The sequence below is a fragment of the Chenopodium quinoa genome, unplaced genomic scaffold (genome assembly GCF_001683475.1).
Source record: "Chenopodium quinoa cultivar QQ74 unplaced genomic scaffold, ASM168347v1, whole genome shotgun sequence".
In the NCBI taxonomy this organism is placed as follows: domain Eukaryota; kingdom Viridiplantae; phylum Streptophyta; class Magnoliopsida; order Caryophyllales; family Amaranthaceae; genus Chenopodium; species Chenopodium quinoa.
In genome coordinates this window covers 9,302,261-9,446,439 of record NW_018745024.1, presented here as the reverse complement: position 1 = coordinate 9,446,439, position 144,179 = coordinate 9,302,261, and the positions used below count along the sequence as shown (strand labels likewise).

Sequence of the window (144,179 nt, the reverse complement as noted above, 5' to 3'; positions counted from 1 at the left end):
CTCATATTCTAATTTTATCTTCCTGGCAGACTGTGAATGCTCATCCCCATCTTCAGATTTGATCTTTCTTGCAGACTGTGAATGGTCATCCCCGTCTTCTAATTTTATCTTTCTGGCACACTGTGTATGGTCATCCTCATTTTCTGATTTTGTCTTTCTTGTAAGTCTAGTGAGTTTTTTTTACCAAAGCCAGGTGTGAACCTTTCCCCTCATAGGCTTGTTCCATACTAGGAGACTCCACAGGCACGGAATTTGATTCCGGCGACCTGGATAGCCAAGAGGATATAGCAGGTGAATCAACTGAACCTTCAGATAGACCAGACAAATCAGGAGGCTTTCCTTGAGTGCGTAGGGAACGACGAATCACAACTGGAGTACTATCAGGCTTGGGCTTCTTTTCTGAGCTCTGCTTGTATGACTTTTCCTCCCTGTGATATATGCCATTTCACATATTAATACCTATACAACCTCACAAACTCCTAATTACCCCCAACCCATAACCCAACTAGAGAAACTTTGACTAGTATTTCATTAATACTTCTATAATTCAATTGCTTGCAATAGTGAGTATATTGAGTAAGTATTTGTATTTCACTTAGATTTAATTTCAACTTAAAACAACTAAAAATAAACTCCCTCTGACCTCCGCTGCTAATAAATATGTCACATTTACAATTACGATTGTAACAATTAAAAAAAGTATTACACTTGATTTAGGGCTGAAGGAAATACATAACATCTCTATTAATCCAACTATCACAGAAATATTATACTATCAAAAACAGAATTAATGAACATCAATTCGAAAAGAAGTCCAATCAACAAAGCCGAAAATAATAGCAATTTCAAGTTGAATAAACATGTTTCTGGGTGTAGTAGCAAATTAGCCCCAACACTTTTATTGCAGGTGTAAAGTAACCCCATAACTTTTACTTGTAACAAATTAACCCCATAACTTAATATAATTGTGCAATCAAAACCTATACATCAAATTTGAGCAAAATCACATTAAAATATATAAATTTCATAAAATATACTCCAATAAAAGACGAAAAAAAGTTAAAAAAATTAATTACATCCAAAATATTGTGCATATACATTATCATACATATTAAATACATACTATAAAATATAGAAATTATCGACACTGAAATATGACAAAGGGCGAAAAAATTAACGGAATTTAGCAAACCATCATACTTGATTAATCTCTTCAATTGCTCACATTTAATTGAAATGGTAAGAAATATAACGCATGTATAATACTCTTAATGCTTATTATTAATACAAAAAATTAGCATGTTTTGATGAATTTATTGTTAAATAATGATGCTCTAATGTACGTTGCACGATATGTTAAGTTATGGGGTCCATTTGCTATAATTAAAAGTTAAGGGGGTAATTTGAACATAGAGTTAAAGTCTTGGTGCTAATTTGCTGTATTTCCCTTTGTTCAATAATTCTCCTTTCAATTAAACTGAAAATGGCATCAATTTCTCTCGCTGAAAATTCAAATTAAACTACGGAGTACAAATTTCACCGAAAAGCATAAAAACAGAAAAACCAAATAAATCAACAGATAAAATGGCAGTAACAAAAAAGAACTTCAAATTCAACAAAACCAAAAATAACCGAAATTTCAAATTCAGTAAACGTCGTTGCAATTACTGAATAATACACCAACTTTCCTCACTCTTTATTCAAATTAAAAGACAAAAATTCATGAAATAGCATAAATTCAAACAAATTAACAGAAAAGGCAATGAATTAAAAATGGAAGGAGAGAGAAAGACCTAAGACGTTTAGAAACGGCGGACAGATCAACAACGTGAGAGTGAATTTTGAGCGAAGCCATAACTTGGGAGTTGCGCTTGATATTCTCGAGTCTCTTACGTTCGTACTCCGTCATTTCATCGGAATCCGCCATTGCCGCCGGCGAGGAGAGAGAAAGACAAGGGTTTCAATTTTTGTAAGAATTTTTAGGGTTTTTAAGACTTTGTGCGGTTGGTTATGTGTAAATGTTGTTTTTGCGGGAAAATGCAACTGGCGGGAATTCTTTTTCTTTTTTTTTTTTAATTAAAAAATTAATTAATGATGTTGGGATATTTGATTAAGGACATACGTGGATGGGTCAGTTGCCATACGTGTGGAGCTTACTCACTAGTTTACATATCATACATTACCTTTTGCCTTCTTTGATGTTACTAATGTAATGTATGTTGTGTTTTAATTAAGGAAGTTCTAGTTTATTAGAGTATATCCAACAATTTAACCAACCACAACAAACAACAATAATAAGAGTTTATCTATTAAGGAAATCATTGAGAAAATGTCCCCATATAATAGAGTTTGATCCAGCAATTATAACTCACAAATCGTAGCAGCAAAGAACAATCACACTATTAAAGATGAAGCCTTGATGTTCCGAACATGTGGTTAAAGTTGGACCAAATCAGATCATGAATGAGTTCGATCGAAAGTGTTTTTATAGGATTGTACATTGAAAAACGTGAAGTACCTGCACTTTGAAAACCCTATGCGTTTATCTTCTTCTCTCACCAATTTTTACCTCATCTTAATCTCACTATACTGTCTACAAGTGAGCCAACAATGACTTTATGTTGCCCATCCAATTTCACGGCAAAAGTCAAAGTAAATAAAGTACATTTGGGTATAGGGCCTGTTCTCTTCAGATTATTTTCAGTTCAGTTCAGCTCCAATCAGTTTAGTTCAGTTTTTAATTTTCTTCTCTCATAAAATATTCAGTTCAGTTTAGCTCAGCTCCAATAAGTTCTATTCAGTTTTTAATTTCCTTTTCTCATAAAATATTCAGTTCAGTTCAATTGAGTCAATCAAAACAGACTCTAAGTATACTATTTGTCCCAAAAAAGTCACCAATTAGAATGGGCTTCTTCATAGAAGAAAGGACCCATAACCCAACACGCATAAATAAAGAAATTGAAAACAGTATACCACCTCCACTTCCAATTAATCCTACGAGGAACACACCTGTTCCCTCCATCTTAATTTCAGTTCTCTTCAATTTCTAATTTCCTTCCCTCATAAACAATTCAGTTTAGTTCAGTAAATCAGAACAGAACCTTAGAGTTTTACACAATTACACCGTATTATTTGCACGCAAACTAACAACGCACAAGAGTAAAAAGGTTAATAGAATGAGACTAGTAGAGTAAGGACGTTTTTTTTCAGCTTATTTTCAATTCAGTTCAGCTCTAATAAGTTCAGTTTAGTTCATGGTTAAAATCTAGTTAGAACCAGAACTAGTCCTTCATGGTTTATCCACAATGAAGTCGTCTACACCCCGAAATCCCTTAGAATCCACAAACAATCGAAACTAAACGAATGAATAAGATTCACAATCACAATGTCATGTACACTAATAAACTTCAAAATAACATGTGGCCCCACCTCAGAAACCAGAGGAAATGCGAGTGTTCGAAAGCAAGTTCTGGAAAAACTCGACAATGAATTAGCCAAAGGCGATGAAAGAGCCGCTCTTTCTCTTGTCAAGCAGTCCCTTACCCAACCTGGTGCCCTCCGTTGCTTCGGCGCTGCTCGCCAGGTTCTTCTTTTTCTCTCTCTTATTCAATTTTATGACTTTTTATTATAATATTCCATCATACCCCTTTTCATATGAATTCAATTCAGTATTACCCTTTTGTAAATTATGCTATTTCTTTTATTGGGTATTCTCTAAATTTTGATTTTTATATGAATTTTTACAGAATTGATTTCCGGTGAAGATGTTGATTATTTCATTTAATTAAACTTCATTTTTGGTATCATTTTGTAAGTAGAATGATCTGATTGGTTTATGAGATTGATATGCAAAACAAATTATGTGACCCTATATTTTACAACTATAATTGTATATATGTGTTAATTGTACGAAGTATAATTTTAAAAGATTGAATTCTGTCCATTAAAAAAAGGGATTGTATTTTCAATCATCTTGGTGTATATATAAAGTTTTTACTTGATTTATATAAAGTGAACATCTTTGAGGTGAATTGGATGGAGCTGCTCTACATGATTAACTAAAGATGAAATTGCAAAACATTTGTGTTTCCAATTTGGCCTCAGACTTTGTAGGTTGAATTCCTGATAATAAAATATATAGATGAAGATTAATGATAGATTTTAATGTTCCATCAACATAGAGTTTGTTAGTTTGGTTTGATTTTGTCTGATGGGTGTAATTGAGATATGTATTGGATACGTGCATTAGTTTCAAAGTTTTGAGCATGTGAATCTTTGTGCCGAGCTTCAGTAACCCGTGTGGCCTATGTCCGACTCTTGACATGATACATTGGACAAGGGTGTGAGGGTTTGAAGCGTGGAACAATGAATTTGATCAATGTTATGGACTGCTTTCTGGACATTAGGACTTGTTTGGATCCCTACACATACATGATCATTGTCTCAAAGTCAAGATGTTGTGGATTTGGACTTTAGTATTGTGTTATTAAGTGGAAGTGTGATGTGCAGTGCAGGTGCCTCAGAGACTCTATACTTTGGATGAATTGAAGCTGAATGGAATTGAAGCTGCTTCTCTCTTATCACCTGTGGATACGACTCTTGGTTCAATTGAAAGGAACCTGCAGATTGCTGCTGTTTTAGGTGGTGTTGCTGCTTGGAACGCCTTTGAACTTAACCCCCAGCAACTCTTTTACATCTCTTTGGGATTGTTATTCTTCTGGACATTGGACTTGGTAACCATTTTTTTTTTTTTTTTTTATTTTTATTTTTTTTTTTTGTCAAACTTGAGAATTTTATTTCTTATATTAATGGAATAATGGTAGAGGCTCCTGAAAAAGATTATTCTTGGACTGAGTCACTGCATTAAGTTTTTGTGCTTAGAGAAATGCTTTGAATCATTTAAACGATGTGCTAATCTGTGGCTTCTAACAGATTTCTTTTGGTGGAGGAATTGCCGGTTTGGCTCTTGATACAATTGGTCATACCATCAGTCAAAAGTACCACAACCGGGTTATTCAAGTAAGTACATAGATTATTATCTCGTTTCCTGGAGCTAATATGTATAGTCTTATTGGATACATTATCTTTTAGATGTATATATATGGTAGATGTTTCCTTATAGGATGGCATTTTGCTTCATACATTAAGTGTTTGCTATCCCTGAGCTGACCAGAAGATCAATTTTCAACTGCAGCATGAAGCTGGGCACTTTTTAATTGCCTATTTGCTTGGCATCCTTCCAAAGAGTTATACTCTTTCGAGTTTAGAAGCTTTGAGCAAAGAAGGGTCTCTCAATGTTCAAGCAGGAACAAATTTTGTTGACTTTGAGTTCGTCGAAGAAGTAAGTTATTCTCTATGACCTGTTGAGTTCTCTTTCCTTTAACACTCCCTCTGGACTATCATGTCTTATCTTGTCCAACTTGCTTATGCTTTGGTGCATTTGAAGGTCTTTTCCTTGCTTATTTGCGATGAGCTTTGTTTGCTTGAATGTGAAATTCTGAATCAATTTGTGACTGTAATTTGCAGACCAACGCAGGGAAAATGTCATCTACGGTATGATCTCTTCTTGGTGCAAGCTTTTATGAGGCTCCCTTTTCTGGAGAAACCTCATGTTAATTAACAGGAAACTTTTAATGATCATGGCAGTATTATGTCTTTGATTAGATGCTGAACAGATTCTCATGTATAGCATTGGCTGGTGTAGCAACAGAGTACTTATTATACGGATATGCTGAAGGAGGTTTAGCTGATATTAACAAGGTTCATCCTACTTATCTATCTGGCCATTACATTGATTTAATCATCATGTCTTAGATTCTTAGTTGTTCCTCGATTGCCCTTAAAAGCCTTCCCCCCCCCCCCCCCTTAGTGTAAAATAACTATTATGCATCTGTCATTCCTTCACGAACACAGTAAAATTCTGTTAGCCTACATTAAACTGGTCTTTTTAGCCTAAATCAAAGTAACTCATAAACCTTGATTTCATTGTGCTATTGGGTTTCATATCTGTATTTTCCTAATATTTGAATTGTTTTTCCTTATCAAAGTTGGATGGCTTGCTCAAGAGCTTGGGGTTCACACAGAAGAAAGCGGATTCACAGTTGAGGTGGGCAGTCTTGAATACTATCCTTCTCTTACGCCGCCATGAAGAAGCTCGAGCAAAACTTGCTGATGCCATGTCTAAGGGGATGTCTGTTGGCTCTTGCATCAATGTTATCGAGGAAGCTGTTGATGATGAAGACTTGGCCCAAAATCAGTGACTTTGTGCGTACTTTGTGGCTCTAAGATTTGGCATACACTTGGAAATTGCGGGTTGCATGCAGTTACATTAGCATTCTTCATGCCCAGCAAATTCTTTCCTGTGAATTGTAATGGTATTTTCATTAAAACTTATCATATGATATATTTTCCTCTCTAACATATAAAAAGAAAATTGTTGTCATCAAAAAGCATACACACTTTCTTCATTTTCTCTTCCCCTCATCATTGATGAATCAATCTTATTTGGTAGTTAGTTCATGTTTCATCACTTACTCTCCTAAATACATGATAGAGCTCTTGCCATGTCTCTCATTTTATATATTCATATTTCCCATTGATTGTTTTGCATCCGAAATTGTGTTTTTGTTGTAAAAGCTATTTGGATTCAATGGTGAGATCAAGGGCTCAAGTAATTTCAATGATAATTATGATTGCTGCTACAATTTGCAATGGTGATCGTGGTGCTCTTGAACTCGAGACAGAGGTAATAATCTATAATTTTATAGGTGAGGGAATTGACCTTACTTTACACTGCAAATCCGGGGATGTTGATCTTGGAGAAAAAGTGGTTCATTTTACAGAGTCATGGTATTTTACATTTTCTACGAATATATGGAGAAAAACATTTTTCTATTGTAGTTTCAAGTGGGCAGATGAGGAAACTAAGTGGTTTAATATATATTTTAACGATAGAGATGTGAGGGTTTGTGGGATGCATTGCCCGTGGTATATTTTACCTACTGGCCCTTGCCTATTTGCACGCGTTGTTTATATATGTTACCCTTGGAATACTCTTAATTTTCCGTCTTCTTTAGGACCCTCATCGATGTAATTTCAAGGGTGACCTATTGGCTATTAGGAGCAAGATTAATAAGTGTATTTGATCTGATCTATTTAGTTGGTAGTTGGTTCATGTTTCATTAACCTTCTCAAGTTCAGTACTCCTTAATATATATTGACCTAATACGACGTCCATCATTTGTTTAATATATCTTCATGTTTCCATTGATTTCTTTCTTTCCATATATTTTTTTTTAAATACTTAGATTCAATGAAGACATTAAGGGCTCAAGTATTGACCCTAATTTTAATAAGTTTTACTGCATCGACTTGCAATGGTGATGGCAATGCTTTTGATCCCAAGATACATGTAACAATCTTCAACTATATAGGTGAGGGAAAGGACCTTACTTTACACTGCAAATCGAGTGACGATGATCTTGGTGAGCAAGTGATTGGATACAAGGAGGCATGGGAATTTTCTTTTTACGTTAATTTTTGGGGAACAACCTTGTTCTATTGTAGTTTCAAATGGGGAGACGAGGAAGTTAAATGGGTGATATATATGTTTTCGCAAGAGATTTTGAAGTGTGTGAGACGGTATGTACGTGGTACATTCTTCCTATTATACCTTGCTTAGCTGCAGGCGATACTTTTAGATGTTACCCTTGGAGTACTTATAGTTCTTTGCTTTCTTTAGGTCCCTCGTCCATGTAATTTCAAGATGATTTCTTGGAAATAATTTTAGGAGTAAGCTATTAATAAATACGAAGTACTAGGAAGTGTAATTGATCAACTTTTGGAAAGAAATGGATTGATGGTATTGCCAAAAAGGTGGCCAATGGATTATTTTCAGAATGAATTATTAAGTATAGTGGAATATGATGTTAATCTTTATAGTCTATACTAGTCGATCTTTTACATCATAGACCCTCATGAACATGAAAAAGTACAATTGTATAACGAGCCAGCCAAATTTTATCAACGAGAAAACCAAAAAATGCAAATTAAGTGTGATTTGTAAATACGTTTACTTCATCTGTCAACATAACGATTTCGTAATAAAATTTATAAGTGTGGGACCAACAATAATTATTGAAAAATTGTTGATATTATCATGTAATTGCTATTTGATTTACATTCTAAGTTTATCTAGGTGATAAATTTGTTACGGTGCTCTCGGATTGCCCACAAGAGTCCTCCTTCCCTAATGTCACCCTGATCGAGGATGTTATTGATAATGAAAACTTAGCATGGTACAAAATCTGTTACTTATGCTTAATTTGTGGCACTAAACTTAGGCATATGCTAGGAAATTGTGGATTATGCATACGTTTATATAACCCTAGGCAGCCTTCATGGTATTTTCTTTAGAATTAAAACCATCCATATCAAACAAAACTTTAGTTAAGAAAAAAAAACATGCATGCTTTTTAATTTTTTTTTCTTTTCCCATCATTGATTCATTGATGTGATGATTCAATCATTTTTTGGTAGTTGGTTCATGTTTCATAAACCTTAACTTCCCAACATGAGTACTCTCCTTAAAATGAAGTATTTGATTCAATCGTTTTCCTTCATGTTTCCATTATATTGATTTCTTTACTTCCACAATCATATTTATTCATTCTACTAAAAAAAAACACTTGGATTCAATGGTGAGACCTAGGGCTCAAGTATTCTCTTTATTTGCAACGATTTTCGTTGCATCAACTTGCAACGGTGCTCATGATGAATTTTATTTCAAAACAGTTGTAACAATCTTTAATTATATACGTTTAGGAGGCCAAGGAGTTGACCTTACTATCCACTGCAAATCTAGAGATGATGATCTTGGTGAGCAAGTGCTTCATTATCAAGATGCATGGCATTTTGAATTTTATACTAATTTTTGGGGAACAACGTTGTTCTATTGTAGTTTCAAATGGAAAGATGCGGAAGTTAGATGGTTTGATATATATGTAAATGAAAGAGATGCTGAAGTATGTGGGTTGGTTTGTTGGTGGTACATTTTTCCAAATCGACCTTGTGTAGTTACACCCGGTGCTTTAACTTGTTACGCATGGAAAGGTTATGATTCTCCACTTTCTATAGGTCCCTCGTCAATGTAATGTTAACATGGCAACTCTTTATGAATAAGATATACAAATAAGTAATAAATATATTTCATCTCTATGCAAAAGCCATTGTAAAAGATGTGAATTAATGATAAAAGGAGGACAATCATTCCAAATTTTAATGCAATAATTGTTATTTTTCTCTTCTTGATACATGGTTTATACAGAACGTGCTTAAATTATTCCTACCCCCATTCGTTATATCAAAATTATTGTAACTATATATTTTGGTGTCAAAACTCAAAAGGTAATTTAGTGACCTGAAATTATGGTATTGTACGCGACGTACCGTATTGTCTTATTGTTCTTCCTTCCAATTTTCCTTAAGCAAAGATAAATTAGATGTTATAATAAACATTAGTAACTTATCAATACAAGAGATAAAATCACTTTTACTATCTAATTTAAGTAAGCATTTTTGAACCTGAACTCAAGTATTTCAATTTTTGAACAACCTCATATATTACCATAAGATTTATATGAAAAATATATCACAATTATCATATTTAGCACTTGCGGGTGGCATACATTTACGTTATGCAGCCTTCGTCCTGTGGAAGTTAAAAGATGTTACATTTCGGGAAAATATTTCTTTTTGTATTTTTCTCATATATTTTCCCCAATCATAATATTTGACCATATTACAATATACAATTATATAGACAATATAAAAATCTAATCCTAATTCCTAATATTCCCAAAAATATGTTAAAACTTCTTACATCTATCACAACAGATCACAATTCACAATAATATCTCATATGATATTAACATAATATCACATCAACCATTCATTCCTATATCAATAAAAGGCAATCATATACATACGATTATATATTTTCCTCCCATCCAATATATTAAAGATAAATTAAGAAGACATGGTTTTTTCATTCTCTCTCCCCATCATTAATATGAAGAATCAATCATCTTTGGTAGTTAGTTCATGCATGTTTCATAAACCTTGGCTTCCAACATGAGTTCTTTAATATATAGACCTCACTTTTATTTATTTCATCCATATTTCCATTGGTTTTTTTTGCTTCCAAAATTATATACACTTAAATAATGGTGAAAGCAAGAGCCCAAGTATTATTCTCCTTAATTACTCTACTTGTTTTAATTGCATCAACTTGCAATGGCGTCCATACACATGTAACCATCTTTAATTATCTAGGCGAGGGAATCGAACTTACTTTACACTGCAAATCTGAGGACGATGATCTTGGTGAGCAAGTGCTTAATTATCAAGAAGCATGGCAATTTTCATTTCGTAGTGATTGGTGGGGAAGAACGTTGTACTATTGTAGCTTCAAATGGGCAAACGAGGAAGTTAAGTGGTTCGATATATATGTTGGTGATAGAGATGCACAAGTATGTGGGTTTGTTTGTTGGTGGTATATCTATTCAAATTGGCCTTGTCTAGTTAGACCTGATTATTTTAAATGTTACCCTTGGAAAAATGATAGTCGTTCTCCACTTTCTTTAGGTCCCTAGCTCATCGATTTAGTTTTAAGTCCTTTTTAATTCATCGACAACTATTTTAGGAATAACCGTAATAATAAAATTAAATAAATGGATTTGAGTATTTATTGATTTGTGATATCAAGACAGTTATAACTTCTTTGATTATTTGAGTGAGTGAATAATTTAGTGATGATTGATTTTGGTGAGAAAGTGTTTCATTTTCCAGGTCCATGGTCTATTTTTTATTTCAAGGTAATTTTGGAGAACAATATTGTTCTATTGTAATTTCAAATGGGAATACAAAAATGTTTTTAATATACGAATTGAGGTACATGTTTTTGGACGATGAAGTTTGTGGGTCGATTGATTTGTTGGTGTTACATTTTTTCAACTAGACCTCGCTTAGCTAGTTACACACTTACACCTAATGATTTAACATGTTACATATTCTTGGAGAGGTTATAGTTCTCCATTTTCTATAGGTTACTCATGGATGTAGTTTTTACTTGACAATTGTTTTAGAAATATGTTTAATTTGATAAATAATAAATGTATGTATTTTAATTTGAATTCTGGTTATTTGAACGAAAACTATAATGAATGTCTAGTCAAATTGTGTTATTAATTCTTATTGCATTGGTACATTAGGTATTTTTTTCCCCTTTTATTACTAATAAGCTTAGTAGTAGGTTGCTCATGTTTCATAAACCTTTAACTTAACCAACATGAGTACTTACGTCTCAACCTATTATATACACCTCCCTTCTTTTTTTATATTCAAATTTCCTTTGATTTCTTCTTCTAAATTCATGTTTATTTTAGCAAAAAAATATAATACATACTTCGATTTGATGGTTAATTTGAGGGATCAAGTATTTTCTTTAATCACCACGATTTTAGTTACATCAAGTACTTGCAATGAAAATCCCATTTTTAAAGAACCCAAGACAACAGTAAGTATCTTTAATTACATAGGTCAGGGAATGGACCTAACGGTACACTGCAAATCAAAGGACGATGATCTTGGCGAGCAAGCGATTCAGTATCAAGATTCATGGTATTTTTCGTTTCGTAGAAATATATGGGGAACAACGTTGTTCTATTGTAGTTTCTACTGGGAATTATGGGGAACTAGGTGGTTTGATATATTTGTTGATGAAAGAGATGCTCATGTATGTGGGTTTGTTTGTTATTGGTACATTTTTACAAGTGAACCTTGCCTACTTGAACCTAATTTCTATGAATGCTTTGATTGGAATGATGATCGATTATCTCCCCTCTCTTTAGGTCCTTCATCGATGTAGCTTTAACTTGGCTATTGTTTTAATAATAAGCTTAATAAATCATCAATAATCAATCATCAATAATCAATAACTATATACTAAAAGATACACCAGCAATGACACGTGTCATCTCCTGGTGTGTCCTTAGTTATTTCTATTTTATTTTTTTTTCAAAATTTAATTATAGTATAAAATCTTATACAAAAATAATTTCGTATATGACCTAATAACAAAGATATTACTATAAATATAAAAGAATTGATATACCTTTCCACACAAACATTATTTATGATTATAGTAGAAAATATTATCATAATTTGGGACATATTTTAGTTACTTTAAGGGAATATTCATATTTTTTCCGTAATAAAAATAGTGGTTCATCTGTTTATTAGAATTCACATCAGAGTAGTGTGTACATTTTTTTTAGAATTTTTAAATTTTTTGTAAAATAACCAGTTATATTTAAAAGTTAATATTTTTCTTTAAAAATATAATTACCGTGTGCGGCACGGGACCTAAACTAGTTATAAGTAAATGTATTTGATTCGGGGTTGTTTAATACATTTCTTCTTCAAAAAAAATAATCTAATAAAAATTCAAGTATCCAACTATATACAATAATATTTTATAATGCAAGAGCATACATTATGCATTCATACTACATTCTGATTGATTTTGAATGTATGTTTAAAATTTAAACAAATGGGGTATAACTTATATTACTCCCTCCGTGTTTTTTTAAGTGTTACAGTTTGACCGGCACATAGTTTTAGGCAACTTAATTGACTTAAATAAAATAAAATAAGAGGTAAGTGGGGTAGTTGGAGTATTAAAAAATTGTAAAAGAAAGATAGTGGGGTGATGAATAGTTTAATGAAAATTAATTAATGTGAGAGGAAAAATATAATACTCCCTCCGTTTCTTTTTACTCGCAACAATTACCATATTTGGACGGTACACATTACTTGCAACAAAGAAAATTCTTTCCTTTTATGGTATTTTTTAATGGTGAAATGAATATTTTACCCTTACTTATTTTTGAAACTTTTTTTAATTATCCCTAAACACTACTTATCTAACTTATAATCTAATTCACTTAACCTAATCTAATCTAACCATTCCCACCAAAAATTACCCACCTCTTTTTGATTTCATTAGAAATCATTCAACTCCTCAACTCCTCAACTCCTCAACTACCAGAATTGAATGAAGATCATTCAATTTTCCTCGTTGCTGGTGCCCAGACTCTCCTTATTCTGGAGAATTCTCCAGATGAACATTATAAACCCTAGATCTACTCCATTTCCCTCCTTTCTCTCTCATCTTCGTACTCTGTTCTCTCTCTTCAATATCCTGAGTGAAACCCTAGTTCTCTCTGATCCATTTTCTGTGAAAATGAGTTCCAAAAAAGCAAAGAAAGAGTCCCTAATTCGTCCTAAAAAGGGTGAGGAATCCACTATGTACATCGCTCGTAGGGGATCTGGTGTTATGAAACCAGTTCGTCGCTGTTCTTCTTCGTTTTCTCGGTACTCTTGAGGCAAAATTGTCCACTTCCAGCGACGAGGAGGAAATTCTAGAAGTAGATCCGATGCAGACCGTCCCTGTTCTGGCGCCGGTGGTTGCTGAACTACCTCCTCCTGCTGTTGAAGTTGTCGCTGCCGAGAAAAGCTCGAAGGAGAGCCCATAAAATGTTGCCTCGGACAAGATGGAGACGCCTGAGAAGGTTTCAGGCGACGGTGCATCTCCTCGGGGATAGAAGAGGCCTAGATCTGTCTGGAAGGAGGACTACAGTGACTGGGATCCCTGCTACATGGCGTATTTGAGGGACAAGTACCCTCATGACTTCCCCCCAGATCTCTGAGCATGCAGCGTAACTATTACTAAACCCTAATTTTATGATTTTTGCCTAAATATGAGTCCCTTAGACTGATTTTTGGTTGTGATTTTCATTTTGTGTTTGATATTGTTGGATAAAACTGTTGATTGTTGGTTTTTTGTGTAAAAAAGAAACATTTGTGGGTGTTTTTTCCTGTAATTATGTTGGCTATGGTTGATGGTTGTACTTCTTGACTTGAATTTGTTGATTTGGTATTGCGAGTGTTGGTGATTGTGGTTATAATTTGGGGGTCGGTGTTGCCTCCTGTGCTTTTGCTGGTTGAAATTGTTGCTTTGGGTTAGGGAAATTTGTTGTTGTTGTTATATATGTGGGCACTTGACTTCAATTCATTGCCCGCCTATTGTTTGGTTATATTGCGAGCATGATTTTTGGTTGGGCTGCTTATGGTTCCTGTGATTTTGCTTGGGTTGTGTGGTTTTATTTTCAGCATGGTATATGAATGGGCTGTTGTGGGTTGGTTATTGTTGATATGAGTCTATAGTCATGCAACTTGGAGATGTTTTGATGTATGGGTGATGAGCATAAAAGTTGTGATTTAGCCTTTGGAATACTCTGGTTTGATGTGTGTTGATGTTGTTGCCTATGAGTCCCCACTGTTTGAGTGAGTCCCTTTTATTGGTTATTTGTGATGATGCATTGAGTCCCTCTACCCACCTTGCATCATAGTTGTAGGGATTTCCAAATGATGAAGGGACTCTTATGACTTGAGCCCATTATTTAAGGAAGCTCCAACATCTTCTAACAGAGGATGTTGTTGAGGTGCCTGTTAATGGTAGCTAATATGGTTAAACCAATCCCATCTGATGGAAAAAAGAGACAGTACAATAACCATGCCATATTTTTAACACACTGTCTACTTGTTAATGCTATCATTTCATTTGCCCAAAAAATGGTAGATTGTACATAATTCCATTTCAATAATAACTACCTACTAAAACTGCCTACCTACTCTATTTAACAAAAGACACCTAATCATTACAAAACAAACAAAAACTTAGTTTTCATGTTAATGGTTATGTGTGGCAGTCTTTGGTCTTCTGACTTGGTTGATGTTGACTTCTTTATTTACAAAAAATTACTTGTTGTCTTCTTCATTTACAAAAAGTTGCACCTTCTTACTTGCTTATGTGAACCTCAATCTGCATCTACTTCCATTTCTTGACTTTCTGGTTGTGGTCCTGTGGTTGGGACAAAAAGGGTGTTGAGATACTGCACTGTGTCTGCAATTAGAGTTATGTCTACCTTCAAAATTTCCTCCAAAGTCCCTTGCCTGTCTTGCCTTGATTTTCCCATGTGTGGTGGATTGAAGTTGTTCCCACCTTGTTTTTCCAACACCTTAATCATGCAAGCCTGTAGTGTGATCCAAGTGTACCTGTTTAGTGTAGGATCAAACACCTCAAATGCCTCTGCCACTTTCTCAATTAGCTCATCAATATTTGTTGAGAATGACTGGTATTGTATGGACTGAATTGCCTTGAACAAACCTAGGTCCAACACATTAAGGTCTGGTGATTGTGCAGGTTGGAAAACAAATTGAATGTTAAACCCATTAGCTTGTGTTGCTGCCAAAAACTTTTCATCTGATGGTACTTGATGTGGCCTAGTATTATCCCATTGTATGATTATATTCTTTGATAATTGTGATGGCCATTGTGCATGAATTGTTGGAATGTTTTTGACTAAAATCATGTGCCTAATAGCTTCTCTGTTCACATTCTGAATTGCTTTAGTCTCCATTGTTCCTGCTTCTCTGTTTTTGCTTTTCTTTTTTGCCCTCTCATGTTTCACAAAAGGGGATAAACCATACTTCCCTGAGTGTATCAGAGTCCCATTTGCAGCATAAAGTGGTTTGCCCACCATTCCCATGAACATTGCCTTTATCTTAAACCTTTTAGACTGGTGTGCTATGTATGGGACCTCTTCATTTGGTGTGAGATAGAAAGTCCTTGTCTCTGGGTTCAGGTAGAACCACTTCTCATCAATGTGTATGTGATGTTGCATATCCATAATTGTAGGGTCCCCCTCACTTGGAATTGGATGAATGTGTTGCAGTACCCATTTTAGCCTTGCAACTTTGTGATTATCTGATAATGCTGGGTGATTAGTTGCTGACACTGCCCTAAGTCTGCCCCTTTTCTTCAACCTGTGTATCACCACATGACTGACATTTAGAGCAGCACCATACTTCTGTTTGTGGTTCTCTTGTAAAGTGGCACAGACACAAGCCACTCATCAGAGTATTCAAAAGGCTTGCGACCAGTTTTCCCTAACTTCTTGGTTCTGACATCCACTGCTTCTCCCAGTTGCATGTGTGTTTTGATTTCTTTTAGCCACCTGCATGTAGTAGATCTGTGTACATGATGTTTCTTTGCCAATGAGGTCAGCATTCCTCTAGGCAGTGTGTCACCTACCATATTAAGCAGAATATCATTAACAATCTGCCTTTTCTCTTGAATGTTTAATTCTCTGCTTTGCCTCACAAATATTTGTTGCTGATTTTCTTGCTCTGTATCTGTTACTGATTCTGCTGATGAATTGTCTTCATTTTGTTGCTGTTTAGTTGGCTCTTGAGTTTCTGACCCTGAACTGCTGGAATTCTCTTCCATCACCATGTCCTGCTCCATGAGCAGTTGGTTTATGTTGAAAAAATCATCCAACATTTCTGCCATGAGTCCCTTTTTTTTTCAGATTTGATGGTAGGTGATGAAGTGGAGGTGACTTGCCTTTTTTTGGGAGCTTTCAGTGGAGCCTAATTCGTGTACAAATTCACTAATGCTGCTACTACTAACACAGCAATTAGGAATTAGGACTAATTACAGTTTATGGTTTTTGTACAAATTAGGATTTGATGGTAGGTGATGAAGTGGAGGTGACTTGCTTTTTTTTGGGGAGCTTTCAGTGGAGCCTAATTCGTGTACAAATTCACTAATGCTGCTACTACTAACACAGCAATTAGGAATTAGGACTAATTACAGTTTATGGTTTTTGTAATTTTGAAACAATTTCGGTTAATTTCTGGGTTGTATCCTCTAACTTCAGCTTTTGATGAATTCTAATTCCCCCCCCCCCCAAAACCCTTCTGTGTTTGAATGTTGATGTATGGTGGTGAATGAAACATGTACTCCTTTTTATAAGGAGCTTTTGTTTGGTAAAATTGGGGTTTTTGCTGCCTTGTGAAATTTATTTGAATGATTTTTAAAATTTCATGAAATTTTGGGGGGGAAATGAAAATTTGGAGGCTAAAATAATTGCCTCCAAAAAACTTCCAACCAATTACGAGAATAAGAGAGGGAAAAAAGAGGAAAAAAAAAACAAGGGCACATGGCCTCCACTAATAAAGGGACCACCTTTTTTCCCCTCCCAATTTAACTCTCCTAATCACATGCCCTTTACTTTAATCTACCCCCTTAAAATCTTTTGCCTAGGAGTCCATTCTTCCCATGTTTGTTGCGAGTAAAAAGAAACGGAGGGAGTAAAAAAAGTAGTAGTGGTTTTGGGTGGGGACCGTGAAAAAAGAAAGATATAATATTTTAATGTAGTTTTTTGCCAAAAAAGGAAGTGTAACACTTAAAAAAACACGGCCAAAAATGGGAAGTGTAATACTTAAAAAAAACACGGAGGGAGTATTACTAATCTAAGTTCTATTGGTAGCGCGACGTTTTTCCCCTCTTTATACTAAGTTTAAGTAGATGGATTTTTTTTTTCCTCAAACAAAAAAAAAAGTAGATGGATTTTTTTATTTAAAAAAAAAAAAAAAAAAAGGTGATGGCGATAAGGCTAGTTGTGAGAAATTAATATTGGCCTGGTAAGCTTGAGAGGTTGTTATATCACACCGTACATCACCCATAAGTATTTATCATCGATCAAAAAGTAACCTTAGGTTAGGGCCTGTTCACATTTACTTAATTTCAGTTCAGTTCAGTTCAGCTCCAATCAGTTCAGTTCAGCTCTTAATTTCCCTCTCTCATAAAATATTCATTTCAACTCAATTCAGTTCAGTTCAGTTCAGTTCCAATCAGTTCAGTTCAGCTCCAATCAGTTTAGTTCAGTTCAGTTCAGCTCAGTTCAGTAAATATGAACAGGCCCTTAGTTAGGTGTACAATACACCCAAGTGTATATAACAAATTCTAAGAAACTTAATCATGACATGATAACACAACTATTTACAGTGATTCAGGTGTTGAAGCTAGTACAATCTCTAATAACTTAATTATGATTATAAAATTAAAGATAATATCAAAGATCCTTGCATGATATTAATAATAATGTTATGATTATATACCATAAAAGTTCATAGATCCAGGGATATAATATCTCTAATAGTTGATTCATATTTCATAAACCTTAATACTTTAACAATATATGTTCGTTTATGAAAATAAAAGGAGAGGTATAGGGATTATGGGGATGGAATCCTGTGTTTGTTTTTAGGGATCAGGATCAGAAAGTTGAGTGGTATATGACAAGGATTAAAGCCCCTCCTCTCTCCTTAGCCCTAAATATCTTAGTAGATATATATTTGACTTTAGTAGATATTTAGTCGATTTTCTGATTCATAGTCTTTTTTAGTCGAATTTGGATGTTTTAAATATATATTTGAAATAACTTAAATGGAAATAAAAGGGAAATTTTTTTTAGTTTCCTACTTCATAGGCTTCGAAAAGTTCTGTTTATTGACCGACTTCTTTCAAAAGAGACAAGAGCCAGTGAATGGTAAACAAAATAATTTAAATTAATTAAATAGAAAAATTTTCTATTCTAGTATATTATGGAACATATATACCAATATGCATGGATTATACCTTTCCTTCCACTTCTAGTTCCTTTGTTAATAGGATCTGGACTTTTATTTTTTCCGATGGCAACAAAAAATCTTCGACGTATATGGGCTTTTTCGAGTATTTTGTTATTAAGTATAGTTATGCTTTTTTTCCATGAAGCTGGCTATTCAACAAATAAATAATGATTCTATTTATCAATATTTATGGTCTTGGACGATTAATAATGATTTTTCTTTAGAATTTGGCTACTTAATAGATCCACTTACTTCTATTATGTCAATGTTAATAACTACTGTTGCAATTCTGGTTCTTATTTATAGTGATAATTATATGTCTCATGATCAAGGATATTTGAGATTTTTTGCGTATATGAGTTTTTTCAATACTTCTATGCTGGGATTAGTTACTAGTTCGAATTTAATCCAAATTTATATTTTTTGGGAATTAGTTGGAATGTGCTCATATCTATTAATAGGTTTTTGGTTCACACGCCCTATTGCCGCAAATGCTTGTCAAAAAGCGTTTGTCACTAATCGTGTAGGAGATTTTGGCTTATTATTAGGAATTTTAGGTTTTTATTGGATAACAAGCAGTTTCGAGTTTCGAGATTTGTTTGAAATATTTAAAAATTTAATTAATAATAACGAGGTGAATTCCTTATTTTGTATTTTATGTGCTTTCTTGTTATTTGCCGGTGCAGTTGCTAAATCGGCCCAATTTCCCCTTCATGTATGGTTACCTGATGCTATGGAGGGGCCTACTCCTATTTCAGCTCTCATCCATGCTGCTACCATGGTCGCCGCGGGAATTTTTTTAGTTGCTCGACTGCTGCCTCTTTTCCTAATTCTACCTTCCATAATGTATGGAATTTCTTTTATAGGTATAATAACAGTACTACTAGGAGGAACCTTAGCTCTTGCTCAAAAAGACATTAAGATAAGTTTAGCTTATTCTACAATGTCTCAGTTGGGTTATATGATGTTAGCTCTAGGTATGGGTTCTTATCGAGCTGCTTTATTTCATTTGATTACTCATGCTTATTCAAAAGCATTATTGTTTTTAGGATCTGGATCTCTTATTCATTCAATGGAAACTGTTGTTGGATATTCTCCGAATAAAAGTCAGAATATGGTTCTTATGGGGGGGTTAACAAAACATGTACCAATTACAAAAACCTCTTTTTTAATAGGTACACTTTCGCTTTGTGGTATTCCGCCTCTTGCTTGTTTTTGGTCCAAAGACGAAATTCTTAATGATAGTTGGATATATTCACCAATTTTTGCAATAATAGCTTATTTCACAGCCGGATTAACCGCTTTTTATATGTTTAGAATCTATTTACTTACGTTTGAAGGGCATTTAAACGCTTTTTTAAAAAATTATAGTGGAAAAAAAAGCAGTTCTTTTTATTCAATATCTTTATGGGGTCAAGAAGGATTGAAAAGCATTAATCAAAAATTTCTTTTATTAACCTTATTAACAATGAATAAGAAGGAAAGGGTTTCTTTTTTTTCGAAAAAACCATATCAAAATCAAATTAATGGAAATTTAAGAAAAATGCTTCGATCTTTTATTACTATTATTGATTTTGACAATAAGAATATTTCTGCCTATCCTCATGAATCCGATAATACTATGTTATTTCCTCTGATTTTATTGATTCTGTTTACTTTCTTCATTGGAATCATAGGAATTCCATTCAATCAAGAAGGAATAGCTTTGGATATATTAACGAAATGGTTAACCTCATCTATGAATCTTTTAGATTCAAATTCCGAAAATTCTGTTGACTCGTATGAATTTTTGATAAATGCAACTTTGTCTGTTAGTATAGCTTTTTTTGGAATATTTATAGCTTTTTTGTTTTATAAACCCGCTTATTCATCGTTAAAAAATTTTGACTTAATTAATTTATTTGATAAAAGAGGGCAAAAAAGAATTTTTGGGGACAAGCTGATAAATATTATATATAATTGGTCTGCTAACCGTGGTTATATCGATGCTTTTTACGCAAAATTTTTAGGGACTTGTTAAACATCGCCCGCGTTTTTCTACATAAAGCCCACATTTTTTAAAAATTTTGACATTATTGCCCTTGTTTTAATTTTTACCGAAAATAAAAATTTTCACTCACCAAAAATGTGGAGCAGGACTGGATCGCCGAGTGAAACCGAAGAGCCCTCAACGTCGGCTAGATGCACCGGAGAGACGCCGTTGACGCCGGAAAAGGAGGTACGAAGCCATCTAAAACCACGAATTGGCGGCTGGCGTCCTGCCGGGACGCCGTGAACGTAGTGGTGGCGCCTAGCCAGGACGCCGCCACCGTGGCGATGGCGCCTGGCCAGGACGCCGCCACCGTGGCATCGGCGTCTGGCCAAGACGCCGCCACCATGAAAGCGGCGTCCTGGCCAGGCGCCATCGCCACGGTGGCGGCGTCCTGGCTAGACGCCATCGCCACGGTGGCGGCGTCCTGGCTAGGCGCCACTGCATTTATTTATTTTTTTTTTTTTAAATTTAATTTAAAATTTGTTTTTTTTATTTTTTTTTTTTGTGTTAAAATTTTTTTTCGTTTTTTTTTTGTTTTATTTTGTTTTGTTTTTAATTGTTTTAAAATGTAATGTAAATTTTTGTGTTTGATTTTTGTGTTTTTGATCGCTATGTTTTTTATGTTTATGTTTTTTTTTTGTTTTTTTTTTTTATTTAATCTAAAGTTTTGTTTATGTTTTTTATTTTTGTGTTTTGTTTTTTTTTTTTTTTTGAATACTTTTTGTTTATGTTTTTTATTTCTTTGTTTGTTGTTTATATTTTATTATTGTTTTTGCTTTTGTGCTAATGTTGTGTCAAATGTATTAATTTAATCTAATCTTATGTGATTATATTTATATGTTATTGTTGCAGGATTATGGTGGAGACGGAAATGATTATAGTGGGATTTTTGTACACGATGGTCTGTTCGAAGATGCTCAACAAGCGGTTGATTGGGCGAAACATGTTGCAATTAGATCAGGTTTTTGTTTAGTAGTAGCAACTCATAAATCTCAACGGGATGGTAGAATGGATCGCATTTTGAGATGCGACCGTTATCGCAAAAGGGAGGAACGAGATTTCAGTCAAGCGATTCGGTTTGATACAAAGCGGAAAGGTTGTGGGTGTCAGTTCAGAGTAAAGGTTCGACAACAGCAAAGGGGTGACGGTTGGGAAGTGAAGAGTTACGGTAAATGGGGGTATCACAACCATGAGATGATCGCATATGAAGTGGGTCATCGACAGTTAAGTGGCCTAAGTCCTGGTGCGAAACTAATTGTAAAAGAAATGAGTGATGCTCAAGTGAAGCCTGCTAAAATATTAGCATCTGTGTTGGAGAAATTTCCTGAAGACCAGCCAAACCGAAGACACATCTACAACGTCAGACATAAATTGAGGTTTGAACGGTCAGAGGGAAGGAACCCTATCCAGCAGCTTCTACACCAGGCACAAGCACGTGGTTACCTGTACTGGTTTGAATCTGATGAAGACACATCGGAGGTAACTCATTTGTTCCTTGTGCATCCTGATTGTGCTGATATGATTTCGTCTTGGCCATCTGTGATTCTGATCGATTCAACGTACAAGACAAACAAGTATAAGTTTCCACTGGTTGAGATGGTTGGGATGACTCCAACGAACCAAAACTTTTTGATTGGTTATGCAGTTATGAAGGATGAGACGGTTGCGAGTTACCGTTGGGTGTTGGAGAAGTTGAGAAATTACATCGGCCCAAGTGTTCAGCCATCGGCCATCGTCAGCGATTGTGAGGGAGGTCTCTTTGCCCCTATAGCGGAGCTGTTTCCGGAGTCGAGCCATTTACTGTGCACATGGCACATCAACAACTGCGTGAAAGTCAAAGCCTACAACCTTTTCAACAAGAACTTAGATTCAGCAGAGAGATTGGTAAATGGTAAGTGGCGGAAGATCCTGCAAGCTACTACGGAGGCAGAGTACGACCGAGCCTTGGATAACTTCAAGGATGCATACCAATGGTGCTCGGCAATCGTAGACTATGTGATGCAGCAGTGGGTGCCTCAGAGGGAAAAGTTTGTCAAATATTGGACAAACCAAGTTCTTCATTTTGGAAACACTACTACATGTAGAGTTGAGAGCGCTCATAGAGCTCTGAAGGACTGGATTGATTCTTCCACCTCTGCTCTGGATACACTGTTCGAGAGAATAAACAAGGCTATTGATACTCAGAGGAACGGCATCAAGAACTCTCTCGAGGACTCCAGACGGCGACATGGCACGATGTATAGCCATTTCATATTTAAGATTCTCCATGGTCGTGTGTCACACTACTGCTTGGGGTTGATTCTGAGCGAGCACACCAGGATGAGGGAGTTGGGTGATGAAGTGGCTATTCGGTGCGGATGTGCTTTATCGGTGACTCATGGACTACCTTGTGCATGCACCATTTATCGCCTCAAACCGAGTTGTTTATCGCCACGTGTACGGACAGGACTTGGATAGGTCTCTGCAGCGTATCCGATGGGGAGGAGGACGTTGCGGTCAAAATCATTGGTTCGACGCGCCACTACGGGTATCCCAAGGATGGCCTCGACGTCATGCAACATGATCGTCATCTCACCGAACGGAAGGTGGAAAGAGTTCGTGTCCGGCTGCCATCGCTCAACGAAAGCCGTGATCAGCGTCGAGTCAATCCTCTCATGCATGGTGGCAGGAAGGTGGCTCACTCTAGTGCCCCTCAATCGGCCGACCATCTCGCTCTCCTCCGGCCAAGCCTCAGCCCAACTACACAAGAAGTTACAAGTCCTCTCCTGGGTTTGGCATTTCAAAATGCCGCTATCCAAAGCCCGCTCTTGGTCCTCCCAAATACGGGTAGCGATGTGTCCTAGAAAGCTAGGAATCACACTCCCGTCTATAGGTCCCCCAGCCACCTCGCCCCTCACCACCCAAGAATCATTAACGGCCCTCGACCGTTTTCTGCTAACCGCAGACACAGTGGACGCAGATGATGTGCCAGATCTACTAACAAATCTACCATCTCTACCCTTACGCACGTCTACCCTACGCGTCTCATACACATCATCAAGCCTCTGACTGAATGGACCGTAATCATCATATGGTCCACTCTGATCGTCCACATCCTCATCTGCATCCTCCTCCTCCTCCTCCTCCTCATCACCGTCATCATCTTCATCATCCTCAGAATAGTGCACCCGTTCTCTACGAGCCGAGGCCGAAATACCACGGGATCTAACGTGTCTGGGCCCCGAACTCTCCATTGAGTTGATCGTACTTCTCATAATGTCCATACTCTTCCCAGCCCCACAACGAAAATACGATGCCTAACACAAAATAACAAAACATGTAATATGCAATATAAACATGTAATATACACATAAAAAAAGTAATTAAAATAAATAAATAAAACAATATACATATGATGGAAAATAAATTAAAAACATTACAAAATATTAACAACCTAAAAATAAAAAAATTAATAACCTAATAAATAAATAAATAAAAAATTGGAAAAAACAAAGCAAAAAAAAAAATTACCCAAAAAAAACAAATTGGAAAAAACAAAGTAAAAAAAAAAATTAAAAAATAAAACGGAAAAACAAAAACAAAAAAAAAGCAAAAAAAAAATTTGAAAAAATAATTCAAAAAAAAAAATAAAAGAAAATGAAAAAAAAAAAAAAAATTAGGGTTCCGGCGCCTGTCCCAGACGCCAGAGCCACGGTGGTGGCGCCTGGGCAGGACGCCGGTGCCACGGTGTTGGCGTCTGACGTGGACGCCACCACCGTGGTACCGGCGCCCTGCCCAGGCGCCATCACTGTGGCAATGGCGTCTGGGACAGGCGCCGGAACCGTGGTGTCGGCGTCTGGGCCAAACGCCGCCGCCCAAACACCGCCGTCCAGCCACCAGTCGCCGCCGGGCCACCACCTTTTCCGGTTTTTTTTTTTTTTTTTAAATAAAAAAATTTACAAAAAAAAAAAACATACCTTTCCTCCTCCAAACCCCCTTGCTCCGGCCACCGGTGCCGCCACTTCCTTGCCTTGCCGCCTCGACATTTTGAAAAAATATTTTCGAGAGAGAAAGTGAGACTACAAAGTTAAGAGAAGATGAGAGTGTGTTTTTTACTAGAGTAGAGAAAATATAATTTTAGTTCGAGGGCAAAAGAGTCATTTCACTTTTAATTTGTGGGCTTTATGTGGAGATTTGCGGGCGATGTTTAGCAGTTTACAATTTTTAATTAAGGGTGTAAGAGGTTTGGCTGAACTAGTTTCATTTTTTGATAGACGAATAATTGATGGAATTCCGAATGGTTTTGGTGTTACAAGCTTTTTTGTAGGTGAGGGTATCAAATATGTAGGGGGCGGGCGAATCTCCTCTTATCTTTTTTGGTATTTTTTTTATGTATCAATTTTATTTCTTTTTTTTGCAAATATTCAATTTTATTTTTAGTTTTATCATTGCATAATCTAGTTTTTTTATCGAGTACATCTATATAAAAAAGTCCTTTGTCTAGAACTGTAATTCTATTAGCAAATTCATTGCTTAAGCTGTTTTTTTTTTGTTCGTTCGTATAAATCCAATAATTGTATAGTTCATCATCATATAAGAATTTTTCTGTTGTAGCCAAAGAAATCTTTCTTTTTATCATTTCCCAGAAAATGGATAAACTAGGTGGATATGTAAAAGAAATTCTTTGTTTTCCATCATTTTGACATGTATAAAAAAAATATTGTGACATTTCATTTCTTACCGCATTTTCAAACCGATTGCTTTTTATATATCGCGTTGGACGATTCCAACGTTTATAGTCGAAAAGAAGAAAAAGAAGGGGTTTTTGAAACCAGAATAGGTTTTTATTTTCTTCTTTAAGTATTTCGAACTTCGAAATATCTTGATTCCCAGAATAAGAAGTTGGGTTATTTTTATAGTATGCTTCTTTTAAGTGCAAGTGAAATTCATCCTTTGTTTTGTCCTTTCCATTCACTCGGATCTTTCCCATTTCATCCATTTTTATTTTGTCCGGATCCTTCTTTTCTTCCGAAAAAAGGGAAGGAGAAGGATCTTCTTCGGTGAATCCCTCTTCTTCCTGTTTAGTCTCCTTCGTTTCGGAAGTTTTTTCTATTTCTACATCTGTTTCTTCCTCACTTTCTTTCGTTTCTGGAGTTTCGTTCAGTTTCTTAGTAAAAATAGGTGACGGCATTCTGCCTAAATAGTAGACACAGGTAATAAAGAAGAGAATACTAAAGATTCGAGCCATAGAATTTCTCAATTCTGACACAAGGTACTTATTAGATCTAATAGAATGATTTTGCTGTATCCAGACTAATACCAATCCAACCCATTTCATGAATAAAATGTGACCAATTAACCAACCAACAAAACTACTTGTTACAAATAGCATCTTGTTGTTGCATCGAAACATATAAATGTTGACTAATCGGGCTAACATTGAACTTGGTAAAATGAAATAGTTGAATAATTGAAAAATGAGATTATTCAGGAATACACATTGAATGCTGAGATTACGCATTGAATTTCTGCTAGTCGATCCATAATCAAAAAAGTGTTTGTGATTGTTCCAGAAGAAATGAAACAAAAGATAGGGTAGAGCTAGGACAGTTATTGTATGAGGTCTACCCAATGCTAGATGCAGGGGCGTATAATAGATCGATATGAACATCATGAGTTGTCCCATAATAAAACCAGTTGTTGCTGATACCTTCTTCTCGATTCCTTCTTCTCCTTCTTCCATAACCTGAGTTCGGAGAAGGAAGAGATAAGAGGGCCCTATGGAGAATGTGGTCAGAAATCCATAATAGAGTCCGACCACAACGACCGAATTGATTATCTTCATGCATAAGGATACTAGATTACCTAGTAGAAAAGATTGAAAAATCATCACAAACCTCCCTTTTTCTTTTGTATTGCAATTTCTGGATTATTATATGATGATTTTTTAACTTTCCATATATAGGAAAGAGATAGACTAGAACCCACATCTCTTATGTTGATGACACCAAAGGGATATTAAATGAATGGAATTGGGATATGGATGGAATATAATGAAATAGAGCCACTTTGAGGTTCCCTATTAAATGAGGCATGGAAGGGAGCCACTACGAAGAAGTTCCGGGAGTTACGAAAGAAGCTTCGAGCTCATATTGGTCATGGTTTGAGAACGGGAATGGAACTCTATCAGATCGAGTCTCCCGTTGTTCCTCAGTAGCTCAGTGGTAGAGCGGTCGGCTGTTAACTGATTGGTCGTAGGTTCGAATCCTACTTGGGGAGATTGGATTCATTCTTCATTCTTTAATTCAGAATGAAGGGGCTCGCTTTGACCGTTAAGAGTAGGTAAGTGAGTGACCCCTTCCCTGTTTTTTTTTCTATCTCGTCGTATCACATTCTCATTCTGTTCTGCGCTATTTGAAAATCTCCGTCAATACTTCAGTGTAGGTGCGGGATAATCTTTTGTTCGGGGCTATTTACAACTCGAAATTAGTATTCATTATTAAATTTTAATTAATCTTACTCGATTTCATACGAATTTTTTTATGGACATTCTAGGCAGGAGAATTTTTAGTTTCTCCTAATCAAATATTTTCGATTAGTTCTATCGAAATATAGAAAATTTATTTCTAGTTTCTATTTATAGTTATCCTTGTCAATTTTTTTATTAAAAAAAAGATATCACCTAGAATCTAAATACATAGATAATTAATAGAAAATACGAATTCATTTGAACAATAGATGTCTTTCACATCCAACTATAACACTGAATAATGAATTTTTTCAATTTTAAATGGCAGTTCCAAAAAAACGTACTTCAATTTACAAAAAGCGTATTCGTAAAAATATTTGGAAAAAAGGGGGTATTGGGCGGCATTAAGAGCCTTTTCGTTAGCAAAATCTCTTTCTACCGGGAATTCGAAAAGTTTTTTTGTACGAAAAATAAGTAATCAAACCTTGGAATAATCGAAATCGACCTGACTAAAAAAAATGGTATAACAAATTCGAAAAAATTCCATTTTTCGTTTAGAATCAAAAAATCGAAAATAAAGGATTTAGGGAGGTTTGTATTTATAAATTACTATTTTTTTGAACTAGAAAATTTTGTAACTTTTTCTTATGATATGGAGAATAAGAAATCTTATTGACAACACTAACATAGTACTTTATGTTTTTTGTTGAAAAACTATCGATATATAGATTATATATCGAAGATTTTATCAACTTCTTTTTTTATTTTAGTTTCTTATTTAAAAGATAAAAGATGGGGATTTTTTTCCCCATCAACCTCATTTTTTTGACAAAAAAATGAAAAGTTTTCTCGACTTATAGAATTTGTAGATTTTATAAAAAAGGGCAAATCAAAAACGGTTAAACGGTAACTTACAGAAGCATTATTTCTCGAAATTGCTTTATTATATATTCGTCCGGTTTAAATCAATCAAAAAATCCTTTCGTTTTTTTAGACGCAAATTTTTTTTAATACGTTTCCATAGGGATCAAAACTTTTTTATATGAAATATTCAGTTCAATACTTAAGAAGAAAAATTCTACCGATTAATTGCTTTTTTTGGATAAAAAACTATCTATTTACAGAAAAGAAAGTCCCTCGATCTCGTGTTGAAATTGAGAGCTAAAATATTCGATTTTTTATGTATTGAAAGGGTCTATATATTTGTTATTTTTGAAATCCGCTAAAAAATTTAATTTATCTCATTACTAACTGAAAAGAAAATGAGAAAGAACTTTGTTGAGGTCTATCCTGGAATGCAAGGAAGAATTTTCTAGTTAGAGAGGTTTCAGTTCATGAAAACATAAACTACATGAGAGTCCATTGACAGATTAAAGCAGTCTTATGAAAAAAAATTCACGAAAAATAACAAAAAACCTTAAGTAAAATATCTTATATTTAGGGCATGTTCTCATTTACAGAATTGAGCTGAACTGAACTGAATATTTTATGGAAGAAGGAAATTAGAAACTAAATTTAGCTGAAGAGAACAAGCCCTTAGGAGGGGTTTTTTTTTTTTTAAAAAAAAAAAAATACTTAGGAGCGAGGGTTAGTATAATTAAGGAAGAGAGAAAGGTTAAGAATTAATTATGAAAAAGATATATTAATTACCCATAATGAAAAAAAAAACAGAGAAGGATATATATTTAGTAAGGGTTCATTAGTAAGGGTTTATTTGGTTCACTTTAATTTTTCTTATTTGATCTGGTCTGGTCTGCTCTGATCTGGTTTTGTCTGATCTGATCTTATCTGATATGATCTTATCTGAATGTCAGATTTGACCAAAGTTTGACCTTAAATATACAATAATCTATAGGGAAAAAATATATCAAGTGGGGTCTTTTTAGATTCGTAATAATGTGTATTTTATTTATATGTGATTTTTATAATTTTTTCATTACGAAAATAAAGATATTTAACGATAAAATACTGCATATAAAACGATGATCTGATCTGAACTTATTTTTTTCTGAAATAAGTAAAAATAAGGTGAACTAAACATGACCTAAATTAGTTAATTATCCTTTTCTTATCCATGACTTAAGTATAACAATTTTACAGCTAAAAAATAACATTTTATTTTGTCCTTATTATCATATCCTTAATTGCATATCTTATCCTTCCTTTTTTATCCTTCTTTTCTGTATCCCTCATATTAAATGTTCTGTAAACTTCCCCAACATGATTACTTTATATATAGACCTAGTATTTTTTTTATGTTACTATTGATTTCTTTGCATCTAAAATCGTACGTATTTGTTTTAGCAAAAAAGAAAAGAAAAAACACTTGAATAAAATGGTCAGTTCAAAAGCTCAAATATATTTCTTAATTGCAACATTTTTTGTTGCATCAACTTGCAATAGAAATCCAATATTTGAAGGCCCCCCTTCAACAGTAACAATCTTTAATTATATAGGCAATGGAATTGATCTAACTTTACATTGCAAATCTGGTGACAATGATCTTGGTAAGCAAGTAGTTCATTATAAAGGTGCATGGTATTTTTCATTTCATAGAAATATTTGGGGAACAACTTTGTACTATTGTAGTTTCAAATGGGAAAATGAAGGGGTTAAATGGTTTGATATATATGTTGATGAAAGAGATGCTAGGGTATGTGGGTTTGCTTGTTGGTGGTACATTTATAATAATGAACCTTGCCTACTTAGGGATAAATTTAAGGATTGCTTCTCTTGGAAAAGTGATAAAGCTCTTCTTTCTTTAAACCCCTCATCGATGTAGTTTTAACATGGCTATTGTTTTGGCCTAGGGGCTAAATATCATATTGGGATTTTGGGACCTACATTATTTTTTATGTAAGCATGGAGCGTTTCTTATTTTACTTTATTTGAATGAAAGAATAATATTTCTTATATACTTCGGTCGTTTCTTTTTAGTTGACATGTTTGTCAATGCACATATTATACCGTTAATATCTTAAATTACCATAAAGCAAGAATTATAGATATAAATGAGAATGAAAAATTGGAATCTTTGAATAAAATCCTAAGTCTCTAACTCTTTAAACATAACAAGTTATGCTTCAAAAAAAATAGATTTAATAAAATTCTCATGGGTCAGCGGATATCCACCACCCATCACACAAGTCGGCCCATTACTAAACTCGAAGACTTGTTAGTTTTCTTGGGTCGGGTATCCGGACCATTAATTCCAAAAAAAAAAAATTTACTCGACTAAATTAAGTCAGGTCAACGGGTTGGTTATATATATATATATATATATATATATATATATATATATATATATATATATATATATATATATATATATATATATATATATATATATATATATATATATATATATATATATACTTTAATTGCAACAGTTTAACTTGTATACTATTCACATATCTAACTTAGACTAGTTTTGGGAATTTATAGATTAGGAAAAATATAGCAATATGGGATTTTGTTATACTCATCCCGATTTATACTTTCATAATACTCCCTCCGTCCTCGAGTGATAGCCACTTATGCCATTTTTGGGCATCCAAAATGTTAGTCACATTTGCTTTTTTCAGTACCATTAATATTATTTTTTTACCAAAAATTCCCTAACATTTGCAAAAATATTTGTGCAAATTTAACTTTCCAATTAAATTTTACTTTCCCATGTATTTTAATAACTTTATCTCTCTACTTTTTTTTTTGCATACTGTAGACACCCAAACGTGTCTCCCCAAAACCAAACCCGGTGATGAGTACCTTTCACGTCGAATCATAATCGAATGAAGCGAAAGTGTGGAAAGTCTAGTGTTGCGGATAGTTTTAATTTCTTTTCTCTTCTCTCTGTTTTTGAAAACTTACTTTAAGAAAACAGTCAATCCAGTTTGGTTGGTCCATGATATGGGTCCAATAGTAGTGTAGTTGGATGGGGCTTGACAAGAGCTTTCCAGCGATATATTATAAGCCCAATTCCGATGAATATTGAGGAAGTTATGGCCAATTTACTAAACTGGGCCCGGTTTGAGCCTTATATGCGGCCCAATGATCTTGAGGAGGGCCTAATATGATTTATCATTCCTAATGCAATTAGGAATGGTTTTAGTCTTCTAGATTTTTCTAGAAGGTTCTTTTCATTCCTAATTCAATTAGCATTGATAAATTGACTTTTGTTGACTTTTCAGAATTTTAATTAAAATCAAATAGCATTTTCGAGGAAATTATATGATTTTATCCTCTAGTACGGCAAACTTATTTGATTTTTGAAAACGCGTTAAAAACAGGCTTGGCGCCTGACTCCAAGCATTGGCGCCTGGAACCAGGCCTAGCGCCTGGCGCTAGTGTTGGTGCCTAGCGCCAGTTAGCCAGGGTTTGCGCCAGCTCTGTTTTTTATGCGTCAGACTCTGTTTTGTTTTTTTTATCCTTTTTGGCTGATTTTCTCTATAAATAACGTATTAAAAAAACTCCGTTTTCATTCACCAATTCTCATCATTCACGAATTCTCATCAACAATCAGTTTTAATTAATATTCACCTACAATCAGTTTTCATTGAATTAATTCTCTCATTCTCTAATTCTCTTCTTTAATCATTCATCTCTCTCTTTCTTTTTCTAAACTTTGCTTTTACATACAAAATTCCGCATTCATTAGATATAGAAACACCTAGCCATATTCGAAGTTGTCTTCGCCCTAGACGTGAAAGGTTTAATTTCTGAGGGTTTGGTCCCAAATCTCTCTTTCAATTATTTAATTTAATTGTTTTAATTATTATTTTCCTTGAAGTTACTAACGTGTGTATTTTGTTATTAGAAAGAGGTACGAGGCATCAAAGTAAGTACTTTAATGGTTTTTATTGATGTTATGATGTAGACATCATGTTTAAATTTTTATATTATGATATTCCTAGTATCTAGGGTAATTTTAATATTAAATATGATTGTTACGAACTTACGATGCCTTTTATTTTCTTCCTAATATTTATGATTGTTAGTATCATGTTAGGGCTAAAGATTTGATTTTTATTGCTTAGTGACATGCTAGGGTTTGTTATTAATCTTGTTAGTATCATGCCTAGGATCTTGCTATTATTATGCTTTAAAACATGATTATGATTATAATTGTTATAATTTATGATGATTATGAATATATTATTATTATTATTATTATTATTATTATTATTATTATTATTATTATGATTATAATTATTATTCATGATTGATTATTATTATGTTGCTTGATGTTTATTTTTATTGCTTGATCACGCCTTTTATGCATGTTTAAAGGGAATTTGTACTTGTAATCACGCTTAATAAGATAATTAATAATCTTGTTTAGGGTAAATTTGATTATAATTTCAAGTGATCGCCAATAATAGATTTGTTTGTGCATTAATATTCAACCAACATAGATAAACATGTTTAGGGTTAATCCTTTTGATTGTATGTTAATTAAGAAGCGCACATGAATACGATCAGAATAAAGTAAAGGCCTATTATTAGGGCAGATTCAATCTCTTTTAGGTTGGATTTGTACCTTCATCTCCGAACCCTTATTTGGTTCTAGACCTTATGGAGTTGACGATCTCTTGGATCGTTAAGGGGTGTAACCTTCATCCTATGAATGGTTTACAAGTTCCTAAAACTTGTTGGCGACTCTTTTGCTCTATCTTCTTCCCTTTTGGACACCACCGTAGTTTAGTGTATGATCACAATGGGGTTCAAGCTAGGGGTTTAACGCTTGAAATTATTCCCTACACATACCCAATGTAAATTTACTTTTTCAATGAACTTTCTTTAATTCTCCTTAATTCCCGTGATTTTTCTTCAAAAGTGACTATCAATCGAGGACGGAGGGAGTATCACATTTTTATAATTTTACACATTGGTAACTAAAAATATTAACGATTAAAATAACAAAGTGACAAGCGTGAAAAAGAAAATGTTGCAAGTATGATTAAAATTTAGAACGTATGATTAAAAAAAATTAGAACACATTTAAAATTTTGAACATATAAGTTAAAATCTAGAACAAATAATTTAAGATTTGAAACATGTGAAAAATAATTTAACAATATAACTTGTTTTGGTAAAAACAATGTGGAACAAAGAAGATCCTTGGTCTAATGGGTTGAAGACAAGGCTCGGTCCAAGAGTCTTTGGGTCGAGGATATCCTACATAGTAAAGCATAATAACTGATCTCAGGGGTTGTACAAGGAACGCCCCTTTCGATGCCTAACTCAATCTTTCTTAATATAAAGTGAATTAAATGCTATGCAAGAATGTAATTTTTTTTTAAGGTAAGAAGAAATAAACATTAGGAAGTCTACCTTACGAGAGGAATTCCTAATGTGATGCAAGAATGTAAATGCTTGAGATTAATATTGGATACCTGAAAATCATGTAATTTGAACTATTATACCAATGGGTAGTAAATAATATAATGCGTGCCCTTAGGACACATGTCCAATCCTAAGCACGTGGGCTCTTTTGGTGGATTTAGTATGACCTTTGGACTGATTTAGACCATGTACGTTAGAGCTGCTCAGCTCTGTTCGGCTCTACTGAAATTTGCTCAGCTCTGTTCTGCTAAAATCTACTATGCCGTGTGTGGAAGTCCTGCTCTGCTGTGCACTGCTTTGCTCTGTCCTACTCTGCCTACGGCTCAAAAGAACTGGATCTTACTTATATTGGACATGGACTTAAGCTTGTTGGACTTGTTGACCTAATTGAGAAATAATTCTTAAATGGATAGTCAGTATTTTGGCACATGAGTAGATGGTGATAAAGCTAGTTTGTTGTGAGAAATAAAATGTTGACACAACTATTTATAGTGTTACAAGTGTTCAATGAACCCAATACAATCTTTATGATTCACTAAAGATACAAATGAATTATATTGCTTTTTATTATAATTACAAAAGATAATATCAAACATACTTGCCTGATAATTATGTATAATATGATTATATACCAAAAAAATCAATATATCAAGAGATATAGTAGTAATATCTCTTAATATTATCTCTAATAGGTTGGTTCATGTTTCATAATCCTTAACACTTTTACAATATATGTTTGTTTATGAGAATTAAAGGAGAGGTATAGTGATTATGGGGAAGGGATATTAGAAATCCTACGTTTGTTTTTAGGGATAAAGATTAGCGTAGAGAGTTGAGAGGGATATGACAAGGATTTAGTAAGGTTAATTAGTAACTTTGTTACACCTTTTTCGTAATCTCTTATCCCTGACTCAACTATACCAAATATAGTATAATAATTTTACTATAAAAAAGTTACATTTTATTTTGTCCTTATCCTATCCAATAATAATTGCATATCTTGTTATACGTTTTTAAACTTTTTTTTTATCTATCTCATCTCATATCAAATGCTCCTAAGCTTTTCCAACATGAGTACTCAATATATAAACCTCACCTTGTTTTGATGTTCCTATTGAATTCTTGCATCTAAAATCATATTTATTTTAGTAAAAAAAACACAATGGTCAATTCAAAAGCTCAAATGTTGTTCTTAATTGCAACAATTTTTGTTGCATCAACTTGCAATGGAAAACCAATTTTTAAAGAGCCCACAACAACGGTATCCATCTTTAATTATATAGGCAATGGAATTGATCTAACTTTACATTGCAAATCCGGTGACGATGATCTTGGTGAGCAAGTGATTCATTATCAAGATTCATGGCATTTTTCATTTCATAGAAATATATGGGGAACAACTTTGTACTATTGTAGTTTTAGTTGGGAAAATGTGGGAATTAAGTGGTTTGATATATATGTTGATGAAAGAGATCTTAGGGTTTGTGGGTTTGTTTGTTGGTGGTACAGTTATAGTAATGAACCTTGCCTACTTAGGGATAAAAATCAGGAATGTTACCCTTGGAATAATGAAAAAGCTGTTCTTTCTTTAAGTCCCTCATCGATTTAGTTTTAATATTGCTATTGTTTTTGGCCTAGGGGTTAAATGTCATATTGGGGGCCTACATTATTTTTAACGTAAGCGTGGAGTATTTCTTATTACTTTGAATGAAATAATATTTCTTAATTGTCTTAATATTGCGATTATAGCTATATTAGGTCTTCCTTTATTAATTGGAATATGATACTTTCTGGGTTTATTATAATCATATGTTTCCATGGACGTAGTCTTTAAGGAGCATATCATAAATAGTGAACAAATATCTCGACATCTAATAATAATAATAATAATAATAATAATAATAATAGGTTACTCAAATTTTCTTTGGTGTTTAGAGAATCACAAGATCAATGGGTGATGAGAATCGATCACAGGTTCCTGGAATCGAGAGGGAAGATGTGACCACTTGAGTTATCCACCACTTTCTCTAAACACCTGTTTGTGACATAATTAATTCTTAGCTGTATAATTGTCTTTTCTTTTGTGTCAAATTGCCAATGTAACATAATGCAATTATTTAAAAGGAAATTAAAGATATCAAGAGATATGATATCTCTTGCATTGTTGGCATCATCATTGATAATATCATATCTTGTTATCTTTGCAAAGTATGGATATTACTCCCTCAATTTTTTTTTATTTGCATCACTTTTCTTATATGAATGTTTTGTTTTAAAATGCATCACTTCTATTTTTGGTAACTTTATATATATATATATTATCATTTCTCTCTCTTACTTTAAATCCCGCTCAAATTATTTTATCATTTTTCTCTCTTCTATGATCCTCATTTAAATAATAAAAATATTTATCCTACGTTTCTCACATACTATCTCTTTCATGGTCCTCATCTTACATCTACTATAATAATTTATTTACCCACTCACAATATAAAAAAATAGAGGAATGCCTTGTTCACACCACCTTAAAAAAAAATATTAAGTAAAAATAATTTCAGTTCTGTAAAAATAATTTCTGTTAAGTAAAATTATTTTTAGTTCATTAAAAATAATTTCAGTTCAATAAAAATAAGTTCAGTTCAATAAAATTCAGTTTTCTTAAAGAATAATTATAATTGAAAGTCAGTAAAAATAATTTCAGTTCAGCAAAATTAGTTTAAGCTCAGTAAAATTAATTTAAGTTCAATAAAAATAATTTAAATTAAGCAAATATAACTTTGTTTCAGTAAAAATAAATCCAGTTTAGCAAAATAAGGTGAAGTGAATGGAGCTGAAGTATGTTATTTCTTTGATAATATATCTTTACCCACTAATGTCCCCACTAATGCACGATCTGTGCACCAGGGTGTACCATGTGCATGGTGCACCCAGTTACATACAAAAAAGACGGAAAGAACATTTAGTTGTTTGAAAAAGAATATTAAGGTTTTTGAAAAATAACATGTTTATATTTGACAGAGAACATGCATTACAAAAGAACATGCATTAAAAAAAAAGGCCATGCATTACAAAAGAATAGGAAGACATTACAAAAAGAACATGATAAAAAACTTTATTAAAATTTCATGAAAAATTACAAAATTACACATTAACGGAAAAATCTTTACCAAAGATAATATTTCCTCAAAAATAGTTTTCTCTTCTACAAAAATTCAACTTTCCATGATAACTAGATGAATCCCGTGCGACACACGGTTTGTTTGAATTTTTTAAAATATATATTTTTTGTATTTATGTGCTAAAATTTATTGCATATTTAAATAAAATTTCTAATCTCAAAAGATAATATTTTGTATTTAATTAATTTAAACTTTTAAAATCTCATTCGTCAATTTTTCTTACGTGACATTTGAATTAATTAATTGTAAAATAAACTAATAGTCTCTTATTTAACTGGCTACAACTTAATTTATACTCCTACATGGCGCGCTAAGAAAATTAAAACCTACGTGACTCTCTAAAAATTCGGGGAAAACTCTCCTTTAAATAATTTAGTTTTCTCTCTTAAAATTATTTTCAATTAAAAATAATTCAAGATTTCATTTTCAAATTAAATTCAAAATTAATAATAACATATGTTAAAAGAACATAAGTTATAATGTAAAGAACATATCAAACATATATACATATATATATATCCATATAGATATGTTCTTTGTCAAACATTATATATATATATATATATATATATATATATATATATATATACACACACACACACACTTCATTTTTTGTAGGGATACAAAATACTTCATTTAAAAATAACTTTTACTCTATATGTGTTTAAAGTTTAAACAACTGCATTTGGAAAAATACTTATTCATCAATGTTAATATCATGATTACCAATTAACTGTTGGTTTAGTGGTTATTGGACTACACTTGGTAAGAAGGATCGTGTGATTGATCCTCAGAACAACAATTGTGAGTGGACTGGACCTTAACCACCCAAAATCGATTATCGAATTCGAACTATCCTAAGGGTGAGTCGGGTGGAACACTAAAAAAAACAAATGATAAAAAAAAACGGAGTATCGTGATAAGAGGCCGTTGGTTCGCACGAGGGAATCAGAATGGAATGAACAAATTAAAGGGAAAGATAAGGAATAGAATGAAAATCCCCCAATTTTGGGGTGGTGTTTGTTTTAAATAACAAAGGAATGGAATGAATGGAAGACCACCAGTCCAACCGCCACCGCATTGCTTCACTTCCCACCATTTCCAACCACCACCTAGCCACTCCACCACTCGCCTCATCTCCTCCACAACTCCCCTCCCTTCACTGCGCATCTCCCGCTCCTCGCCACCGCTAGGGTTATTGCCTGCCTTGACCTCCCCTCCCCCGAAAAAACCACCCCTAGCCCCGATCTCCCTCTCCCCCGAAACCGTCGCCTAGAGACTAAGGTTTCAAGGGTGGTGGGAGGGCTGGGCGGCGGTTTAACGGGGATAGGGAGGGGATTCTAGGGTTTTTCTGTGGTTGTGGGATGTTTTTGCGGGGGAGGGGAAGGCGGCGAGGATTGGGGGAGGGGCAGAGGTGGTCAGGGTAGGGGCGGCGGTGGTCAGATATGGAGGTGGGCTGGTTTTCCGGTGGTATTAGTACGTGTGAAGGTGGATAGGGAATAAGAATGGAAATACCTAGGGGGGTGGGGAATGAATTTAGAGGGATTTGGGGAATGAAGAGGGTAAAGAGTGGGAAAAATGGTATAACAAACAACAACAAAAAGAATGAAGACAGTTGATTCCCATTCTTTAATGATTAACCCCCACCAAGCGGCCCCTTAATATTTTTTTGTTTTCATATTATACCCGTTTTTACAGCCAAACCAAGTGCCCAAAAATAAGGAACACTAAAAAAAAAACCCCATAATTTTTTCATCACTCATAAACTTTTACAAAGGGGGAATTAAATATCCAAAAAACTTTTCGAACCCAACCACAAAATCAAACTTTCCCGCGAATTTCCATACGTGACCCCATCCTGCCACGTTGGCAATCCGTGTTACCCCCTTTCAACCAATCAAAACACACCAAACCGTTCTATATAAACCAAACTCATCTCTTATCTCTCTCAACAGTCCTCATTATTAACCCTGATTTCTCTCACTACAATACCACCACCGCAATTCTCTTCCACCGATCACTTTCTCTCTCCTAGGGTTCCGATCTCCGGTAGGTTTCCGGCAACAATATGAGCGGCAAAGAAGGCGGCGCATCCACCAAAGGCGGCCGAGGCAAGCCTAAGGCTTCTAAATCGGTTTCGAGGTCGTCGAAAGCTGGGCTTCAGTTTCCTGTTGGTAGGATCGCTAGGTTTTTGAAGGCTGGAAAGTATGCTGAGCGTGTCGGTGCTGGTGCTCCGGTTTATCTCTCCGCCGTTCTCGAGTATCTCGCTGCTGAGGTATTTCGTTTTCTCAATCCTCTATGTTTTTTTGGTTAACTGCTCAGATCGTGTTTTTTGAAAGTTTTTGAAAATGATTTGATGTTTTGAGTTTGCTGAAGTTTGTTGGATTGATGTTGATTAAGTTTTCTCGTTTTCTTTGGTTATTTTTTTTGGATTTGAGGAGTTTTGAACCTATAATTTCTCATGCTTTTGGTGCTGATCGATGTTCTGAATTTTCCGAATGATTTAATTTAATTCACAATTTTCCAGTTGATTTTGATTCATTTCAATCGATTTTGCTTCAAAACCTGCAAAATCGATGATTTCTTAATAGGTCAATTAAGCTTGATTAATCTGCAATTAATCATTCAATCAATTTAACTCTGCTGATTTTTCACTTCAATTGAATCAATTTTTACAAAAATTAGCGATTCTAGGGTTTGTTCTAACAAATTTCTGGTAAATTTGAAATTGATGCAGGTATTGGAGTTGGCCGGAAACGCCGCAAGAGACAACAAGAAATCTCGAATAGTACCGCGTCACATTCAACTAGCAGTTCGAAACGATGAAGAGTTGAGCAAGCTATTAGGGCAAGTAACAATCGCAAACGGCGGCGTTTTGCCAAACATTCATCAGACTCTTTTGCCTAAGAAGATTGGCGGTGGTAAAGGAGATAATACTCAATCTCAAGAGTTCTAGAATATTCTCGGATGTACTTAAAAACAAGGAAATTAAAGCTTAGTATAATTTCTTTTCTTTTTCTTTTTGGGGGATTTTACTGGGGGTTTTGGTTTTGGTTTTCTTCCCCTTTTTGTTTTTAGATATAGCAATCAATGGGGGTTATAATGTTTATGTAATGCAGTATTAGTTAGTTTATGGGATTTTAATTATCGGATTTGCTATTTTCTAATGGAGAATTGTGAATTTTCTGAATTTCGTCATTTGTAGTCGACTTTCTAAGTATTTTCTGCATTTATTCATCATTTTACTTCATAGAGTTTTCGTTCTTTTTGCCTGCATTTGAAAATCAAAACTAGTTGCTTTTGTTGAGTTTAGGCTGTCATCTTTAACCATTTGAACACTAGTGTTTTAGGGGGGTGGCTGGAAAGTTGGATACTCTGCATTAGTATTTGATGTCGTATTAATTAAATTGATGATAATTATTTTTTAAACTGATTTAAACATTGTTTTTGAAGAGCAATTTGTTAATTGGATCAATCAAACAAACGTTGATTTGAGTATGTTGTAAGTGCGTTGTAGAAGATATACTTGTATGTAGTAGTATGATATAGTGACAAGAAAATGCTATGTGGAATTTGTCTACTTGGTATAATTTACTCAATAATTACAGCATAATAACAATTGAATGATGAGTTCTTAACTACATTATCAACTAGAGGATAACTACATTATCAACTAGAGGATCTAAATATGCCATTGGGTTAGACCATTGTTAGGCATAGTAGGTTCACTAGGTTGTATGTGTTGGATCATGAGTTGCCTTTATTTGGGATAATCACGACCAAGTTTGGCATTCTAAGATAAAACATGTTAAAATTTTGCTTAGTCATGCAAGCACGTCATAGTCATGGCAAATGGACTTAGATAACCTTTTGAAATTTTTGACATATTATGGCATGTAGCTTGTGGGTTAGGCCTAGCTAATCCTAAAGCATATGGCCTTGGTATGAGGCCAGGGGTTATTCGAATCAATTTTAATGAATTTTTAGCTTTTTAAAGCCATTCTGAAAAAATTATGCTCCAGCACTCTGTATATTGGAGTACAATCCTAAGGCAGTTAAAAATTACACCGATTAAATATTGATTTTATTTTGTATTTTGAAATTAATACGGAGTACCATATCAGTTTATACATTCATTATTTATTTTATAACCTTGTTGAATATCTTTATTTTTGGAACACCTTTTACTAATTGTGCAATCAAACTAAATTGTTTACTTTTAAATGCAACACTTTTTATTACATGTTTGTCAATGCATTATTTCAATCTTTACTACAAGTATAATTTAATATTACTCCGTAATATGTAGTAAAAATTACTTTGTATATGAATTATATATTAATAAAATACAAACTGACAGGAATCTAATAAGATTTTAGTTTTTCTTGACTATAAATTATCAAATCTAGTAAAATAGAGTACAATATATAAATAGTGTAAAAGTCAAAATATTGATTGTCAAAGAAATACATAGAAGAAATATATACAAAGTAAATAAAAACAAATACTTGTATGTGTTAACAGAGTATCTTATTATTAAATTGGTATGTCCATAAAATTTTTTCAAATTATTTTTATTTTCATTGGTAAAATTGAAAATTGAATTTGAATACTAGTAGAATTGTACTTTTACCCAAACTTAGTTCAAATCGCATATTACTGATATACATAGTCAAATTGACAAATTGTCATACTATTCATAGAATTATTAGATTAGACTGTTCACTAATTTTTCCGATTTATGAACTTGACTCACAGACAGAGATCTGCCAGAAATCTCCAGTAAACTTTAACATCAGTAACTTACAACAATACAAAAGTCCTTGAACTACAAGTCTTCCCTTATTCGAGTCTTCAATCTTGAATAACCAAATTTTCTCTCTCCTCCCCATCAATGGCGGTTCAGTGGGCTCTAGTCTGCCATGGCATAATCACAACCTTAGTAATAGTCTCCTTTTTATGTGGGCAATGGCCAATTTTTCAGGGTACTTTCATCGAACGCATTCACAATTTCATCACTTTTGGCGCCTACGATTACTTCCTGTAAATCTTCTCTTCTATATCTTATTAATTTCAATTTTATTTCATGAGTTTTGAAAATTAACCCTTCTAATTAATTTGTTTGGATTTTTTAGGAGATTTGTGGGATGGGTTTGTGGAGATCGAGGTATGAATGCAGTTCTATCAGTCGAGTACTACTGTTGCTATCGTTCTAACCCTACTTTGCAGGTAATTTTGTTATTTTTGATTTTTAGAGAGATTTTAATCTATGTTTTGTATAACTTAATGTTATTGTGGATTTGTTTTTCTTGAATTTTGATTGGTATATTGATGTTTTGGGGTTTGTAAGAGCTGAAAATGGGGATTAATTAAGGGCAATTTTTGGGGTGAATCATGCTCACTTCTTTGAGTTGAGTTGGGTCAATTGTTCATTGTTCTAATGTTCTGTATCAGTAGGATTGGTAGTTTAATTTTGTTCTTTGAAAGTGTTTTGATCGTTGCCTTTCATTGATTATCTTTGGGGTATAAATATACAATTACAAGATATAGTCAAGCTTGCTGATTAGCTATAAACTAGGCTACAAATTAGGCTACAAACTAGGCTATAAAATATACATTAATCAAATCAGTTATATACAAAGTCAACCTAGAATATATCTAACACTCCCCCGCAGTCGTAGCGGGAGACTCACAGACGCTAAGACTGACACGGAAGTCATCAAAAAGAACCCAGGGAAGTCCCTTTGTAAAAATATCTGCAATCTGATATCGAGAGGGAACATGTAAAACTCGTACCTCGCCTTTAACGACTTTCTCCCGAACAAAATGAATGTCCATCTCAATGTGTTTCGTGCGTTGAAGCTGCACTGGATTTCCAGATAGGTAGATGGCACTCACATTGTCACAATACACAATAGTTGCTGTATGAATAGGAAAATAAAGCTCTAGCAACAAATTTCTGATCCAGCAAGAATCAGATACCACATTAGCAACCCCGCGATACTCCGGCTCTGCACTAGACTTAGACAATGTAGGTTGCCGTTTAGAGGACCAAGAAATCAAATTATCCCCTAAATAAACACAATAACCAGAAGTAGAGCGCGTGGTGTCGGGGCATCCCCCCAATCCGCATCAGTATAAGCAACAAGTTTATTAATAGAGGACTTGTATAGATGCAAACCAAAAGACAAAGTACCCTGTAAGTAGCGTATAATACGCTTCTAAGGCTCCCATGTGCGCATTGCGCGGATCATGCATATGAAGGCAGACTCCTGCAAGACTCTGAACTGCATAAGATATCAGGTCTAGTAAAAGTCAGATACTATAGAGCACCTGCAAGACTCCTGTACTTAGTAGGATCCTCATATGGAGCATCATGAGAAGCACTAAGCTTGAGTTTGGTGTCAACTGGTGTCGGACAAGGGCTACAGTTTGACATGCCTGCTTTTTCAATAATAGAAGAAGCATACTGTTTATGAGACAAGAACATACCATTAGCATCACGAGTTACAGCAATGCCCAAAAAGAAACTCAAAGGACCTAAATCCTTCATTGCAAATTCGGAGCCCAAAAGATCCATAATATGTGTCTGTAGACGATCAGAGGATGCTGTAAGAATGATATCATCAACATATAACAGAATATAAGCAGTATCAGTGCCCTGTCTCAAGATAAACAGAGAAGTATCAGATTTACTGTTAGTAAATCCAATAGAGGTGACAAAATCTGCAAACCGCTAGACCATAGAGAGATCCCCGTAATAAGCAAACATGATCTTGTCACGAAAACCCATGGGTTGATACATATAAACTGTTTCATTGAGCTTACCATGAAGAAAAGCATTCTTGACATCCAAGTGATGGATCGGCCAAGAGTGAGAAATAGCAATGCTTAGAACAGTACGAATAGTATCCGGTTTGACAACCGGACTGAAAGTCTCATCACAATCAATACCCTGCTGCTGAGTCTTGCCATCAGCCACAAGACGATCCTTATATCGCTCAAAAGAACCATCAGAATTTCGTTTATGACAAAATATCCACATAGAACGAATAACATTCACATTAGAGGGCCGAGGAACCAAATCCCATGTATGATTATCAATAAGAGCATTATATTCTTCCAACATTGCTTTTTCCAATTAGGGTCACGGATAGCACTAACCGGGTCCTTTGGTATAGGAGATATAGTGGTAGTGGTCATCGTGTTTAGGTTGGAAAAATATTTCGGGTTAGGTTTTACAATGCCATTTTTTGCTCGGGTAGTCATAGGATGGGTTTGGGTTGGTGGATGGCCGGAAATGTGAGTGGTGGGGGCGGGGCTGATGTGGACAGTGGGGTCGGTTGAGTTACTGTCAGTCAGGGGTATGAGAAATCCTCACTTCGTGAGGAAGTGAGGATTGGGCTGTCGAAAAAGAAAGGCTGAAGGGTTGGAGTGTGTTGGGTGGATTGCTGGGAGCCCACAGATGGAGATGCGACATGCGACAGTGGGCTGTGGGTTGGAGCGGGAGGAAGTCCCAGTAGAGGGAGGCCCAGGTGAAGGAGCATGATGCTGCTCTTGAGGAGGAGTAGACTGGGCCGTGAAAGGAGAAGTGACGGGTTGAGTGGTGCGTAAATGGGCTAGGTGATTTAATGGATTGTAATCCAAAAAATCATAATCATCAATTTTCGGTTTGTGATATTTTGAGAACGAAAATTCGTTTTCAATAAATTTCACATGCCTACTAATGATGATTTTGCCATTTGATAAATCATAGCACTTCGAACCACGATGATTTGGCGCGGGGCCAAGATAGACACAAGGGGTGGACCGTTCTTGCAATTTGTTTATAGTAGGGGAAGGGAAGAGAGGAAAACATAGGCAACCAAAGACTCGTAAAGCCGAATAACTAGGATCACGTTGGTATAAAACTTGAGTAGGAGATTTATAACCTAAGACTTTGGTTGGTAATATGTTTAGGAGATAGGTAGCCATGGCTAGAGCATGATGCCAAAAAGAATGAGGCAAAGAAGCATGAGCAAGAAGGGTCCGAATAATATTATTTATTGATTTTATGTGGCGTTCGGCTTTTCCATTTTGTTGAGAGGTGTGAGGACAAGAAAGACGATAGAGCATGCCATGATTTTCATTTTTTTTTAAGAGTACCATTAACATACTCGGTGCCATTATCACATTGGAAAGTCTTAATGTTACGTTCAAATTGAGTTTGGACTATCTTATGAAAAGATTGAAAAAGATGTTTAACTTGAGATTTCTTTGCAATAGGATAAGTCCATAAAAATTTGCTGTAGTCATCAAGAAACAATAGATAATAACAATGACTAGAAGAACTGAAAATGGGGGAAGTCCATAGATCACTATGAATTATATCAAATGGAAAAACGGTGTGCGACATAGAATCATAAAAAGGAAGTTTAACGTGTTTCCCTAAAGGACACGAAGAACAAAAAGAAGTACAAGCCTTATTACATTCAATAAATTTTTGATTACTTAAAGATCTAAGAACAACATCGCCGGGGTGTCCTAACCGATTATGCCAAAGATGATCGGAAAAAATTGCAGAAAAATTTGAATGTGAAACTGATGAGTTGGCTTGACTGGGTGGAAAGATGGGATAAAGGTCACCGGTACTGTCACATCTCATTAGGTGGGCTCCCATCTGTAAATCAGTCACAGAAAAGCCATAAGGGTCAAAGGAAATAGAAACCATATTGTCTGTTGTGAATTTACGGACGGATATCAAGCTCTTTATTATTTTAGGAGGATGTAAAACATGGTTTAAGGTAAATGGAGGGTACGGGGAGGGCAAAGTAGCACTACCATGACCAATAATTGGAACTAAATCACCACTACCAACAACAATGTTATGATTTTTAATGCTCGAATTGACATAGGTAGAGAGAATATCTTGATCGGCCGTCATATGAGATGTGGCGCCAGTGTCCATATAATAATTTGGATCCGGACGGTTGAGATCGGTAAGCATTTGCAAAGCAGCTTCAATGTGAGTAGGAGTGGGATTTGGACCATTTTCATGAGCACTGTACGCTTGAGGTGGTGGGCCAAGAATCCCAGGCCCAGTCGGCCTTGAACCAGTATAGGAGACAACAGTCCGTGGGGCCCAATTCTGTGTTGGGAACGGACAAGGTGGAGTGGGCCACTGGCCCATCCATGGAGGCCACATATACGGTCCTTGCTGAAACCAGGGCTGCCCATTATTTGGGCCTGATTGCTGGGCTGGGCCTGAAGGGCGCCCTTTGTTAGAGGGCTTAGAAGAATATTTTTTTTTGGTTTTTGTTTTTGGTGGTCGACCGAGTTGAGTTCCCAGATGACTCGGCCTGCTGCTGACTTCCGGTGGAGATGAGAGCTGTCGGCCGGCGACTGGACCCACCCCCCTTGGCGAGACGGTTCTTGATGGTGCGCTCGGCTAACTTAAGGCGAGAACGGTAACTTTCGAAAGAGCGAAGAGGTTCTTGATTTTGGATAAAATCCACCGCTCCGGCATAAGCTTCTGGAAGACCGGCTGTCAGTTTGAGGATGAGACGGGTATCGGAAATCGGAGCATCAACATCTGCAAGACGATCGGCAAGGGATTTGATGTGATTACAATAGCCGTCAATGTCAGAGAAGTTCTCGAAATCAAGGTCAGCAAGTTCTTGTTCGAGATGAGAAGCCCGTGACGCTTTGTTGTCTTGGAACATGGACTTGAGGCGTGTCCAAGCACCATGGACAGTGTCATCTTTGAGTAAGATGGCAGTGAGAAGAGATGGAGAAATAGAACCAGAAATCCAGTTAAGGACCGCGGCATCTAATCGTTTCCAATAAGCAGGGTCTGCCTTCTTGGAAGTTTCATATGCAGCGAGTTCGGTTGGTTCCGTAGGAGGAATGATATGTGAGGTGAGATCATGAACTCGACACAGCACTTTAAAAAGTGCAGCCCAAGAGTGGTATAATCTATGATTGGATTCCAAGGTAATTGGTATAAGAGACTTTACGTTTGTGAGCGTAAAGGCGGGATGAAATTTTGGAGTTTCAGCCATGGATAGGTTGCAGCGGAAGGAAGAATAATTTGAGGAAGAAGAAGGAGATTATGGGCCGTGTGAGAGGGATAGAGGATGCGAGGATCGGAACCCTTAAACTGATACCATGAAAGTGTTTTGATCGTTGCCTTTCATTGATTATCTTTGGGGTATAAATATACAATTACAAGATATAATCAAGCTTGCTGATTAGCTATAAACTAGGCTATAAAATATACTTTAACCAAATCAGTTATATACAAAGTCAACCTAGAATATATTGCCATATATTCTGACATTCCTTTTATTGAATGTCTTGGCTATAAATCTTGTTTGATCAATATGATCAATTTCAAAGTGAAGAGAACTGAGAATTCTTATCGTAGGAGAATCGAATGCGGGTTGCCAATTTGCCTGTTCTTTTGTATAGTTCCTTTTGTTGTTGGTTAATGAAATTGAAGGGATGAAGTTACTTTAGTATTCGTCAAAGCTTTTACCTCCCCAGGAAAAAAGATGCTCGGTGATTGGGGTTTGGAAACTAGGAAGTATTCTGTGTATGATGCTGTTTGATAATTTTAGATGTGCACCAACTTTGTTAACTTCAGGGATTTCATGCTAAAGTGTACGCAGAAAGTTGGAGTTATAGTTTTATTTGAGCAATATTTCACTTTTGAATTTGTGAAGAATGAGTTAGTAGATTTAAGGGTGGATGTTTTTACTCTGAAGCTGTCCTTTAAGCTCATTATTGAGATGATTGAAGTTAGTTATTGAGGGAGTATGATTCATAACGGAACTCAAATCATAAGTATATGTTGATGTATACAATGTCTAATTAATGATCGATGTTGGAACTTCAATGTTACGAGGTAGAAGAACTTGAATGCTTTATAATTGAGTTTGAAGTTGAAAAGCTTAAAGTGCTTGGTCCTTATTCTTGAGGGTTCTTTAGCTAAAAGAGCAGTTTCTAACATCATCAACTCATCATGGGTACACCGGAATTGGGTTTCTATTTTCCTGTCATGATCTTTAAGTCATATTAATTTAAGGCCTTCATATATATGGGATGAACCTGACGCTTATTTAGAAGAGGATTTACAATAATGAGATAACCTACCACTTACTTCTTAGAATGCGGTTAGAATTAAGTTTCGACGGAGGGGGAGAATGTTATGGATTGCCAGTAAGTAGTTTGAACTTTGAAGATTAAGGTCTTTGGCTTGACTTTAACCAATTTAAATTTCCATTTTTTTTGTTCACTTTTTCTTGCATCAACCCTTTTTCTCTCGCTCTTTACTCTGCCATCTATTTACTTTCATTTTTACTCTCTTCTTCCACTACCTATATACAATTTTTATTCAATTAGTAGTTTAGTACTCTTAACATCCATGCCAAAGCCAACTAATATTATCTTTGTGGGATGGAGCGAGTAAGTTCTCTTGACCTCATGATCGAACTTGGATAGAAGTATCCTACATGCCTTGGCCTAATCTTTATTAAAAAGTTGTTCTAACTATTCTTTCCATCTAATCTTAAGACTCTTAATTCTCTTATCCTGAACAACTGCTATGAAATATCTTTAAAACATTTCATCACAGAAAGATCTGTAGTCTTCGTTATCTTGTTTATATCCTTTTTTTCTTCCTTTGAAAGTAATTTATAAAATACAAAGTAAAATTAATATACGTTTTTGCTTTGAATATCAAAAACGCTTCCTTTCCCTTTAATTTTGCATCTTTATAATCATACTTCCCATCTTTAAGTACCATTCTTGTATTTCCTCAAACCCTTCCTTTACCCTGTCATTTGACCATGAAGTTGAGGCCATGTAATTGTGTGTCGGTACAGTTCCCCTGGATTCTGTAGAAGCTTCTTTGTATCCTTAAATATAGTTGTACTTTTGTCCACTTGGAACATGGACCTTCTGACCTTAACCTTTTGTACTACGTATATGTTATTGATTAATTATCCTTTTTGGTTGTTTGTTTGGTTTGAGTTCTTATTCTTCTTAGACTGACTTTAATGTCTATAGCTATTGTCTCAGTGTGTATATCTTTTTTATTTTTTTTTATTTTTTATTTTTATTGGTAAGAAAGGTAAGGATTATATTGCATTCCATCAAATTTTGTACAGCAAAGAAATCAATTTGGATGAACCTTTGGGAAAAACCAAATTTTCTAAAAATATAAAATACTGCCTTGGCTAAACAAAGCCTGAAATAAACTGTTACAGCCCAATTATAGAAGGGGACTATCAAACCACACCATAGCTAGAACTCTGCGCTTTACATCATTTTTTGTATAGAATTCTGGAATTCGATATCTCTATATCTGGTAGATCATAGCCAGAGCATTGGTAATAATGGTGTTTCTGTTGTATTTAGAATCCCCCTGTCTTCTTTTTTACCCTCACTGCACTATTCAGACTGTTGTGCTTAGAACCATTCCCAAGCCATTGAGATAGCTAGTCACAACATTTCCTGCTATTTATGCAGTTAAAAAATAGATGATCGTGTGTTTCAATCTCCACACCCTAGAGTAACCAAGCACTAACAGATGCAAACCCATATCCTTGTATCCTATCTTCATTCTTCAATACATGTTTGGTAGCCATTCATGTCATAAAACTATGCTTAGGGATAGCTATCCTCTCCAGACATAGATTCCCAGACGTACATTTGGCTAGCAAGCCTCAAATCTTCATTACGTATGATCTTACAGTTGGTCAACTGCATCTTTCAAGGATATGAGCATCTGAAAGCACAATATGATAAATTGTATAAAAGAATTAAGAGCTCAAATGGTAAAGTCGAGGACTTTTAAAGTAAACAAAGGAAATTCTGGAAGTAATTTGGAAATTCTGATCTTTTATAAGGTGTGGCTACTGCTAATTGTTGGATCTTGACCATCATATTGTCATGGTCTCTCAGACTTATATGTTAAGATGTCATCAATTGATCACATAGATTGATAGATGATTCTTTTGGCTTTAGTTTACCTGCCTAAATTGTGACATAGGATAGACTAATTCTGTAATGCTGCTGTTGCCTTCCCCTAATGAGCACTGCAGCTATCTTACCTATCTCAACTTTGAGTTAAACTTTTCATCTTCGGTAGTTCATAACCCTTAGTATCTGTTTAATACCTCTGCTGATACATTCCAATCTTTCCTGAGACTTTGATTGGCATGTAAGATACTGTTACTTCGCTTACATGATAATTGCTATTGCTTATTATGGTTTCAAAAACCATACTGTTATATATCATGCATAGAATTGACTACCGCTTTGAGATGACTTAAACAAGAAGCTATTTAGGTTAAGAAGAATTCATAATGTATTTCCTTGTGAATTTTGAAACTTGTTGAGTTTGGTTGATGAATATGATGATTACAGAGTGCACAAGTGTTCTGTGATCTTCTTACTTTTATACTCTCCTACACTATGTAAAATGCGTTAAAAATACTCGAAATCTTTAATCATGAAAATTCTTTCCTTTTTTTCAAGTACATATATGCATATATGTTTATAGTTTCACAGTGATTTGTTTGAGCTCTATCTCATAAAGTAAATAACGAGGATGACATAATTGTGTTTTCAGCCAAGAACATGCTCCTTTTTTTTAAGTAGAAGCAATTCTTTTTTATTTTTTTTATATATTTTTTTTAAATTGGGCTATATCAGGGCCTATGGCGAGATTCATATTATTAGATTTTTCCTTAAGACTTAACTGATCAATAGTTAAATACATTTGTGACTTAGCTAGGGTTATTGAAAACCTATTTACGGGAATTCATTCAAAAGGTAGTGTGAGGTATGTTTTGATGTGGATAGAGTATGTATGACTGGAGTAACTTACCAAGGGCCTAAAGTATTCTTTGAATATACTTGATTGTGAGGATGATGGTATGGTGTTAACTCTCTTAGAAATAAGGCTGGGAAGCAATGTTGTAAGTGTAAGACTTGGGAAAAATATTAAGTATATAGGCTATCGTTGTATTTTCAGTTTAATGGCGCTGAATGCTGATAGCTAACATGTGTGGAGCAATTTATCAAGAGGGATGAAGTCTTGTTGAGATATTAATGAGATCTATCTTCTCATATTTTATACTGTCTCTGTGTTGGTGCATTCGCTGTGTTTAACATGTATTGTTTGTATAACTTGGAGACAGAGTCTATCCCTAATAATTGATTTTGTGCCAATTTTTTTTACAGTGATTTATTTGTTTTTTTGCAGATTTTTTACCTTGCAATACTTTCAACAACATACTACTTTATTGTGACATCTTCGTTTGTTTACATCCCTAATTATTATTTGGGTGAAATTCATAGGTAATATACCACCTGAAAATAATATACATAAAGGATGATACTTATCTATGATACTTTTTTAACATAATTTCTTTTGATTTGTCATCTATATTATATGTTTTTGCAGGTATATAAGCATATTGGCTGTCAGTGTAGGTGTTGTATTATTCTTGTTAACCAGCTTTTCAGATCCTGGAACTGTGACTGAGAAGAATGTATCCCAGTATATCTCTGCGTATCCCTATGATGATGTCATATATTCAGAAAAAGAATGTTCAACTTGCAAAATTTGGAAGTGAGTTACACCACTTTATCTTCTAGATGTTTTATCGTGGAGCTTGTGCTCATTGTATATTGACAAGATCTCTGGTTGGTTTAGACCTGCAAGATCCAAGCACTGCAGTGTGTGCGATCGCTGTGTGGCACGCTTTGATCATCACTGTGGATGGATGGTTTGTAAATCTTATACACTTTTCTTTTTTAAAAGTTCGTAGTGTTCAATTCTATTGACCAGAGTTGTTTTTCTGACCTGCAGAATAACTGTATTGGAGAAAGAAACACTAGGTACTTCATGGCTTTTCTTTGTTGGTGAGTATTTGTATGGGCAGTATGTGGTTTCTGTACTGTGGAATTTATGATCTAACTTATGCTGATATTACGCGGAGTAGTGGGTATATCTGTATATATTTCCTTAACCATAATCAACAAAGCTGGCGAAGCAGAGTATGTGAACAATTTATAAGTCAAAGTGCTGCAAGTAAAAAGAAACAAAAGAAGTATATAATTTGATAATCTATTAATTTTGAACTTTGACACATGCCCATATAACAACAATACTCTGTGCTTGGATTTGGCTGTAGAATCTGGCCCTCTGTCTTCCATCATATTGGGGCTTTGGGGTCTATTTGGAGCTATGTAAATGATGTGATTATATGATAGTATTTAATTTACAATGCTTGGTCGAAATAGAAGTTGGAAGAGGAATTACTATATGTAGTATGGCGGTATTACTCTTCTATTGCTTTAAAAATACAATTTCACTTTTGAACCTTGGGAAGGTGAAGCAAAAATGTCGTGCAAGCTCCAGTTTAACATGTGTTGTGCTCTTGCAGGCATTTCTTTCTTTGCCTATATGGAGCCATTGCTATAATTTTTATTCTGGCTAGTCGGTTGAAGGAAATGAGGATAATTCATATTCTGACAGGTTGATATTGTTGATACCTTGCAATTGCACGCTAACCTGTCCATTTAGCATATTGTTTGAAATACCTTTTTTCCCTTGTGATCTGCAGTCTACTATGGTGTTGAAAATTCAATCCGAGGGTTAGCTCCTCATCTTGCACAGGTAAATTGGTTAAATTAGGTTAAGAAGCATGACATACTTTGATGATTTACCAATATAAAAGTAGTTTAGTGTAGGCCTTTTGTTTCTAAAGACCATAGATACCTGTGAAAAATGAGTGTCGAACCTCCAGATTTACGCAGTTAAACATTTGTTACTGGGTAAAGTCTTACTTGTTTCACCTTGGAATAGTTAAACTCTAATCAATTTTGTCACGCAATGAAATAAGGATGAATACATAGATTAGAGAATGAAGAATAAAAAGTTAGAATACAAGATGATGTCAATGGGTAAAAGGAACTACCCTGTTCTGCTGGTTATGGATGTATTGAGATGTTTTGTTTTTTTATTTTTTTGGTTGGAAGAATGAATCTTGATGACTTTCCGGCTTCCTGGGTCATTCAGGAGAGGATTGGATGGTTTATTAAGAATTGAACATACAAACAATATAGAAGCTAAATGTCTAATTGTACTATCAGGATTCCATTGATTTAGTACCTGAGGAAGCCTAATATTGAATTTCTGAAACCTTTGGGGCTCAAAAGGTCTCATATACTGTGACCATTGAGCTTTAAAAACTGAATCAGATCTCCACCATGTTTTCTTTTTAAGGAGTACAATTTGGCATTTACACTTTTAACCTAACTGTTTCGATCTATTTTGATGTCCGTGTTCACTTCCATGCTTACATGTAGTGACGTAGTGTGTGTTGAACTTCCTGTCTATGCACTCAGATAGTCAGATTTTTTTTTTTTTTTTTGAAAGAAGATAGTCAGATTACTGATTCTTTCTATTCTTCTCTGTCCTTAAACAGTGGTTGTTGAGCTCCTATAACACTCAAATACTTCTGATGGTGTTTCTTGCCATTGTCTCTTTGCTAATGGCTGCTTTCTTCGGCTACCATGCAAAACTGTGTTTTACAAATACCACTACAAATGAGGTATGTCCGCTGTCCATTGATTAATACTATGTAATGAATACTTGAAAATTAAGGTTTGGGACCGTATGATGCTTCTTTCAGGGTTCAAGATTTTTAGTTTAGTTTCTGAATTGGTAATTCAAGTTGTATGCCTTAAATAATAGATTTTTTTAGGGGGATGGGCGGTATGAAATTATTTTCACTGGTTCTTATGGTTGATCAAAGTCCTTGGGCATAAAAAAAATGTCAGATGAATAGTGCTGTAGTAGTAGTAGTAGCTAAAGGAACGAGCTACATACTAGCATCATGCACTCATGTAAGGCTTAGGGTACTGAGTTTTAATTTTTCTCATGGAATGCTATGCAAGTTCTCCATAACTTAGACTTCTCTGTCCTGCTTATATGCCTATAAGTAATTATTTGCCGTAGTTCCTAAAACTCTAGGTGCGCTTGATAAAGGAAAATAAATGGCTTATAAAGGGTAGTGGCTGCTGGAGAAACACAACCAGAAGTCCTCTTCTCTAAACTCATCCCCAAACTAAAAAAAAAAAAAAAAAAATCAACTAAAAAGGGAATAAAAGAGAAGATCCAGAAGCTCTTATATAATTCTTTTGGTTCTGTTTTGTGCAACCAGACATACAAGTGGCAGGATCATATAAGCCTGCAGAGGAAGATAAATGAAGCAAAAGTCGGTGCCGCGGCCCTGAAGGCAAGTATTAGTGGGCTTAACTCTGAAAGCAAGCCTCCTGAGAGCAAATGGAAATCCTATTTCAGAAGGTCGCCTTTGAGAGATGCAGAGGCAGTGGTAACGAAAAATATTTATGACAAAGGAGTTGTTCATAATCTTTGTGAGATTGTCTTCCCCTATTCTACAAGATCCTCATTCGTGCAAGCTAAAGAAAAGTCTGGTTAGAGGAAGATATTTACATTGTTGTATAATTTATAGCAGTTTTGGAATTTGATATGCGCTTCAGGGCTTCAACGTGGGATGTAGTTTAAAGGACGGGAAAGGGTTGGGAGCTTAGCGATGCTCATTTGAGTCATGTCCTTGTGCGTATACATTTATCGTTATAGGAGTTAGTTTGTTTGGACATGTGGTGATACTTTTGGACCACAATGTATTAGCTAGTCTGTTATAGGACCTATACGTTTATTCTTTGCCGATAAGGCGTGTAAATTTATGTTGAAGAAGAGCAAAAATAGGGAATGTTGGATTAGTGTTTATCTTTGCTTACTATGACCTATGTAACGTTTAGATATTACAGAGTAGAATTTACACACTTACGAAAGTTTAGTACTCTTAAATTCTTTTGCTGATGAAGTGATGATATACATGTACTATCTTTGTTTTCTTTTACTAGTATATTCTTTTGCTGATTTATATTTGTACTCTCTCCATTTTCTTCTAAATTCTTTTGCAGATATACATGTACTAAACTTCGAATCCACCTCTTAGACTCCAAAAATTTTATTAACTTATTTATTTAATTTAATTAATATTTTTAATATTTGAAAAATTACACTTAAAACGGCTTCAAATGTGATTAGCCAAACCAAGCCACAAATTACTTAGATTCACCCACATTTTAGAGTTAATCAACTTATTTATCCTTTAAGGCTTTGGCTCTCTTACTCCCTTCCAACTTTCCAAGTTCTAATACCAAAAACCCGTCAAAAAAAAAAAACAAAAAAAAAAGGTTTCAATACCAATCAATTTCCACCGGCAACTAACACTGCCACCTCGAGCCAACTAGCACGTAGCACTGTATTTAAATATAGACTGCAAAATAATATAAATAAAAGGTTTTGCGTTCAAAGTGTTATTCACAATTCGGATTTTTCACCATATACCACTAAGTTAAAGCTTAATTCACCATATACCATAGAAAACTTTCTAATACACCATATAACCTTCAGTTTTACGAAAATGTCATAACTTGCTCTTTCCGTTAACTCAGTTAGTCATTAACGTCAATTGTGCCACATGCCAGCTTATAATTGGTTCTTATTAATATTCTTTATTTAATTAACTAACTTTAGAGAAATTATTTAAATTTTTTTTTAAAAAAAACACCACCACCTTAGCCACCGCCGGCACCAGCCTAGCCCTGACCCTACCCCCAGCTGGCCGGCGATCGTCCCCCCTCCCCGCCGGTGAAATTTCCGACCCCAGCCACCTTTCCCTCCGGAATTCCCAGCCACCACCTGCGAGTTCCCCTATCCCTCTCAAATTCCCAAGCACCACCTACGAATTCCCCTTTCCCTCCTGAAATCTCCAGCCACCACCTTCGCGCGGCAGCCTAAATCCACTCCCACACGTCGCCGCCGCCCAACTTGCCGAAAACCACCACCCCGAAACCCTAAAACACCAAAATCAAAACCCTAGATTATTTTGGTTTTAGGATTTCGACATACGTGGTGGTTTAGTTTGGGGTGGAAATGGCAACAATAGGGGCGAAATTGATTCATCGGCGCGGGGGAGGGTGGTTTGGGCGCTGACCGGTGGTTAGCGAAGGGTTCTTCGAGGGAGATGGGTTGTTTCGCGATCGGTGGTTCGATTGTTCTTCTAGGATTTCGCCGGTGGTTCAAGAGAAAGGGAGTACGGCGGCCCGACGGGGGTATTCTCGTCGAATTTCAGGTCAGTGCGGGGGTTGTGGTTGGAATTCGGCGCAAGCGCAAGGGTTATGGTCGAGTTTTTCGCCGACCGGTGGTGGCTGGCTGGGTGGAGGGACGTGGGTGGCTGGAGGGACGGTGGTGGATGGCTGGAGGGACGTGGGTGGCTGGGTTTTTTTCCTTTTCTTTTTTTATTTTATTTTTTTTAATTAAAATTATATAATTAAAGTAATTTAAAAGGGAACCAATCATATGTTGCCACGTGGCCTTATTAGCCTTAATGACTAACGGTGTTAACGTCCGTTAGTCATTAATGGCATGTTGTGACATTTTAGTTAAATTGAAGGTTATACGGTGTATTAGAAAGTTTTCTATGGTATATGGTGAATTAAGCTTTAACTCAGTGGTATTTGGTGAAAAATCCGTTCATAATTTTAAATTCTATATTAATTTAAATTCAATATGAGTATAAAGCAATGAAGTGACCAGGGCTTATATTTGCGAAGTAAAGTAAATTATAGCTTGGATCATTTGACTTTTAAATAAGTTTTATTAGGCCTAAATGTTACTCCCTCCGTTTTTAAATACTTGCTCCATTTCTCTTTGACACGCATGTCGATGCTAATCTTTGATCACTAATATCTTTAATTATCAATAAGTATAAATTCTAACAATTGAAAATTAATAATCTATTCATTGAGATGATTCTAACAAGTACCCACAAGACTATATTTTTTCTTATGTATAAATCACAAACATTAGTCAAAGTAGGACAAATGAATTATGCAAAAAATAGAAATGGAGCAAGTATTTAAAAACAGAGGGAGTATATATTAAGGGCCTGTTCACTTTTACTTAATTTTACTTCAGTTCAATTCTAATTAGTTCAGTTCTTAATTTCCCTTTCTCATAAAATATTCATTTTAGCTCAGTTTAGTTCATTTCAGTTTAGCTCCAATCAGTTCAGTTCTCTTCAGTTCAGTTTAGCTCAGTTTAGTAAATGTGAATGAAACCCTAAGTGTTCCTTCCCCCAAAGTGTATTTTACTTAGGTGGATTAAGATAAGCAATAATAATTCACCTTCTCGTTTGCTTTTAAAAAAATGGATAATAATTTAGTAAGAGTAAAAAGATTTGGATTGGATTGGACGGAGCTTGTGAAAAGCAAGCTTGAAACAAGATTGGACTCAGATATCCAAATTATAAAAAAGAATAACTTAGATTGAATAATAGATCTAACCATATCAGACTTAGGGCACGTTCTCTTCAGCTTAGTTTCAATTCAGTTTAGTTCAATTTTTAACTTCCTTCACTCACAAACAATTATGTTCATTTCATTTCAACTCCAGTTCAGTAAATCAAAATAGGTACCAAGCGTATTTATTGGAGATATTTAGGAAATATTAGATTATATTTGGTGACCATATTTTTGGCTAGAATATCTTTTGGGATATATTTGATTAGTTTCCTAATTCTATCCTATGTAGGTAATCTTGTATTATATATTGGCCATTAGAGCTATCAATGAGAATCAAGCTTTTGAGGTTTTATGCAATTTAACATGGTATCAAAGCAGGTTTTGAATTCCTTTCGTTTTTTTTTCTCTAAAATTTCTCAAATATGGCCGGAGATGATGTTCCTCCGCCACCCCCACCGACTAAAATTAAACCCAATTCCCCTTTTTACCTTGGTTCTCAAGATCGACCCGGGGATTTTATAACCCCTACTCGATTAAAATCTGCCAACGAGGACCTCGACCAGGCTGCCAGCCAAGGCAGACCGCATAAGAGCACTCTGCCCATAGCCAGGTAGACAACTCCGCAGGCACCCCGTGGCAACCTACTACAAACCGCAGGGGGGTTGCGGAGGGGCTTGTTTTGCCGCAACAAACAACCAGCTCCATTGCCACCCCGCGACAGCTTGCCATAGACTGCAGGGGGGTGCGTAGGGGCCTGCCTTGAAGCGGTAGCAACATGAAGAGCACCCCGACATTGAGTTTGAGGCCTTGGGTAAAGGCCACCGTAAGAAATTTCCCTCGGTGAGTTACATGACTATGTGACTTACTCCGTTTTTGCTAATAATCCGTCTCAGTCCTCTCCGTCATCCAACACTCCTTCAGGTACGCCTTACTCTTTAGCACACTATATAAATTGTGACATGTTTTCTGTAAACTATCGAAAATTTCTTACAGTGGTGGTTTAGGAAAAGGAACCAAAATCTTTTAAAGAGGTCATTAAATCAGAAGGTTGGCGACGTTCTATGAAAGAGAAGATACAAGCCTTGGAAGATAATGGGACTTGGACATTAGAGCATCTTCCTCCTGGGAAGAAAGCTTTAGGTAGCCAATGGGTGTACAAGACAAAATTTATGTCTAACAGTGATATTGAATGTCTTAAGTCTCGTTTGGTTGTCTTCGGTAATCATCAACAAGAGGGCATTGATTATGGTGAGACTTTTGCTCCAGTGGCAAAAATGACTACAGTTCGCACTTTCCTTGCTATTGCAACTTCTAAGAATTGGGAAATTCAACAAATGGATGTTCATAATGCATTTCTTCATAAAGATCTAGAAGAGGAGGTATACATGAAACTACCTCCCGATTTTAAGAGCTCAGATCCGAGCTTGGTGTGTCGTTTGAGAAACTCTTTGTATGGGTTGAAATAGGCTCTGAGGTGTTGGTTTGAAAAACTAACCACGGCTCTGAAAGGGTATGGTTTTCTTCAGTCTTACCCTAATTATTCTCTTTTCACATATACTAAAGGCAATGTTCAGATTAATGTCTTAGTTTATATTGATGATCTTATTATTTCTGGTAATGATTCCGCTGCGTTGACTGTGTTCAAGGCTTATCTTTGTGACTGTTTTAAAATGAAGGATCTTGGTCCTTTGAAATATTTTTTGGGCATCGAAGTTGCTCGTAGTAAATCAGGTTTGTTTTTGTGCTAACGAAAATACACCTTGGATATTATTTCTGAAGCAGGTTTATTAGGAGCAAAGCCAAGTGGTTTTCCAATTGAACAAAACCACAAACTTAGCCTTGCTAGTGGTGAGTTGCTTGCAAACCCTGAGTCTTATCGAAGTCTTGTATGGCAGTTGATTTATCTCACGGTGGCTAGGCCAGATTTGGCATATTTGATTCATATTCTTTCACAGTTTATGCACGAACCTCGGATTGAGCACTGGGAAGCAACTCTCAAGGTGGTTCGTTATTTAAAGGGTACCACGGGACAGGGTATTTTGTTGAGTGCAGATAGTGACCTGACTTTGGAGGGTTGGTGTAATTCAGATTGGGCGACATGTCCTCTTACGTACTCGTCGTTCGTTGAAAGGTTGGCTTGTGTTTTTTGATAAATCCCCTATTTCTTGGAAGACTAAGAAACAACCTATAGTTTCTACCTCTTCTTAGTATCGATTCATGGCAATGACTACAAATGAGTTGAAGTGGTTAAAAGCCTTACTTTTGAGTATGGGTATTCAACACCCTAAGGCGATCAAGTTGTTCAGTGATAGCAATCTACTCTACATATTGTTAGAAATTCAGTATTTCATGAATGTACGAAGCATATTGAGATTGACCGTCACATTGTTCGTGATGCTATTACAGAGGGCTTAATTGCTCCATCCTATGTTTCCACTAAAGAACAATTGGCAGATATTTTTACTAAGGCGCTTGGCAAGACACAATTTGTTACTCTTCTTTCCAAGTTGGGCATACAAGTTGGGCATTTTTGATCCCCATGCTCCAACTTGAGGGGGGGGGAGGGGTATTGGAGATATTTAGGAAATATTAGATTATATGTGGTAACCATATTTTTGGCTAGAATATCTTTTGGGATATATTTGATTAGTTTCTAATTCTATCCTATGCAGGTAATCTTGTACGTAGTGTAATATATTGGCCATTAGAGCTACCAATGAGAATCAAGCTTTTGAGGTTTTATGCAATTTAACAGTATTCCAAGTCCTTCGTATAATATGGAGTAACTTGTACTCCGTACTTGGTATTTTGTTGTAAGGGAATATAGTTAAGCATAAATACGGTCCCTCAACTATTGTATTTGTAGCATTTTGGTCCCTCATCTTTTTAATGAAGCAAATTAGTCCCTCTGCCACTCTTACATGGAGTCATCATAGTTTAGGGACTACAGTGCCCATGTGACAAAAGATCGAAAAAAAAATTAATCAAAGTTTAAGGACCTTGGTATGAGTTGGCATTATTTAATTAATGAAGTGGTAAAGTTTAGTGACCTTCTTCCTCGGTTATCTTTGGTCCATGACCTTGTCTTTGACACTATTAGTCCACAATGACACCTTTAACCACTTCCATTTGATCCATTGCTACATCTAGACATTGCCTGTCATCAATAAACATACTAATATTGCTTAAATCTTCTAATTTTGATCAACTCCTAAATACCTTAATTACTAATTTTATAGCAGAGCAGATTCCTTGGCAGAAGCTTTCTTCTTCACTGCAGCAATTTTTTTTTTTCTTTTGGAAGAATTTTTGCTTAATAGTCTGATGGTTTTAATGGCTACCAAAATCAATATATATAGCCACATTTGTGTGTAACGGCTAGTTTTTTGTAACTATTTTGGAATTTGGTTATTTTTTGCTGTAACAATCCTTTAGAATTAAATGCAGAGCCTCTAATCTTCAAACTACCAATTTTTTTCAACTGAAAATATTCATGTAAGCATGCAGCTCCTTAATCTTTTGGCAAAAAGAAGTGCAACCCCTAAACTAATGCTGACTCAACGAGAGAAGTCCCTAAAATTTAGCTTAGTTGGCAGTAAACATCCCTCAACTTTGCTGACTCAGATTTTCCTCCACCAGAATCGGTGAGCCAAGGGTGGCAGAGGGACTAATTTGCCTCATTTCAATGATGAGGGACCAAATGTGCAACTAATGGTATAGCTTAAGGACCGTATTTTAGCTTATCTCTAAGGGAATACGATTATACGAGTACTTCGTAAGTTGGTATAATCGTATGTTTACATTTTTCCCTTTTTGGAGTTTTTTACGCTGCACCCATTCTCTCTCCTCCATTGAAGTTTACATTAGAATTCTCCATTGAAGCTTTCTCCATTGAAGCGGCTTATTAACTTTCTCTCCTTAATTGAAGCAGCTTTTGAGGTAAGTGATACTTTTTCTAAATCATTGAATCTCAATTTCACAATCTAGGGTTTAGTTTCAAATTAACATTAATTTTATTGTTTAATTTTGGGTTTTTCTAGGGTAGGTGATTGAACTATTGCTTATCATTACAGAATTTATGAACGATTATAACGAGAGGATTTATGTGCAATTTGTTTATATATTCTTAATTGAGAAGAAATTTATGTGAATTTTTCGACCCTAATTTGATATTTGAGTCAAATTTGGTTGCCAGTGTGTTGCATTAATCGACTATCGAGCCTAATTGAGTCCACAAACTGAGCTTTTGAGGCAATTAGAGCCTGCTTGAGTCGAGCTTGGGTTTTGAGGCTCATCAAGCTTTGAGCTTGAGCTGAGCCTTCCCTTATTCGGGCTTGTCTCGAACGTTTAGCTCCCCGACAGAGCTGATTTTAACAATTTGGAGGCCTAGGGCAAAATGATTATTAAATAATCATTTGTTTTTATAATTATTAAATACTTATGTAATTTGTTAATTCGTAAATAATTTTATATAATTTGTTGAATATTTTCTCTCTTTATTTAATTGCATTATTTGGACATTTTCAATTCAACTTTTTTTTTTTATCTTGTTTTGTGATTTATATTATAATTAAATATTATATTTTTATAATTTTTTTGAAAATTTCACCAAATACCCCTGAGTTATTTTTGTATTCACCATATACCCATGCAAATTTTCAAATTCACCGTATACACTTGAGTTTCACAAAAATGTCACCAAATGTCCTTAATGACTAACGGCGGTTAATTTCGTTAGTCATTAAGGTTAATTTTGCCACGTGGGATGCTGCAATTGGTTCTCTTTTAATTAATTAATCAATTAATTTAATTAATTAGTTAATTCATATAAAAAAAATTAAACCTACCCCCAGCCACCCCTCCCCTACCAAACCAACCCAATGCCAGCGGGCGCCGGCGTCGGTGGTCCTCCTACCCCTAGCCGGAACCGACACCGGTGGTCCCTATCTGCCGGCGAGGCCAGCTCTCCCACCCTCGACACCCCCTCCCCTACCCCTTTACCCCATGACACTCGAAATCCTCCCCTAATACCCCTCCCTATCCCTCGAAAAACCCCCCTCCTTCGCGGCCGGCGTCCAAACCCCCTCCCCGGCGCCGACAAATCTTTTTCGCTCCACCCCCTGCCATCCCCACCCCATTTCCACCTTAAACCACCACCAAAAAACCCCTTAAACCCCTTAATCGAAAAAAATCCCAAATCGAAATCTAGGGTTTTGGATTTGGGGATTTTTCGATTTTTTTGTTGGTGGTTAAGGGGGGAAAGAGGGTGGGGATGGCGGGGGGTGGGGCGAAAAAGGTTCGCCGGCGCCGGGGAGGGGGTTTGGACGCCGGCCGCGAAGGAGGGGGGTTTTTGGATGGATGGGGAGGGGTTTAAGGGGAGGGGAAACGGAGGGAGAGGGGGTTGGGTTTGTGGGTAGGGGATGCCGTCGCTAGCACCTGGCGAGCGCCGCCGACGCCGTCTGGCAAGGGCTGGGTTGGTGGTAGGGCGTTTGGGGTGGGGTGGGTCTTGGGTGGTGGGGTATTTTTTTTTTAATTTATTTTTTATTTGTAAAGTTTTTTTTAATAATTAATTAACTAATATTACAATAACCAATTAGAGGCTGCCACGTGGCATATTAGTCATTAATGACTAACAGTGTTAATCGCCGTTAGTCATTAAGGGCATTTGGTGAAATTTTTCTTAAACTCGAGAGTATTTTGTGAATTTAAAAGTTTTGATGGGTATTTGGTGAAAAAAAAATTACTCAGGGGCATTTAGTGAAATTTCTGTTTACTTAAATAAATAACTAGTAATCATCAATGAATAATAACTAATCAATAATCCATAAGTATATATTACAATAACTATATATTTAATGATACTGCATACTAAAAAAAATCGTTCTTGGTTTGATGATGCACCATTTTGTTTTTTTTGCCTTTTTTGTCATTTTCATATGGAAAATATTAATGTAAAATAGAAATGCATATACATATGATAAGTAAATGGAAAGTCTAACATAATACAGTAAAATAATTAAAAAAATAACCACAATTAGTCAAACTTTAGGTGATCTTCTAATATTAATTCAACGTTAATAAATTAAAAAATAAGTAATATTGATGTCTATATTCCATAAAATATTTTAAGTACTAGATTTTACTTGTGATCAGTCAAACAAGTCATCATTTGACTTATACTATGATGAACTCTCATTTAAATAAGAATTATCTTAATTAAAAAATAAAATATAGCTTAATATTAACTTATACAAAAAATTAATTTTAATTTTAATTTTAATTATAATAAATAAATTTTTAAAAGACTAGGGTGTCGGGTTTGGTGTAGAGGGCTAGGTGATCATAGATTCGTGCCGACTAGGGTGGGTGAGAGTTGTGTGGGTTCGATGAATCAGCTAGGTTGGGGCTAGGTGAGAGTTCGCCGCATAAGTGTGGTATGAGAGTAAGGGTTAGGCTTTGGTTGGGAGTTCGCCACATAAGTGGGGTTCGAGAGTTAGAGTTAAGACTTGGGTGGGTGTTCGCTAGACTGGTTGGGACACTAGGATGTAAAGTTAAAATGTATCCAATTAAAGAAATTGATGTAGTATTAGAGCAACTCCAATAGTAAGCTAATTAGCAAATTAGCTTTTTTAGACTACATAAAATTATAAAGCTAATTTCTTTTGTAGCTAGTTTGTGCCCTGGCTACTAGCTTGTGGTGTTTGCTAAAGAGAAGAAGAATTTGTCATACATGCGTCAAGATTGCAGTTTAGCCCAAACAATTTGGAGTAAGTGCAATTATTCTGTGTTTTGTCTCACTCTCTTTGTAGTATGAGTGACTGGTGGGAGCACTGTTTTGGTAATTTTGGATAGGAAATAGTGAATTTAATTACCATGTGTTGGGCTATGTGGGGCGCAAGGAACAAATGAATGATTGAGGGTGAAAATCCAAATGTTGAACAATTAAATTGCTGCCTATGCTTTCAAAATTAATACGAAGGGGCGTGAGGTGGGAAAGTTGAATAACAAGGGGAATTGATGGGTGTAAAGAGTGTCTTTGTGGGCGGGTCTCCTTCGGCATCTGATGTGGTTAAAATTATTATTGATGCTGAGTTTTGGGGGAGATGGGGCTGGGTGCAGTTTGCGGGTATAGTGAGGGGGTGGTGCTTTGGGGAGCTACGTTGTAGTGGAGTGAATAATGAGAGACTAAGTTTGCAAAGGTGAAAGCGGTATTTTAGGACATGAAGATTGCAAGACACAAGGGTATGAGTTGCATTGAGATCAAGAGTGATAATATGGTGGTGATTGAGGCAATGAGGAAGCGTTTGTATGACCCTAGTTCCTATCATCTTATTATATAGGATATTCTAGAATTTTTTCTTCTTCTAATTTTACTAGTGTTTCATGGTTTGCTGTAAAGCGAGGGGTAATATCATCTGATTATATAGGATATTAAAGCTGTCACTTCCAAAGTTATTCACTAAAAATTTCTGTTTTACACAGAACACTAACCAACTCATACAATTAACTAAGTAAATTCTACACTTGCTAGTCTGAAACTGCATTTATAATAAAATGTAGGTGCTCGTCAATTGATGTTAAAACCGCAAAGTTAACACTACCTATACAATTGCATAGTTCACACTTCACACGACACTATTAGTTTGCCATAATGGCCATGACAAAACAGTCATCCTAACCACATTTCTTCGAGGAAAACTCATCCTAAACACATGATAAATTGTGATTGACTTATGTTACCATACTTTCCTTTCGTTTGTTGTAAACTCAATTTAATTTATGTAATTTTAGTCGTTTTCAAATTTAAAAAAAAAACAAAAAACAAAAAAAAAACAAAAAAAACTTACAAACAATTTATACAATTATTTTTTTTAAAAAAAATAAAAAATTAAGACAAATTATACAAGTTTTGGTGTGTGATGATAATCACTACCTTATAAAAAGTACAAGATTATTCTTATGAATAATGTTATGTCTGTTATACCATTCAAAATGTGTATTTACATACATACCCTCATTAATATGTACAAGTTTTTTTTAATGAATAGTGTTTGGACAATTATACCATTAAAAATGTTTATTTACTTATTTACCCTCATTATGATTATTACCTCTTCATTTTTAACTCTTAAGATTAATGTGTGGATATTGATACCCCTAAATATATATTTATATATTTTATTTCATTATGATTTGTTATGTAAGGTTAAACAGAAAGAGATTTCGAATATGACTAGATATGGCACGCGCATCGCGCGCGTTAGCTACCATATTATTTGGTTCATATTCCATATTTTTTAGGAAATTTTGATTTTTGCTACCTATCAAACACATCAAATTGAATTTTGCTACCTATCAAAACTTTTATTTTATTTTGCTACCTAACATATGCCCTTTTTTTAAATTTTGCTACCACTGAACGGAATCCGTTAAGTGGGTCCATAACGACACGTGTCGTGTTATTATTGGCCAAAAAAATAAAAAAAATAAAAAAAAAGAAAAACCTAAACTACCCAGCCACCACCCCCTTCCCCCCAACTCACCGCACCCCTCCCCGAAACACCACCCGCGTCGCACCACCAGCCCCAACCCACCTGAACCCTCCCCCTCCCTTTCTCGCAACCGCGTCGCCCCCAAAAACCCAAAATCCAAAACCCTCGTCCCCAAAAACGGCTAAGAATTTGGCCTTAAAAGGCCGAAATCGGCCGGTTAAGGCCACTGAGCCCCAAAACCGGCCGATTTCGGCCATTTGTGGCCAGATTCGTGGTCGTGGTGGGATCTAGGGTTTTAGTTTTGGTGGTTTTTGGGGGCGACGCGGTTGCGGGAAAGGGAGTGGGAGGGTTCAGGTAGGTTGGGGCTGGTGGTGCGACGCGGGTGGTGGTTTCGGGGAGGGGTGCGGTGAGTTGGGGGGAAGGGGGTGGTGGCTGGGTAGTTTAGGGGTTTTTTTTTTTTTCTTTTTTTTTGGCCAATAATAACACGACATGTGTCGTTATGGACCCACTTAACGGATTCCGTTCAGTGGTAGCAAAATTTAAAAAAAAGCCATATGTTAGGTAGCAAAATAAAATAAAAGTGTTGATAAGTAGCAAAATTCAATTTGATGTATTTGATAGGTAGCAAAAATCAAAATTTCCTATTTTAAAAAAAGATTTACTCTAAACCAAGGTCTGCGCTAGGTCGATCCTATAGAGACTCAACCCATAAGGGATCCATAGAATTGCTCTCTCTCTCAGATCTCAGATTAGTGAGATATCCATTGAAGCGCACTCAAGTACTCAACGTTCTCCATTGAAGCGCAGTTGGCGCTCTCTGTTGAATCTAGTTTTTGTATCCCCCATTGAAGCAACTTCTGAGGTAAGTTGTTTGTATTTGTTATCATCATATCAAATATCTCTGAAATTATGAAATCGATAATTGAATCAAATATCCCTATAATTATGAATCAAATTTGGTTGCTAATGTATTGTACAACACTTTAATGTTAGGATTTAAGTATGAAATCAGAGCTCTTTTCCTCCTGCCCTGCCTCAGGGACGGGCCTGCTCCCCGAATATTGAATACCCTCTTCATTTTTAATAAGTTTGATGTTTATCATTGAACCACTTCGATCATTCAGCTTAATTCTGCAGAATTCTATATATAACCCTTTTCTGCTAGGATGGAAAACAATGAACATTAGTCTTTTCTCCTTACGCCTATTGCCCTGGCTCAGGGATGGGGGCCTGTTGGCAGCATGTGTTGAATGTACTAGTTAGTTTATTTATACTACTATGAGATATCGGTTAGTTTGGCTTGTCACAATAGGCTGTGTATTTGAGTTGAATATAATCAACAATTACCTTTGTTACAGCTTTGTTGGGCATTGGTGGAAGATGATTTACACGGCAATTGACACCTTTTACTTGACGGAAGAGCAGCTAACTAATTCGCCTTCAAGGAAAGATGCCATTGATGAGGAAACCGAAACTACTCTCCGGATTTATGGCTGTGATTTGATTCAAGAGAGCGGCATCCTTCTTAGATTGTATCCTTCATGTTGTTTCAATCTTGTGCTAGTTTATTTCTGCTGTGGCTTTCTCCATGTATTTTAGTGTTACTCATACTCAGGTACTCTTGTTGAACATGGGTAAGTGTCCTAGTGTGGACTCGTAATTTTGTTTGTTTGTTTGTTTGTATATATTCCATGATTTTGGTCCAATATGAAGTGTAGAAGTACTAATACCCTTTGTAGCTTGAGGTGATATGAAGTGCTTGTGCTCCATAGCCTTATGCCATTGATAATAAACTATGGATTATGTTGTCCTTAATTGTGAAATCTTAGACCTCAAGCCGTTATGGCAACTGGCCAGGTTCTGTTCCATCGATTTTACTGCAAAAAGTCATTTGCCCGATTTAATGTTAAGGTTAATATTCTGCTTCTGTTGCTTTATTTGGATTGGACATGAAATTCTGTGATTCCCTTACTGTTCTTTCTGCACTGATTCTGCTGCTGAATCTTAATTTAACTGATTTTCAGAGAGTAGCTGCCAGTTGTGTTTGGCTGGCATCAAAACTCGAGGAGAGTCCAAGGAAAGCCAGACAAGTTCTCATTGTCTTCCATCGAATGGAATGTCGAAGGGAAAATTTACCTGTCGAACATTTGGATCTTTATTCTAAAGTACGTATCTAGTCATATATTTCTCTCATTTCTTGTTGCTTATCAATTTGACATATTAGTTACTAAGGATATTGCTGTATGTTTGTCTATCCAATTAACTTGTATATCTATCCCTTAAAAGGAAAATTAGTGTCCTTGTCTTTTTAAGTTTGAAACTTTGTACACACCATAATGTAACAGAAATATTCGGAGTTGAAGATGGATTTGATAAGAACAGAAAGACACCTCCTGAAAGAAATGGGTTTCATTTGTCATGTCGAGCACCCGCACAAATTCATATCAAACTACCTAGCTGTCCTTGAACTTAAAGAACCTTCAGAGTTAAGGCAAGATGCTTGGAATCTAGCAAATGATAGGTATCTCTCACATCAATTAATATCATATATCTTTCTTTTCTCTGTAAATATAATGGTTTTTTGTTGAATTGTGATGCCACCTATTGGATCTTTATGTTTTGACTAGAGTGTGTGAACTTGTGTTTATTTTAACTTGCCTTGAATGCTTGAATTCTATCCTAAAATCATAATCTTCTTGAAGTTTTATGCATTCATGTCGAAGGTATACATTGATTCATAGTTCATTTTTTAACGTCAGAAGAAATTAAAGGTCAGGATTCCCAGGCAGCTCCTAATCTCTTGCAATCATTCGTATTATTGTTTATTCGTTCAATTTGGGAGAGTGCTATGCCTCTTTGCTGGTTTTGGCATTGTAATGATATGCCATTCAATTAGGAGAATTCCTAGTCCGTATCAAGTGCCGTAGAGTTTTTGTTGGGGTTTCCGTCTATAGTTACCTAGTCTGTATGACATATTGCAGGGTATCTAATTGTCTATCCTACACCCAGAACTCCTTTCCACTTGCTTTGCACATGTCCATGCAGAAAAGAAATTGTGAGAAGGTATTAAATTACACCGGGTGTAGGATAATAGTAACAGTATACAAAAACATGGAGACTAGGAAATGGAGAAACACAATACCCGGTGTATAGCAAAACATATGAACAGTTAGAACTATTATAGTATTTTTACCAAATAAAATCACCCAAGTATTTCAAAATCTCATAACAATTTATTATCTTATATTTTCATTGTTTCTACTCTACTATAAGGCAACAAGGGAAGTAGAGAGCCAATAGGAGAAGTTAAAAATATCAGCAGCTGAAAAAACTGTATAGCTGTGTACACAATTATGCAATACAGCAATAATCTTGACTAAATTCTGCTCACTCCTCTATGCACTGTAAAATTTAAAATTTGATTAAATTATCTGCCTTTTAAAATTATTTTATTTTCCTACTCTCGGAGTACTGTTGCCTCTTTTCTTCAGTCTTCGCATCAAACTAGTGAAAGTGTGAAACTACAATAGTACATATATACACGGCGAGAGGGAACTTTTTTGTTGTTTTTCTTTCTTCAAATGGCTTTTTTTTTTTTTTTTTTTTTTTTTTTTTTTTTTTTTTTTTGGCTAGATCACAAGCACATTAAAAACACATCCTCTTGCCCAACCAACTGAATGATCCTTTTTATATCATACTTAGCTATATCCTATGGCCTACGACATCCCTCTCTGTGAACTAGTGAATAATAAAAAAAATCAATCTTAACAAACTCTAATATGTCAAATAGTATGGCACTATGACCCAGTACGGGTTTAGGAATATCACTTCTTCATGCTCTCACTCTATAGTAACACCCTCAAGCTGTCTTGAGACTGAAAATAATTTGTTGCCTTGTTTGTCTATGTTCTGTAATGCGATTAAAGACAGTTCTCTGGTCATCTGTCTAGATGAGTAACAGTGATTATTGCGGTGTTTCATGTTAAAATCAAGGCCAAGTGCCTGGCAGATTTTTTGGAAGTAGGGCAGGAAATGTTAGCTGATTGGGAAAGACAGATGGTCTAACTGGAGGGATAGAAGTTATTGCTAGTTGCCTCACAATCCTATGCACGCCACTATACTTTGCTTCCTAGGAGTCTTAGAGGCAAAAGAACCTGCTACTATGATTGCAGAACTCAGCGTAGTGACAACTATCAATGGCAATCCTTGATTGATTTCTGAAGGGGTCCGTAAGAGTTCAAAACTCTAAGTTCTTTTTTTTTTTTTTTTTTTTTTTTTTTTTTTTTTTTTCAGGGTAAGGTTTTTTGGCCACATCATCCAATTGTGGTATAAAGTATACTCCGGTATAACTAACAATTCTCTGGTATAACTAACAATTTTTCCCTTGATTTAGGGATTAAGAGGACAGTTGTCCCAAATGCCCAATACTAACCATTTCCTACCTTTAGAATGAATCTTCCCTTAACCTGGAACTCAATTTCTGCCAACTGGTTTGAAGGACAGGAAAATAATATAGATAAAGGAAATGGGCCTTGGCTTGAACGTACGCTCGTTGAATAGAGGAAATTGCAGGGTATGAAGTCTTGTCTATGCCGGACTGGGCTTGACTATTTTAACTTGCTTAAGTGTTTTTCTTTGGCAACATGGAATGAATGATGAATGGGAATAAGAATTTTGATGAAATTTATGATGCTTAGTGAAACTTAAGCTGTATAATTTCAACCACATTACTCACCTCATTTACATCTGTAGGACTGTCCATTTAATCAGGCATGCCTATAATGTGCCTAGTTGCTGTTGCCCAAACGCTTACAAAAGCTTAGGCAAGGCGAAGCTAAGACTCTAATTGAAAGACTGGATGCTTTAAATTCATGTTTGCAATCTGTTTTACGCAGTTAATACTTGTTATGTTTTTTAAGAGTAGTGTCTTACTTTGATGATGTGCCTTGCCTCTTAACTCCTACAGATTTTGGCTAGGTTCTACGACCCTTTTTACTGCGCCTTTTGCCTTGTCATACACTAGAACTTTCCATAGCGTGCCTTAGGAAAATAAATGCAAGTGAGTAGAGTGTAAATGATTCCTGCACTTATAGCTGGAAAATTTGCCCCATGTAATTGATATTATTATTAATCCCTTGTACCAGAGAAGCCTTTAAGCCCCTTTCCCTACAGTTCTGCACTGAGTGATATTATTTAAAATTGTTATCTTAAATAAATTAATGGACCAGATCATGTCAGATTATGCATAAGAATCCAGGATGTTTAATGCTGGCATATTCTATCTTATTTGTAGTATTGTAGTTGAGTCATAAGGTAATGGTGTAATGAACCGTTGAGGACTGTTGGTGATTGCTAAATTCTTTGGCATGAATGGAGCTTTAATAGGCCGGCATGTTAAAATTTTAATTCATCAAATATTAACCAATGGAAATATTTAAATTGATTACTACCGCATGCTTAAGGCATCATATATCTACAAATACAAAATCACCATTGCGAGTATTTGTACGTTACTGGCTTTCTGCCACAATATGCCGTTAGTTCTATTTCCATCTAGTCTCCTACTGCCACTAGCTATTGTAGTTAGACTATGTTCACGAGGTTGACCAGACTCTCTCCTTGTCTGTCTATCTGTCTTCCGCAGTCTGCAGCATTTTATGATATCTCTATTTTTTTTTCTTTTGTGACTAAGGGCCACTATGAGGGCTTAGACTTGTCTTAGAGACTATATTAATCAAATAATGTGTGTACTAAAAAGTATATATGTTTGACTAGGTAGTCTTTGTAATAGCTGAGTTCTTCGCTTTATATATCATTGCTTAACTCTGCATTTGTGTTTTATCTCAGTTTGCGGACTACTCTATGTGTTCGATTTAAAAGTGAGGTGGTCGCTTGTGGAGTTGTGTATGCTGCTGCGAGAAGGTTTGGAGTTCCCCTTCCTGAGAATCCACCATGGTGGAAGGTCTTCGATGCAGATAAATCTGGTATAGATGAAGTCTGTAGAGTTCTAGCTCATCTGTATAGTCGTCCAAAGGCCAAGTATATACCTGTCTGTAAGGAGTCAGTTTCCTTCACATCATCCAACAAGTCTTGGGATTCACAGAATACTGCAGTGCCCAAAGTAAGCATCACCCGTCTGTCATTTTAGCACACTGGCCCTACTATTAGGTCTAGCAATGTTTATTAGACTGCGTCTAGCACTCATTCATTTTTGTTAACTTTAATTGCTATACTATAGTTATGCCTAGTTTAAGTTGCCGTGTCTTTTCTGATAGTTTCCGCTTTATTCCAGGAAGGTTCCCTGAATACACCAGTGGCTAGTGCTGATACTGGTGTGACAAAGACGGCTTCAGGTGCTGCAGCTAGTGTTGATACTGGGGATCCAGAGATGCACTTGTAAAACAGGCACTTGACAAGATACAAGATTCTAAGAGAAGTGATGACGAGTCCAAGGACACGGAAAATGATGGTGAAGGAAGAGAGGACGTCATGGTCAAGTCGAAGCCTGAACTCAGAACAGAATCTAGTGCAGAACGAAACAGGGAGTCAGAAAGGGACAGAGATAGGGATAGGGATAGAGAGAAAGACAGGATTAGGGACAGGGATAGAGAAAGAGACAGGAACAGGGATAGACAGAAGTCCCGGGATCGTGAGAGGGGAAGAGATTCTGACAGGGAAAGAGACCGAGATGATATTGAACGGGAGATAGTGAAAGAAAGAAGTCACCGATCCCGGGATAAAGCTAAGGATTTAGGTCAGTGTTTTCCTAGCTTGATTCTTTAACAGTTGCTTGTGATCATCAATTTTAACTATTTCATTTTGTTAGCTGGGTCCTGATATTTCTTTCTTGATTCTGTTCGTCTTCTTTGTCAATTCAGGAGGTCATTCGGATAGATCAAGGCATCATTCTTCTCGAGGTATTACCTCAAATTCTACTTATATGGAACGTGAGTGAGCAGTTTTTTTTTGTTTTTTTTTTTCTTCCAGAGGATGTGGTTCATGTGTCAAAGTTGATAGTGATTTTTTACCCCCGTTTTGTTGCAGATCGAGATCGTGATTACCATGCTTACTCGGCTAGGGACAAAGATCGTTATAGACATCATTTGAAACAATAATTCAGATCAGCCTGCCTTTGTATTAAAATGTATAGCAGAAATGTTCTGATATTGCAGATGTTTTTGATGTATGGATTATGTTTGAGCAAGTATGATGAAAACAATGTATGTTATCCACTTTGGATGTCTTCGAATTTTGCCTAAAGCATAGTGTTGTAAGTTTAATCAACTATTGTTTCACATGAAAGATACGGTACTGCGTTGAAACACCAGCTTGTTAATACCTCAAGCCTCCGGCTTCATCATCTTGAAAGATTGTTGGGGTCCTTTAACGAAACTAAATTGGTCAATACATGAAGGTTCTGTAAGGATTTCTACTTTCTAGCATATAAAAATGGAAGATTACAAATTTAAAATGGTCTACTTTCTTTTTCAAAAAAATAAAATAAAAATTAGTACTCCATCTGTTTCATAATGTTCAACCCCATTATGCAATTATGACTTGTGATTTCCTAATAAAAAAGGGTAATGCTATACATAGCCCTTAGGGCTATACTTAAGCATTAAATTTACTCTTGAAAAATGTATAAAGTTAGGAATTCATGACAAAAAACACGCGCAAATCGGTGTAATTAGTGTATTTTTGTCATGAATTTCTAAATTTTTAACAATTTTCAAGAGTAAATTAAATGCTTATATGTAGCCTTAAGGGCTATGTATAGCATTTTCCAATAAAAAATTAAAAAAGTTAAGGTAACCTAATTATGAATTATGTTGTACTTTAATGTTAGATTCCAAATATATTTATTTTCTTGTTTTATGTGATTGATTTCATATAAGACTAACATTATGAAACGGAGAGAATATAAATATTTTAACGTAGGTGTATAATACTTGAACAAATGTGAGGAGCATACATTTTTTAGTTCTAACCTAAGAGTTAATGAAAATATCATGAGTAAGCTTTTGAGGCAAGACAAAATAGATGGCTTTGCAAAAATAGGTATATTGACCAAAATTTGCAATTAATTGCTCAAAGTCTCAAATCAAACTGGCCATATAGTAGGAAAAATTCAAGCATCTTATATTAGAGACAATACTTCGTAATATACAGTAGGTATCAAAGAATAAAGGAATTATGAAACTAACACCTCCCATAAACAAACCAATGACCAAATGGTAGAGATTGTATGTAGAATATTCTCTATCACCATCTCATCAACAAACCAATGAATACCTCGAAGGCTCAAACGAGTAACAACCACTAAAAACCTAAGCAGATATTTATATATATACAGTTTGCACCCTGCAAAAACTACCAAAGCCTATGCCCATATAAATGTACTTGTTACCCATCATTAAACTAATCCAGCAAACATCATCTTTGTTTGAAGCTAAATGGCATGGTCGATAAAATGGGCACTTGAGGGAACGTCTTTACAATGTTCACATTAATGGCTTGATGTCTCTACTACGCATGTAAGACAGAAATTGCCCGGGTAACTCTTCCAAGAGCGCTTCAACCATGGGTTTTTGCCCTGCTGCACACGAGAAAACAACACAACCATATTAAATTAAATTAGTGAACTTAGAAAGTTATTTTGATATACAATTATACATAAAGCGAAATGGTGAAAATACAAAGATTACAAATCTGTTCAATGTGAATAAGATTATAACAAACCTTGAACATCACGCATTGGAACAAATTGAACAATGTCTCGAGTTGCTATACGACCTGTAGAGCTCTCCAACCGATGCCCTTTATCAGCATCAAGTATCTGTTACGATGTAAATATCAATTTAAGTTACCATGTAATGATTCAAGGCCAAACACTCAGAAAAACAAAGCTTTCGTTATCATACACCCTCCATCCCCACTTCACATCAGATGTTCATCCACAGTTACACACTTTACATAAGTCTCAAGGCATCAGTATAACAATCCTGTATCATCCTGCCCACACACCTCGTCAAGTGCATGCAACAATGAGAATATTTTTGCTAATTACAATAGCTTACCTCCATCTGTGTAAAATCAGCACCACCCACCCCGACAATAAGGACGGATAACGGTAAGTCAGATGCCCTCACCAACGCATCTATACTTTCTTGGGAATCTGAGAGAACTCCATCCTGAAAGAAAAACAGCAGAGCAATGCGATTAAAATTAATGACAGACAGCGTAATAGAACACAACTGCAATCTTATAAGACGTACTTACCGTGATGATTAACAGTACATAATACTTGCTCTTAGTCTGTTCGAGGGACTGGCCAGCGATTTCTGCAGCTCTGTGAACTACTTTACCAAATAAAGTAGGTCCGGAAAGTGCAACGGTTTGAAGAGCAGAATTATAAGCGGCCATAATTCCTTCAACTCCTTCAACCTGCATGAGATGTCAAGATACATTTAAATTCACATCTTAGTTGAAGAAAAAAACTTCTAGACCAAGTTTTGCTTCAAGCTAAGGCCCATTCACCATATATTTATCACAAAATCAGGATTAAAAAAAAAAAAGAATAAAAACACAAAACTTAGTAAATTATGATCATATGGAAAAATTTCTTTGATTATAACACCTTAAACATCATTGCTATGAATCTAGAAGAGCAAGAGTTGGAAATACAGATAAAATTGTAGTGCCGAAGTTCAGTCTCAAGTTTTTATCTTTACTCCTTTTACTTCAAAATGGTGAATACTGATTACTAAATAGTGAGTACATAATCAAATCTTAAACCATAGTAAGATTAACATATGGAAAGATGATGGTCAATATGGATATTTAAATTGTTTAATGCATGACTCTGCATCTCAATCTATGTGAATAAGCTGCTAAAAAAATGACAGCAAAAGAAGAAGGGTAGAGTCAGGGAGAGAGGAGGAGTAAGATGGATGCATCATATTACCTCACTATTGTACGAGCTTGGACTCAAGTTAAAGCAATGGGAGACACTGCCATCCATTGTCTTTCCTCCAAAACCCCATGCAGAGTAACGTCTGTCTGAATCGTAAAACTGTAAAACCTCCCCAACCTCCATTATAGCCTGAAAGAAATCCAATGGTGAATAAGGTCTATAGTAACTAGTACTAGGCTCAAGTCAAGATAAGAAAGTGTGTTCAGTGTATCACGACTACATTATTTCCATGAGATTTTAGGTTTTAATAAAACTCAGATCTAGAACAATGAAGCCTTACTTGCTGATAAGCGTTCAATCGGCCAGAGGGATCAATGTAGTGCAAGGACTCAGGGCTTCTAGGATTTCCATTTGAAGCTGTACAAATACAAAGAAGAGCATAACCACAAGGATTGTAGAGTTAAAATCAATGACTTATGCACCTATAAAGCATCAATGGAATTTACGTACCAGTAAAATCAACAGCAACCATGAAGTTGAGCTCAAAACCACTAGAAATGTAATCTAGAAAGCTGTACAGCTGCTTTTCACGATATGTATCTACAAATAACCGACCCTTAAGAACCTACATGATCATCACCCATAGATTTAAATAATTAGAAGATACAAAAAAGGGGGTAGAGTCCATGGAATCCAATTATTGCTCATTACAAAGCACCTTTTCACGACCGTTGTGTGGCTTGACAAAGTTGATACCAGTCTTTTCTTTTTGCAGATTTTCTAAGGCTGCTACTGATGTTTGAAGTTTGCTGTTCAAAGTGTATACTTTTCTTAGTAATCCATCACAAATAGGCCACAAAAGCAAAGGAAAGTACGGAAGAAAGGAGATACAGAAAATAGTAAGGATAATTACCCAATAAAAGTATGATTTCCATTGCTGTTAAAATCAAAACACTCGATAATCAAAGGGTTATCCTGCAACAGAATTAATAAATGAGACACAAGAATATTAATTATATCTAGCAACATCAACTCCTTTTACGCCACATAATTTGCTCCTGTGAATTACATAAGCATAGAATAGAAGGAGATAAGCTTACCTTGCTTACAAAATGTTGTGTGTTCAGATAAAGTGGTCTCCATACAGGATTTAGGTTGTTGTTAACAACCTCTGTCTTGCAGATTGGAACAGCATTTCCAGTCTCAACTTTCCGAGATATACGCAGAAAAGGATCCTATAAGCAAGGGGTGAGGGTTAGTGACAACAAAAAACACAAGTAAAAACCAAAAAAATCAACCATCAAAGCGACACAAAGTTTACATACACTTTTAGACAACAAATCCTTGTTATCCAGATTCGTGCAACGGAATACAATCTCTGCAGCACTTTTTGATGCAACACTCTCTTCTGCATGAACATTTAAAATGCCTGCAGTTTTCTTAATTTTGTTGTTCAGCTTTAGAGTCAAAGTCTTATCACGTTTGGTAAATATCTGCCAAAGAGGATATAAAATAAGCAAACATTATAACACATCTTACATAGATACTCAACCTCTAATAACCAATTTGCAACGCTCATGTATGATGCACAAAAAAAATAGTGTGCAAGTAACTCAGCTTCTAAGATCCAACTAAAGTACCTCTGATAGGACACAATTTGCTTCTCCAAGAAAATCCTGATCCTGTAGCCTGAGTGACTGAAACAAATAATTGCAATTTGTCTAATGAGAACCTGAAGGCAGAAACATGTAACTTAAAAAAAAATAGCAGAGTCAGAGACATGAAGCAAAAAACTATACCTTCACAGGTAAATTGTGATATCTTGTATCAACATCATATACATGAAACCTGTTAGTAACAAAGAACAATATATAAATGGATCAGACTAAAGTTGTCTGAGGTCCTACTGGTGAATGAATTATGATTAAGTACTTTTATAAGAGCTTGTTTAATGTCAAAACTCAAAAGAAAGGTGCTTACACCAGTGGCTGAACAGTCTCAAAATGGTAGGCAATAGGTATTTTCCCAATCCAGACAGGATTCAAATTGTTTGAGATAACCTCTGTACGACCAATTTCCTCAAGAGTTCCATCCCGCTTCTTCATGTAAATTACAGCCATTGGATCACTCTGCATTGAGCCAAATCGTTTATGTGAGTGATTTTAAGAAGGTGATATATATATAATTTGGTGTCATATCTACGAATTATCAGTTAAGAGTATCAAGCAATGAAAAACGTTATTTCTTTCCCCATGGTAAGCTCTTTAATGCAATTAATTTTAGAAATCTACTGGTGCAATTTGCACTGTTTCAATGATTGCCATAATAATTGTTTCTGTTAATGAACAAGGTGACAAGCTGAAGTATCAAGATAGCTCAGCAACTTCAAAATAACAATTGCATACGCACTTATGCAGAAATGCAACTAGCAACCCAACACCAACCGCTCACTATCAAGCTGTTCATTCAGCTTAAATCAAATTAAATGTGACATAGGCTCTGACTACTGCCAATTAATATGGGAAAGTGTACCTTTGAAACGATATCACGATCAAGTAGCTTTGAAGCAGACAGGGATAACTGCAGAACAAAAGAGCAGCATGTTTAGTCCTCAAAGAAGACCTAGAACACCAGCAAACTATCAAAATTCTACATGAAAACAAGGATTCTACATCTAGGCATCTAGCTAAGGCCATGAAAATCAAATAATTAATCCACAAAGGAGGTTAAATATTTGCACAAGATGAAGACAGAAACATGGCTCATCATAGATCAAAACAATTTGCAAATGTAGTTCTAATTGTACATAACATCTTTCAAGTAATGTTTGTAGAACTTTACTCATGAACATTTCCATTATACTCTTTTTACTATTCTCCCAATTACAACACAAATTGTCTTACTACCTCAAAGTACATACCGCACAAGGGTCACAGCACCATGGTACACTGAGAAATTGGTCTTGCGGCTATCCCATATTTTACAATTTTAAATGTATGAAATTATGAAGAGGATGATGTGCAAGAAGCAAGTTAGGTATCTCCTAAAAACAAACTTAGAAGAGAAAAGGGGGGGGGGGGAGAGAGGATGGGCATATCTACAATTAGAGAGAATAGAGTAGAAAAAAGTGGAAGAGCATAACCTTTTACTACAAAAAAAATGGAGCATGAACAATAATAACAAACACGGGAACCGCAATAAAACAAACTTTTCATAAAAAATTAAATATGTATTTACTTCATTAATCTTCTCTGATTCTTGTTGTGAATGTGAAAGTTTTCTTAAAATTATTCATGCCATGTTGTTCCAACATGTTTTCATATTTAACTCAGAAAATTTTACCTCCCTATAACTTAGGCCTAGTTGCTTATGCCCTTGTTGCATGGGTTAACCCAGAAATTCAAAGCAAAAGAAAAGGCAAGTTCAAATGTCATTGTTTGCAATTTTAGGTTGCTCGAAATTTCACCAAGATGCCGAAAATGCTAAATTAAGCCTCTTGCTAAACCTAAACTAGCAGAAAGTAGCTAGCTTGGACTCCTAAAGCCATGCATTAAGGAAATTATACAGTCCCAGCTCAAGATTTATGGTTTTAAGAACCCTTCCTCAATCAACCAAGCCTGTGAATTCCTTTCATACAGCCGACTGAGTTAGACTTAATACCATATTGAACCTCTTTTTTTCCTATCTAAAATCTTGAAAGAGTTATTTGACTTATTTCTGACCAACAAAAATACATAAACGCATCAAACTACTTTAACAGGCACATCAATACTATAATGAAATTATATTCCAATTGCATTGCCCTTCTATAAGAATTTCATACCCAGCAGCTATCAAAAACCATACAACTTTATAGCATGGGAAGCTCTCTCATACACCTATCTAGTAAGATGTGAGAGCTAACAACTCCATTTTAATTATTTTCAAGATCCAATGAACAACAAGCAGATAAAACATTATTGAAACAAAGAATATGTAAATTTAAAGCTTCAGTATAACATTTTATTTATAACAGTTACGTCTTATAAGAGATACCCTTACAAAATAAACAAGTTAATTTAATAAGCTATGAGTACCACTTACTATTATTTGTGCTCTATGCATAGATGCACAAATGTTCATGGGAATCTCAACATAGTGCAACTCCTTTTAATAAATTAAGATGATCCTTTCCACTATATATATAAAAATGATTTTAAAAATTTTAAAAAATAATAATAACAAAAAAAAAAAAAAAAAAAAAAAAAAAAAAAAAACCCTTAGATAATCCTACAAATGTGGCCATGCAAAACATACTATAGTAGAGTAGGAGAAAAAAGGGGTGGATGGGGTCTTAGGTTTTTTTCCTCCTACAAGTGTTAGCAAGGGAATAATATGTTTTGTATGTTTTTTTCCTCCAACAAGTGTACTATAGTTTTGTTTGTTTCCTCCTACAAGTGTTAGCAAGGGAATAATATTCCTGTTTACTCCATAATATGAAATCATACAATAAATTTACATTGACCATAAACAAGGTCTTCTATATTTGAATTCTTTATACACGATTAAGTGATTGACACACCCAAGTGCTTAATAAGTTCCACATCACCAAAACAAATAATGAAACTTTACACCACAACTGCCAGGTTGATAGCATAGCCAGCCTACCAAGTTAATTAGTTGGAATACAAAAATAAAATCAAAATAAAAGATAGACCACCATGAATTGATCCTTTCTTTCCTTCATGACACGAAAACAACATTCGCCATTGACTAGTCTCTGATAAATAGAATATAACATTTTGAATATACTCTTATGCTATGGAAAGTTGGAAATAATTATCTGAAAATGACCTCCAAGTTCATGGATTGTATGTAGAACAAATTACAGGAGCTTGAATGCCTAAACATGTAACAAATTGCCACAGTTCATGCCCTTGACTATTAAGTGTCATGAAGATGGCTGCTTTGAAAGCTATCCATACTGTGAGATCTGATGTGCATATTACACCTAGGTTTTTACATGTCACATCAACAGCATAGTTTATTTTATTCTCAATAATCTTCATCAAGATACTCTGTTCAACGAGCTCCCATACATAGAAGACATTGATTTTGACATGAGGGTTTCCTTTTGTTTGCTTGCTTGGTTTAACCAAAAAAATCCTTTCTTTTTCATGTGTGTTTATCCACAGGACAATAAATTTATCCAAAGGTCCAAAAGTTCAAATTCAATAAAAAGATTGATTCATATGATCCATAACATAAGACAATGTTGTTTTAATACCCCGTACATACATACTAAAAGAATCATGTCAGAGCCCAATGATCGAGTCTCCATCTCGGGTCGAGTGGTTCGATTCTCATCTCCAATTTAAAATATCGGGGTTCAAAGGTTCGATTCTCATCTCCAATTTAAAATATCGGGGTTAAAAGGGTTCGATTCTCATCTCCAATTTAAGATATGGGGGCTCAAAGGGTTCGATAGGTTCTCAACTCCTTCAATTCAATTCAAAGGTTTGGTGGGCTAAAATAATCCAATTCCCACTTCCAAATTTAAAAATCAGATTCCATTCCTCCAACAGTCAATTCCAAACATTTCAAAAAGAAAAACTTTATACTTGTATAAAATCATTAAAATACTTTCGTATGAAGAACCCTAACAAGATTACTAATAAAGATTACAACTTTCAAACCCAAGAAAACCTAGTATACTCCAAACTGGGTCCCTTCAATTTGACAATATTATCCCACAACAAAATTCATCAGCCGCCACAACAAGAAACAGTACCCCAGAAAATAAAATACATATCAGCTAAAATCACAGTAAAAAAATTAATGGGTTTATAATTATTTATTCATTTGACTAAGTTAATTAAAAAATTAATTAAATTAAAGATAATAAAAATCAAACCTCAATTTGAGTAAACAAAGGTTGATAACCCTTAAGTTTGTAGAAGTAATCGACTGCATCATTGTGTCCATCTCCGACCGCCGCCATTGGCATGGGCCCACCAACCGCCGCCATTCCACCACTCACATCCGAAAAACAACCTCCCATTCAATCTCTTCTTAATTTTTATACTCGTAATTTATTATTATTCAACAAATTATAAAAACCCTTTTAATTTCTGGTAAATTATAAGTATTCAACTATCAACTCAAATAGAAGCGTTATTCACTAGGTTTTATAACTTTCATGAAAAAAGTATCGGAGGATTTATATTATGTGATCGAGGAAGTTTTACGGAAATTGCAGTTGTTAGTTTTGGAAAATTTATAAAGAAGACTGAATTTTAAAAAATTAAAATAAATTCTATATTAAGACTTTTTTTTTATTAAAATATAGATGAAATTACCACGCGTTGCCTTCTGTTGAGGGTTTCTTAATTATGTTTGTCAAATAATCATGCTTAGTTGCATACATTAATACAATAATAATACATGATTAAATGCTAACTACTTTTACATGTAAATTACAGAGTACAAGTGTACAACTATACACCTATACAAGTTTATGAATCGAAATAAAAAATAATGTTGCAAGTACGAGTATAGGGGTGAAAGTAGTTTGGATAAAAACCGAAAACCGAACCAAACCGAACCGAATAAGCAATTTGGTTCGGTTTTGTTCGGTTTTCGGTTTGGATCGGTTTGAGAAAATGAAAACCGAATTATATCGGTTTGGATTCGGTTTTGGGATTTTAAAACCGAAAACCGAACACCGAACCGAAATTTATAAGCCCAATTATCTCAGCCCATTTTCCTACATATATATACCCAAACCCTAAATAATTTCCCTCTTTTCCCTTTTCCCTTTCAGAGTTTCAGTTAGCCGTTTCTCTTTCCCTCACTAAAACCCTAGATTTTCCCTCATCTCTCCCTCTCACCACCTCACTCCGTTCGTCCACCACCACCAATCCACCACCTCACTACTTCCTGCTTTCCTGCTTTCCTACTTACCACCTGTGTTCCGTTCGAGTGTTCCAACGCCGGCCGCCGCTGACCACCTGTTCGAGTGTTCCGGTATGCTTTAATTTCAATATTTCATATTTCACTTCTCTTTTCCTGCTCGAATTGCATGTTTTCTTTGTTATTTTGAATTTCATATTTCACTTGCACTTCTCTTTTCCTGCTCAAATTGCATGTTTTCTTTGTTATTTTCGAATTGGTGATAGATTGTTTTCTTTGAATAGTTATTATGCTCGAATTGTATTATGCTCGAATTGCTGATATTCCTTCAGAGTTCAGAATATATGTTGTTCTATTATAGTATTATGCTCGAACTGCATGTTTTCTTTTTGATAGATTGATTGTTTTTCATAGATTTGCATAAAAATTGTTGGTTATTGAGTGAGTTCTTTTTTCTGTTTTAAATCAGATTATCAGAATGTCCACAAATATGGATAATGTTGAAGGGAATGTCCCTATTGAGGAGCATGAATCTGACAATGAAAAATCCAAACCCAAGAGGAAGAGAATGAAGGATCGTTCCGAGGTTTGGGAGCACTTTATCAAGGAAGAAACACACACTGGAATGGAAGCACGTTGCAAGTACTGTGGTATGAGATACAAGTGTGGTACAAAGAGAAATGGCACTAGTCCATTGTGGGCTCATATAAATAGATGCCGTAAGTACCCCTATAATACTCCTAAAGAATCAAAACAAAGTTTGTTGTCTTTCAAAAGCAATAAAATTGAAAGTGGTTGTACTAGTGGATTGTCTTATGTGAAATATGATCCAACTGTAATTAGAAAAGCTTTATCTGAGATGGTTATAGTTGATGAATTGCCTTTTAAGTTTGTTGAGGGAGTAGGCTTTAAACAATTTTGTAATGTAATGGAGCCTAGATTTCATGTCCCTTCCAGAATTACTGTGGCTAAAGATTGTTATGAAACTTTTTTAACTCAAAAAGAAAGCTGAAATTGGTATTAAAAAAGTGTAACTCAAGGGTTTCATTAACAACCGATACATGGACATCTATTCAGCAAATTAATTACATGTGCTTGACTGTTCACTTTGTTGATAATGACTGGAATTTGCAAAAACGTATTCTGAATTTTTGTCCTATATCAAGTCATAAGGGGGAGGAAATTGGGAAAGAAATTGAGAAATGTTTGCTTGATTGGGAACTTGAGAAAGTATTTTGCATAACTGTTGATAATGCTAGCTGAAATGATACCGCAATAGGATATATGAGAAGGAAAATAAATGGTTGGAAAGCTGGGGTTCTTAAGGGTCGGTTCCTTCATATGCGTTGTGTTGCTCATATTGTGAATTTGGTTGTGTCTGATGGCTTGAAAATTGTTAATGAGTCTATTACTCGTGTGAGACAAGCTGTAAGATTCATCAAACAATCCCCTTCTAGGTTGGTAAGGTTTAAAAAATGTGTTGTGGAAGAAAAAATCAACTCTAAAAAGTTGTTGTGCCTTGATGTGTCTACTAGGTGGAATTCCATCTTTTTAATGTTGGATGCTGCTTTGGTGTTTGAGTATGCTTTTGAGAGGTACTCTGAGGAGGACCCTCATTATGTGATTGAGTTAAATGAGAGGGAGGGGAAGGGCTGCCCTACTTCTGAGGATTGGGAAACAGTCAGAAGGTTTTCTGAATTTTTACAAGTCTTTTATGATCTTACGTTGCGTGTCTCTGGGTCTTTGCATGTGACTTCCAATTTATTTTTCCATGAATTGGTGAGTGTTGCTGTCCTTTTGAAAGATTTGATGACAAATGATGATGTGGAGATGTGTCTTATGGCTACTAAAATGAAGGAGAAATATGACAAATATTGGGATGATCCGGAGAAAATGAACATGTTGATTTTTATTGCTGTTGTGCTTGATCCTCGTTATAAGTTAGATTATGTTGAGTGGATGTTAATTGAAATTTATGATTCTAAGCATGCATTTGTTTTGGTGAATAATTTGAAAGAGTCTTTGAATGCATTGTATGAGGAGTATCATGGTTCTTCTGGTGATGTGATTAGGGAGGAAGTGTCCTCAAGTATGGACAGTTCCCAATTTTCTCCCAAACAAAAGAAGCTTCAGGTATTGAAGAGTAAGTATAAGAAACATAAGTGTGAGAAAGATGGAGAAGCAAAAATTGAGTTAGACAACTATTTAGAAGAGGAAACGGAGGAGGAATGTGAAAATTTTGATATTTTGGGGTGGTGGAAGTTTAATAGTGCTAGGTTTCCAACAATTGGAAGAATGGCCCGTGATATACTTGCTGTCCCTATCTCAACAGTAGCCTCTGAGAGTGCATTCAACACTGGTGGTAGGGTTCTAGACCCATTTAGGAGCTCCTTAACTCTAAGGGTCGTTGAAGGACTTGTTTGTGCTCAAAATTGGCTACGTTCTTCTCCCTTTCCTAATATAGAAGAGTGTTTACAAGAAGTTGAAGATCTTGAAGAAGGTAACATAAAACAACAATTATCATGTTATTTTTTTTCATTATTTCATATATATTATGTAACTTGTTTATTTTTTTTTAATGTTATTAGACTTGAGGAATATGACAATTGGTGGTCAAAACCCGGACTTGGTTGAGCTTGATTGAGAGTTAGCTGCCAAGAATGAAGCTGCCTTATTGATTGAAGACTTGAAGTTTCTGCCAAGAGCCTAAGAATGAAGCTGCCCTGTTGGTTGAACTAGTTCATTTGTGGACTGTTTGTCTGTTTTATTATCAATTCATCATGTGGACTGTTTTGATAGTTTTAAGACTTGTTAAGTTCTTATGTCTCAATGTGGACAATGTGTAAGTGTATTTAATTACTATGGCAGTATGGCTGGACAATTTAGTTACTATGGCAGTATGGCATATGGTTGTGACTTGTGAAAGTTGTATGTTAAAATTTATGCTTTAATTTTGTTCAGGAACAGGTACAAAATTTAGGCCTTTAAAAGGCCCAAAATTATATGCCCAATAAAAAGCCCAGATTTTAAGGCCCAATACAGCAGCCCATAAAAATTCGGTTTGGATTGGATTTAATTCTCAAAACCGAATTATTTCGGTTTGGATTGGATTGGATTGAATCCAAATTCGGTTTGGATTCGGTTTCAAAAATCCGAAACCGAAATAATTCGGTTTGGATTCGGTTTGGGGTGTAATCTAAACCGAATGCCGAACTTTCACCCCTATACGAGTATGATATTTCAGAGAAAGAATAAAAGCTGCTTTTTCATTACAAAGTTTTTGTGGAAATTTATGTACTCAATCTATGTTATAAAATCTCTCAATTTCCAAGGGTTAAAGGTTTTTTATTTTTTATTTTATTTTGTGTGTGTGGCGTACACGTAAGAGAGTTAAAGCTTAAAGGTACGATGTGTATAAAAATCTTGAGATGGAAATTTCATTAAAGATTTTTAGAATTAGTCAAAATACTTTATCTTCAAGATAACGTGTAGTTGATACCTAAAAGATAGTCTTTATTATGAACTTCCTTCGTCCCTTAATTTCGTGAATTAATTTATTCGTTAAAGTAGTCTAATATCTTTCTCAAAATGTGTTCTAAAAGACCATGTGTTGCAAGTAAATAAAAACGGAGAAAGTATATGAGATCTTGTTAAAATTGTAATACTTCTTATATTTAGAATTTGTTTTTGGAAATTGTATGTAATAAAACTTATATTTTATTAATATCAAATTTTTATCGTTTTTATGCATATCTTGAACACATCTTGAACACCATAAAAACATATCTTGAACACCATAAAAAGCCAAATAAGATAAAAAAAATAACATATGGATGAAGTACTTAATTACTCCCTCCGTTTTTAAATACTTGGTTCATTTCCTTTTATTGAAAGCTTTTACAATATTTAATTCATTTTTCATACTTAGTGGACCCAACATAATACTCTATCTCCTCCTATTCTTCCACTACTTTTGCTTTTTACAATTTTTTATTTTCTCAACTACCCCACTACCTCTATATTTTAATACTTTCTCCAATTTCTCCTAAAATTCCGCGCGTGGAGAAATGGATCAAGTATTTAAAAACGGAGGGAGTAGTTTTTTCTCTTCTTCTTATAAATATGTTTACTTCATAAGTCAATATTATTTTAAGTGCAAAAGTCATGTTAATTATATAACTATATTCATAGGACACCAACCTCCATTTTAGGTTAACTTCACATGTAGAACAAGTACATAATACATATATGAATTATTACTCCATTATTGTAACAGTAGTAAAAGTCATATTTTCTTTGTTCTTTTTTATTTAACCTGTTTTCTTTATCACGTTTGTCAATGCAAAACTTTAATGATCAATAACTTTAATTCTCGATAAGTAAAAATTATAAATATATATTACAGTACTCAATAGTACAGTACTTATTAAGACGAATTAAAAAAGATTCAACATGAATATGATATTCGTTACAAATTATTCATAAAATACGGTCAAATGAGGAATGATAAATAGTGTAAAAATCAAAGTGGATCAAGTAAAAAGAATGGAGGAAGTATATGAATGTAAATTTGATTACAAAAAAAAAATAAAATAAAAAATAACTCTTGTGATTAACTTTTTTGTGATTAACTTAAATGGTGGTAATATAAATACTCCATTTATAACCCAAGAAAAAAAAGAAGGAATCGGACAGAGCAATATGCGTAACTTAGAACTTAAGAAGTGAGGGAAAAGATTACGAGTAACTGAGTAAGATGCTAAAATAGTAAAATCTTCACCTCTAAGGCCATGTTCTTTTCACCTTAAAAAAATATTAAGTAACAAATAATTTCAGTTCAGTAAAAATAAGTTCAGTTTAGTAAAATTAATTTCAGTTCAGTAAAATTAATTTCAGTTCAGTAAAATTCAGTTTTCTTAAAGAAGAATTATAATAGAAAATCAGTAAAAAAATAATTTTAGTTCAGTAAAAATAATTTAAATTCAGTAAAATTAAGTTCAGTTCAGTAAAAATAAGTTCAGTTCAGTAAAAATAATTTCAGTTCAGCAAAATTAAAGTGAATCAAACAGGGCCTAAGTATCTACAATTGAGAGAATTTGACCTTATAATTTCAAGTAAATCCACAACTAATTGCACCAAATTAGATTTAAAATTTAGTGAGTGAGTTTCATAATTTTTGCATATAATATAATAATATACGGAGTAAATATTTATCACCAATTCACTGGCCATTTGGCATTATTTCGGACAACAGGTTGTTAGTTTGTTACATCTGAAATAGCCAAACTTCTTTTGCACACGCTAAGAATGGGTCAGTTTTTTACAGTCATATAATCTTACCTAGAAAGGAAGATAGCTAATACGCTATTGAAATAGCCAACTTATTATGACAAATTTCATTGATTATGTAAATGAATGATTCTAAACAAAAATTTGCTTAACCATATTTCACCACAAAATCAACCAAATTCCAAATTAAAAACCCCCCTTTTTATCCTTTTTATAGTATGAGGAACCTCACTATTCTCGATCTGTTATGAAATATTTGTAGATACTCGTTATATTCTTGTAAAGTATACTCTGGAATATTTATATGGTCAAACAGTCAAAAAAGGTGTTTGGTTAACTTTTGGCTTTTTTATATGGTCAAACAGTCAAAAAAGGTGTTTGGTAATTGGCTTTTTAATAAGCGAAAAAGCTGGCTTTTAAGCCAAAATGAAAAAACTGCTTTGAGTAGCTTTTTTTGTTGGCTTGTTGGCCCACATATTATCTAATAAACAGCCAACAATCAACAATTAATTTACCAAACACTTTTATAAACAACTAGCTTAAACAACCAATTTCAAAAGTCATTATAAATAGCCAAACATTCCAACTGGTCAAATAAGACAAGTGAACCAGCCAACTGCCATTTGCCAAACAAGGCCTTAGTGTTGTTTTTTTAAAAATTGAATTTATCACTCACAAATAAGAATAGATTGAACAAATGAGACTTTTATTAGAAAATGCAAGGAGCATCAGTTGAACTTATTTAAGAAGAAGAAACGTTATTATCAAAACTTGAACCATAATGGCTACAATTTAATTGGAAAAATAAAGTGATACTTTATATTGCGAAAGTTTAATGCTCAATTAATTAATCTCAAATTTTAATGATGTGGGATATATAAGCATTATATAATTAACAACCTAAAATGAAATAAAGTGAAATTTTGTTGACAAAAGATTACACGGATCAGTATAATTAATGTTTAAAATCCTTAATAAGATGTACTCATATTTTCTTATTTGGTTTCTTATACATATGGTATATTTATCATTTTCCATGAACATTTAAGATCAAATTATAAACAATGACATAGCTACAGTCTACACAGGGCATCACCCGAACCATTAACTAATTACAATTTCATGATATTCATAAATCACATTTCAAGTCTTAACAAAGTCTTCCGTACTTGGTAGCATTGCAGAAAAATAATAGGTCAAAGCAAGTAAAATTCAATAGATGCTAACGTATACATAAGCTTATATTATAACGTACACATGCTTACGTTACTCGGCATAATCAGCAATGAGCTAATTGTACAACTATTATGAAACTGACTTTTAAAAAAAGAAGTAAAGAAATTGACTTACATTGACTTAAATTTCTAACTTTGTAACTGGTTTTTTGCTCTTCTTTAACTGTTGTCTATTTCATCATCCATGAGGGTTCTAAGACAAGGTATAAGAATAATTTCTACCACTTCAATTTGTTTTTGTGAACTATTCCAATGCTAACTTTGACTTGCCTTTATTTATGTATACATATACTAGTATAAATATTATTATGCTAAATGTTATAGGAATAGTCTCAATGTCTATTTCAAAATATGACAAAATTATGCCAAATGCAATTTTAAAACAAAGAAACTATTTCAAACAAAGGATGTATGTTATTGGCAATAATCTAATCTAGATATCAACTATCAATGAAAAATAATAATAATTTAATTCTAAAAATACTCTATCCGAATAAGAATCAAAGTTTCACAGCTTAGGTCATGTTGTTTGCACCACAAAAAAACTTATGTTGTGTTGTATCTTGTATGCCTTCATAAATATTGAGCCATCATTACTTGTTTTAAAGCACCAGTCAATTGCTAGACATCAACTATCAAAGTAGATAAATTATTTTCATCGACCCTGCTTGTGTCCACCTTGACAGACTCGAAGCCCCAATCGATTTCGTCTTCACTTTAGCTTAAAGCCTTAAAGGTAAGGGTGTACATTTTTAAAAATTAAAGGGATAGACAACAATACGTATTCTTCTAACCCCATAGTTTACCAAAATTGATTATTGTCTACCAAACGGACCATAGATAATAAAGCGAATAACATTACTAACCAAGATAATGGGTAAAAAAACCATGCATTGATAAAAACATTAATGTAGATTAGAGATATGACCTCAATGTGGGTAAAAAGGGGCTGAAAACCAGTAGCTTTGTACAAATAATCAACAGCTTCATTAATTCCTTCATTGTTTGCATTATCATTTGCATGAACCATCCCACCAATTGCTTGTTGACCGCCTTTTACATCTGAGAAACACGCCCCCATTTCTAACCTTTTTGTTGTTCCAACTTTAATTATAAAGGATTATATTAAATGAATCTTGCTTTTTGGAAGATTGGTTTAATTAATTAGGCTTCTTAGCACTAATATACTTTGGAAATTTTAGTTGGAATTAGACTAATCTTTTGCAATCGTGCCTTCCTTTTTGAAAAAAGGAATTGAAAAGGCAACACAAAAGTTTATAGACAATGTCATATACTTGAAAGGGTCTTGAAAAAGAAATTGAAAAGGCAACACAAAAAGTTTTAAGTTTAAAGAGTTATTTTTAAAATGTATATATAATGTGAATATAAGTAGAGCTATTTACTTGGAGATTAAGTTTATAGGAACCTAATCAAACTTTAAAGAGATCTTCCTAGCTAGTGAGCTAAAGTGTCATGTTATGGGAAACTAATGGGACTTGTTATTCATCGCCCGCAAATCTCTACATAAAGCCCACATTTTATAATTTTTTGACAAATTTGCCCTTTTTATAATTTTAACGGAAGATAAATTTTTCGCACTAAAAAAATGTGGAGCAGCACCGGATCGCCGAGGATCACCGGAGAATCGCCGTCGTCATCGGAAAACGAGGTTCGTAACGCATCGTAAGGACGAAATGGTGGCTGGCGCCTAGCCAAAAGGCCATGCCGTGGTTGTGGCGCCTAGCCAGGACGCCGCCACCGTGGTCACGGCGCCTGGTGGAGAAGCCTCGACCATAGTAGTGGCGCGTGGCCAGGACGCCCCGGCCGTGGCTCCGGCGTCCTGGCCAGGACGCCGCCACCATGGCGGCGGCGTCCTGACCAGGCGCCCCGGCCGTGGCTCCGGCGTCCTGGCCAGGCGCCAGTAGGGGAATATTTTTTTTTTTTTTTTTTTTTTTTAATTTAATCCCTTTTTTTTTTTTTGTTTGTTTTTGTTAATTTAATCTTGATGTAATTATATTTATACGTTATATGTTATTGTTACAGGATTATGGTGGAGACGGAAATGATTACAGTGGGATTTTTGTACATGATGGCCTGTTCGAAGATGCTCAACAAGCGATTGATTGGGCAAAACAGGTTGCAATTAGATCAGGCTTTTGTTTAGTAGTAGCAACTCATAAATCTCAACGGGATGGTAGAATGGATCGCATTTTGAGATGCGACCGTTATCGCAAAAGAGAAGAACGAGATTTCAGTAAAGCGATTCGGTTTGACTCAAAGCGGAAAGGTTGTGGGTGTCAGTTCCGAGTTAAGGTTCGACAACATCAAAGGCGTGACGGTTGGGAAGTGAAGGGTTACGGCAAATGGGGATATCACAACCATGAGCTGATAGCATACAAAGTGGGGCCCACTGCCACTGCTCAAGGGTCCGTTCCAGATCGTCAATAACAGCTCTGCCTGATGCACTCGTCATGCAGTCCCTTTCCTCAAAAAGTCGGTGTCCCAACTGCATAATCTTGCCCATCCACTACACAAAACATAAAACATGAAACGACGTATTATACATATATATATTAAAATAAGAGAACAACAAATAAAAGATGAGACGTACCGCATAAGAGGCAGTGGCAGGTGGCACATCGTCATCATCTGCGTCGTCGATGTCTTTGATCAACCTCGGGTGCGAGTGCCGGATGTACCATTCCATGTAGTGCTGGTCACACATGGCAGTCACCCCACTTGGCGGCCGCTGCAGCTCCGCCGTCCATAGGCGGGCAACCATCGGAAACTGCTCCCACATGGATATCATGTTTGACGGCCATTGGACGACGTACTCCTTCGACGACGCAGATCGTACCGCCTTACTGGGCCATGCCGGTGGAGGTGGGACAACTTGGACAAATCCAAGCTGGCGAAGACAGCGCTGCGGCATGTACGCCTCTACGATCTCGCGATACTGAATCAGTCCAGTGTAGAGGGTCCTGGGTACCCTATTACTAGGGTTCTGGCCGAAAGGCATCCAGTTCACCTGCACATTATTTAAAATCAGTAACAGTCATAAAATAAAGCATCAGATTGTAAAAGTAGAAATAATTTAATCACTGTACCTCTAAGGGGGACATCCTGTCAAGCGATAACCGTATGGAGCGCAGGCGGTCAACGGACTTCTTCTCGACACGCGGACTCCACGCACAGGCACGTGGCTGGCCATCACCAATGGGAACCGGGTCGCGGTGTGGTCGAAACGCAGGAAAATACTCGTATATCCAGGTCTGTAACAACGTCAGACATCCAGTGATACCTGCTGCATCAGCCCGGCTCGAGAATCCTAACTGGCGATACAGATACGCCAGCGTAGCCGACCCCCAAGAAAACTGGCCTACTCTGTCGGGCTCACACGCGTCAACTATGTCGCGTGGCCTGAGCTTGTTCCCGCTCTTATCCGGAAACAAGGTACACCCGAGAAGAAGAAAAACATATGCAGCCAGCTGTGTGTCCTGCGTCCTACGTGCCGTAGGGTGCAAACATCGCTGCAAGACGGCTGCGATCTTAACGCCGCCGTGATCCCACACACCAAGTGCCGATGTGTACAGCGCAGCCCTATCCACCGCCAACAGCTCCGCTAGTAAATCTGCCTGATCCGCATCAGTGACGACAGATGCTCGGTTTCCCTCCACGGGAATCCCAAGGATGGCCTCGACGTCATGCAACATGATCGTCATCTCACCGAACGGAAGGTGGAACGAGTTCGTATCCGGCTGCCATCGCTCAACGAAAGCCGTGATCAGCGTCCAGTCAATCCTGTCGTGCATGGTGGCAGGAAGGTGACTCACTCTAGTGGCCCTCAATCGCCTGACCATCTCGCTCTCCTCCGGCCAAGCATCAGCCCAGCTACACAAAAACCTACAAGTCTTTTCCCGGGTTTGGCATTTCAAAATGCCTGTATCCAAAGCCCTCTCCTGGTCCTCCCAAATACGGGTAGCGATGTGTCCTAAAAAGCTAGGAATCACACTCCCGTCTATAGGTCCCCCGGCCACCTCACCCCTCACCATCCAAGAATCATTAACGGCCCTCGACCGTTTTCTGCTACCCGCAGACACAGTGGACGCAGATGATGTGCCAGATCTACTAACAAACCTACCATCTCGACCCTTACGCACATCTACCCTATGCGTCTCATACGTATCATCAAGTCTCTGACTGAATGGACCGTAATCATCATATGGTCCACTCTGATCGTCGACATCCTCATCTGCATCATCCTCGTCCTCGACCTCCTCCTCCTCGACCTCCTCCTCCTCCTCCTCCTCATCATCATCATCATCTTGATCGTCCGCAGAACAGTGCACCCGTTCTCTGCGGGCCGAGGCCGAAATACCACGGGATCTAACGTGTCTGGGCCCCGAGCTCTCCATTGAGTAGATCGTACTCCTCACGACGTCAATACTCTTCCCCGCACCAGGTCTAAATTGCGATGCCTAACTCCAAGTAAATAACGAAACATAATAACGAAAACAAATTAAAAAAAGTCGAAAATAAACACAAAAGCAAATAAACAAGTCACGGAAATAAAATTATAAACATAAAAAATATAAAATTAAAACAAATAAAAAAACAAAAGATAAAAAAAAAAGGGAACATACAATTTAAAAAAAAGAAAAACAAATTTTTTAAAAAAAAAAAAAAAAAATCGAAAATAAAATTTAAAATTAAAAAAAAACAAAAAAAAAATTTAAAAAAAAAAAAAAAGAACGAAGCGCCTAGGCAAGGCGCCCGTACGGTGGTGTCGGCGCCTAGCCCAGACGCCACTACCACGGCCGTGGCGCCTAGCCTCTGCGCCGCTGCCGTGGTAGTGGCGTCTGGGCTAGGCGCCGCCACCACCGTACGGGCGCCTTGCCTAGGCGCCTCCTCCGTGGTGATGGCGTCTCGCCTTGGCGCCCCACCGTCGCCGGAGGTTTTTTTTTTAAAAAAAAATTACAAAAATTAAAAAAATTACCTTCTGGCCGGCAAACCGCCTTCCGCCCACCGCCGGTGCCGCCACTTCCTTGCCGGGCCGCCTCGACATAGCTCTGGAAATAATTTAGAGAGAGAAAGTGGAAGTAGAGAGTAGAGAGAGAAATTGTGTGTTTTTTAGTATGAGGGCAAAAGTGTCATTTCACTCTTATTTTGTGGGCTTTATGTAGGAATTTGCGGGCGATGTTTAACAATTCACAAACTAATTGGTATGTTATGGGGTCTTCCATCTAAATAAATGGGCGATTCTCCATCCTCGTTGTTTTAAGTATGCTTCAAAGGGCTAGAGTTAATTTTTTAATTTTGGGTTGAAATGGTCGATGTTGGTGAGGGAAAAAAATGGTGGAGTTAAATGTAGTTGAATTAATGTCGGTTATAAAATTAAAGGGACAGACTAAAAAGAAAAATGGGGCAAAAAATAAGAGGCAGAGAGACTACTAAAGTAATTAAATAAAAAGATACAACATAAGCAATTTCATATCAATCCATCATTCTATCCTACTTTTAAAGATAATAACAAAGTATATTGTAAAATAAAGTGATACTGATACGTAGTACATTTTTAAAAAATGAATATATGAATGCTAGACTTTTTTTTTTTTAAAAAAAAAAAAAAATCATTATAGGTAGGGAAAACCCAAAACATGTGTCATCTTTCTCTTTTATAATGACAATGCATTGACTTGATATGATATTGGTGAAGAAGCACATCATGATCTCTTACATCTTATTAGCAAGCTTAGCTTGGAAGCCACTCAATGTAGTTAGTACTGCCCCTTTTGGTAGCATATCAACTATCAAGGTAAATAGGCTCATAACATTATTCAAAGAGTTCAACCTATTCATAGTTCTTTAGTTTGTTGCATGTTAGAAAACGCTTGTTATCTGTTTTAAGCCTATATGATGTAAACTTTATTTGCTACATAATAAGTTATAGCCTTACCGGCTGATTTATGAATCATAATATACTAATGCTACAACTTAATGTGGAAAATTAAATCTGAAATTGGCTGAAATTACAGAAAAGTAGTTTGTGTTGGATTATCTCGTTTACAAGTTACAACCTAGTTGACATCTTCAAGTCTTCAACCAAATCAAAGAAAATCAAAAAGGAAAAACAAAAAAATTATAAATGTGGGCCTCACACCAGCACAAATCACTCATTTGTTAGGGTCCAAAAGCAGAGGGTGTGGACATGAATATGTTACAATGGACATAAAACCACATTTATATAGGTTTCTGGCCCAGCCCACATTACCCAAAAGAAGAGAAGAAGAAGAAGAAAAAAAAAAAAGCACTTTTGTTGATTTTGACATCCACACCCTTTGCTTTTGAAATACAAGAATGGCCCAAATCATGTAGCTTTAAACTTTGGTTTCAATCTCTTTACTCTTGTGTATAAGAACACACCAGCAAGTGCTAAGGCAGTTCCTGCATTGGCAAATTATAAACCAATCTTAATCATTTTGTACATCGTTTAATGTCTTCTAAGATTGATTAAGGTATAAATAACGTTGTACTGTAAAATTGTAAAAACTATCTTTAAAATGGTGTGGATTTAATTAATAACTCGATAGGATGGTCTTACCAAAAGAGTTAAGGGGCGAAATGGGTGTTTGAAAGAAGATCACTGAAGACACAATAACTACAACTCGCTTCAAGCAATTTCCCACCGAATGTGTTACAGCTGATACCATTCCTAATATCATGTAAGAAACCTTTCATCCAACACGTACAAATTCGTGTTAGTAAAATATACAAACATACTTCAATTCGTATATATAAAGAGGGTATTCGAGTTTTTACCTGTTGATAAGTGTGGAAACATAGCCCGGCAACAAGGGCTCTCACACACAATTCTTTAACGTTTAACCCTTGACTTGCCTAATTAAGAAGGAAAAAAAAACAAATAATAAACATGTCATGCTAATTATATTTACATGATAATCTAGTGAATTCGAACTTGAGTAGCTTACTTACAGCTAATTGAAAATATGAAGGTGAAAATTTGACACCATCTATCAAAATAGCTGTTGGTAGTAAAAAGACAAAGCAGATGAGAGTAATTATTGAGAATAGATTGATGTTGTCCAAACCCTCCTGTAAATATTCAACATCAAAATATGCTTACATTACATCCAAAGTTGATGTACACACTTTCTAATTTAATCAACTACAATACATGTAATCAAATGTATGTTTCAATTGAAAAGATGTCACATACTTCATCCTAATTGAGGGAGTATGATTTAGTGATTTACCTCTTCTTTAACCATCAGTTTTTTGCTTAGCACATTACGCGATTGATTAGTGAGATTAGAAGCCATTGCGCTGCCAAAACCCAACCTGTTTGCAACATAAATCTCATTCTTCATCACTCTTAGTTTTGAACAATAGTTCATTTACTCAAAACAAGTTATGTTCACTAATCTAGTAGCATTTGTATGCAATTTGACTTGAGAATATATTCATGGGTAGAATATGAGGCACAAAATTTTTAGGGGCTCGTAGCTAGAATGACCATGCCTTTAATGCTCCCGGACATGATGTTACACAAAAAACAACATGACATTGACTTGAGAATAACATGATGATGAACAATGGCCATGTTTGGTAAACGACTTTTTGGCTAGCTTTTGGCTTTTTATGTGATCAAACAGTCAAAAAAAGTAATTGTTGGCTTTTGGCTAATAAACAGCCAACAACCAACAATTAAATTTACCAAACACTTTTATAAACAATCAACTTAAGCAGCCAATTTTAAAAGTCATTATAAACAACCAAACAAGCCAAGTGAAACAGCCAATAACCATTTTCCAAACAAGTCTAATATGTTTGAAACAACATAAAATGAACAAAATTTTTGACGTTTATAGTTAGTTTTTTTTTTGTTTATATTTTCTTGATAATATTTGTTAGAATCTATAGCACAAACAACATGGTGCTCCCGGAAGTACAACATAATAACTGTGAGACCGTCTTAATTTATCTCAATATTTCCTTACAGAGTCCTACTATGTGTCTATCAAGTATAGTCAATTAGTGATATCCTACAAAAAGTTTTTTAAAGCTCACCAATTGAAAGAAGACTCCGTAAATGAGGCCAATGCCACTCCACCAACAATAGGCACCAGAGTTAAAACCACCCAAATATTAGGCCTCTGTAATTATATTCTTAAGTTAGCTTAAATTAGCAAAAATCAATTTGATTAAAATTATTGTACTTAAACAAGTAACATTGGAATTTAACAAGTAATTATAACTTAAGGACATTTAATATAAAGCTGACCTCACCAAGAAAGAGCACAGAGAGAAGAACAGTGAAGAAGGGCTCCATAGCTTTGATTGTGTGTGTGAATGAGACTGCTACTTTTCCAAGGCTCACATTTGTTAGAAGATTTCCCATTGCATGTGCTATTGCTAATGGTAGTATTGCTGCAAACTTTATTTTAATTAATGCATACACCAAAAACAAATTAGTCTATTGTTAAATATACTATAGTAAAAATAACCCGCATGTGAATTGAGAATATATAGTTGTCTCACGTTAAAGAAATTGAAGAAAGAATGATGAACTTATAAGATTAGTGGACTACTTTTTCAATCATCAATTAGTTATAGGATGAAACTTGTATCTGGTCAAACCAATATGGGCTCGTGTTTGGTGAAATGAAGATCTTTGATGATGTAAAAATGAATGACCCTGACCCATGATCGATACCCAAATAAAGGGAGGGCCCAATAACTTAATTGAAAAATGAGAGTATAGTTGAAGATATGCTATATGCTTGATAAAGTATCCCAACAAAATTGTAATGACCTATTTATATAAGGGTTGTTTCACTGTTTGGCAATCGGCGGTTGACTGTTAGCTTGTTTGACTAGCTGGAAGTATTAGCTGTATAGGTTGGCTTTTTAAGTTATTGTTTAAGCCGGCTATTTACAAAAGTGTTTGGTAAAATTATTAATAATTGTTAGCTGTCTATTAGTGATAAAGTGAGTCAACAAGCCAAAAGCCAATAGAAAAAGCTACTCTTATTAGCTTTTGTCTTTTGGCGAAAAAACTAGCTTAAAAGTCAACAAAAAAGCCAGCTACCAAACATATTCTTTTGTTGTTTGACCAAACTAAAAAGTCAAAAGTTAGGCAAAACCGCAAAAGCCAATTGCCAAACACCCCATTGCAAGATTATAGCAAGGCAACACACATGTAAAAGGGCCAAGTGGCTAACTAATAAGATCGATAAATTACTCGCCTAATACCAATTTATCATTGGCTTTAGTATGAAACTTCATTTGAGTATTATTATTATTATATTACCAAGGCCCATTTATGACTTCTCTAAATTTTACTCTCTATATAAAATTACAAGATAGAAATACTTTGATTAGTTGATTGTAATATACCTGTGAACGGGTAATCTTTGGTTTTGGATGAAGATTAAAACCCCACATAAGAAGAACAAGCAAACTCCCACATCCAAATTGGAATGCTGTGATTGTTGAAGGGAATGGATAGACCTTAAGAACCTGCAAACATGACTCACATTAGAGCTTCAATTAATATTTCATTTATAATTTATTTTTCGATTTTCATAGCTGTACACTTGTACCATATTGATTAATTATTTGTCATTTTAAATGTATACGAGTACTTTTATAATAACAATTATTGTTACTAATCTACGTCACTAAAGTAATTAATTATCAGAAACGCATCAAGCCAATATATTACAACTAAAAAAATTAAGAAGAGAGTAAAATGCAAATCACCCCTTTTTTGATTATTAACCTAAAAACACCACACAAAAAAAGAAGGGCAATTTAATCAGACTATGGAATTCACCAAAAATAAAAATTATAGACAATGTAAAGATTATGGACCTGCTTGTTGTATATATTGAAGTAAATATTCAAAAGATACCAAAGGAGAAACATGCCACCAAGCTGCAAAGGAAGAGCCAGACTACTAGATTTGGTTTCGGCACCTCCATCCGCGCTCTCTGGGATCGAAACTGCTCGAACAACCATCAAATTTCTCGATCCATGCTTTGTTGAATTAAATCGAAGGGGTGAAAATGAGAGAGCACACGACGCCTTGTAACACAAACTTCCCTCATTGGAGTAGGGTAAGCTAGGTTCTATAGTCAAGGAGCGAGCAATATTATGAGAATATTTCTGGATCCGCCACTTGTCATGACAACATCCTACATTAAAGATGTCTTTAACTCTGGATGTCAAATATAACGTTCGTGGATTCAAACCCAACATAGGCATTTTGAGGAAGTACATACTAGTTGATTAAGACCATTGCATTGCAAATAACTAAAGAATTAGAAGAAAATTTTGTTTCGTATTTCAAATTGAAGAACATTCAAGTAAATTATGTACATTATATAAATGTAAGTTGAATGAATGGATGGTATGTTTGGCAAGACTGCACGTGACCCACGGGGTGTCCATATGATGTTAACAAATTGTGAGGACGAGAGCTTCGACAAACACTGGTGAAAATTTTGTGGTTGGTACTTGAAAGCAAATAGTATTAGAGAACCACAATTTTGTATCTAATTTGCCAGTTAAGATTTTACAAATTATTTTGTAACCTAGTGATACTTGTCCACTATAGATTATGACTTATGATAATTAATTAATTAAAGATTTTGGAACTTGGTTTTCAATGCATGAGGGAAATATTTTATTAGTATTTTTTTAAAATAATAATGCAAGAGGTAAATATTTTAAAATAAATAAATGAAGTAATAAACATTCCTAAAAAAAAAAGAATATATATATATATATATATATATATATATATATATATAAATTTTTTTAAAAAAAAAGACGTCTGTTATGAAATATTTGTGGATGTCTATAAACTCCTGTACTCTCCGGAACATTCTAGATTTAGGGTTTATTATTCCCAAAATAAACCCTAGCATTGTATGTATATGTATATAAAATAATAAAGATATACAGATTAATTCTCTTTCCATCTCTTATATTTTCTCCTTATTTCACAATACGTTATCAACACCAAAGCTACATAATTGCTTCGAACGTTAAAACTTATATCTCCCAATCCATTCAATAACGAACTGTGTCACAATTATTATAATTTCTTGGATGATCAAATTAGTTTAAGCTCCATCACGCAGAGTTGCTGGAAGATGTGGAATCCATGAGTGGCGAGAATATTGATTCTTAAATACATTTGATCTTATCGTTAAACGAGGTGTTGAAGAATAAACCTCTCAAGTATTTCCACATGTAAGTGTCCTACATTGGTTGAAAAAGAGAGCTTTAATCACTTTATAAGGCTAAGGGGCTACTCCCCCTGTCGCCATATGGTTTTAGGATTATGGAACCTCCTTTGATCTTGTAATGTGGACTCTCTCTCTCTCTTGCGGGTGCAGCCCAAACCAGTATTTAACACGAAGTAATCCAATTATACAGGTAATACTTAGTACAGATGATTTTGTGATTGAAATTTGAGTTTTACCATAATTTTGGAGAATATGTTGTGATATATTATTGCATCTTTGTACTTTCTCCGTTTTTAAATACTTGCTCCAATTTCTTTTTGTCGATGTTTTAAAATACTTACTCCATTTCCTTATTTGGAAAGCTTTTATAATATATAAGTCATTTCTTTCAACTAATGAGACCCAATTTTATCACTTTTAGATTATTTCTCCTCCAATTTACCTTCTACTAACTCCACTATCTCTATATTTTATTGCTTTATCCAAAATCTCCTAAAACTCCGCGCATGGAGAAATGGAGCAAGTATTTTAAAATGGAGGGAATATATAACAAATCCTATATTGCAAGTATATGTGTATTGGTAATATCTTACATTATTTTGATATTATACTCCCTCCGTCCCCTTTTGATATTCCCTAGTGGACATTTTTCACGGGAATTAATAAACACAAATAAGAATAGTAAAACTACATGGAAAAAGTAAATTGACATTGGGTATGCAAAAAAGTAGAGAGATAAACTAAAAAAAGTACATGAGAAAACAAAATTTACATGAGAAATTTAAATTTGCACAAGTATTGTTGCAAATTGGAGGGAATTTTGGTAAAAAATTAATATTAATAGTTGTTGGAAAAAGCAAATGGGGTGAACATTTTGGGACTAAAATTTACCCAAAAGGAACTATCAAAAGGGGACGGAGGAAGTATGATTTTGCGTTGATCAAAACATGAGCTATAAGTTCCAAATTAAATGAATATTAAACTCTTAATAAATACTCCCTCCGTTTTTTTATATGCATCACTTTGACAATTGCACTATTCATATACATGGTTGACTTAATTTTTTACCTCTAAAAAATGAATAAATGTTATTATATTATATATCATTAGATTCGTCATAATGTCTAGTTTCATAATATAATTTTGTTACAATTTTTATTAATACACAATTAAAGATATTTATGGTCAAAGTAGCGTCTCGGCAAATGTGTCGATCAAACTGATACATATAAAAAAAACAGAGGGAGTAGATACATAGTGATTGATTGTATGTGTTATATTATGTCAGACTTATATTTGAGTTTTCCGAACTTTGATTAATGTCACGCACTTTTGTGTCAAAAAAAAGAAAAAAAAATATCACGCACTTTTCCGAAACAATAGTATTTTTTTATTCTTTTTGTATTTTAATTGACTTCAAATCATATGGAGAATGGGGTATGTTATTATTAGGGCTGGCAAAAGCTGACCCGACCCGACAACCCGACCCGAACCCAACCCGAAATAAATGGGTTTTGATAGAGATTTTCAACCCGTTTATGTAATTGGGTCAACCCGAACCCGACCTGAAGTTAAACGGGTCGGGTTCAGGTTGAAAATCCCAACCCGAAACCAACCCGCATAAACCCGTTTATTTAATTGGGTCGGTTTCAGGTCGGGTCAACCCGAACCCAACCCGCTTAACTTAAAACACTAATTTAAAAATATGGGCCAAGCCCAAATTATCTAACCCTAAGCTTTTCCTCTTTCACTCGCCGCTTTCTTTCAGACTTTCACTCAAACTCTCTTTCTTCTCAGTTTCTCTCTCTTCTCTCCTCTCTTTTCTCTCTCTAACTCTTGAAGATTGAAATAAAAATTCTTGAACCTTGAAGATTGAAGCTTCATCTCAAACATTCTGAAGGTAATAATCCTATTATTCGATTTTTTATGAGTTTGTTTGCTCATGAGTCATTTGTTTATGCAATTTCCTTGATTTGGTTATGCAATTTTCAGATTTCTTTGATTTTTTAAGCGATTTTTTGCTATTATGGTTTATGTATGCTTTGTTTATGTGATTTAATCATTTAATGTTGTTCGTTTGTTATTTTCTTACTCTGCAATTTCTTTCGAAGATTTGATTTGTTATTTACTTATTTTGCGATTATTTGCGATTTGTTTATGCGATTTTTTGCCCTGATTTGATTTTCTTACTCTGCAATTTCATGAGTTTGATTCTTTATGTCATGACTCATGAGTTTATACTTCTGTTTTTCATGTTTATACTTCGGATATGAGTGTAATTCTTTCTTTAATTTATTCACAGATGGCTAATAGCCCTAATCCTGATGAACCCATTGATCTTCCGGATTCTGATTCAGATGATGAAGTTTCTGATTCTCATCAAACGGAATCAAAGAAGAAAACCTCTAATGTCACCTCGCTGAATAAGCCTGGAATTCATTTCAAGCGCCAACGAAAGCTCACTTCAGATGTGTGGGCAAATTTTGAATTCCTTGATAAACCTGACGAACAAGGTAACATCATTTGCATGTGTAAAAAATGTGGGCAGAAATATAATGCTGAAAGTAGGCAAGGAACTGGTAATTTAAAACGCCACATTAAGAAATGTAAAAAAAGGACCTTTAAAGATGTGGGTCAGATGATTATTGATTCAAGCAGTTCTGGTTCTATGATGAATAGGGTTCCTACAATTGATTATGATATTGTTCGTGAGATGTTGTCTATTGCTGTGGTGAAACATGATTTGCCTTTTCAGTTTGCTGAATATAGTGCTGTTAGGAAGTTGATTAATTACATAAATCCTGATGTTAAACTTGTGTCTCGAAATACTTTGAAGGCTGATGTTCTGAAAATGTTTAAGAGGGAAAAAGATAAACTTAAGGAGGAGTTGAGTGTAGTTAAGGGTAGGATTTCTCTTACATCTGATTGTTGGACTTCAATTACTACTGATGGTTACATGTCTTTGACTGCCCATTTTGTTGATAATCAATGGAATTTGCAAAAAAAAATTCTGAACTTTCGTTTTTTGCCTCCACCTCATACCGGTGTCCATATGTCTGACCATGTCTATGATTTTCTTAAAGAGTGGGGTATCCAAAAGAAAATCATGTGTATTACTCTTGATAATGCTTCCTCTAATGATGTGTTTGCTGATGTAATTAAAAATGAACTTGATTTGGTATGTGGGGGGGATTATTTCCATGTGAGGTGTTGTGCACATATCCTAAATTTAATTGTGCAAGATGGGTTAAAAGAAATTAATGAGGCTGTTGTTAAGGTGAGAGAAACTGTGAAGTATTGTAAAGGGTCTCAGGCTAGAAAGCAACGTTTTTTGACTTGTGTGGCACATGTTGAACTAGACTCAAGTAGAGGATTGAGACAAGATGTCCCTACTAGATGGAATTCAACTTATTTGATGTTAGAGAATGTTTTGTACTACAAAAAAGCTTTTCTTCATTTTCAAAAGGTTGATGCCAATTACATTCATTGTCCAACAAATGAGGAGTGGGGGAGAATAGAGAAGTTATTTAGATTTTTGAAGGTCTTTTTTGATGTGACAAATGTTTTTTCGGGTACTAATTATCCTACCGCTAATGTATACTTCCCAAATGTGTTGAAAATCCGTTTACTCTTGAAAGAGGAGCTTGAAAATTCTGATAACTTCATGCATAAGATGGCAGCAAGAATGAATGAGAAATTTGCTAAATATTGGACCAACTTTAGCATAATCATGGCTGTGGCTGTTGTTTTAGACCCTCGATTTAAGTATGAGTTTGTGGAGTGGGCTTTTAAGAAGGTGTATGGGGAAATAGAGGGTACTAATGAGTTGGTGAAGTTCAAGGAAAGGTTGGATTATTTATATGGTGTTTATGTGACTGAGGCTTCCACAACAACACCACGAACAAGGCGTCGTTCTTCTAGACAGCCTAATGAAGAGCAAGTTGATGTTGCTTCTGATTCTTTTATGATGGTAACTGTGAACACTTGCTTTTTGTTTGATAATCAGCTTTAAATTCTGTTTTTTGTATGCTTTATTGTAATTTTTGTTTAAACATCTTTTAGGACTTTGATAACTTCTCTTCTAGCAAATCATATGTTGCTGCTAAATCTGACTTGCAAATCTACTTGGAAGAGCCATTGATTCCTCGTGCAACCAACATTAATATTCTATATCATTGGAAAACAAATGTTGTGAGGTATCCAATTCTTTCAAAGATGGCAAGGGACATCCTTGCAATCCCTATTTCAACAGTAGCTTCAGAATCTGCCTTCAGTACTGGTGGTCGAGTTTTGGACTGCTATAGAAGCTCTTTGAAACCAAACACAGCAGAAGCTATCATTTGCCTCAAAGATTGGACTTTTGGTGAAGGTATGAAAATAGTTTATGTATTTAAAATTACAATTTTTTTTGTTTCTTTTTTGTACTATTTTATTTATGCTTAAGGCTGAAATTAACTTTTGTATGTATTCTTTTGGTTGTAGCTAATATGGATCCGCAATTGCAAGATTTATGTGGAAAAATCATGGCCATGAAAGTCAACGATGATGTGGGGGATACTCCCAGCCCCAGCCCTCCACAAAGTGCACCAGAAAGTCCTGCTGTCATGGAGAGTCAAACCTGATTATGTTGTTAATTTCTTCTAAAATTAGTTGATGAAACTGTTACTGTTATTTTGGACATGTATTTGGTTTTCTAGTTGAACTTTTATTTGCCTACTTGGAAGTATTTTGGACATGTAACTCTTGAATTATGTTGTTAAGTTATGTTTGCTTGAATTATGTGTTGAATTTGAAGTCTTGAATACTTGAATCTTACAGGTTAAAGAAATTAGTCAAATTACAGGTTAAAAAAATTACAGTATAAAGAAATTAGTAAATTACAGGTTTTTATTTTATTTTTTTTTAATTAAAAAAAAATCAGGTTTAGGCGGGTCGGGTTCAGGTCGACCCGTTTATAATCAGGTCGGGTTCAGGTTGGTTTTTTTTGACCTGTTTAAGTAAACAGGTCGGGTTCAGGTTGGGGGGTCCTGACCCGTTTATGTAAACAGGTCGACCTGAACCCGACCCGACCCGACCTGTTTGCCAGCCCTAGTTATTATACAAGATAAATATTACTAAATACTCCATCCATTTTTAAATACTTGCTCAATTTCTCCATGCGCGGAATTTTAGGAAAAATTAAAAAAAAGTAATAAAATATGGAGGTAGTGGGGTTGGTGGAAGAATAAAAAATAAAAAAAGGCAAAAATAGTGGAGAGGATTGGAGGAGAGAGAATATATGTTGGGACTACTAGGTGAAAGCAATTAATTAAATATTGTAAAAGCTTTCTAAATAAGGACCGATTGTTCGTTAGCCTTTTCTTCTTGATTTTCCTCTTGAGGAAATTCAACATTTTCTTGTTGATTTTCATTTGGATCTCTTTGCTCTTCTCTGGTTTGCTTTTGGACTTGATAGGCGGTCGTACACCTACCAAAAATAATACCTAACTAAACCTCCTAATTATGTAGTAGGGTAAGTCAGGGTCGATCCCACAGAGAAGGTAGTATCAATATTGGTTACTATGAATTGAAACTAGACGAGTCAATCAAAATAGGGTTGAAAATATTATACTACTAAAGCAAGAAAATCAAATAATAAAAACATCTAGAATTAAGTATCACCACTAGCATAATCAATACAAGACAAATTCTTACCCCAATCAATTAATTATACGTTCACAAGGAAAGGTACGCCCTATAAAATACCAAAGATCTCTCCCGAGTTGTCAATTGCTTCCCTAATTAACAATCAAACCTACTTCCGTGGAATCATGTAAATTAAAGACGTTAAGTTCGGCACCCTAACTTCCTAATAATCCGTTCTACCTACTTCCGTGGAGAATTTCATGCCCTTAATTGATTTATTCAAATCCGTCAAAACCCAACCCCCGTTGCAATCAAGACAATGGAATAATAACAATACCAATTATCCCTAATCTAGTATTGGCATAAGCACAATCAATTAAGCATGAACAATATAAATAATTAATTGAGAGTTTATAAGAATAAATCAAGTATCAAACATGGCTAGGGTTCAACCTAACCCTAGAATAAATTCTACTCACAAACAAAAGACATACGAACCAAGATTGAATGAAAGAATGAAATCATCAAACTAAATTATTAAAGTAACTAAAAATAATGAAGAACAAAAGAAAAGGAAAATAACTAACTAAATGTCAACGTTGCTGCTAGAATACATGACGATCGAGGTACGCCTCCTTCAATACTAAAGTGGCGACCCCCCTCTCTTATCCCTAATAATAACAAGCTATATATAAGCAATGAGCCAAAGATAATATTAGAGTAGTTGAATACAATTAAAACTCCCGAGAAATCAAGCCCATACAAGCCCAATTTCGTGTACAAGGTACCAATCATGAGCAGGCCACAACCTGGTTGTGGCGCACCTCTTCTGGCCACAGGCGGGCTGTGGAATGGGCTGCCACACCACTCTTCTTCTTCTTTTTTATAATGTGCTTCCGCGGGTAGGCTGTGGAGAAAGGCATATGTAACACCTCGGTTGTGGAGTAGTTTGTCCTTGCGTAATTTCCTTTTCATATTAAAACATCTCCAATACATAGCTCAACTCACACAATAGCTTATTCCTACAAAACAAAGAAAAAGATCCCGAGGAGAGCAATAACGAAATATATATAAATTAACACTTAAATAATTAAATGTGAAAAGAATTCACGACAAATATCATATAAATATGGCATATAAAAGGTGTATTTTATCGTGTTATCAGGACTTCTTCATCTTCTTCCCTAATTCTAATCAATCCAATTTCAAAATCATCATTGTCATGTTCCTGTACATTCATAAATGAGTTAGATTCATCAAATATTATATGAATGCTTTCTTCATCACACAAAGAGTTCTTATTATAAACTTTATAAGCTTTGTTGTTTGAGGCATAGCCAAGGAATATAGCCTCTTCACTTCTCTCATCGAACTTCCCTAAGTTCCTTTTCCCATTGTTGTGAACAAAGCATTTGCGTCCAAAGGCTCTGAGATGAGAGATATTTGGCTTCCTCCCTTTGAATAATTTGTAAGGAGTCTTGTTAGTTATTGCTCTGATGGTTACCCTAGCTTGTTGATTATGTAGCATGCTGTGTTGATAGCTTTAGCCTACAAGTTCCTTGGCAGTGAGCTTGCAATCAACATTGTTCTTGCCATGTCTTCCAGCGTTCGATTCTTCCTTTCAACCACTCCATTCTGTTGAGGAGTCCTTAGGGTAGTAAAATTATGGTTCATACCTTGTTCCCTGCAAAACTCATCAAACTTTGAATTTTTGAATTATGTACCATGGTCAGATCTTAGATGGATTATAGAGAATCCACTTGTTTTCTGCTCATGTTTGGCAAATGCTGCAAATTCATCAAATGTCTTATCTTTACTTATTAAAAATATCACCCAAGTATATCTATAGTAATTGTTTCGGGGTTTTCTGGTGTCCTGCGGGAGAGTTACAACACCGAGACTGGAACCGGACGCCTGTACCTGCAAAACAACGAAGACTCCTTGTGGTAGGAGCTCCGCCTCCAACGGTCAAGTTAGTACCTGATTAAGGAGTAATAAGTGCGGAAAGTAAAGGGAGGAAATCTGGTTCCTCTAGGGGAGGAGTGATCAATGTATTTTGGTTTTCTCTAGGTGAGAGTCATTAATTGCTGAATCGCCTTTAATGAGGATTAATTAAGTATTTATAGTCTTGGGAAGCGTGCCAATCCTAGGTTTAGGTTAACCAGGGCAAATTGGGCTTCTCTCGGACTTTGGGCCTTGTTGGTCGGTTTTCCCATTTGGCATGGGTGGACACGTGGCGTGTCTCAATTGGTCCGTAGAGGACGGATCTGTGATTGACACGTGGCAGGCTCCTATTGGCCTACGTGAAGGACACGTGGCGAAACCTGGTTGGTCCACTTGTCAGACGGTGATTGGTGGATAAAAATCCCCTAATCATTTGCCCCTCACAGGTGGCACGTGACTGGTCACGTGTCACCTGTGACAGGTGTCGCATGGTGACAGGCGACGACCTGCTACAGGTGTCACCTTGCAAATGGCCGAGAGATTTTCCCGCCCAAATTTTGAATTTGGAAGCGACCCTTCGCCTTCTCACTTTGCCTATATAAGGAAGTGCTGACTTCGGTCATTTTCACATTTGAGAACTTTGCGAGAGAACATTCGGACCCCTGAACTTGCTCTGACACTTTGGACTTTTGTTGCCTACCGCCTGCTCTGACAAGCCGTTTGCAAAGGATTTTAGAATTTCATCAGTCGTCACTCGTTCAGGTAACCGTCGGTTCTCTTATTCTTAATTTTTTTCCTTATTATTATTTTTTGAAATGGCACCATGGAAGCACACGACACGACCTAAGTTAGTGATCAGCCGGTCACCGGGGACGGCTGAATCTAGGACTAGGAGTGCCGCCTGCCCTTTTCTGGACCCATCTTTGCCCTTTATACAAAGTCCGACTGTATCTGTGTCTATGCAGAACGTGATGGCCAGAACAAAGAAGACTGCTAGGATCTCAAACTCGGACGGCTCCTCCCAAAGGGTGCCCATTAGTGAAACATCTGACCAGGCGCCAGATGTAGAAGGGAAACAAGGCGGCTGCCAAGCCGACAGTTCTGAGGGAGGGGTCAAGGTGGTCCCTTCCCATTTTACCGTTGATATGTCCAACTTTTCTCCTGCTCCTTCTAAGGGAGAGGAGGCGGGCCCCTCTGGGAGAGGGGAGGAGTCGTCCTCTTCGGACTCGTCAGAGGACGAGTCCGAGTCCAGCTCTTCTGGCCACGCTTCTCCAGGCTCAGAAGAAAGAAACAGCCGCCTACAAGAGGCGAGGCTTTCTCATGCAGTTGAGAAGGGGGGCAATTGGGCAGAGCCGTCCGCCTCTTACAGAGAGGAAAACACCCCCTACTACTGCACGGTACCCCGGGGCCGGATCGCAGCCATGCAAGACAAAGTGGAGAGCTTTATAGCTAACCACAGAATGGGCCCCGGATTTTTACTGTTCGTGCCGGATCCAGAAGACACTGTCGTCTGGCCGGCTGGTACCAGCTATGATGACGGCTTCTTTGGCTGCTATGTGGCGGTCATCAAAGCTGGACTGCGCTTCCCATTACATCCGGCTGTTCAGCGGATTTTAGATGGGTATGATTTGGGGTTATGGCAGTTAGCCCCCAACTCTTGGGTAAACGTACTCGGCTATGTGGCCGGGTGCGAAATGTACGGGGTGGAGCCAAGCTTTGAGGCTTTCGCCCACATGAACTATCTCAGCCGGACCCCTAAGTCGGGCGGTACCGGCTGGTATCAATTAACAAGCCATAGGGGCTACCTCATGACGAGAGGTAAGGCGAACAAATGGAAGGATTGGCGGAACACCTTCCTTATCATCGAGGGTTCAGACACGGAGCTGAACAAACGCTTTAACAAGTGGAATAGGGATCCGTCTCTTCTCGCAGGCGGCCGCAGCATGCCGCCTGTTCCCCCAAAGGCTAAAAAAGAGATCCTAGACAAAGGACTCTTCAAAGTAGAGACTAGGGTGAACTCTACTTCAGGGGTACGAGAGCAAGTACCCCTAAACTGCGTGCCGAGCTTCAAGTGGCTCTATGACGAGTACTTTTTGGCCGCCTGTGGCCTCAGCAGTCGGTGCTCTAGAGGTAGCCGGCCTGACAAATACTCTGTTTTTTCACGCCTTGTTTTTACTTGGGATTTTTACTAACTTTGCTGTTTATTTTTTTGCAGCTGACGCCATGAGTAAAATAACAGCATCCAAGACTGCGGCGGCCATGTTGCGGGCCTCTCTCATGCAACAGTCTTGTACCGACTCCCCCAACAAAGGGGCACCCTTGGTGGGCTTCGAAACTCTTCCTCTTTTAGGAGTTGTTGTCTTATGCATATACTAACTCTTTTTTTTTTTCAGTCGGGCACTCCAAGAGCTTCTTCCTCGCAACAGCCGGACCCCAAGGCCCGGAGGACGACTGTTGCAAGCTCTCCTGGGTCTTCCAGGAAAACAGTGGCGGCTGAGAAGCAGCCGGCCACTTCTTCTAAAACTCCGGCGGGGCCGCCTAGAAGTATGGACAATTACTTGTAAAAACTTTCACTTGCTTCCTTCTTGACTAGGTCTAACTTGCTTTTTTACGCTTGATGCAGCCGGCCCTCAGGAGCCTGACTTGGTAGAGGTAGCCAAGTCCATGATCAAAGCAGTTCCTCCATCTGAAAGGGAGGCGGTCAGGGGTGTCGGCACCCTTGACCTTGATGGGATTGCAGGGGTCCTTGCTGAGGTATACTTAGCATTTTTTGAGTATTTGAATTCCAGGACGCCTGTTATCTTTTTATTTGGAAACTGACGCATGTTTTCTCTTTACTTAGGCCCTGCTCCGAGTGAACGGCCTTCGCAAGCCGCTTGATCGGAGAAACAAAGAGGTAAAGGCTGCAAAAGCTATGGCCGCCTCTGACTGTGATAAGGCAATGTTTCAAATTGCCCAAAATGAAGTTCTGACAATTGATATTCTTTATTATCAGGCGCAGGCTGCCGCCGCTATCCGGGCTCAGTTAGAGGCGGCCCAGAAGAGGAACAGCGAGCTGGAGGCGACCGTCTCCAATCTCAAGGCCGAGCTTAAACCTCTCCGCCAAAAGATGCTCTCATATGAAGCCATGGAGAAATCCTTGGCTAACGTAAAGGAACGCCTGGTGACCCAGGAGAAGAGTCTAACTAAAGAGCTCTCGGAGAAGGCTGAGCAAGAGAAGAGAGAGCTCGTCCGAGAGATGATGGAAGACTCTTTTCAGATCCAGCGCATGACCTGGAGCCGCCTCTTCCCCAGTGCCGACTATGCCTCGTGGGAAAAAACGTACCGCCAGTGTTCTGAAACATATAATCAAGAGATCCTGGCGGCTGCTGAGGACGAGGCGTTGGAGGAGGCCTTGGATGGGGATGAGCAGCCGATAGTGGCGCTTGTGCCACTTGGGGGCAAGGCATCGAAGAAGGATGCAGCTGAGGCCGAGTCTAACAAGAGGAATGCTGACCAGGCGGACGCTGCTAATGTTGAAGACTTGCCCCCTTCTTAAGCTTGTCTTCTTTCACGGCCTGCGTGCCGTTTGCTTGTATTTACCCGGCCAGGGGGCCGGGGTTCTGAATATTTTAATCTTCTTTAATGCAATTTTATTTTGCTTGAAATTTGTCTAAGTGTTGAATATTTGATATTGAATTGTACACTATATCGACTGTTTTGCATGGCCGATTGTAGACAGGTACGGATGGTCCGCCTATGCCCCTAGACGACTGGTTGTCTGTTTCCAAGCTGGGCGATCAGTCGGCCATTTATTCAATCGGTATTGGTCCCGTTTAAAAGACTGGATTACCTTTAGGCAGGTGGTCCTGTTATTAGTAAAATTAACCAAGAAAGGGTTTTCTTACTTAATAGGCAGTCTAGGACGACTGTTTTCTATCAGTGTGAATAGGTGTTGTATGAACTTTTTAATTTCATACTAAAATTTTTAAGGGGTGACTAAGTAAATATGGCTCTTACCTAGTCGCCGAGTGATTGAGTAGTAGAGGTATCAAGCGGTGGGTACCGGTTGTTCCCCTTTATTCGCCAATGTTTGTTGGCTATTAACTCGAAGGGAAACCTAGTAGGAATAGTAGTTTGAATGCCCTTGTTTGCCAAAAAACAGGTGGTCTATTCAAACTTTTTAGGTTCCATACCAAGTTTGGGAGAGTGACTATGAGTTAATCGTTGGTGTTACTCAGTCGTCCTCATTCTAGATTGAGTAGTAGAGGTACCAGGCGGCAGAGGCCGGCTGGACCCCTTGATTCGCCGATGTTTGTTGGCTATTAACTCAAGAGGTACCCCCTGCATTTATCCCAAGTAATACAGGCGGTAATCCGACTCAGATGTCAACTGTTACCACTAGTTTGGTTAGTGATAAAAGTTATCCTTGTCTCAAAAACGGCTACGTGGTTGCCCTTGGGGACAGTCGTATAGGTGCCGTGTGATTAGTTTATAGAACAATGTTCCACCCAAAAGGGAGCTGCTCTCTGCGACGAATTTCATCCGGATGGATGCCGTCGGACGCCTGCTATAATGTTGGGACAGGTCGAATTGAATTTTTATATTTTGATCAGTTGGCTTGACGCCTGGTCTGATCATGTTTTTTGATAGTTCTTGGTGAACTATATTATGTGAGGGTAGCCGGTCAAGCGGCGTGCCCCTCTTAAATTAAACATAGAGAGTGGCCGACTGTTTGTCAGTTGGCATGCCCCTCTTAAAATAAAAATGAATATAAACATGGAGAGTAGCCGACTGTTGGTCAGTTGGCATGCCCCTCTAATATAAAATTGAATAGTAATTTGCAACTTTATTCAAGTAGTCCTTGACTTTTCATTTATTATTTTTTTTTTAAAAGAAATATTTCTTAAGATTATCTATGTTCCAAGTTCGAGGTAACGGCTGGCCGTCTGGTGTTTCCAGACGGTAGGTACCGTCTCTAACCTCTTCATATATTCGGTAGGGGCCTTCCCAGTTGGGAGTTAGCTTGCCAGACTCGTTAGCCCTACCAACAGCTTCCATTTTTCTAAGTACAAAGTCCCCCACCTTGAGTGGACGCCTGTGCACTTTTCTGTTGTATGATCGAGTCATTCTCAGGCGGTAAATCTCATGGCGTAAGACAGCATTGCCTCTCTTTTCAGGGAGTGAGTCTAACGCCAGGCGCATGGCTTCCCAGTTTGCCTCTTCGTCATATAGCATTACTCGAAGAGTCGGCTCGTAGTGTTCTATTGGAAGAACAGCTTCCGCACCATAAGTTAGGAGGAATGGAGTTTCTCCAGTCGCCCCTTTTTCAGTCGTCCTAATGGCCCAGAGAACATGTGGTAGTTCATTCGCCCATAGGCCGCCTGCTCGTTCAATCTTTTTCTTCAGACCGTCTGAGATGATTTTATTAAAGGCTTCTACCTGGCCGTTTGCTTGTGGACGGCCGACAGATGCAAAGAAGTGTGCAATTCCTTGGTCACCCAACCAGCTTTTGAGAACAGGCGTCTCAAATTGGGGACCATTATCAAAAACCATAGACATGGGAACCCCGAACCGAGTGATGACATTTCTCCAAATGAATGAAATTACATCCTTCTTCTTGATTCCCTTAACAGCCTCCGCCTCTACCCATTTAGTGAAGTAGTCGACGGCAACAAGTATGTATCTTCTTCCGCCTGTAGAAGGCGTATATGGACCCAGAATATCCATGCCCCACTTAGCAAACGGTAGGGGGCTATGAATGGTGGTGAGGTCAGTAGCCGGACGGTGAATTAGTTTGCCAAACCTTTGACACTTGTCACACTTTTTCACCATCTCCATAGCATCAGCTTCTAAGGTAGGCCAGAAGTAGCCCTGGCGCCTTGCCCGTTGAGCAAGCGTCCTTCCACCTATATGTGAAGCACAGTAACCAGAGTGGAGATCGTCTAGTATCTCTCGCCCCTTTTCTGGAGTAACGCACTTTAAGAAGGGTTGTAGGTACCCCCTTTTGTGAAGTTCTCCCTTTATCATTTCAAAATTGGTGGCTCGTTTTTTCAGCACTGCCGCCTGTTGATGATCATCCGGCAGGGTACCGTTTGTCAGATATGCCCTGATTGGATCCATCCAGGTTGAGCTTCTGTCTAAGATTCCAATAGGGTCTCCCTTAATGCTTCTCTTCTCCACTACTTCCCAAAAAACGGTTCGAGGAGTATCACAAGAGGCGGATGATGCTAATTTTGAAAGCGCATCCGCTTGGTTATTCTCTGATCTCGGCACTTGGACCAGATGGAAATCCTTAAGGGAGCCGACTGCTTGACGGACCGCCTGTAAATACTTGATCATGGCCGGATGGGTCGCTTCGTATTCGCCATTGTACTGACTCACTATTAATTGTGAATCGGAACAGGCGTCTATTTTTCTTGCTCCTGCCGCCTTGCACATGCGGATTCCGGCTAGTAAAGCTTCATATTCTGCCTCATTGTTTGAAGCCTGAAAATTGAAGCGTAAAGCATACTCGTACCTGTCGCCCTCTGGCGACTGACATATGACGCCTGCTCCACAACCATTTGAAGTAGAGCTTCCATCCACATATACCTTCCAGACTTGGTCTGGAACTTGAGAGTCAGGGGGACGAGTCATCTCAACAATAAAGTCAGCAAAGGCTTGCCCCTTCACTGCTTTTCTAGGCTCGAAGGTAATTTCGAGGCTCTGTATTTCTATGGCCCATTTGATCATTCGGCCTGACGACTCCATGGTGGTCAGTGGCCGCTTGATCGGTTGATCTGTATACACGACGACTGCATGCGCCAAAAAGTAGGGCTTTAATTTTTTAACAGCCATGAAGAGTGCAAGGCCAAACTTCTCCACTAAGGGATACCTCAACTCGGCATTTTTCAGCACATGGCTGACAAAGTAGACCGGGAGCTGACAGCCGTCTCTTTCAGCAAGAAGAACAGCGCTTAACGCATGATCAGAGACGGCCAGATACATGTAAAGTACTTCTTTGGGCAAAGGGCTGACTAGCCTCGGCAAGGAATGCAAATGAACTTTCAATTTTTGGAAGGCCGCCTCAGCATCCGGCCCCCATTCAAACCTTGCCTTTTTCTTAATTGCCTGGAAAAAGTATAGGCATTTGTCGCCTGATCGACTAAGAAATCTTCCCAAGGCCGCCAGACAACCTGTTAACTTCTGAACCTCTCGGACGGTACGGGGCGACTGCATGTCAATGACCGCCTGCACCTTCTCAGGGTTCGCCTCTATTCCTCTCTGATTAATGAGAAATCCGAGAAATTTCCCAGACTCAACTCCAAAGACACATTTCTTGGGATTGAGCATGACATGGTGCCGCCTGAGTGTGGCGAAAGTTTCTCGGAGGTCCGACAGATGATCTGTCTGAAGTTTAGACTTGACAATCATATCGTCAATATATGCCTCGACGTTTCTCCCAATCTGATCAAAGAACACAGTGTTTATCATTCGTTGGAAGGTGGCCGGGGCATTCTTAAGACCAAACGGCATGACCGTGTAACAGTATAACCCTTTATCAGTGACGAAGGCCGTCTTCTCCTGATCCTTCTTCCATAAAGGTATTTGATGGAAACCAGAGTAGGCGTCCATAAAACTCATCAAAGCATGGCCGGCTGTTGAGTCGACCAGGTTGTCAATTTTAGGCAGAGGGTAACTGTCTTTTGGGCACGCGTTATTCAAGTCTGTGTAGTCTACACACATTCGCCAGGTACCATTCGGCTTTTTAACAAGCACAACATTTGCAACCCAGTCTGGGAAGTAACATTGCCGAATGAATCCTGCATCAAGTAATTTTTTAACTTCGACGGCTGCCGCCTGACTTCTTTCTTCGCCATGGTTCCGCTTCTTCAGCCTTACCGGCTTCTTTTCTGGATCCACAGCCAGTTTATGTACCGCCAGCTCAGGACTAATGCTTGGCATTTCATGGACTTCGAATGCAAAGATGTCCTTGTATTCTTTCAACAGATTGTGAAAGTCATCACCTAGGACCCCTAGAGCAGTCGTCCCAACTTTGACTGTTCTGTCAGGACGCGAGACATCTAAGATTAGGTCCGTATGCTCACCAGCCGGCTGAGGGCGGAATTCATCCGACCGCTCCTCTGCCAATGATTGCTATTTTTTATCTTTTCTTGCGGCCCCCATCTGGGATGCCTTTCTTTTTTTGCCGCCTGCTCCTTGAACAGGCGCATTATCCTTGACATTGTCAATCTTTCCTCCACTGGACCCAGCGGCCATAACAGTGGGCTTGACATCCGAGAGATAGCATTCTCGTGACATCCTCTGATCTCCCCTTAGGGAGCCGACTGTTCCATTGTCCCTCTCAAACTTGAGCAACATAAGAGATGGGATTATTACATCCTTGGAATTATTTAGGGTTGGTCGTCCCAGAATCATGTTGTAGGCCGAGAGTTCTTCTACCACCAGGAACCGGACTACCATGTGTCGTCCTTCCCCTTTTTCACCCAGGCGGATGGGTAGATCTACTCGTCCTACAGGGTGGACGACTCCTCCTCCAAACCCTACTAAAGGGTGGGAGGCCGGATGTATACAATCAGTTTTGTACTTCAATTTTGACAGACATTTGCTGCTGATAAGATCTGAGGAGCTTCCGGTATCTATGAGGATTCGGCCAACTCTCTGATTGGCCACCTTACATTCAATGACGATAGGGTCGTCATGCGGCCCCCTGACCCCTCCTAGATCTTCTTCAGTAATGACAATCTCAGGAAATGAATTTTTGGAGGGCCGTTCTGGGTGAACAGAATTTACATCTAGCCGCCTGATATTGTCTTTGTTGCCCCTAATAGAGGGACCTCCTCCTGCGAAGCCGCCTGCAATAGTGTAGACGACTGCATCATCTGTATCAGAGCTGTCGGCCTGTTGATTCTTTTTGGCCGACTGTTTTTTCGAGGAAGTGCTCCCCGTGGATTTCTTGACAAAAGAGTCAAGATCACCTTGCTCAGCCAGGCGGTCTAGATACCGCATGAGACTGATGCATTCGTTGGTGTGATGACCAACATCTTCATGATAATCACAGAATTTATCTTGGTTCTGGTTGCTTGCGGAACCCTTCATGGGGACCGGCTTCTCAATAGAGATCCGTCCCTTGATTTCGTTTAGGATAGTTTGGCTATCCTTGCTAAACGCATACTTTGGGGAGTATGGTTTGAATTCTTTTTTCTTCTTCTGGGCCGGCTGTTTAGAGGAATCAGCCGCCCAGACCTCTTTTCTCTTCTTTTCCTTGTTTGACGACTGTATCTGTCGTCCTTCTTTTTTGTCGAACTTTTTCCCGTCCGACTGTTTCACTGTACTACAAAGATCAGTTGCCTGTATATAGGCTTCTGCTTCAATCAAGGCCTCCTGAAGAGTCGCCACCCTCTTTCGAACCAAATCAAATTTGAAGGTCGACCCGTCTTTGAGACCCCTGAAAAAGTCAGTATAAGCTACCTCATCCGGTAACCCTTGAATCTGTATTCTCATCAGGTTAAACCGCCTGATGTAGGATCGAAGCCCCTCCTTCTCACCCTGCTGAATTGTTCCCAAATCAAGGGTCGTCTTCTTCGCAGGAATGTTCATGGCGAAGTTGGAGGTGAACAAGTAAGCAAGCGTCCTGAAGTTGTTTACACAACCAGTCGGCAGGTTGCCGAACCATTGCTGTGCAATCCCTTTGAGAGTCGGTGGAAAACACTTGCACCAAGTGGGATCATCCAACCCTTGAAGGTACATTAGGTTGGAGAATGCCATCAGATGATCTTCTGGGTTAGTAGTGCCATCATAGGCGCCTACTAACACATTTTTCACTTTGGCCGGCTGAGCGGCTTCAGTGATTTCCTTGGAGAAGGCCGACGGCTGTTCACCAAGTCTAAGCAACCGTAGCTGCCAGTCCAAAGGTTGGACATTTTTAGTTGCGTGTCCACCAAACGGAGGTGGCTGCATAAAATACTGTTGTGGTACAAACGGTAAGATTGGTACCGCCTGGTCGCTATGAAAGCCTGACTGACGGGAGGTGCCGCCTGACTGACTCTCATGATACGACTGGGTATGCCTCATCGAGGTATTTCGCACTTTCTTGAAAATTTGAAGTAGAGGCCGACTCTGGCAGTCGGTCACTCTTCTTCTGTTCTAACAGCAGACGAGCGTCTGTGTATGTTTTCTTCGACCCGTCCGCCTGAATGTGACGAACAGGTTTCCTATTTCCTGGAGTAGGAAAACGGTATTTTGTGAGGTCAAGGGCAGGCGGCTCCCACTTCCTGGATTTAGGATGAGGAGTTCCCTCTCGCCCTTGAACCGGCTTCCTCTTGCCTGAGGTGGAAGGTTTCTTAGCCGACTGTTCCTTGGCCGGAACAGGCTTCTTATTAAGCAACTCTTGAATTTCTCCCTTGAAGTCCCTCATGAAGGTCATGAGTTCGTTCCTTGTGATGGGAGCAGACCCATCAGTCGCCTGCTGCCGAACAGACGGTGCGACTGTTGGCTCGCTTACAGTTTGAAAATGTTCCCGTTCCCTCCTTTCGGTCTGACGGGTACGTCGGGCCCTTAGGGTCCCGTCTGGAGCTGTGTGAGCTTCAACTTCAAGTTCATTGTCAGTATCATGGTCCGACTGAACTTGAGGGTCGTCTAGGGGACGCCTCTCTTTAGGAGTCGGTACAGACGTGGATGCCATCTCAGAAGTACTCTCCCCACAGACGGCGCCAAAATGTTTCGGGGTTTTCTGGTGTCCTGCGGGAGAGTTACAACACCGAGACTGGAACCGGACGCCTGTACCTGCAAAACAACGAAGACTCCTTGTGGTAGGAGCTCCGCCTCCAACGGTCAAGTTAGTACCTGATTAAGGAGTAATAAGTGCGGAAAGTAAAGGGAGGAAATCTGGTTCCTCTAGGGGAGGAGTGATCAATGTATTTTGGTTTTCTCTAGGTGAGAGTCATTAATTGCTGAATCGCCTTTAATGAGGATTAATTAAGTATTTATAGTCTTGGGAAGCGTGCCAATCCTAGGTTTAGGTTAACCAGGGCAAATTGGGCTTCTCTCGGACTTTGGGCCTTGTTGGCCGGTTTTCCCATTTGGCATGGGTGGACACGTGGCGTGTCTCAATTGGTCCGTAGAGGACGTATCTGTGATTGACACGTGGCAGACTCCTATTGGCCTACGTGAAGGACACGTGGCGGAACCTGGTTGGTCCACTTGTCAGACGGTGATTGGTGGATAAAAATCCCCTAATCAGTAATCATCAACAATAACTAACACATATTTCTCGCCACTCCTACTCTGAACTCTCATGGGGCCACACAAATCCATATGAATAAACTTTAATGGTTTTGTGGTGCTCACCATCTTTTTAGCTCGAAAAGAGTTTCGGACATGCTTTCCTTTTACGCAGGCATCACAGATTTTATCATTCAGGAACTTGATAGCTGGTAATCCTACTACCAAGTCCTTTGACCTGATTTTATCAATTAAAGAGTAGCTAGCATGACCAAAACGTTTGTTCCAGAGTAGAGAGTCACACTCAATAACACTCAAGCATGTAAGGCTACTCTTTGGGATTGAGTCAAGGTTAACCACATAGGTATTTCCTCTTCTCGTTCCTTTTAGAATAACCTTTCCTGATCTGCCATTGAAGATATGACATTCATCAGAAGTAAAGCTTACCAAGTTTCCTCTATCACAGAATTGTGATATGCTAAGTAGATTATGCATCAAACCCTTGCCCAGGAACACGTTCCTATTGCATGGGAGGTTGACTTTCCAATTTTTCCTTTAGCAATGATTTCTCCTTTCTTGTTGTCTCCGAAAGTCACTGTTCCTCCTGGGTAGGTCTCTAGTGAAAAAAACTTTGATTTGTCTCCTATCATATGCTTTAAACAACCACTGTCGAGGTACCATAGGTTGTTCCCCCTCATTAGGACCTGCAAGAAAACTTAAGTGTTAGTTCCAGGAACCCCGGGATCCTTGGGTTTCTTTGATGTTGAGGCGATATCAGTTTTCCTTACCCACACTTGCTTAACATTTCTTTTATCATGTTCCATTTTCTTTCTACGGTCAGAATGCAAATGTCTCATTTTTTCAAAGAAAGTACAAACTTTGCTACTTGGTAGGTCTACATATTTTTTCTATTTACTACCTTTCCTTTTGGACTCATACCCAAGTCCTTCAGTTCTTTTGACTTGAGCATCTTTAATGCATTTAGGAGTAGTGTAGGAAATATTTCAAGCACTATCCCAAACTCAAACCCCACTGTGATCATACACTTAAGTATGGTGGCATCTAAAGGAAAATAAACAAGAGCAAAAGAGTCGCCAACAAGTTTTAGGAACTTGTAAACCGTTCACAGGGTGAAGGTTACACCCTTTAACGATCCATGAGATTGTCAACTCCAATAGGTATGGAACCAAGAATGGATATTCGGGGATGAGGGTACGAATCCAATCTAAAATAGAAAGAACCCGCCCTATAAATAGGCCTACACTTTATTCTACTTGTATTCATGTGTGCTTTCTGACTAACATGCAAACATTAGGTTAACCCTAAACCTGTTTATCTATGTTGGTTGAATATTAATGCACAAATAAAGCTATTATTGGCGATCACTTGAATTAAAATCATATTAGCCTAAACCAAATTATTAATTATCTTATTAGGCATGATTTCAAATACAAATTCCCTTTAAACATGCATAAAAGGCGTGATCAAACAATAACAATAATAATGTATCAAGCAAAATAATCGTAATCATAATTACAATCATCATATCAACAGTAAAGCTTAATAATAATAGCAAGATCCTAGGCATGATACAACAAGATTAATAACAAATCCTACCATGTCACTAAACATTAAAGATCAAACCTTTAAACCTAACATGCTATTAGAAAGAATAAAAGGCAACCTAAGCATGATACTAGAACATTGAAATAAAAAGGGAGTAAGCTAATCACTTACTTTGAAACCTCGTACCTCTTTCTAATAACAAAATACACAAGTTAGTAAACTTCAACAAAAATAATAAATCAAAGAATTAAATAAAAGAATTGAAAGGAAAGAGTTAAAAAGCTTAGACTAGATTTGGGACCAAACCCTCATAAATTATCAACCTTTCACGTCTAGGGTGAAGGAAACTTCGAACTTGGCTAGGTGTGTCTAGAACTAACGTATGCGGTATGGTGTTTGCAAAAGGGTTGGTTTAGAAAGAGAGAGAGAGAAAGCTATATTGCTCAAGAGATAAGAGAGATAATTAGAGAATTCTAGGTGATTTGAAAACGGAGGTTAAGGACCCTATTTATACGAAAAATAGTCCAAAAATCGATAGAAAAGAGTTATAATTTGAATCGGAATAAATAACCTCCTGTCGCTAGACAACAGGGTTTGTCGCCAGGCAACGGGATTGTCGTTTGGCGCTAAGACAGTTTTTTTGCGGATTTTGTTTTTATCATATCTTTTGATCCAAAAGTTAAAATTAGGCATATAATATGTCGTTGGAAAGCTCTTAAAGTCTACTTTTCAACCCAATTAGAATCAGATTAAAATATTTTGTAAATAAAAAGATATGGTTGAAATAGTGGAAGGGTATCAGTTTTGGATAGAGTTTGTATTCCTTTCATATCTTTTCCGTTATAGCTCGGAATTAATATTATAATATACCATTGGAAAGATAATTTCAAGATCTATCCAATCATATAAAATTTGGATAAATATTATGAGGCACAAAAATAATATCTGACTGTCTTTAAACATCTTTAAATTCGAATAGAATTAGGACTTAGAAAAGGAAAGTTTTTATTCAAATTCTAACTCTATGATCTTATCTTTTCAAAAAGGATAATTAAGATCTTTTAGAAACTCACAGAAGCTTATAATAAATTCTAATTAGTTTAGGAATAGGATTAAACCTTTGGACCCTCCTCATGATCATGATCATTGGGTCGTAGCACTAGGCGAAAATATCATTTGGCCACCGGTTCAAAACCCCCCTATGCCACCGGTTTTGAACCGGTGGTCATTTGGGGGGTGGCAATAAACTGAAGCAAAGCCACCGGTTCAAAACCGGTGGCAAAATCAAGTATTGCCACCGGTTAACCGGTGGCAATAAACCTTCCCGCAAAATTTTTTTATTTGTATTAACAACTATTGCCACCGGTTAACCGGTGGCAATAATGCCCTAAAAAAACAATTTTTGTTTTTTTTTTTTTTGCATTTTTTTCACTTAAAATGTAGCAGAAACATGTATATATGCATAATATACATGAAACACACATATATTCATCAATAACTAGTAATTGTACACTTTTTAAGAGTGAAAAAACTAAATTAATAACTACAAATAAATTACTCATACAACAATTCCAAATAACTAAATTAATGAGATTACAAACTAAAATTCCAATATTAAATTAAAAAAAAAATTACAACATAAAAACAAAAAAACCCAACATCTAATTCAATATTCTTGCATGTTCTTCAATTTAAGATCTTGATCAATATACCTGCATCAATTAAAACAAAAAAATAAATCGATTAAAATAAGCTGCCAAAAAAAATTGAAATAACCAAAACACTATACATATATGTAACCATTAATTGATTAAAATCAGTTAAAAAAAACCCACATAAACAAAAACAAAAACCCAGAAAAAAAATAAACAAAAATAAAAAAAAAACCCAGAAAATGATTTTCACGAAGTCAGAAAAGAAAAAAAAAAACAGAATCAAATCGAATTAAACCTGGAATTAAAATCGAATTTTCTGTCAAATTTCTTTTTAAACTAAATGTCACATTTTTTTTTAAGTACCACCATCTCACACCAGCAACCACCCCACCGCCTTAACCCACCACCTTAACCCACCATCCGCACCACCTTAACCTTCACCAGAACACCCACCTTCACCCACCAGACCCACCCACCAACTTAACCCACCTACACCGAACCCACCTACCAGACCCACCTTAACTCACATGCACCGAACCCAACTAACAATTGATTCACGAACTCAAAAAAAAAACCCAGAATTAAAATTGATTAAAATCGATTAAGAAACTCAAAATATTCCAACAAAATCCGATTAATTAAACCAAGAAAATCAATTAATTAAACCCAGAAAAACCAATCGATTAAACCCTGAAAAACCAATCGATTAAACCCAGAAAAATCAATCAATTAAACCCAACAAAATCCGATTAATTAACCAAGAAAAATCAATTAATTAAATACAAACCTCGTGCTTGTCTTAGTGGTGCATGTTTTCGTGGTGTTATTGTTGCGGTGGTGGTCTTGGTGATGGTGGAAATGAAAGAGAAGGAGACGAGGAGATTGAAGGAGAAGAGGGAGAAGGAGACGACAGGAGGGAGAAGGAGATGAGAAAGAGAAGGAGGAGATCTAGGGGAGAACTGTTCGTGGAGAACAGAGACTACGAGAGAGAAAGAGGAGAGGGGAGAGCAGGAGAGAGAGGAGCAGGAGAGAGAATGAAAGAGCGGCTGATGAGAGAAATAAGGTAGGGTTTGGGGTTTATAAGGGGGGCGTTTTTTTTTTTAATTGATTATTGCCACGGGTTCAAAACCGGTGGCCTTTACCATTTATGTCACCGGTTCGGTTTGAACCGGTGGCAATGTGAATTAGCCTATCCCGCCCATTTTTAAGCCACCGGTTTTCGAAAATCGGTGGCCATAGAGCGGTGGCATTTTCAATTTTTCTACTAGTGTAGGTAAAATCCGATTCGGGCCCAGTTTAGTATTTTGGGCATAACTTCCTCATTATTCATCGAAATTGGGCTTATAATATATCGTTAGAAAGATCTTTTAAAGCCCCATCCAACTACACCATTATTAGACCCTTATCATGGATCAAACTAAACTAGATTGGACGTTTTTATAAATAGAATACGAAAAAGGTTTATGAAAACTGAAAGAAAGATTTTTAATAAAAACAACCGCAACACTAGATTTTTCACACTTTCACTTCATTCGATTATCATTCGATGTGAAAGATATTCATCACAGGGTTTAGTTTTGGGGAGACACAAATGGGTGTCTACAAGTAGCAGTAGGATCAATACTTTTACTTTTTCTACCCTGCAGTTCCCTTTCCAATTTATCCTTGTGAGTTTTTAAATTATCAAGATCTAACTTGAGTTTTTCAAAATCAGCGTTGAATTTTTGCATGGAATCATTAAAGGAACTTCTAGAACCAATATCAGTACTGATAAGTTTATACTGTGAAAGTTCCACAGTTAACATGACATTTTCCTTTTTGACTCTTTCAAGAATCTCAGACATTAGAAGATATTTATCATGTAGTTCTCCAAATCTAGTTTGGATGTCATTTCGTGCTGTTTCAAGCCAAGCACTATGATCCTTCCAGATTTGTAGAACTTTTTGACATTCATTCTTTTGCATGCATTCATCACTTAGATTAACTTCCATTTCAACAATTAGATCAAATTAATGCATCTTTGGATAAAATTCTAAGTTGAGTAGTATCAAAGTTACTTTCACTTACCTTTTCAAGTTCCTTGAGGTATGCACGCCTTTCATCTGATTTGACCATCAAGCAAAGATTTGCAACTACCTCTTCTGGTTGATCTTCATCTTCTTCACTCTTAGAATCTTTCCAAGCAGCTATCATAGCTTTCTTGACATCAGTCTTTGAGAAGGGAGTCTTGTATATTTTTCTTTTCCCTATTCCTTGGCCTTCCCTTTTCTTTTCTCAATGTCCTACTAAGGACAATCTCTGATGAAGTGGTCCGTTGATCCACATTTGTGACAACCATAGTCTGGTTTGGAGTTGGGGGATTTCTTTTGACAGTTTCTGGAGTTCCGACCATTCCTGTTGAACATCCGCATGAATTGCCTAACCAGCATTGCACCCTCTTCTTCATCCACTTCAGAATCCTCTTAATCAGCTTTTAATGCCAGCCCTCTGTTCTTGTTGCCTTCACTGTTGCTAGTTCCTAGTTGAAGCTCATGTGTCATAAGTGAATCAGCAAGTTGTTAAATGTTGAACGTTGTGAAGTCCTTCGTTTCTTGGAGGGCAGTCACCTTAGCTCTCCAACGTTCATCCTGAGGTAGACTCCTGAGCACCTTTCTAACCTGCTCATCAGTAGGAATTTTTCTACCAAGAGAAACTAGTTCATTAATAATGTTAGTGAATCTAGTAAGCATTTCCTGGATAGATTCTTTGGGTTGCATCTCAAAACGTTCATACTTATACATAAGTAGATCAATTTTCGAACGTTTCACTTCATTGGTTCCCTCATGGGTAACCTGAAGTAGATCCCAAATTTCCTTAGCATTCTTGCACCCCATAACACGATTGTGTTCATGTGGTCCAAGTCCACAATGAAGCATCTTAACCGCAATAGCATTGATTTCCATTTTATCAAAGTCTTCCTTCTCATATTCAGACATTGGTTTAGGAATTACCTCGTGTTGAGCATTGGTTTTGGTTACTTCGAAGTTTGATGAAGATCTCCATCCTGTTCTTCAAGTATGTATGGAATTTCCCGTTCAACATAGGAGGTCTTTGAGTAGAGTACCCTTCTTCAAGTTTTTCGTGAGAATTCATCTTGGGCCAAGATTCTCCTCTTCAGGGTGTCTTGATTCCGATAGGAATAGGCTCTGATACCAATTGTTACTTTAGAACAATACTACAAGAGGGGGGTGAATTGTAGTAAGAGAGAATTTAGCTAACTTTTTTGCGGAATTGATAAAACTAAGCTAGAGGAATGTTAAAGTCACACAAAGAGATTTTACCTGGAAAACCTCTTGGCCCTAACAAGAGGAAAAACCACGACCACTTGGGATTTTAGGAAATATTCTTCATTATAATAGGGCAAACAACCTATTACAAGCTAAAAGATATATCTTTAAGTTCCTCTAAGAACTGGAAGTTCCCAGCAGCAAGTCCCTCAACTTGCCACTCTTCGTTCTTTTCTCTTTTCTTTTCTCTCTCTTTCTCTACTGACTTCTCTCAGAGTTCACTCAAACTCTCAATTCCCAAATACAATTCTAAAACACAATACTCTAGTGAATGTAATTAAGAATGTTAACACATAAGTAGAATGCGCTTCTTGACTCTTTAAGAAAATAAGAAAGATAAAAAGATGTGATTGAGCAAGGTGAAGTTTTCCAAAGAACAACTTTGATATTTATAGGAAAACATAGCCTGATTAAAGCGTCACAACTTCCTCCACTTACACCACTACTGCTGCACATCAACACCACTTCTTTCTACCATTACCAGAGCTTCAAACGTGTCCCAAAAACCAGGGTACTTTGATCCTCTTAGAAGCAGGTTTTTGCGTTAGTGGTGAAGACTAAATCAACAACTAGTTGCGCAAGTTTAGGAAGTTAGGTTTTCTAATCAATTCAAATATATTTTTCCAAAATAAAAAGATATTAAATAAAGATAAGATCAGAAAAGATATTTTCAAAAACCATCTTTCCTATTTTTTAGCAATCAAAGAAATTCTATCTTTTTAACCAATTAAAATCGCATTCCACTTATCATCAACTCCTAATTATTCTCACTTACATAAAACCTAAAAGATAAAAATATTTTATTCTTTATTTCTCTAAGAAGTCTCTGCTCCGAGTCTTCTTTCTTTAGCTTCTGCTCCGAAGCTCCAGTTCCTTCACAAGAACACTACAATTGGTCTTTTAGCTCTTGTTCCTTTGCCTTGAATTAATCCTGCAACTTAACATAAGCAAACTACAAAACTTATTAAGGCATTAGTCTATCTATTTGACTTGTGTTATCATCGAAACATCAAGGGAAACAATCCTCTATTCATAAAAAGAAGTGCTAGAGACCTCGCAAACAGAAAAAAAAAAAAAAAAAAAAAAAAAAGATGGCCAAATGAAATAGAGGTGATTACTTACGAGTTTAGGCGAAAAACGGATCTGGCTATAGTTCATCTTTTGTCTAATGGATTTAATATAGCAAACTCAAGCCCTTTTTATGTGGCTTGACAATTAGTCTATACTCACCAGGGCTTGTTCGTGGGCTAACGGACTCAGGACTTCTTATTGCAAGTTTTCTCCTACAACAACAAGATTTGTTTGCAACTTTTACATAAAAGTTCTCATACATTGAGGAGGATGATATAGATTGATAACTCATGGTGTTAAAAATTTGTAGTTAAGTAAATAAGAGGGATGCTATGTATCGAGAATTTATGCAAAAAACGGGTGAGAATCAAAACTAACAGCTACTTTCCTTAAATTTCAAACTAGACGTTGTACTTCCAAAAATAAGGGTATTTTGTGTAATTATTTAACAAAGTTAGGGCATTTGGTGAATTAAATGTTATTGCTAACAAAACTTTAACGTCAGGGGTATTTTGAGGTCACGGTGTGAATATTAACAAACGTCAGTGGTATTTGGTGAATTTTGAAAAACTTGATGGTATTTGGTGAAATTTTGAAAAGTTCAAGGGCATTTGGTGAAAAAACTGTTTATATAATTGTTATGTACATGAAGTAAACTTGTTACTCCGGATTATTTTTTTGTAGTTAAAAAAGTTAACTTATTACTCCCTCCGTTTCATAATGTTAGTCCCATATACTATTTTAGGCGTTTTAAAAAAATCTACCCATATTCAATATATTTCATTTATAACTTTTTTTTTTTGGAATTAATTGATTGTGGATTGATGACATGACTTTAAGTAAGAAAATTTTTGCCTTAAATTATGCAATTATGACTTGTGTTTTCCTAATAAAAAATCAAAAAAGTTAAATAAGGTAAACTAATTATGAATTATGTTGTACTTTAATGTTAGATTCCAAATATATTTGTTCTCTTATTTTATGTGATTGATTCCATATGAGACTAACATTATGAAACGGAGGGAGTAATAGTTAGTAAATGTAATAGTATAAGAACTGGAAAAAAGGTTAATAACTAATTATGGTAGGGTTAAATTCGGAGCGGCTAAAAATCAAATCGAGTTAAAATTGGGTCGGGTTAATATCAGTTCGGGTCAAAACAGATCGGATAAGGTCTTCTTTCGGGTCAATTTCGGATCAGGTTGAGCTCGGGTCGGGTCAAATTGGTTCAGTTTGAGTTTAGGTCGAGTCAAATCGAATTTGGGTTGTTTTTAGTTCCGATTAAATCGGTGTCGGGTTAAGTTCAGATCGGGTCAAGTTCAGATTCAGGTTGAGTTCAATTCGGTTACAGATCGGCTTTGTTTTGAATTTCTCGAATCAAATTGGATCGGTTACAGTTAGAAACGGATAGATTTTTTCGGGTCGGTTTGGTTTTGACACCTCTAGGCGGACGGTGTATAAAGTTGGGATTACTAAAAGAAAATCAAAAGTTGGGATTATTTTGAACGGACGGAGCAAAGTTGGGATTATCTTTGGCAATTTTCCAATAAAATAACATACTATGCTTTATAATTGAAGAATTCTTACTTTCAAAGTTCAAACGAAAGCCGAAATGTTGAGGAACTTTTAATTTGGTAGCGAAGGCCGAAGAGCATTGAAATAGGATTTTTGTACTATTTGTGTTTCACGGATAAATGATAAAGTTACGTTTATTATTGAACAATCGATTTGCTTGTACTGTTGTACATCAGCAGGAATTTGGCCTAAGGGGTTAATTCTCGCTAGAGGTGTAAATAAGCCGATACGTTCATGAAATACCCGCGAACAAACTCGGTCAAAGCTCGGTCAAGATTCGTTTATTAAGTAACAAACAAGCTTGAACAAAAATCTTAAGCTCGTTAGATAAATGAACAAAGCTCGAACAACATCATGTTCAACTCGAAAATGCTCGTGAACAACTCGTTTATGCACATTCATAAGTTTGTTCACGCTCGTTTAAAGGTCGGTCAAAGCTTGCTCAAACTCAAAAAATCTCTATTATATTAAAACTACTTTAGTTTATTTATATATTACTTATATTTATTTGTAAAATTACAAATTATTACATCTTATATAGGCATGAAAGCTTGGGATTACCTTTTTATCATAAAAAGAATGGAAACTTCTCATATAAAATTAAGTAGATGCATTAAAATCTATAAGTTTAACGTATAATACTATGTTCGTTTTTTGAATAAAGCTCGTTCAAGCTTGACCTTAAATTCAAAATACAAATGTTCGCGAACAAAGCTCGAACATGTCAAATACTTAACGAGGCAAGCTCGAACAAGAATTTTGAAAGATCGTTCAAGCTCAAAATAGCCTGAACACTAATTTTTCTTATCAAGCTTTGTTCGAACAGACTAAAACTCGGCTCCACTCGAATTGGTTGCAGCTCTAATTCTCGCTTAGGGTGCGAAAGATCCTGAGTTCAATTCTCGGAATGCCCATTTATGAAATTTAATATTTTTGACTATTCCATGGTCCAAAATACAAGTTTTAATAAAAATCTTAAACACCAAAAACTACTGTGTCTATATACTAAAATCAATTTCACACCTTACTCATCGGATGATTTTACAACGGTCGTTTGCAAAATGACTACCATATTATTTTAATGATATATAATATGACAGGTTCATTTTTTCACCTTATAAAATGACCACAATTACTCTTATAATATCTACAATGTAAGTATAAATTTTGAAATTTTTTATCCGACATAAAATAATTAATTTTGAGAGACTATAAAAAAAATAAAAATTACATAAATGAAACTAAATTTTTGATAAATTAAAAAAAAAAAAAGTTGATAACGCTATTTAATACCATTAATAAAGTATTATAATTAATTACTTGGAAAAAATTATGTCAATATGGGTAAATACAAATTAATCTCTGAGATATACAAAAATTTGTTTATTACTTGGCAATTTTGTAAACAAAAAAACAACTTTTTTTTAATAAAAGTGGGTCCCACAATGATGATGACTGTAAAAGTTGTTGATTTATTTACCAAAATGTCATATGATAAATAAATTTTGTTTATCCCGAAGATTAAGTGGGGCTTCCACATCAATTATAAACCATATAATCATTAAACATTATGCTAATTATATTTCAAAAGACTACTGTAAAATTTTCATTACTCATCATCTTCTCTTTTGCTTTTGTATTAGTATTAATAAATTCTTACAACCATTTTACAAATTACAAACAAAAAATGGTAGATCGATCAATTAAATATACTACCTCCGGTTCAATTTACTCGCAACAAAGGGGTATTATTTGTGAGACATAAAATATTCCTTTGTTGCGAGTAAATTGAACCAGAGGTAGTAGGTAGTAAATTATTTTCAGCAAAAGAAAGATTACTTCTTACTCTTATTATCGTATATAATACCTTCAACTCTTCAAAAAGTATGGTCAAAATCAGAACTACTTCGTACTAGGCCTCATTTGTTTAGCGCGGCCCAAAATGACATTGTTTGTTATTACTTTACGGGCCTAATTGAAACTTACCAAAAACAAGTGGAGTAGCAATTAGTCTAAGGTGCACCCTTGTGCACCTTAGACAGGTGCAACAACGTAAAAAAAATCAACACTACGCTCTACAAAATGAACATTTAGTAAAAAAAAATATGATCATTAAGTAAAAAAATATGAATATGAAAAAAAATGAAAAATGAACATGTAAAAAAAATGAACATTTAATATTTATAATGCATATGTTTCATAATCATATTATTTTTTATTACTTCAAATTTTTATGTTCATAATTGAATGCATTATATTCATAATAATATTTTATATGTTCGTATATAATTTCAAATATTCATTATGTAAATATGTAGTGTTGTTCATGAAATATTAATGGGTAATATGTTCATGCATATGTTGTCTTTCTTAAATGTTTATGTTCATATTTTTTTACGTATATGTTCACCTTTTAAATGCTTATATTCACTTTAAAAAAACTAATGCTTATGTTCATATTTTGAAATGTTATGTTCACTTTCTGAAATGCATAAGTTCATATTTTTTATGCCTATGTTCACTTTCTGAAAAGTCAATGTTCACATTTAAGGGAACCTATGCATATGTTCATATTTTGCAAGATTATGTTCACTGATAAAAAAAATGCAGAAAATCAGATAAAACTCAATTCATTAGAATTAAGAAAATCATATACTACCTCCGTTAACATTTAGTTGCAACTTTGGAATATTTTATGTCTATCAAATAATACCCCAAAGTTGCAACTAAATGTTGACGGAGGTAGTATAACCTAATCAATCGAAGTTAATCACAAAGTCACCACATAAGAAATCGAAAATCACATATTTTTATGCCTATGTTCACTTTCTGAACAGCTAATATTCATATTTTTATGCTTATGTTCACTTTTTAAAAAGCTAATGTTCATATTGTGTTGTTGTTACACCTATTTCTAAGTGCATGAGTGTGCACCTAAGAAGTAGTATTATTGCTTATCCACTATAGTTAGGGCTGTCAAACGGGCCGTGTCGATGTTAAACGAGTTGAAAAAGCCTTAACCCAAACCAAACCCGTTTATTAAACGTGTTGAAAACCTTTGACCCAAACCTAACCCGCTTATTAAACAAGTTATCCAGGTAACCTTTTACCTACATAGTATATAATACACTAAGGCCCCGTTCTTTAGAGCTGCTCTGCTCTGCTGAAATCTGCTCTGCCTACTTTGTTGAAATCTGCTCTACTTCAATATGCTCTGCTCTGCCCTACTCTGCTCTACTCTACATTGCTTAAAAATAATACTTAATACTGAATTATTATAATAATAATAATTAATATTTAATAATCATAATAAAAATTAATATCAAATAACAATAAAAATTAATATTTAATAATAAAAATATTATTAAAAATTAATATTTAATAATAATAACAATAAATAATATTTACTAATAATATTATTAAAAATTAATATTTAAATAATAAAAATTAATGTTTAATAATGATAATAATAATAATAATAATAATTAATATTTATTAAGAATAATAGTAATTATAAAAATGATAATAACAGTAATAATAATACTTATAATTAATAATATTTATTATAATAAGAAAAAATAATAATAATAATAATTGATTTTTTATAATAAAAATTAATATTTAAAGATAATAATAATTTTTAATTTTTAATAATAATAATAAATATAATATTTATTAATTTTAAGTAATAATAATAATTAAATAATATTTAATAATACTAATAATAATAATTACAATTAATATTTTAGTAATAATAATTAATATTTTATAATAAAATTTAATTATTATAATAATAATGCAATAATATTAATAATAGTTTTAGTAGTAGTAGTAGTAGTAGTAACAATAATAATAATAATAATAATAATAATAATAATAATAATAATAGTCATAGTAGTAGTAGTAGTAGTAGTAGTAGTAGTAGTAGTAGTAGTAGTAGTAGTAGTAGTACCTCTCACATTCATTACTTTTCAAGTATTACTTTTCAAGTAAGTAGTAGTACCTCTCACATTCAAGTAAGTAGTTGTTTCTGTCTGGACCTGAGATCCTGATACCCCTATCGGCAAGCTGAGAACCTACACCATGATCGTCCTTTCCAAGTCATTAAAACTCGAACTTGCCAACCTTGCCAACGCATCAGCCTGGGCATTTTTCAGTCTCGGAACCAATTTTAGGGGTATCGGGATCTCAGGTCCAGACAGAAACAATTTGGCGCTAGAAGGAGGGGACATTGATAACTTCTATCGCCTAAGAACCTCACAAAAAAATATATATATAACGACAACAATCATGGCCGGAAACAATGAAACACCAGTGACTAGAAAAGTAGTAAATCAGTCAGTAGAGCAGCCTCAGATAGAGATAGTGGATGAAACTTATACCTTGGAGGATAACCAGTTTCACATGCCGATAACCCCCCTCTGTAGGTGGAGGAGAGGCAGAGGATCCTATGGCAGCATTCACACCAGATGAATTGGAGACAGCAGCAAGGGTGATGAGTGCAATGAGTAAGAAGAGAAAGGAGGCTGAGACGGCACAGGCTGAAAGGGGGGCCGCTCAAGCCGGTAGGGGAACACCGCACCGCAATCAGGAAGAGCAACATAATCCGTTGATGAACTCGCCTAGGAGACCCCGACATGAGTCACCGGTAAGAACGCATACAATGTCACGACGGGTTGAGCAATCCTCAAGTCACACCGTAGGTACAAGAACCCAGCAGCAGAGAAGTTCGCAGGTAGATTGGCAGGCAGTGCGAACAGTGGTGCAGTTAAGGGCATCTCCTTTTTCCCAACATATCTTGGACCAGCCAATGGAAAAGGTGAAAATGCCGACTTGCAGGTATGATGGAAGAGGGGACCCAGCGAGGTTTATAACGTCCTATGAGGGACACATGATGTTGTATACCAACTCAGATGCAGTCTGGTGTAAGGTCTTTCCGACTACTTTGATTGGGGCTGCGACCGATTGGTTTAACAACCTTGAAGTTGGATCGATAGATAGTTTTGAAAGGTTGACCGAAATGTTTGTAGGTCAATATGTCAGTAATAGTGTGCGGCAGAGAACCTCTGGAGAATTGATGGCTGTAGAGCAGAAGTCAGATGAATCCCTGAGGGATTATATTAGACGGTTTAACAATGAGGCGAACACAATCCCAAAACTGCAACAAGAAATAGCTGTGATGGCTTTGATGAATGGCTTGGTTGATTCTGATTTCAAGCGTTATCTTACAAGGAAAAATCTGCCGACATTAGCAGCAACATTTAGCAAAGCCCATGATTACATTAAGAATGAGGAATTGATGAAGACAAGTAGTAGACATGTCGCTGTCGGAAGAGGGCAAAATCAGCATGAAGGGACATCGTCCGGAAGTAGTAGGCCGAGAGCTCCTGCCCCAGGAAGGGGAGGAGGAAGTCGGCAAGATCCAAGGGCGTCAAGGCCGCCAATGAGATACAACACTTACACTCCCTTGAATGCACCAAGGGCAGCAATCTACTCAGTGAATCAAAATAGAGAAGATTGGTCAAGGCCGATTCCCATGAAGGCAAGGCCAAGAGATGTGAAAAAGTATTGTATGTTTCATAGGGATGTGGGGCATTACACAGAGGAATGTACGCAGTTGAAGGATAACATTGAGGAGTTGATCAGAAAAGGGCATTTGACGCAATACCGGTTGAACACAGGCAGGAATCAACAACCGGCACAAACAGTTGAGAGGCAACGGATAGAAGCAAGGCCAGAAAGGGTGCAAGGGGGAGTAGTCCGACAAGGAGATGTAGGAATACCGCCGTTATTTACTGGAAGGGTAGATGTGATAACGGGGGGCCGGTTCATGGAGGAACGGTTAGTGGAGCAAAGAAGCATTTAGCTGAACACCGTCATCTAGTTTGTGCCCTGGATGTGGACAATCGTCCTCAGCCAGCTGCGATACCTGAGGTGGTGTTCACAGAAGAAGATGCAAGGGGTGTAGTGTTCCCGCATGATGACCCGTTAGTCTTAATAACTAAAATAAACGGGGCTGACATCAAAAGAGTGCTGGTTGATAGAGGTAGTTCAGCAAATGTGTTGTTTGTGCAAGCTTTCAATGAGATGAATATAGGGAGACAGTACCTGAAGCCGGTATCGTATCCTGTAATTGGGTTTAATGGGTCAACTGTAAGGCCAGAAGGAAGAATAGTACTACCAGTTAAGCTGGGTGATGGGCCACATGCAAGAGATGTGATGGCAGAGTTTCTGGTAGTGGACGTGAAGTCAGCCTACAATGCAATTATCGGCAGACCGATAATACATGATATGCAGGCCGTTGTATCAACTTACCATTTGGCAATAGCTTATGTGTCAAATTTGGGAGCTGTAGAAAAGGTGTATGGAGATCAGGTGATGTCAAAAGCTTGTTATGTGACTGCTTTAAAGAATCCAGTTGGCAGTGCTCCGGTACCGTGCAATCCGATAAGAGAAGGTAAGCCAACGGTCCAAGACTTAACCATGAAGAACTTTGACACGAGGCCAGAGGAAGCTCCTAGGCCGTTACCAGGGGGAGAAACTGTTCAGCTTGAGTTGCAACCGGGTGATCCGAGTAGGACAGTGAAAGTTGGGGCTGATATGGATATAGACACAAGATGCCATCTGATAAGCCTATTGCGTGAAAATGCAGATGTCTTTGCGTTTTCAGCAAGTGAGATGTCGGGGATACATCCAGAGGTGATGGAGCATAAGTTGAATGTTGATAGAAAGTTCAGACCGATAAGGCAAAAGAAGCGCAATTTCTCAACTGAAAAGATAGAAGCAATTCAGGCTAAGGTGAATAAGCTCTTAGCAGCAGGGTTCATTGAGCCTTGCACGTATCCAGAATGGTTGGAAAATGTAGTAATGGTGAGAAAGCCGACAGGGAAGTGGCGAATGTGTGTGGATTTTACTGATTTGAATAAGGCTTGCCCTAAGGATTGCTACCCATTACCTCGAATAGATAGGCTAGTAGACTCAACCTCAGGTCATGCTATGCTTAGTTTCTTGGATGCATTTTTGGGTTATCACCAGGTCAGCTTGCATAAGGCTGATAGGAACAAAACAACTTTTATAACATATGCTGGCGTGTATTGTTATAAGGCAATGCCGTTTGGGTTGAAAAATGCAGGAGCGACATATTAAAAGTTGGTGGACAAGATATTTGAGAAGCAGAAGGGCCGGAATGTTGAGGTGTACGTGGATGATACAATAGTGAAGAGTAAGGAAAAAGAAGACCATATAGCAGATCTGAGGGAAACATTTGAGACGTTAAGGAGATATCAGATGAAGTTGAATCCAGAGAAGTGTGTGTTTGGGGTTAGATCAGGGAAGTTTTTAGGCTTTATGGTCAGTGAACGAGGAATAGATGCAAATACAGATAAGGTGAATGCGGTGCTCCAAATGAAGCAACCAAAAACCATTCGTGATATATAGAGATTGACTGGTAGGATGACAGGATTGACCAGATTTATCAGCAAGTTAGCTGATAAGGCGCTTCCGTTTTTCATGGTGCTGAGAAAGAACAAGGCATTCGAATGGGGAAAGTAACAGAGTGATGCTCTGGAAGTAGTAAGGAATCATCTCAGATCTCTTCCCACGGTTGCCAGACCCGAGAAGGGAGAGGTGTTGCAGTTATACATTTCGGCATCACCAAAAACGGTAGCAGCCGTTTTGTTGGTGGAAAGGAAGAAGCAGCAGAAGCCGATATATTTTGTTAGTCATGTATTGAATGCGGCAGAGCGCAGATATCCAGTGATAGAGAAGATGGCATTAGCAGTGGTAGTGGCGGCTAGAAAGTTGAGGCCTTATTTTGATGCACATCCGATAAAAGTATTAACCAATCATCCTTTGGAAAAATCATTGCACAAAATGGATACGTCAGGCAGATTACTGACATGGGCAGTAGAGTTATCGGAGTATGAAATAAGCTACAGGCCAAGAACGTCAATCAAGGCTCAGGCATTGTCGGATTTCATTGTTAAGACCACATATACCGATGAAGAGGAAGAATTGGGAACATGGAAGGTATCAGTTGATGGTTCAGCTACGGCAACGGGGGCAGGGGCTGGAATTGTGATAACGACACCAGATGGGAAAATGTTTGAATATGCCATGAAGTTTAAGTTCAAGGTAACAAATAATGAGGCCGAGTACGAAGCTGCAATAGCTGGAATACAGTTGTCAATAGCAGTAGAAGCAAAACGGTTGGTTTTAACAACCGATTCCCAGCTGGTATCAAGTCAGTATAGTGGAGAGTATGAAACTCGAGAGCCAGCTATGGTGAAGTATTTGGAGAAGATGAAACAGTTAGCAGCGCAGCTACAATATTTTGAGATAAAATTGGTTCCGAGACTGAAAAATGCTCAGGCAGATGCGTTGGCAAGGTTGGCAAGTTCGAGTTTTAATGACTTGGAAAGGACGTGTAGGTTCTCAGCTTGCCGATAGGGGTATCAGGATCTCAGGTCCAGACAGAAACAGTAGTAGTAGTAGTAGTGGTAGTAGTAGTAGTAGTAGTAGTAGTAGTAGTAGTAGTAGTAGTAGTAGTAGTAGTAGTAGTAGTACCTCTCACATTCATTACTTTTCAAGTATTACTTTTCAAGTAAGTAGTAGTACCTCTCACATTCAAGTAAGTAGTAGTAGTAGTACCTTCAAGTAAGTATTAGTAGTACCTCTCACATTCAAGTAAGTAGTAGTCATTACTTTTCAAGTATTACTTTTCAAGTAAGTAGTAGTACCTCTCACATTCAAGTAAGTAGTAGTCATTACTTTTCAAGTATTACTTTTCAAGTAAGTAGTAGTACCTCTCACATTCAAGTAAGTAGTAGTAGTAGTACCTTCAAGTAAGTAGTAGTAGTACCTCTCACATTCAAGTAAGTAGTAGTAGTAGTAGTAGTAAGTAGTACCTCTCACATTCATTACTTTTCAAGTATTACTTTTCAAGTAAGTAGTAGTACCTCTCACGTTCATTACTTTTCAATAAACTATTAATCCCACTACCTTTCTTTTACAATATTTTAATACTCCATGTAGGGAATAATTTCAAGCCTTTAAAATCCCACTAGCTTGAACCCCACTGTGATCATACACTAAAGTACGGTGGCGTCCAAAAGGGAAGAAGATAGAGCAAAAGAGTCGCCAACAAGTTTTTTAAGGAACTTGTAAACCGTTCACGAGGTGAAGGTTACACCCCTTAACGATCCAAGAGATCGTCAACTCCATAAGGTCATGAACCAAATAAGGGTTCGGGGATGATGGTACAAATCCAACCTAAAAGAGATTGAACCTGCCCTAATAATAGGCCTCTACTTTATTCTGCTCGTATTCATGTGCGCTTTCTGACTAACATACAATCAATAGGTTAAACCCTAAACCTGTTTAATCTATGTTGGTTGAATTTAATGCAAAAATAAACTATTATTGGCGATCACTTGAAATTATAATCACATTAACCTAACAAGATTATTAATTATCTTATTAAGCGTGGTTGCAAATACCAATTCCCTTTAAGCATGCATAAAGGTGATCAAGCAATAAATATAAGCATATCAAGCAACAATAAATAATCAACATCATTAATAATAATAATCATAATCATAAATCATAATCAAAATCATGTTAAGGCATAGCAAGATCCTAGGCATGATACTAACAAGATTAATAACAAACCCTAGCATGTCACTAAGCGATAAAAATCAAATCTCTAGCCCTAACATGATACTAACATGAATAAATATTAGGAAGAGAATAGGAAGCATCATACATTTAATCATACTTAATATTAAAGTTACCCTAGACATGACACTAGGAAGATCAAAACGCCCTAACATAACATTAGGAATCAAAATAACAATCTAAGCATGATTTCTACATCATAAATCAATAAAACCAATTAAAGTACTTACTTGGATGCCTTGTACCTCTTTCTAATTACAAAATACACACGTTAGTAACTTCAAGGAAAAATAATAATCAAAACAATTAAATTAAATAATTGAAATAGAGATATGGGACCAAACCCTCAGAAATTAAAACCTTTCACGTCTAGGGCGAAGGCAACTTCGAATATGGCTAGGCGTATCAAGATCTTGTGAATGCGGAATTTTGTATTTGAAAGAAATAATTTAAGAGAAGAGAGAATAGAGATGAATTGATGAATGAAAGAGATGAATGATTAATGCTTGTTCATGAAAATTGATGATCGTGATTGTTGATGAATGAAGAAGAGAATTGATGATTCTTCCTGTCTGAAAACGGAGTTTTTGATAAGATATTTATAGAAAAAATCATCCAAAAAGGATAATTTATCAAAACAGAGTCTGAAGACCACAAAAACACCTTGGCGCCAGCCCTGGCTCATTGGCGCCAGGACCAGTGGCTAGCGCCAGGCGCCAATACTGGCGTCTGGCGCTAATCTTGATTCCAGGCGCCAAGGCCTGGGGTTGGACGCCAAACCGGATTTTAACGCGTTTTCGAAAATCTGATAATTTTACCGTACTGGAAGATAAAATAATATAATTTCAATCGAAAATGCTATTTGATCTGATTAAAACTCTGAAGAGCCCTAATTAAATTAAGAATGATAAGACCTTCTAGAATGTTCTAGAAGACTAAAACCATTCCTAATTACATTAGGAATGATAAATTATATTAGGCCCTCCCCTAGATCATTAGGCCGTACTTAAAACTCAAACCGGGCCCAGTTTAGTAAATTGGCCATAAATTCCTCAATATTCATCGGAATTGGGCTTATAATATATCGTTGAAAAGTTCTTTGCAAGCCCCATCCAACTACACTACTATTGGACCCATTTTATGGACCAACCAAAGCTGTTTTCTTAAAAATAAAGTTTTCAAAAACAGGGAGAAGAGAAAAGAAATAAAAACTTTCCGCAACACTAGACCTTTCCACACTTTCGTTTCATTCGATTATGATTCAACGTGAAAGACACTCATCACTGGGTTTGGTTTTTGGGGAGACACAAATGGGTGTCTACACTCCAACTACCCTACTTACCTCTTATTTTATTTAAGTCAATTGAATTGCCTAAAACTATGTGCCGGTGAAACTGTAACACTTTAAAAAACACGAAGAGAGTACAAAAGATGAAAATTAATCCCTCCGTGTTTTTTTAAGTGTTACAGTTTGACCGGTACATAGTTTTAGGCAATTTAATTGACTTAAATTAAATAAGAAGTAAATGGGGTAGTTGGGGTATTAAAAAATTGTAAAAGAAAGATAGTGGGGTTAATAGTTTATTGAAAAATAATGAATATGATAGGAAATATATCCCTACTCCCTACCTTATAAAAAGTACAAGAAAACTCTTATAAATAGTGTGCTTTCAATTCTACCCTACAAAGTGTTTATTTACACAATTATCCTTAATTACTCTTATGAATAGTATGTTTTCAAATTTATCCTTCACGATATTTAGTTACACATTTACTCGCAATAACTACTTTTAATTTTTTTAAAAAAGTAATGTGTTCAAGCAATTGATACTCCAAAGCGACAAAGCATTACAAGATCAGATGACAATATTTAGTGTTCTAAAATTTGCAGTAGACAAAGAGATGAGAACAGATTATTGAGTACAATAAAGATAATAAAGGTAATATTTAAGATGCAATAAAGATGTTGACCACTAAAAACTTTTGGTATGTAGAACGGAGGTTATACTACTTTAATTGTGCAGCATATTGTGTTATCAATCTATCATAGGATGTTTATAGTTATAAACCTATATAATATGCAATAATATCGTTCTAAAAATACAATGAAGTAACCCCGATTATTCGTTCAAAAAAAAAATTAACCCCTATTATATAGTGTTGAAGCGTATACAATAACTCATATCACACTATCAAGTAACCCTATAACATTAACTGAAACCGAGTAATCCTTATAACACTGACAAATTAACAACACTAACGTAACACTAGTCACACGGTGTGACAAGCCATATATAAGAGTTTGTGTTTAGTATAATAGAGAGTTTAAGTAAATTCTAATAATACGGAATACAAGTAAAATATAGACGTACTTGTGATATTAGTCATTTCATGTTTAATTGATTCATCTTAGTATGTACTTTAAATATATCAAACATTTGTATTTCTAGAACTCAATATCTTTTACAATTCTCTCAATAATTCTAATGTGTATGTTGCTAAAGTTTAGAACATTGCAAAGATACACCACATTCGACACATTAATCGTCTATATACAAATATTTATAATAAAATAGTATGCAAACCGGCATAAGGACTAATTACAATGTTTGTTCTCAAAATGCTAGTCATACCGCGCGCATCGCGTGCGTAGTAATAAAAAAAAGTAGTAGTGGGGACCATGAGAGGAGAGATATATAATATTTTAAGGGGGGTGTTAAATACCGCCATCCAAAATGATCAAAACCGCCCTCATTTCAAGCAAAATGCCGTTATTACCCTTATTAAACCCTAATTATTTTTTTAGTTTATTTTTTACCCTTTTATTTTTACTGCCCCATCAAACACCACAACCACCACTTTCTTTCTCAACAACCACCACAATCACACACTTAGTGACCACAATCAGCGGAAGGCGGCAGTAGGCGGCGGTGGCCTGGTGTGTTCATGGCTGGAAATTCGACAAAAGAGGTTAGTTTCTCTGTTTTTTTTTCTGTATTTTTTTTTAAAAAAAATCGATCGCTGGCAACCGGCGTGTAAAACCGATTGGCCAATTGCGGTTACCGGCGATCAAAACCGGTTAACGGCAGCGACAAACCGGTTTACCACGCCGGTTAGGTACCAGCGACGGTGGTTGCTTTTTTATTTTTGTTTTTTTTTTTAAATTCGAATTAAGGTTACCGGCGATTGTAACCGTGTGACCGTCGCCGTTAACCGGCGTGGAAAACCGGATGACTGTCACCGGCAAACGGCAACCATAATCGGTTAATGGCGGTGGTCACAGGTTCACAAGTCACCGGTAACAAGCGGCTCATTGTTCCCCGTGGAGTGCTACCATCTTCCGATACATAATTGTTGGCTGTAGAACTTCTCTCATTCCTGTTGCCTTCGGCAAACTTCATGCTTACTTTATGTAGCCCTTTTGCCTGCTCATCTGCATCCCATTCCTTCATGCAATAGTCTTCTTCTGTAATACCTTGTTTTGGACTGACCAACAACAAATGTGAAAAGTTAAATATGAAATAGAGGTGCAAATTCTGTTAGCATCAAGCATCAGTGTCAAAATTCATCAATATGAGACATCATTGGTGACCCTAGGATAAATGTAGAGAAACATCTTACAATATGTATACAAATATTTGACGTGTCTAGATAATTTCCCAAGGCCACAGAAAAACCGAGCAAGTAATGGAATCATATCAGAAGACATAACCAATCAAGTGAACATCCAAAAAGTTGTTTATATACACATATTTACCACAAAGTTGTCCTTAAGGTTCTAAAACCAACCTCAACAACTTCAAAGAGTCCAAACTCCAAAGCAATGGCAGTCTGGTAGACCTACACATTCCTCATGGAAAGATTCCCCTACATATTTGCTAATTGATTAGAGCAACAAGGCAGCCTAACACTATGAGCACTATAAAATATGCTTTCATCTTTGAATTGGATGCAATTTTATTAATATGATCATTTAAAGTTTTAATATTTGTAATTGTAACAAGGAAAGATAAAGGAAAGCAGCTAGTGAAGGTTTAATTTAAGGTTGTGGACTTAAAAGTAGTTTAAGGTTCTAGTTAGATGGAGTCTTTAAGTGAAGAGGACCTGGTCACTGTTTGGTTAGGTATTGTCTAGTTAGAATGGACAACTTTGATCTATTCGGTGTTGACTTTGGGGTAATAGCTAGAATTTATGCATCTAGATACATGGCACAATTAAGCGGCCTTAATGTTGAAAGGAACTCCACATTAATGGATAATGTTGCATATTGGCTGGAGAAAAAAGCTTAAATTGTGGATTTTTTTCTTTTATTTGACACTGCATATAGATCACATGATGCTCCTCCCTGCTCGAATATCAGGCAATTACTGTTTCTCAATGATATTTTATGAAAAATTGAGGGACAGTGAACCTGTGAGGGACAATGGTCACTGTAGACACCCATTTGTGTCTCCCCAAAACCAAACCAGTGATGATTACCTTTCACGTCGAATCATAATCGAATGAAACGAAAGTGTGGAAAGGTCTAGTGTTGCGGAAAGTTTTATTTCTTTTCTTTTCTCTTCTCTCTATTTTTGAAAACTTTATTTTAAGAAAACAGCCAATCCAGTTTGGTTGGTCCATGATATGGGTCCAATAGTAGTGTAGTTGGATGGGGCTTGCAAAAACCTTTCCAACGATATATTATAAGCCCAATTCCGATAAATATTGAGGAATTTATGGCCAATTTACTAAACTGGGCCCGGTTTGAGTTTTAAGTACGGCCCAAAGATCTAGGGGAGGGCCTAATATGATTTATCATTCCTAATGTAATTAGGAATGGTTTTGGTCTTCCAGAACATTCTAGAAGGTTTTATCATTCTTAATTCAATTAGGATTCTTCAGAGTTTTAATCAAGATCAAATAGCATTTTCGATTGAAATTATATTATTTTATCTTCCAGTACGGGAAATTTATCGGATTTTCGAAAACGCGTTGAAAGCCGATTTGGCGTCCAACTCCAAGCCTTGGCGCCTGGAATCAGGATTGGCGCCAGACGCCAGCCATTGGCGCCTGGCGCTAGCCACTGGTCCTGGCGCCAATGAGCCAGGGCTGGCGCCAAGTTAGTTTTGTGGTCTTCAGACTCTGTTTTGATAAATTATCTTTTTTGGATGATTTTCTCTATAAATATCGTATCAAAAACTCCGTTTTCAAGGATCATCTACATCTAACATTCACCAATTCTCCTTATTCTTAAGTCTTCGTCATTCACCAATTATCATTCATCTAATTCTTCAATTCTCTTCATTCATCATCTTTCTTTCATCAATTCTCAATAACATTAATCTTTTAGCATTCTTTTCTAAACTTTAATTTTTCACACAAAATTCCGCATTCACAAGATCTTGATACACCTAGCCATATTCGAAGTTGCCTTCGCCCTAGACGTGAAAGGTTTTAATTTCTGAGGGTTTGGTCCCTAATCTCTATTTCAATTATTTAATTTAATTGTTTTGATTATTATTTTTCCTTGAAGTTACTAACGTGTGTATTTTGTAATTAGAAAGAGGTACGAGGCATCCAAGTAAGTACTTTATTGATTAATTGATTTTATGATGTAGACATCATGTTTATATTATTATTATGATATTCTTAGTATCATGTCTAGGGTGATTTTAATATTAAGCGTGATTAAAAGTATGATGCTTCCTATGTTCTTTCTAATATTTATGATTATGATTTATTATGATCATTTATTATGTTGCTTGATATGCATATTATTATATATTGTTATTGCTTGATCACCTTTTATTGCAGGTTAAAGGGAATTGGTATTTGCAATCACGCTTAATAAGATAATTAATAATCTTGTTAGGTTAATTGTGATTATAATTCAAGTGATCTCCAATAATAGTTTATTTGTACATTAAATTCAACCAACATAGATTAAACAGGTTTAGGGTTAATCCTATTGATTGTATGTTAGTCAGAAAGCGCACATGAATACGAGCAGAATAAAGTAGAGGCCTATTATTAGGGCAGGTTCAGTCTCTTTTAGGTTGGATTTGTACCTTCATCCCCGAACCCTTATTTGGTTCATGACCTTATGGAGTTGACGATCTCTTGGATCGTTAAGGGGTGTAACCTTCACCTCGTGAACGGTTTACAAGTTTCTTAAAAACTTGTTGGCGACTCTTTTGCTCTATCTTCTTCCCTTTTGGACGCCACCGTACTTTAGTGTATGATCACAGTGGGGTTCAAGCTAGTGGGATTTTTAAGGCTTGAAACCATTCCCTACAGTCACAGTACTAATTTTTATCATCATTATTATTATGAAAAAGTGAGGGACTAATATTATGATTGTTATTGTTTTTTTTATACAATTATGATTATTATAGTTATTTTATTATCATTATTATTATAATTGATTGTAAATATTTTGTTCATTTGGTTATGACGACAGT

At 36.2% G+C, this 144,179-nt stretch overlaps 8 protein-coding genes, 1 long non-coding RNA gene, 1 other non-coding gene and 1 pseudogene across 15 annotated transcripts in view; 6 read left to right on the top strand and 5 right to left on the bottom strand.

Annotated features, from left to right (window-relative positions):
- The window catches only part of LOC110708558 (WD repeat-containing protein 76-like), a 5,261-nt gene extending 2,903 nt beyond the window's left edge, over positions 1-2,358 (bottom strand). The window contains 3 exon segments of the mRNA XM_021886723.1: positions 1-180; positions 182-428; positions 1,794-2,358. The exon segment at positions 1-180 is cut by the window's left edge and continues 300 nt beyond it. Coding sequence (XP_021742415.1) covers positions 1-180; positions 182-428; positions 1,794-1,927 — 561 coding nt within the window. The 5' untranslated portion in view covers positions 1,928-2,358.
- A 969-nt stretch (positions 2,359-3,327) lies between these two features.
- LOC110708557 lies at positions 3,328-6,598 on the top strand. Its single transcript, XM_021886722.1, has 7 exons — positions 3,328-3,583; positions 4,515-4,733; positions 4,933-5,019; positions 5,195-5,341; positions 5,527-5,553; positions 5,665-5,760; positions 6,048-6,598. Exons 1-7 carry the CDS (start codon positions 3,386-3,388, stop codon positions 6,258-6,260), a joined length of 987 nt encoding a protein of 328 aa, XP_021742414.1. The 5' UTR covers positions 3,328-3,385; the 3' UTR covers positions 6,261-6,598.
- An 8,341-nt stretch (positions 6,599-14,939) lies between these two features.
- On the bottom strand, positions 14,940-16,474 carry LOC110708916. The gene is made up of 2 exons (XM_021887141.1): positions 16,026-16,474; positions 14,940-15,948 (listed from the first exon to the last, which is right to left on the bottom strand). Exons 1-2 carry the CDS (start codon positions 16,472-16,474, stop codon positions 14,940-14,942), a joined length of 1,458 nt encoding a protein of 485 aa, XP_021742833.1.
- A 10,344-nt stretch (positions 16,475-26,818) lies between these two features.
- On the top strand, positions 26,819-26,890 carry TRNAN-GUU. Its single transcript has one exon. It is a non-coding gene; the product is annotated as a tRNA-Asn (tRNA).
- Positions 26,891-38,540: 11,650 nt separating this feature from the next.
- Positions 38,541-39,802, top strand: LOC110708556 (histone H2AX-like). The gene is made up of 2 exons (XM_021886721.1): positions 38,541-38,879; positions 39,342-39,802. Exons 1-2 carry the CDS (start codon positions 38,673-38,675, stop codon positions 39,558-39,560), a joined length of 426 nt encoding a protein of 141 aa, XP_021742413.1. The 5' UTR covers positions 38,541-38,672; the 3' UTR covers positions 39,561-39,802.
- Positions 39,803-41,325: 1,523 nt separating this feature from the next.
- On the top strand, positions 41,326-54,890 carry LOC110708555 (probable protein S-acyltransferase 17). 2 transcript variants are annotated; one of them, XM_021886720.1, is made up of 10 exons: positions 41,326-41,647; positions 41,740-41,833; positions 50,856-50,950; positions 51,057-51,224; positions 51,309-51,381; positions 51,465-51,493; positions 52,042-52,133; positions 52,222-52,274; positions 53,086-53,211; positions 53,824-54,890. In XM_021886720.1, exons 1-10 carry the CDS (start codon positions 41,499-41,501, stop codon positions 54,100-54,102), a joined length of 1,158 nt encoding a protein of 385 aa, XP_021742412.1. In that variant the 5' UTR covers positions 41,326-41,498; the 3' UTR covers positions 54,103-54,890. The 2 variants fall into 2 exon arrangements, with proteins under 2 accessions (XP_021742412.1, XP_021742411.1); XM_021886719.1 differs by having other exon boundaries at positions 51,465-51,517.
- An 11,271-nt stretch (positions 54,891-66,161) lies between these two features.
- On the top strand, positions 66,162-72,961 carry LOC110708554 (annotated as a pseudogene).
- Positions 72,962-73,574: 613 nt separating this feature from the next.
- LOC110708552 (protein BONZAI 3-like) lies at positions 73,575-90,097 on the bottom strand. Of its 4 annotated transcripts, XM_021886715.1 has the most exons (17): positions 89,809-90,094; positions 81,297-81,361; positions 77,936-77,983; positions 77,384-77,532; positions 77,203-77,251; positions 77,044-77,100; positions 76,729-76,896; positions 76,504-76,638; positions 76,317-76,378; positions 76,122-76,212; positions 75,914-76,028; positions 75,744-75,820; positions 75,455-75,592; positions 74,770-74,934; positions 74,568-74,681; positions 74,230-74,326; positions 73,575-74,086 (listed from the first exon to the last, which is right to left on the bottom strand). In XM_021886715.1, exons 1-17 carry the CDS (start codon positions 89,897-89,899, stop codon positions 73,992-73,994), a joined length of 1,716 nt encoding a protein of 571 aa, XP_021742407.1. In that variant the 5' UTR covers positions 89,900-90,094; the 3' UTR covers positions 73,575-73,991. The 4 variants fall into 4 exon arrangements, with proteins under 4 accessions (XP_021742407.1, XP_021742405.1, XP_021742404.1 ...); XM_021886713.1 differs by lacking the exon at positions 81,297-81,361 and having other exon boundaries at positions 73,575-74,083; positions 89,747-90,097; XM_021886712.1 differs by lacking the exon at positions 81,297-81,361 and having other exon boundaries at positions 89,747-90,094.
- On the top strand, positions 82,271-85,219 carry LOC110708553 (zinc finger BED domain-containing protein RICESLEEPER 2-like). 2 transcript variants are annotated; one of them, XM_021886717.1, is made up of 3 exons: positions 82,271-82,408; positions 82,764-84,794; positions 84,883-85,219. In XM_021886717.1, the coding sequence occupies exons 2-3, from the start codon at positions 83,579-83,581 to the stop codon at positions 84,936-84,938; spliced, it is 1,272 nt and encodes a 423-aa protein (XP_021742409.1). In that variant the 5' UTR covers positions 82,271-82,408; positions 82,764-83,578; the 3' UTR covers positions 84,939-85,219. The 2 variants fall into 2 exon arrangements, with proteins under 2 accessions (XP_021742409.1, XP_021742408.1); XM_021886716.1 differs by having other exon boundaries at positions 82,764-85,219.
- A 4,721-nt stretch (positions 90,098-94,818) lies between the features above and the next one.
- Positions 94,819-99,223, bottom strand: LOC110708551 (phosphoenolpyruvate/phosphate translocator 2, chloroplastic-like). The gene is made up of 9 exons (XM_021886711.1): positions 98,713-99,223; positions 98,236-98,358; positions 97,121-97,273; positions 96,907-96,992; positions 96,093-96,177; positions 95,812-95,931; positions 95,638-95,715; positions 95,420-95,549; positions 94,819-95,262 (listed from the first exon to the last, which is right to left on the bottom strand). The coding sequence occupies exons 1-9, from the start codon at positions 99,118-99,120 to the stop codon at positions 95,186-95,188; spliced, it is 1,260 nt and encodes a 419-aa protein (XP_021742403.1). The 5' UTR covers positions 99,121-99,223; the 3' UTR covers positions 94,819-95,185.
- A 22,679-nt stretch (positions 99,224-121,902) lies between these two features.
- Positions 121,903-123,263, bottom strand: LOC110708550. The gene is made up of 2 exons (XR_002508767.1): positions 122,877-123,263; positions 121,903-122,146 (listed from the first exon to the last, which is right to left on the bottom strand). It is a non-coding gene; the product is annotated as an uncharacterized LOC110708550 (long non-coding RNA).
- Between the last annotated feature and the right edge of the window lie 20,916 nt (positions 123,264-144,179).

Excerpts from the sequence above, each read along its gene's own strand:
- LOC110708557 (XM_021886722.1), top strand. The coding sequence starts at position 3,386 with ATGTCATGTACACTAATAAACTTCAAAATAACATGTGGCCCCACCTCA. Across the intron at positions 5,342-5,526 it reads ACTTTGAGTTCGTCGAAGAA|ACCAACGCAGGGAAAATGTC; the intron begins GTAAGTTATTCT and ends TGTAATTTGCAG. Across the intron at positions 5,554-5,664 it reads CAGGGAAAATGTCATCTACG|ATGCTGAACAGATTCTCATG; the intron begins GTATGATCTCTT and ends GTCTTTGATTAG.
- LOC110708916 (XM_021887141.1), bottom strand. The coding sequence starts at position 16,474 with ATGGCAGAAATGTTGGATGATTTTTTCAACATAAACCAACTGCTCATG. Across the intron at positions 15,949-16,025 it reads TACTCTGATGAGTGGCTTGT|GTTGAAGAAAAGGGGCAGAC; the intron begins GTCTGTGCCACT and ends GGTGATACACAG.
- LOC110708556 (XM_021886721.1), top strand. The coding sequence starts at position 38,673 with ATGAGCGGCAAAGAAGGCGGCGCATCCACCAAAGGCGGCCGAGGCAAG. Across the intron at positions 38,880-39,341 it reads TCGAGTATCTCGCTGCTGAG|GTATTGGAGTTGGCCGGAAA; the intron begins GTATTTCGTTTT and ends AAATTGATGCAG.
- LOC110708555 (XM_021886719.1), top strand. The coding sequence starts at position 41,499 with ATGGCGGTTCAGTGGGCTCTAGTCTGCCATGGCATAATCACAACCTTA. Across the intron at positions 50,951-51,056 it reads TATTTGGGTGAAATTCATAG|GTATATAAGCATATTGGCTG; the intron begins GTAATATACCAC and ends ATGTTTTTGCAG. Across the intron at positions 51,382-51,464 it reads ATCATCACTGTGGATGGATG|AATAACTGTATTGGAGAAAG; the intron begins GTTTGTAAATCT and ends TCTGACCTGCAG.
- LOC110708553 (XM_021886716.1), top strand. The coding sequence starts at position 83,579 with ATGAGAAGGAAAATAAATGGTTGGAAAGCTGGGGTTCTTAAGGGTCGG.
- LOC110708552 (XM_021886715.1), bottom strand. The coding sequence starts at position 89,899 with ATGGGGGCGTGTTTCTCAGATGTAAAAGGCGGTCAACAAGCAATTGGT. Across the intron at positions 77,252-77,383 it reads GAGACTGTTCAGCCACTGGT|GTTTCATGTATATGATGTTG; the intron begins GTAAGCACCTTT and ends TGTTACTAACAG. Across the intron at positions 74,327-74,567 it reads CTGATTTTACACAGATGGAG|ATACTTGATGCTGATAAAGG; the intron begins GTAAGCTATTGT and ends ACATCGTAACAG.
- LOC110708551 (XM_021886711.1), bottom strand. The coding sequence starts at position 99,120 with ATGTACTTCCTCAAAATGCCTATGTTGGGTTTGAATCCACGAACGTTA. Across the intron at positions 97,274-98,235 it reads CAAAGATTACCCGTTCACAG|TTTGCAGCAATACTACCATT; the intron begins GTATATTACAAT and ends ATTAAAATAAAG. Across the intron at positions 96,178-96,906 it reads ACGGAGTCTTCTTTCAATTG|GTTGGGTTTTGGCAGCGCAA; the intron begins GTGAGCTTTAAA and ends TGTTGCAAACAG.